Raw genomic sequence first — 144,179 nt, forward strand, 5'->3', positions numbered from 1 at the left:
CCCCTAATTTTACCAATTATTGTGACTTTTTTCGCCACGATTTTGCCAATCTCAATTTTGGTTTATACTGCTATCTAAATTTAAAAATGACTGTTTTTTCCTCTATATGGCAAAACTTTATTAGTCCAAAATTTCATCAAAGGTATGAAGCAGCATGTCATCATAAGTGACCGCTTCTGGATATATACTTTTTAAAATTAAGCAGTGATACCATGTTAAGCTATCATAAATGTTTAGGAAGGCATGATAAAATATGGGGGGTAGTTATATTAGCATATCAGGAACTCTCACAAATTACAGATTTGCAATTATAAATAAGGAAGATATATACAAGTGCATAATTAGAGATGTACCAGTTGAAATCACAAAGAGAACCTATGATATATTTATATTTACGCTCAATATCCATTATTAATTTAGTACAATTGGTAGTTAAAAATAGAAACTCATTTTCTTTAAATATGTAATTCATTATGTTAGTAGGTCATAATATAAATGAAATAAATATTTACAATTTTACAGTATTGTTATTATTTTCTATACATAACCATGAAAACATTATCTCTGAGCCTTGAAATTTATAGCAACTCTATACATTTTAGATGGACTGTAATTTCTATCAAGTTGTACAGTATTTAGGGAAATGAATTAAATCTTTCTTGTTATTTGAATACAATGCAGTGAATTAGTAATACAAGAAAGATTTTGAGTACCTAGAAAATATACTCTTCTTTCAAGTATCAGACTTTCAAGAAACTTTTTCACTGCTCATTTTGAGGAAGTGGCAATTTATCCTGATTGTCATTTTCTATTCATAAAGAGGAAGGCAGTTTGATTAACATGCATATAGCTGAATGGTTAAAAGAACAGATTGAGTCACATTTTCCTTAGACAGTTTTGTAAATTATTTTGTACTATGAGGTCAATAGGACCATAGTTTCTCGGGAATATGATCTTGACAGAATAAAAGCAACTGCTCATTTTCATTAAAAATTCAAGGAACTATGGATATACTTAGAAAATATCATTCAAATGCTCCATTCGCTTCCCTCCAATGTAACTCGGGTGCTCTTCTGCATCTTCTATGACAGCTCGTCTCAAACTTTAATGTGAAAACAAATCACCGGGGTATCTTATTAAAATGCAGATCTGATTCAGTAGTACTGGATTGAAACCCAAGACTGCATTTCCAGCAAATTCTCAGGTAATGCTTATTCTGTTGTATCTTTGAAACACATTTTGGTAGTTTCCAGGTAATGCTGATGCTTCTGGTTTTTAAGTGACACAAAATTGTATGGCATTTAACACCTCTTGTTTTTATACTTGATTATAGGAAGGTGGCTTTAACATTTTAATTTCTATTTTTATAAAGGCTTACAGTTAATATCCTATTTGATTCATTAAAAAAATCTACCAGATTAGATCCTGTTTAAGAGTTCAAATATTTTGGCCATGCTTGCTCTATTACCTGTCTTGATCATTTACTATTGGTTTGACATAAAACGGGTTTTAGTGAAGGATTCATAGCTCACTGACAACAGTAAAACTTAAAAGAAAATTGCTGGAATTTTATGCATGTTAAAAAAAGAAAAAGGGGAGAGAAAGGAAAATAACTAATTTTTTTCTGTGAAATTTTGGAAAACCAGAATATCTGTGCTGTAATCTTACACACAGGATTACTTCCTTAAGTGTCCTTTATCAAACAGATTTCTACAACTTTAACTAGTTTAGCTCTTGATTATATAAAGCGTCTGTATTGGGAATAATGAAAAAGGTGTGCTGAGTGTGTGTGTGTGTGTGTGTGCGCGTGTGTGTGTGTGTGTGTGTCACATGCATGTATGTATAAAGTGTGGGTGAGTTCAAAACAGACAGGCATAAAGAGAAAAAAAAAGAACGAAAAGAAGAAATGATCAGAACAAAATGCAATTCTGAATCCTCCACTTAAGCAACAAATGCCAGGGATTAATACCACAACTCATTGTGCCTCAGCTGCCTGCATTTTCTGGTAGAGAGATCCCCTGATTCTAAATGCCTTCACATTTGCTCTAAATGACATGGATCCTCTATGTAACAGTGAAATTTTATTTCTTCTCTGAAAGTCAAGGAGAGCCAGAGATCCTTGGTGGTGTCCATTGGTTTGTTTGATTCCACCCAAACAAAAATTTTAGAGTCTACCATAGTTGCTTGTGCACACACACACACATATACCTTAAAAAAGATTTCCGTTAGTATTTCTGTTTAGGTACAAGAAAACCTTTTAAAATTATTACATATATTTTTAGTATTAGTCTATCAATTTTTCCATATCAGAACCCGAATATTAATGACACAAAGGAAAGAATACTACTACACATTGATTAGTCCTAAGGATATGTGTATTACTCGATTCATGCCTGGAATTCATTATTTCATTTGCCAAAAAGTCAACAGAAGAGAACAATCCTCTAGACTAGCTTGATTTGAAGTGACATGGGATGATTTGTTGAAAGACATTTGGACTGGTTTCACCTCCAAAATGACCAAACCTGAGGCAGTGTTTTATGGGTTGGTTCCCAGATCATCTCTGTCTGGCAAACAAAATTTTTTCTGGAGTATTTTTAATATATTTTCTACTTTAATACTTTATAGAAAATTCTATTTGTAATATTGAGATTTTCCCCATGAACAATTCATTATATATATGTGTTACTCTAGGAATGAATAATGAGGTCATGTTGTCCTCATAACACCATCCCCTGCTGGCTTTCATGCTGCTCTTAGAAAAGGAGGGATTAATAGCATCGTCCTTACTCCAGGAAATTTTCCTCTTTCATATCGCACACCCTAATCAGTCTCAGCAAAATAATTTCAAGAGACCAGGACTCATCTCACCATGCCTTTTAGCATATTTATATTAATCACTACAAATAAGCCCCAAATTCTCAGGTTTTCTCTCAAGCCTCAGCTCTCATGCCCTCACAGAAGCCGTCTCCAACCACAGTGCTAACACAAACCTTTCCACTAACTTTCTAGAACTCACATCTCATCATAAGTAATTGTTATTATTATTATTTTCTTCTATATTTTTCTTAAACCCCAAAACTGACCTTTCTCTAAGGTTATTTCTGAACCTACAGTTATCTCAAGTTGTGGTAGTTTCCAGTTCTCTGCAAATCACTGTGTTTGGGAATGGATAGGTGTATTCTTTGCTGCTATCACAACTTACACATTTTCTCTCTCTCCCACATAAAATCCTCCAGATTTCAAGCCCATGTCACTAGATGATACTACCCACTTTAACTCTTCAGATTCTGGTGCCGTGTTCTAATGTACCTTGAGTATATTAGCTCTGGGTAATTATCCCTTTCTTTTACATTAGTCCTGTCGAAAGTTCTGGATTTCTGATGGTTAAAAAAATGTCATTACAGAGGGCTGGGGGGACCCTTATTTGTTAAAGATCCCAAACATGACAATTAGGAAAAAAGAATGGAAACAGAAGGAATGTAAATGGTCAAAATATATATATATATAAATTGGATCTCTATTAGTGATCGAGGGAATGCAAATAACCACAAAGACAACATACCTAACAGATGGACAATTTTTTTTTTTTTTTTGGTCAAGAAGATGGACAAACACTAGTGTTTTTGGTAATGCCAAGTTATGGTGATAATATAGGGCAAAGAGAAACTTTAATACCCTGCTGGTGGCACTGTATTTCAAAAGCATTTTTTTTATATATTTCCTAATAAGGTGAACATACATGTAGCCTATGAGTCATAGATTGTTTCTTAGTATTTAACCTGCAGAAATGTGTAACTAACTACATTGTTTATCATTGTGATAACCAAGAAATAAGTAAATGTTCATTAGCATATAATTGTGGCATATTTAGACAGTGGAATCTTATATATCAATTAAATTTCATGGTTTTCTATATGCAAGAATATAAGTATATTTTAAAAATTAAGTGCAGTAAGTCAGACACCAAATCTGTATCCTGATGCCTCCATTTTGTAACTTTCAAACAGAGCGAATGGAACTATATTTTAAAGTATGGACTTATAGATCATAAAACTGTAAAAGAAAATATTGAAGCAATTATTGTAAATGTCAGAGTAATGATTGCCTCTAAGAGAAAGCAATGGCATTTATTGGGAAGGAGCATATGTGGACTTTCACATTACTGGTGATTATCTATATCTTTACAACATGTGGTTTGAAATTACACAGATATCTGCTTTAAAACGTTTTCTATGAAGTGGTATAGGTGTTACTAAATATGTGGTTTATTTCAAATATATAATATTTATCTAATATTTCTTTGAACTATTCATTAGTTTTTCTATTGCAGCAATAACAAATTACAAATTTAGTGGCTGAAAACAATACAAATTTTTCATCTACTCAGTTTATAGTTCCAAACATCAGAAGTCTGAAATCAGTTTCGTTGGCCTAAATTCAAGGTGTTCACAGAGCCGTTCCTTGAGAGGTTCTAGGGGAATCCGTTTTTTTTTGCCTTTTCTACCTTAGAGAGCTTCTTGATTACTTTATCTGATCCTTCTGTATTTCTTTTATAAGGTCCTTGGTGATTTCATTAGGCCCACCTAGATAATCTAGGATAATCTCCCCATCTCAACCTCTTTAATTTAATCACATCTTCAAAGCCCCTTTGCTTTGTAAATTTACATAATCTCATATTCTGGGGAAAAGCATATGCGTATGTTTGAGGAGCTGTTATTCAATCTACAACATCTCAAAATTTTATTTCAGCAACTAATCTCTTTCCATTTTAATGGTATAATAAAGCCTAGCATAAAAGGTTAGGATCAAGATTTCCAAATCTTCTTATATTCCTCTTTCCAATATTCTACACAAACAACCCTTGTTAACCATTTTGATGCCCAAAACCACTACTTAGTTTTCTTCACTGTAATCTTTAGTTGAACATGTTAAACCTTCTCTATTTCTTGGAACACTGTTTTTGTTTGCTTATTTTTAGTCTGGTATATCTTAATCTTCCTATAAATGGATATTTCTTTTCATTCTCCTCCGATGATTCCTCTTCTATATTTTGCAGTGATCTAGAGTCAAATTCTCAGATGACTTCTCTTTTCTATTTACATAAAGTCTCTAGCTGATCTCTTGAGTCTCATTTCTAGGTTGATAATTCCAAAAAATTTACATTCCTCCCAAACTTCTCCTCTAAACCCAGCTGATTCATACTCAGCTACCTACTGGATGTCTTCCTGCAAAAAAAAGAGGTATTTCAAATTTAACATGTCTAAAACTTACCTCTCAATTTTGCCTACCCTTCACAAACTTGTTCTTAGCCACTTCCTAAATGACATCTCTACTCTTCAATATTTTAGGCTACTTTTGCTTATACCTGGCATCTATTTTTTAAGCAAATTTGTCTGCAGTTCCTTTAATATACATCCAGCATCTGATCAATTCTTAACTGATCTCCTAATTCAAATTTCCCGTTTCGAGACTGCTTTTTTCAGGCAAGTGATCTATAGGCTTTTTTGTTGTTTTTGTTTTTTTATTTACCATTCTTTGGCGAATTCTGAACAGAGTAACTGGAATCATCCTTTCAAAAGCGAGAGTAACATACTGTTACTCTTCTCTTTTCCAGCGCCCTCCTACAGAACTTCCAGTCAAAGTCTAACTCTTTACGATAGACATCCAAACCCTGCGTGATGTGCTCCATCTCACTTCTCTAATTTTGTCTCCTTCTACTCTCCCCACCTTCTTTCTTATGTTACTACTCTAACACTGGCTGCCTTTTTGTTAATCACACAGACAAGCATATTCCTAACTCAAGATATTTCCACTTGTATTTTTCTCTATGAGAAAGATAATTTCTCACCACTCCTCAGCTACTTTCTGATTTTTGTCCCGGTGCCACCAAATTGGCAAGGCATTCCCTGAACACCACATAAAATAATAATAATCCTTGTTCAGCTTAGTCTCCATTAATTTTGGATTATTTCTTTTCAGAGCATTTTTATCATCTACAGGAGTCCCCAACCCCCAGGCCACAGACGAGTAGTGTTCCATGGCCTGTTAGGAACCAGGCCACACAGGGCAAGGTAAGCGGCAGGAAAGGAAACTAAGCTTCATCTGTGTTTGCAGTCACTTCCTGACGCTAGCATCACCGCCTCAGCTCCACCACAGATCATCAGGCATTTGATTTTCATAGAAGCACTGGTCCCTGATGCCAAAAGATTGGGGACCACCGATATAATGTGATATTTAATTACTAATTTAAATGTGTTATCTGTTTACAACCTATAATGCTATATTACTGATGAGAGCAGGACCTTTGTTTTATTCACTGTTGTATCTCCAGTGCCTATAGCATAATAGATACTCTGTAACTGTTTGCGGAATGTACAAGTAATTCATTAAATAAATAATAACTCTCTATACTTTATGCCAAATAGATTGATTCCCCAAAATTAACAATGCTAATTTAACAGAAGTATCTGGACTTATCTAAAACTATTTAGTAACCATAGAGGTTTCCTTTGGGTTACAAGAGACCAACAGCTTACTGCAAAATGAGATCTCTGGAAATGGGGATCTTTGAATTGAAATAAATATAATAGTATAAATTGGCCTTTCAACATGGCAGATGTTTTGCTGATGTTTTGGGGATGGGAGATTTTATGGTGGTATTTGCAATATGACATCCTCCTAAAACAGAAACCTGGAAAATATTGCACTTGAAGGTAGGGATTCTATTATTATCCATCATAAAATAATGTGCACCTCAAAGATCCTCTGAGGCTTACGGCCACATTGCTGTTTGAATTTATAAAAAGATTTATATCACTAAAACGTACTACAAGGTTTACTTATCCATATCAATCCTTTTCTCACATCAGTCAAAAAGGCCTTCTGACGTATGTACATGTAAAATGAACCCTACAAACCTGGGTATGATCCACAATAAACAACCTGTTTAGATTTTCACATAAAGAAATTCTCTCCTACAACTTGAAGAAGTCTTTGATAATTTACTGGTTTAATATGTAAAGTTTGGCATCAGCCAGGTCAAAATATATAAAGAAATTAGTCATTTGCCTATTATCTAACTGTACCTCCTTCTTTCTTTCTTGATTTTCCTAAAGCCATCACCTTGCCTGCTTGACAACCAGATTGCTCCTTGTCTTTTGCATACACTGTGCAACACTGTGATTGGGCCGTTCATTATTGACATTTGGTCAGGGCTAACTTAATTGCTATGCTACTAATGCATTTTCACAGTGTCCCATGCTTAGGATTTAATGCTCTGCCATTGATATTTTGAATTTGAATTTGTGCTTTGTAAATGACTTCAGGTGAGAGTCAGATGGAGCAATGGCACATGAACTGGAAATGCGGAGATGGCTGGCATGCAGTCTTTCATTCTGCCATGACTCCAGAATAACTTTTCAGCAGCCCGCCTCCCACTCCCTAGCACCGTAGCCCTGCCAGGCCTTTCCTCTCATTTTCGTACAAAATGATAGCTGATGCTCTCCCATCCCTCACAGAAGCCTGGATGTGAGTATGGGGAGGTCCGGGTTAAACACTTACATTCCACAGCATCTCAGTGGAGAAATAGTGTTCTGTCCACACAGGCTGGAAGCTCCACTTGCATATGGTGAACATCAGTCCAGAGGTAGCATCTTGAATGCCATGAGCCTCTCATCCATCCTCATTCAATAACTAATGTGTCCTAGTACAAAAGTTTAAATCCTTAGGAGCTATCCATCCATCACATTCCTTAGACTCCTTCCATAGCTGGGGTGTGCAACATCAGTTTGGTGGCTGGCGGGAGCAAACACTCCATGTTGCATTTGTGACGGTCTTCACTGGCCTTAAGGTTCTCTTCTTAACCTGGATTGCTCTTTCAGCCAGCTTCTTTCTTGGAGGGATCCTTTCTTCTCCTCTAACATTTTTGATTCTTACCTGATTTTTCTCTTCTGGCCTGCTAGATGCACCCTCCATCAGCCACAAAGTATAAATTGTTTGATTTTGCTAATTCTTCATAAAAGTTAAATGCTCATATTTATATTTAAAATTGGCATGGTTTTAGATTGACAAAGAACAATGAAATTCATACTACTAGTTTAAAATGTTAATTTTTATTTTCTTAGAATGACATTAAATAGGAAACATAAAACACCATAAATCAAGATAGTGAGACCACAGAAGAAAGGAAATGGTTTATGTGTATCTTTTATGACACTGTTTTTTTCTGTTGTTGTTGTTGTTTTTTTTTTTTTTTTTTTTTTTTTTTTTTTTTTTAGACAATAAACTCTATAGTTTCTGTTTGCTCTGGCCCCTGCAAATTATGTAACTGGCCCTTATGGTGTAAGTCCTGAAATTAATGTTTAATATTATATACTGCCTTGATATCTGGTAAAACATAGAAGACCTCAAGTGTTTTAAACACAAATTCCTTTCCCGATTTTGCTGCAGTGGATAAGATCCAAACAACCTCCTCCTGCCCCACTAGCGAGACCAGGCTCTATTCCTATTTGTCCCTGAGTGGGAGGTTAATTTCCCTGCCAGTCTGTGGTATTGTTCAAACAAGCCAATCACATCCTCCTGCCAGAACCAGAGAGCAAAGCCTACCTTCCACAGTCTCTTGTTTATTCTGTTCCCAAGTACATTTCTATGTGACCCAGTGTAGCAAGTGGTATCCTGCTCTTCCAGGCTGTACGTAACTCTTAAAATGTTGTTGATCTCATTTTTCTAGTATCAGTTATCATGTGTTCATTCATGCTTATAACCTTAGGCTAGAAATCACTCTCTCACCAATGGGGTGAGAGATGCCAAATATGACAGCATGCTTTTTGTATATAATAGAAATCATCTTTTGGCTCAGCTTCTAGTCACTGATTGTGTTAGTTATCTGTTGCTGTCTAATAAATATGGCGGTCTTCACACGGTTGTCTTCTCTACGTGTCTCCTTGTCTTCACATGCATTTTCCTCTCAGTGTCTCTTATTGTCTTATATAGACACCAATCACCCTATTCCAGTAGGACTTCATATTAACTAATTAAATTTATAATATTATCTTCTAAATAAAGTCACATTTTGAGGTACTAGGAGTTAGGACTTCAACATATCTCTTTGGGAGATGCATTCAACCCATAAAAGTACCCAAATGTCTCATCACATTATGATTATCTATGATTTATATGCAAATTTTCCCACAATATATCTTTATTGTAGTAGAAATAAATAAATAAATAAATATATCCTTTAACTTTATGAAAAATATAACTTTATTTTTAAGTTTTAAAATTTGTCTTATCTAAATTAACACATTTTACTAAATCAACAGGAGGAAATAAGGAAATATATAATAAATGTATAACTATGAACAAGCTAATAATGCAACTCCAATCAATAACAAAAACATTCTAGAAGAGTTCTTGAAACTTATATGTAGATTCATCTTATTTCAATATCCGACAATCCATAATAGAAAGATGAAATATTGAATATGAACATATTCATAGTTTATTGAAAGAGAGTGAATGTTGATTCTAAAACATAAATTCCTGCTTGACTTTTACATAAAACTTTTAAAAGATATAAATAAACATTTACATATGCAGATTTATTAAGTCAATTTATTTAGGCTTTGGTTCAGCTAAGAATGTATTCTGATGCAAATAACAAAATCTAAATTATAATAGCTTAAAAAAACAAGCATTATTTTTTTCCTCACATAACACAAAATCTAGAAGTAAATGTAGCTTGCATGAATTCAGCTGATTAAAGATGCCAGCCTTGGTCTCTCACTGTATTCTCCCATAAAAAGTATGAGGGCTTTATTCTCTGAGTTTGTTATTTTTTCTTTACAAGACAATTGCTTCTGCTCCAAAAAATACATTAATTTTCAAGACAAAAAGACAGAAGAGGGCAGTATCATCTATGCCTGCCTTGTTTATAACATAGAAAAAAAAATGAAAGAAGGACACACTTTCTAAAAATCTCTCACTAATAAATATGTCTCAGTAACCAGAGAAAGTCACAGGACCACTGGACTCATGAATACTGAAGTGTCATGTGCCACGATCATCAAAATAGAAATCGGTATTCAATGAAAGTTTTGATTTTATAAACTCTTTTCTTCATTATCTCAAGCAAATTTATTTCAATACAAAGGTGAGGTGAAGCATAAAACAAACAAAAACCCTCCAATGCAAAGAAATGACTTTTGACATATTAAGGAATTTGGGCTAATATGCAAATGTCACCAGTGGTTAACCTTGCATGATAGAAAGAAGTTCGACTGATTTCTAGTCTCAATATCTTGTACAACACTTTCCTATAAGGACTATCTAGGTAATAACACATTCTTAGAAAAATGTCAGTCTTGAGGAGAATCTCAATGAAATACAAGAGATGTTCAAATAAAACTCTGAACTCTGGCAAAGGGGAAAAATTGAGAATCTATTTTTGCCATATTATTGGGTCCAGGAAGAAAGTGGTGTCATGAAATAACAAGTCCCCATGAGACAGAGAAGCTATCAGTATTTCAAGTTTAAATATGACTGAAGTTCACCAAGATAGAGTGGCTGAGGAGACTTTAGCTTGTCTTTTTGGAGAGAGATCGAGCATCATTTTTTTGTTTTCAATAGCAAGATTTAAAATATGCAGGATGATACTGTTGCTGTATGTTTTTTTTTTTTAATTTTAGTTACTGAATAGTCTAATTGGCAGTAGTGTATATGATTGATTTATACTCTATCCTTTCCATCTGCTACTAGTAAACTCTCCATCACATAGAAGATGAAAGTCTAAAAACCACATATCTTGGATTCTTTGCAACTAGAGTCCTTAATACAAATTGAGTTTATCACTAAGATGCAGCAACTAAAGTTTGAGAAGACAGAAATGTCACTTTCTTGGGTTTTTTTCCCCCCTATATTTGCTGGCTAGTGGCTAGATTCACTCTTTCATATCCATGCATGTCCAGGGATAATTGCAGTAACAGTGGTGGTGACAGAGTTATACAATGGCTTCCTCATCTTTGGAGAGCAACTATACAATAGCATGACTATTTTTACAAGAGTTTCAGTATTAGCCTTTGGAACATATTCCTCCAGTGCTTTCAATAATTTTATAAGCACTGAATTCTTGCATTAAATGTCTTTCTCTCCTTAATATTTTTTCGATGGTTTTGATTTCAACAATGAAAAGTGACTGATCTGGTTTAAGTATGCATCTTGACATTACAATCCTAACCACTGAAAAATATAAATAGAATTTATATGTTTCAAGGAATTAATGTAAAAAACAAAATGAGAAAAACCACTCAGTGGAAAAGAAAACAAGAGAAAGGAAATACAGGAAACAGTACAAATAAACAGTTCAAAATTTGAGTATACAAAAAATTATAAATACTATACTAGTTAAAATAATGTAAATATATAAAATTCAAAATTTATTAAATTTATTGACCTAATAGATTAAGAGAAACCAAGCTATATGCTGTTTACAAAAAAAATTTAACTAAATATACGTAAAAATGTTGTTGAAAAAATGAACAAAATGTTGCACACCTACCAAATTAAAATGTGTATATCTAGTTCTTTAGGCAGTTAACATATATTTAAGCTATATAAATTAAAAATTGATAGAAATAAATGGAGAAATTAAGAAATACCTAAATATAATGAGAGATTTGAAGATAACTTTCATACCTAATTAACTCCTTGAGCACACATCTTAGCATATGTACAAAAATAGCCACACACCATATAGAATCAAAGAACACAATTGATAAAACAAATTTAATGAAATTTCCACCTCTTCCCCCCAAACAAAACTCCAAACAGGCAGAATGCCATGTAGTTAAGTTAGAGGTCAAGATTTTATTTCATTCTTTTGAAGTTGGGTATCCAGTTGGCAGAGTACTATTTGTTGAAGAGGCTATTCTTACTATTGAATATTCTCGCCACCCTTATCAAATAGTAATTGACAGTAAATTTTTAGGTTTATTTCTGCATAAGCACTGCAATACTATGATAGTTGATTTGATAATCAAAATGACTAAGTGACTAAAGGGTAGATATTGTATATAGTGTGATGCTAGACAAAGGGATAATTTAAGTCCTGGGCAGGATATGTTGGGGTGGGAGAATATAGGATATAATTATGCTACTCAGAATGGCATGCAATTTAAAACTTATGAATTGTTAATATTCATTTGGAAATATTCATTTAATATTTTCTGGCCAGGTTTTACTGCAGGTAACTGAAAATGTGGAAAGAGAAACTGGCTAAGGGGAAGATTACTCTATCATTGTTTTGTAGGAAGTTTTGAAATTAGGAAGTTAGAGTTCTCCAACTTTATTCTTTTTCAGGATTGTTTTGACTATTCTGGGTCCCTCGCAATTCCAAATAAATTTTAAAATTAGCTTGTCAATTTCCATGTCTTTCTAGGATTTGTCAACTTTATCTAAGTTATTTTGTTGGTGTACAGTAATTTATAGTATTCCTAATTACCTTTTATTTCTGTAAGGTCAGTGGTAATGCTCCCTCTTTCATTTTGATTCTAGAATAGTCTGTTATTCTCTTGGTCAATCTAGCTAAATGTTTGTCAATTTTGTTGACATTTTTAAAGAAACAACTTTTTGTGTTATTTATTTTCTCTATTATTTTTCTCTTCTGTTTTCCACTAATCCTTGTTCTAATATTTTCTTCATACTTTAGATAATTTTTTTTCCCCTAGCATTTGAAGTTGAAAGGTTAGATTACTGAATGGAGATATATTTTTTTCTTAATACAGGTATTTTATAGTTATACATTTTCCTGTAAGCACTGTTTTAGTTGCATTCAAAAAGTTTTTATTTATCGTGTCTTTATTTTTATTCATCTCAAAGTATTTTCTGCTTTCCTTTTGAATTCTTTTGACCCATTAGAATTTATTAGTGTGCTGTCCTACCTATGATTCTAATTGTATTCTATATGGTCAGAAAACATTCTTTATTTAATTCCTATTTTTTAAATTTATTGAGGTTTATTTTATTGCTTAGCATATGGTCTATACTAGAGAATGTTCCCTGTGCACCTGAAATAAGTGTCTAACCTGTGACTGATGGATTGATAACTCTATAGATGTCTGTTAGTTCTAGTTGGTTTATAGTGTTGTTTTATGTCTTCAATTTCATTGTTGATCTTTGGTCCCATAATTCTATCCTTTATTGAAAGTTGGGTATCAAAATTTAAATTATTATTATTTAATTGTCTATTTCTCTCTCCTTTTTGCTAGTTATTCCAGCAGGTATTGATGCTTTATTATTAGAGATACATATCATAATCCTTATATATTTCTGATGGGTTGATCGTTTTATTATTATAAAATGTTCATTGTTATTTCTGGTAACATTTTTTGTTTTGTGGTCTATTTTGTCTGATATTAATGTAACCATTTCTGCTTTTTTGTGGCTGCTATTGGCATGATTTATCACTTTCCATCCTTTAATTTTTAATTTATTTGCATCTTTGAACATAAATTGTGTACCCTGTAAAGAGCATATAGTTAAGTTGTGTTTTCTTTTTATCCAGTATCCAATATGACGGTCTCTGCCTTATGACAACAATTGCTTAATCCACTCACATTCAATGTTATCATTGATATAGTTGGCGACATTTTAAATTTTACTTTTGGTTTCTATATGTTTGATGTTTTTCTTATTCTATTCCTCAGTTACAGCTCTTTTTTTTTTTTTGCATTAAGTGAATATTTCTATTGTACTTTGATTTATTTAATGATATTTTATTATACTTTTCTAAGTTAAATTTTTTTCAGTGGTTGCTCTAGGGTTCACCTCATATATCTTCTCAGAATCACCCTCAGATTTAGATAAGCCACCTTCTAGGATATATAGAGACATAATTCTATATAATTTTATTTCCTTTTCTCTTTTTTGTGGTATTGTTTTTATACATATTATACCTATTAATTTTATAATTCTAATAATACATTTTTAGATTTATTACTTTACCATCTGTGTTTTCTTAGCCAATACAGCTTTGCTCCCACCCATGTTTGTGCCATTACTACAAATGTATTACACATGTTATATTTATGTATTTTATGTCCAAACAATACATTATGTACATATTATTTCATGCAATTGCTTTTAAAATCTGTTAGTAGAAGAAAAGATAAAAAATATATACCTTTAAATTATATTACATAATTATATCATTACCTTGACAGGAACTTTTTTTTTCTATGGATTTTAGTTAACATCTAGAGTTACTTGCTTTCAGCCTGAGGAAATTTCTTCAGTATTTCCTGTATGGTAGCTCTACTAGAAAAAATTGTCTCAGTTTTTGTTTATCTTGGAAAGCCTTTATTTTTATTTTGTCTTCATTTTTGGAAAACAGCTTTGCTCAGTTTAGGATTCTTGATTGACAGTGTTTTCTTTGAGCACTTATAATTTGTTTTCTCATTGCTTTCTGGCTGCCAATGTTCATGCTGCGTATTCAGCTATTATTAATCTTACTGGGTTTCCCCTGTAAGTAATGAGTTATTTTTTTCCCACTGCTTTTAATATTTTCTTTGTATTTGTTTTTCAACATTTTTCTATGATGTGCCAGTTTATTAGTGTCTTTGTGTTTATTGTACTTGAAGTTCATTGAGTTTCCTGTATGTGTAATTTATTGTTTATCAAGAAGTTTTCAGACATTATTTTTTTGAATACTTGTTATTTCTCTTCTCTCATTTTGGTGCTCTCATTATGTTTGTGGGCTTAATAGTGTTTTACATTTCTCTGAAGCTCTCTTAATTTTTCTTCATTTTTTATTCTATGCTCCTTGGCTTGCATAATTTCTATTGATCAGCCTCCAGAAATGTAATAACCTTTATTCTGAAAGTTCAGCTCTACTACTGAGATGCTCTAGTGAATCTTTACAATTTCAGTTATTGTACTTTTTAACTCCAAAATTTATATTTTTTATTTTAATGTTTTATAATTTTTATTTCTTTGTTGATATTCTCTATTTGATGCAACTTATCACCATATTTTCCTTTACTTTCTTAATCATGATTTTCTGTAGCTCTGTAAATATATTTATGATGACTATTTTGAAGTATTTTTATGATAAATTTGACATCTGATCATTGTCATGGATAATTTTTGTTGCCTACTTTTTCCCCAGTGTTTGGTTGTACTTTTCTATTTCGTTGTTGGAATTTTTGTTGGAAACTGGAAACTTTGTATATTGTAGCAAGTCTGGGTATGTGTCCCCTCTCCGGGGCTTGTTATTTGCTTGTTTACTTGTTCATTACATGGCCGCATTACTTTCACGAAGCTTATTTTTCTCCCTCATCGTTAAGCCTCTGATGTTGCACCTCAAGAAGGTGCAACTTTGCATGTAACTACAGTCACCATAGGATGACTGGTTTGGGTAGCAATTTCTGATTTGTTTGCTCTTTTTCCATGAACACAATAAGCCATTAAACTTCACTAATTGCCTGCTTATTGCACAATTGTTTTAAACAGTGTCTGGGATCATAAAAACTCTACAACCAATTCAATAAAATTATGACTCTCATGAAATAACAGTTTTTGAGAGCAGTCAGGATTTACTATTTATTCTGATCCCAGTAGGGCTTCTCCCAGCAGCCTTAAATCTTAGTTCTCTTCTGCGAACTAGGCTACCTGCAGTTTAGCCTCTGTATTAACCTCTTTTACCGCAACCTCCACTGTTTCTGAAAGCACCTTTTGGCTTGACTTTATCCAGACTCTATTTCAAATGAAGTCTAGTTTTGAGGAAGAGATTAGGTGATATCTGCTTATTGGCCTACTTCTCTCCCCAGGATAAAAATCTTTGTGTCACTGCTCTGGATCTGTGGTTGAGCATAATAGCACTATTTTCTCTGAATGACAAAATGAAACCCTGCTCTACAAGCTTAACATTCAGTGGAGAGTAGAATAACATCTTGAATACCTCTCAGCTCGCCTCTTGTGGTTTTCAACCACTGCTTTGTGAGCTATGGGGATCAGGGCCCCAGTCTTCTTAGCTCACTGCACCCAAGGGAAAGCCTCTGATCTTTGAGTAGAATTAGTTGGAATAAGGGACTCCACTTGTCGACGACACTTGCCTAAGATTTGCCCTCAGCAACAGAGGTGGGTCAGAATGCCAAAAGCTGATGTTTTGCTCCTTTAAGAAGAAAGTCCTTCAACTGGGAGTTGTGTTGTGAGAAGCCCTGTATTTCTCGAGTGTAGCAGTCTATCTCACCAAGTATGTTTCACCGAGCAGGGAGCATTCTTGGTTCAAACACCATAGGCTCTCAACTTTCTTATCTAATTTATGTATATTTTTTAAAAAATTGTTTAGACATTTATTTACTGTTTTCCCTTAGGACAATTTCTACAGGCTTTAAATGATTGTTCTTTTTTCTCTCTCTGTAGTTTTTCACTATTAATTTCACTCTGGAAAGTCTAGTAGAACTCACACTGTCATGCCAGGAATCAATCTCCCTTTACAGTGTTTCTTGATATACATTAGTAACAGAGATAAAATGGAATTTAACCTAAAACAGTTGTAATTTCCACAGAAATATTAGCAACATAGGAATGCAATTAGAAAAAGATGAACAAGTCATTTGTGAAAACATTATAAAATTGTATTGTACGACATTATAAATACCTAAATAAATAAATATAGTTATAGGAAATGCATGAATTATAACATAGATTCAGGTCTTCCCACATGATCTTTATAGATTTCAGTGCAATTCTGATCTAAATTTTTTTTGACTCTTGAAAATCTGATTCTAAAAATTACATAGAAAAGCAAAGAACCACAATCCAAAGAATAATAAAAAGAAGTTTTAAAGAAGATATGTTACATGATGGTAAGACACATGCACACATGCACACACACACTGCATGAAATGATAAAGTATATCAAAGACAGGGATCCACCAAAAAACTCCCAATAACCAAAACTGGAGTAATTTGAGCAAGATAATAAATATAGTATTAGACTCAACCCACAGCATAAAATAAATATTCATGAGTCCATGCTAATAATATAAGTGAATGAAAAATATATAACTGTGGAAAAATGACAAATTTCTCATGCAGAAACATTGCAAATAATGGATATGAAAAAGGGGGGGGGGAAACTAACGTTACAGGAAAGAAATCTTGTGGTCTTACTCCCAAATACTAATAGCCTTTATATAATCATGTGCCTAATATCACACAAATCTTAGGTGATGTTAATTCTACAAACACCTAACCAGTGCTCCCAAATCTGTGGAGGTCATTAAAAATTAGAAAAGTATGAGGATCTGTCACTGTTAAGAAGAGCTTGAACTATATTATTAAATGTATTACACCCTGAATGGAATCTTGGAATAAAAAAAGAACGTTAAATAAAAATAAAAGAAATCTGAATAAAGCATGGAATATAGTTAATAATAATGCATCGATATCTGTTCATTAACTGTTATATGTGTACCATGATCATGTGTGATATTAATAGAGAAAACTTTTTGTGGGGCATACGAGAACTCCATGTTATCTTCACAACTTGTCTGTAATTCTGAAACTATTCTAAAGTAATGTATATACACTCTCAAAGTAGATAAGTTTTTCTTGAATAAAATTCAAAGGACACTATATAAAAGTGATTAGAATTAAAAATTCAAATGCATCAAAACTAATAGTATCACCTCATAAAATGACAACATAAAGAAGAAAAGGTCATGAGCTGACATAATATTGAGCATATAAATAAATAGCAATTGGTATATCACAAATATAAATTATTTCAAATGTCAGTATATCAATATGAGAAAGATGTCAAACTAATAATATATATGTGATATATATATGTGTGTGTGTGTATATATAGATACATATTCATTTTTTTATTAAATAAGTCATGGCGATATAATGTACAACATAGGGAACAGGGTCAACGACATTGCAATAACTATGTATGGTGACACGTGGTTACCAGAACTATTGTGGTGATCATTATGTTTTATGCCTGAAACTAATAAATATTATACATTAACTATAATTAAAAAATAAATTTAAAAAAAACCAGAATAGTATTTATAAGGAAACGAAATCATAGAACTCCCAATTATATTCTATCTCTCCAACCAACAGTGTTAATTTTTGGCAAGAGGTCTTTCGATCATCAAAAACTTGAAAGAGCAAGAGTTATAGACTCCAGCCAGTGTCAGAGGTAGTAGGGTATTCAACCAGAGAAGATAACTGAAAAAAAAAATTTCTTATCCTATAGTTCCTTGGATCCAAGGGAGAGTGAAGTCTGTGAAGGAGAGCTTAAGCTACAGGGGGACACTAAGAACCATGACTCTACTAGTGAGTAGAGTGCAAAGAGACTGTTTCAATAATGAAGGATGTGGACAGCAGCATCAAACACTGCAGGGAATTCAAATGAGAGAAGGATTGAAGAGTAGTTATTGGATTTGGGTATTAGGAGACAATTAGTGGGTTTTGAGAACAACTTCACTGGAACCTAGATTACAGAGGGCCAAGGAATGAGCATGAAGATATAAATATATGCTGTACCACTTCAGTTTATAAATTATATAAAATTAAATTATAAATTTCTCTCTATTATTAGTGTGTTTCAATGTATCCTTAGTATTACTGCTGTTTTTGTTTAACAAGTATGAAATGATAATGTCGCTTGTTGAGTTGGTACATATTAATGGCTATTTTTGTTTTGAACTTCATGCCTTATATAATGATTCAGCATTATAATGTGTCTTTTCATTTTAAACTGCATGCTTTAACATTATAACACGTCTTTCTTGTTTAATGCTTTTTGTCTTGAATTTAACAAAGTCTGAGATTATGATTATGACCCCTGGTTTTTTTCTTTGCATTTGTATAATATAGCTTTTCTTATTTTTTTTAAAGAGCTTTATTGAGATGTAATTCACATACCATAGACTTTCTCAGGTAAATTAGGTGTACAATTTGATAGCTTTTAAAAAGCTTTTTCTGTTATGATTTTATATGTTTCAGGTATTCAGTGCAATGGTTAGCCATTTATATAATTTATGCAGTGATCCCCCCTGATTACTCTAGTACCATTTGGCACTACACACAACCATCACAATAAACTTCACTATATTCTCTATGCTGTACCCCACATTCCCATAACTGTTTTGTAACTACTAATTTGTACTTCTTCATCCCTTCACCTTTTTTATTTAACACCCCAACACCTCTTCCCCTCTGCTAATCACCAGTTTGTTTTCTGTATCTGTGAGTCTGTTTTCATTTAGTTTCTTTTGTTCCTTGGATTCTGCATAGAAGTGAAATCATATGGTATTTATCTTTCCCTATCTGACTTATTTCACTCAGCATAATACCCTCTAGGGCCATCCATGTTGTTGCAAATGGTAAGATTTCATTTTTTTAATAGCCGAGTGACATTCCATTGTATATATGTAACATAACTTCTTTATCCAATCATCTATGGATGGGGACTTAGGTTGCTTCCATATCTTGGCTATTGCGAATAGCACTGCAGTGAACATAAGAGTACATAGTTCTTAATGAACTTGTGTTCTGTTTTTCTTTGGATAATTACCCAGAAGTGCAATTGCTGGGTCAAAAGGTAGTTCTATTTTTAATTTTTTGAGGAAACTTTAGACTATTTTCCTTAGTGGCTATAGCAACTGGCAAACTCACCAACGCCGTACGAGAGTTCCCTTTACTCCACGTCCTCGCCAACACTTTTTGTTTTTGGATTTATTAATAATAGCCAATTTAACAAGTGTGAGGCAAGAGCTCTTTGTGGTTTTAATTTGCATTTCTCTGATGAATAGTGACTTGAGCATCTTTTCATATACCTATTGGCCATCTTTGGAGAAATACCTATTCAGGTCTTCTGCCCATTTTTTAACTGGATTGTTTGTTTTTTTATCATTGAGTTATATGAGTTCTGTATATATTTTGGTTATTAACCCCTTGTCAGATGTATCAAAGGTATTTTTTTTTCCATTCAGTAGGTTAACTTTTTGTTATGTTCATGGTTTCTTTTGTTGTGCAAAACCTTTTTATTTTATATTTATATTCTTAATAGTCTTAGTATACTAAGATATGTGCTTATATATTTGTACATACTATGCAAAATATGTAGTAAAATAAATTCATACTTGTACATTGTAACATACTGTATGTACTATAGAAAACAAAAAATCTAATAAGTACTATGTATGCATAATATATAGTGACCTATATAGAAACACAATATATAAAAATGCATTTTTATATATTTATAAAGTAAAGTGAAAACACTATGACCAGAAAAATATAACAAGTGCACAGTGTTGTTAATGGTCAAATAAATATAAAACTAAACTATAACAGTATGGAAAAAACAAGTTCTGTTGAAGATACGGAGGCATTATAACTCTTAGTCACTGTTGGTAGAAATGTGGATTGGTACAACCACTTTAGAAAAGAATTTACATTATTTTAAAGGTCCCTATAGTAATAAAATAGAACACAGAATATTTAGTTGTCACCATATATATCCTGGGGAAACTATTGTATGTTTACCTGGGGCCGTTTATAAAACAAGGTGATTGCAGTATTATTCTTTAAAATAAACATATGAAATAAATCAAGTGACCATTAATAGAATAGATTTAAAAAGTCATAGTCACAGTGAAATAAAATATGATAATTAAAATTAATGCCAATTTATAAAAAGCTAGTCTTAGAAAAATGCATTAAGTATGATAACCATAATTATAATATCCTCATACTATAAATTGAATACTATATGTAGGGATAAGAACTATTGGTTATTATATAAAGAAAACAATTATATACTTTAAAAAATCCAAGTAGTATTTATACTTCAGGTGAAAGGAAACAGGAGTATAAAAATTGTGGAATAACACACAGAAAATATCATTTCTGATATCTTTCTTAACTTTATATTTAATAAATAAATAGTTCTCAGATATTCCTAAATCGAATAGGAATCAGGGTTACTTGTCTTAGTATATTTCTTACTTATTTACTTACTCCTAACATATATGTTGCTATTTTGAAAAAATATTTTGTGAACACATAATGCAATACATACATATGTGTATGTATTGTTGAATTGTACCCTTGAAACTTATTGGATTTTGTTAATTAATGTCACCATTATAAAAAAATTATGTGATTAAATTTAAAATTGAATTTGAAACATACTAAATTAAAGATTCTCACTCAAAGATTTTTTTGTTTTAAACATTACAAAAAATGATTTTGGAAAAATTCGATAGCACTTTACCTTTCTCCCAATTAAAGGTTTCCTTCATTTGATAATTAAGGTTTCCCTCATCTGATAATTATTCCCTAAAAATGTGTTTCTATTTTCAAACATTCTTTTTAATTACTCCTGATATAATTCACATTTTAAAATTATTATTTAATAAGTTACTTTTGTGAGAGCCACTTTTAACCACCATAAAGGGGTTGGGAGCTTTTCATAAGAAAAATAGGATATTTTCTGTTTTTTTTTTTTTTTTTTAAAAAGACCATAAGAACATTTAATTACTCATTTTATCATGATAAAGTAGCAACAAATTACTTTCAGAGAAGAAAATGCCTTTTATTGTAACAGTATTATTTGCCCTCTCCTACAAGCAATTAAATAGAAGTTATTAGATTTTGCAAATATTATTTTACTTCATAGTAGATGAAAAGTAGACAATTTAGAAATACCTAATGAGTATGGCTGATCTACAAGTGAATAAATATTTTCATTTAAATTCTTAATTTTTAATTTTAACAGCTATAGTTTGAAATTTTTTTACAACTTATTTTTTGAAATAATCTACTTAAGTTACTAAAAGAAGAAAATATCAAGAATTTAATTGAATTAGATCGAATTTATAAACACTTTGGATAGAAATGTTTTAAATCAGCTAAACTAGGATAGGTTTAACCAAGGAGGTTTATTGTTTTTACATACAATTAATTAAATAAAATTTAATTAAAAATTAAACTTAGTTTATTTCATAATTTTTTTTTTTGCCATTTTTGTTTTTTTCTGCCTTTAGTGTTCCTTTGGACCTGTGGCTATACTTGGTGTTATCACATAGCCAGAATTATTATAAATCAAATTATTTTTTAAAATAGCTTGGAGGAATAATTAATATACAAAATATTGCACAATTAAATGGGCCTGTCTTTATGAGTCTGGATATGTGCATACACATACAGCCACCATACCATCATCACTGCAACCCTGATACTAATACTAAGCATATCCATCACCTACAAACAATTCATTGTGTTCTTTTGTTTTCTTGTTGTTAAATTCTTTCATTTTTAATATTTTACACTATGAATAAAGCCTTCTGTTTCTGCACTTCTAATTCCATTTCTTAATTTCAACCAAACATTAGTCCAATTAACTAAAGCATCCAAACAGTATAAGCAAACCATTTCTGGTATTCATTCCTCTTTTTCTCCTACTCTTTGTTAATTTCATTATTTAATGTGGGCTTCAAGGTTTACCATTGTTATGGCCCTTTAGTCATTTTCCATAACATCTTAAAAGAAATATCTCAATTTTGATAGCAATCTGTTTTCTACTTGCTTTTGTAAAAAAGTGAGTGCAACTGAATATAATTACATAAATATATGGATTGTGCCATATAGATTCTTAAGGTTTTGTTTATTTCTTTGTGTTGTTTTTTTCCACTATGTTAAAAACAATACCTAAGTAGGGAGAATGACTGTCTCGTTTACTACTGAATTTTGAATATTTACCCAAGTAACTAGCATGTAGCCAGATCTTCATAAAGCTTTTCACAAATGGTTTAAATAGAATAAATGTGAAGTTGAATATTTTTATAACTTTTATTTGTTTTTTATTTATTAATTTTTAAGTTGATTTTTCTTTAAGCAATGATATAAGATACAAAAGAGACTTGGCGCTTTGTCATGTGATTTATATATTATGGAGCTTAACATATAAATTATAAAATCATTATTTTCTTATTATTTGATATACAGAAGTTTCTTTAATTTTTGAAATAGCCAAATATATTTATCCTTTTCTTTGTGATTTAATATATCAGGCTATTCAATGGGAAAGTATGCTCCTATTTAGATAGAATATAAATATTTCATATTATTTCTTTAATTACTTACATTTACTCTTTATAAATACAAGTCCAATGGATTTGAACAGTATTTGATGCAAACTGTGAGTTGAAAATATAATTTTTGCCCAAAACAGTACTTTCCAACAATATTTATTGAGAAATATTCCCTTTGGCATCGATCAGTCTACTTTTTATATATTACATTACTTCATAATATTACTTGTTATTCATCACTCAAGATTCCATTTGGGTGTCATTCCCTTCTTACAGTCTTTCTGTACTCTCTCTCTTACCAATTTTGATACATATTTGGCATAGAAACTCTTTTTAAAATATATCTCTATCAGCGCACTTAACCTAACATGTAACATACATTTTTGTTTTAATAAGTCCTTGGTGAATATATGACAATGACAAAACTGTATGTTATTTAATTGATGATCAATTATAATATATTATTTATAACAACTTATTATAATGGAATTCATATTTTACTCAAAGACCTAATTCTTCTCTAAATATTTATTCTAATAAACAATACCACAAATTATTCCATCATTTTCTAAATCTGAAGACTGTGGGCTCATCCTTGTTTCCCCATTTTCCTTTACATTCCACTTCTATTCAGTCTTCACACATTACCTCCCCATCTCTGTTTTTTTTCATTTAATTCACCCTCATTCTCTTTATCTCCAGAATCAATATTTTATTTCAACTATCATCTTTTTTTACTTGGATGACAGCCTCAAACTTTCAAAATATACTTTCTTCCCCTGGTACCACAATTGTTCTGTGCTGACACAGGATTAATTTTCTAATTATCCTGTCATTTCTCTCTCAAGTACTACTATTTACCATGTACATGCCTGCATCTTTATAGTACTTAATATACTGAAAATAAATTAAATATTTAATTTACTATTGCACTTTAAATTGAAACTTACTTGAAACAGAGATAACAAATTATTTATCTTTGTAATTTTTTATTTCTAATTCATTCAACTAACATGTGTTGATCTCCTTTGATATTTGAAGGAGTACATCAAAGGCATAGTGTACAACATAGTTAATGATGCATTCAAGAAGCATGCATCTAGTGGGAGAGACATAGAAAAATTAGGGACATGAAGAGCATTGAGGAGGTCTAACTCATGAAATGTACAGAATGCTAAGAGAATATATAAGTAGCAAACCAAGTTTTGGGGGTCAAACAAGACTTCAGAGAATAAAGGATAATTTCAGATGAGACTTGAAGCATAAATTAAAATTATTCACTGAATGTCCAATGGGGGAAACACAAAGTATGAACAGTCAAAGGAGGATTGCAGAATGTGCCAAGTCTTGGTTTAGAGAATGGAGAAAACTTGCTGTGCTCGAAGAAATGTAGAAATATTAGTATGTTCAGAGAATGGAGTACCATATGGTCAGTATAGGGAGTTAGTTGGAGTTCCTATATTTTAAATTCTTGTAAACCATGTTAAGGAGCGTGGTCTTTACCTATAATATCAATGGAGAGAAACCGAAGGACAGCAATTTAAGTGGATGACTGAATTGTGAGATTTCTTAGATGGTTTCCCCAGAAAATAGGCTCTGACTGGAAATATGTCTTCAGAAAATTGTCCTTAGAGTATGCCAGGGAATGAGGGTTTGGATAGAAGAAATTTTTATACTGTTGGAGATCTAGAGATTGGTTGATATTCAGTATTATCTAAGTCGAGGGATTTGGCCTTTTTATCTCTCCATTAGGGTATGGACTAGTCCCAGAGATGGGGCCTAATCTTTGGTTAGAGGAAAATTTGGGGGAGGGACTTAGCTTTGAGCCATTGGCAAACACCTTCTTGGCAGCTGGGTCTTTGTCTTAAGTAAGGGATGTAGGGAAGGAGATCTGAGTGGTGAACTATGGAATTTCTTACAGTACATCCCTTGTGATGCTCAGATCCACTCAATGTAACACCAAAGACCTCAGTCAGAACCAGGAGGATCTGTAGACCAGGTATGGCCTTCACAGTTGTCTTAAATTGAGGCAAGGGAGTTGGGAGCATGAATACTTGCATCAGTTAGTCAGCTGGATGCAAGTCTCTTACAGTGAGGTTTAACATTGGAAAAAGCAGTACTCTTATCAGAGAGCTACTCTCAGGAAGGCATGCCACTGTGAAGAGTCAGCAGGGTCTCCACACGACAGAGATAATTAGCTCTTTGGTTCTCAGGGAGAGCTGGGCAGAAAGCTTTAGCATCCACTACAGAGTTGATGATTTCATTGGGTCACTTTAAAAATGAGAAAAATAAAAACTAGAGAGTACAGAAATCAAATACAGACAATTTTTAAATGAAATTTTGACATGAAGGAGGATAATTTTTTTTTAGAATAGTAAAAAAAAAAAGTGGATAGAATTAAATGGCCCTTTGAATCCATTTTTAGCTGTAAAAATAGATGCATTAAGATGTGTAGGAACTAGCTGTAAATGGCTCAGAAAAGTAGAAACTATGGGTATTTTTAAAGGAAGTGATGGTAATGATTAGTATAGTCCCTAAGAGTTACTCTTAGAACAAAGAGATGATTCAAGGAATTGATTTGTAATTACCTTTAGATTATAATTGATTTTGAAGAAATGTATACCATGGCATAAAATCTGTGCTACTGTGATTTTCCTTCTCCTTCCACAGCTTTGGGTAATACTGACATAAAAGCATAGAACCAAATGATTGAATTGATTCAGTAAGAAATTTTACAAATTATGTGAGATTGCCCAATAATGAGCTATGCTGATGAGGTATTGGAGAAAATAGTGCTAGATTCTGACTTGAGTAGGAAGAAAAAAAATCATAAAAACACTGATAAATTAAGAAAATATCTAGAGTTCTAAGGAATATGCATTCAATGAGATCAGAGAAAGTCGTGAATGCAATATTTTTATTAATATATTATATCACAAAATGAATATGTTAATTTTCTTATTGATTACTGATGATGATAACTAGGGCAGAACATGTAAAATGTTTCACCAAAACTAATTATAAATAAAATAACCTCCTTGCATATATAGGAAACAATGGCTATGACTTAGTTATACATAATGTTGGTTGAAATAGTGATAAAAGAACAAGAATTCTGAAAGGAAATTTATTACCTATGTGCTAGAATTGCCAAGGCGAGCTAAAAGATAAACAGGACTTGGACACCATAAAGAACTTGACAAGGATTATAACTTTTCTTACCATGTATTCTTCATTTTCATAGCTCAAAGTACAATAACTTGTCTCATAGGAATATCATTTAGGATAATGCTAACCTGAATTACATAGGAAAATGCAAATATAGCTGCAATACCTACTTGATTTCTTTTATGAAAAGATGTTAAGAATAGAAAATTCAGGTTTATAATCTCTGAATAAATTATCATGGAAATAGACTTAGTAGCTGAATTTTGGAAAAAATGAAAAGTATGTTTAATTAATTTTAATGTAAGTCCCTTTGTGGTAGAAATATTTAGTTCATCTACTGGATATTAGTGCTGACTATAGAATAATCCTGTAATATAAACAAGTATCAATGATATTAACGAAATATAATGGAATTTGGCAATGGACAAATGATAAAAATGAACAAAACATGGGAGTTTATGATAATTTTGATTTCTAACAAATGATTTATAATTAAATATCTACAGTTTGCCCACAATGCCAATCAGTTCTATGTTGTGTGATGATGGGAAATAATGACTGTTTTTGAAGAGTTCACACTCACACAGTGTACATATAGCACTTGTCTCATCATTTTGCATTTACTTATAGCTCTTCCAGAATTATTTTAAGCATCTTTTTATAAAGTAGAATCAGTAATAACTGTTATTTGTTTTTCACATACTTCTTTTGGCAATTGCTTCTCTCTAAGAACTAATTGAAATCTTAACATAGGTTCAATTAAAGATCTCTTTCCTCTCTCATTTTGCTAGTTCTGTTTCACTTATTTTCTAATTTTAAAATTATAGGAAGTTTATATTTTCTCCAAATTGACTATAGTCCCTTAAGGTATATCAATATTCCATATACGATAAACCCAGAAATACTCTTGCTTGTGGTGGGGCGAGTTTACAGAATTTCTTGTATTGCTATATATATATATATATATATATATATATACACACACACACACATATATATATGTGTGTGTGTGTGTGTGTGTATATATATATATACACACACACATATATATATAATTCATAAAGCGGAATACTATCATTATCGTATACTAATACTTTATCAAATGTTCCATTAAATCATCTAAGATTTTGCTCCCTTCTTCATGTTGTACTATTCCATTTTATTCATATATTTATCAAACATTATGGAATATCTAAAATGCCTCAGGCACTTTATTAAGCACTTTATAAAAAAGTGGAAAGAGAAGAAAGATGGTGCCTGCCTTATGAAGCTTGTACTCTAGATGAAAATAAACATAAATGGAAATTTCAATGGCAGTAAATGCCATAAATTTGAAATAAATAATGCTATGAGTTGACAATTTATAAATATAAGCAAATCATGGAGATTTGGGGAAGGATTGGGAGAAGGAGGAGCCAACCTCCACCGAAGCACTGTGGTGGAAGTGATATGACTTGTACAGAGTGCAGAAGATGAATTAAAAATAAAACTAGAAAGTGTAGGTAGCATGATGTGAGATAGGAATGAAAAACAGAAAGTACAAATATGTAGTAATAGATGGGGGTGGAGGGAAAGGCATTGCCTTATAGACCTTGATAAGAAATGTAATGACTGTGTTAAGAACAATGGGAAACCTTTAAGTATTTTTTTACATAGAGTGAGAAAAGTAATTTTTCTTTATGGATAAACTGTTGTGACTACATGTGAAGTGCGTGTGTGTGTGTGTGTGTGTGCATGTGTGTGTGTGTGTGTGTGTATCACACTTGGATTAGGTGAGGTGATGAAAATGAAGAAAATATTTTTACAAATATTCAGGAAATACAAAGGACAAAATCGATGATATACTGGAGAAATGGGATGATGCTAATGAGATTTTCAAGGATGACTCCCAGGTTTCTCAGGGTTAGTGGCAAATTCAAAAATAAATAAATAAAAAGGTGTAATCAGTGCGAGAACCACATTTGTGAAAAAAAAACTAATGAGTGTGAATGTGATATGCTCAATTTAAAGTGCCCATGAGATATTTAAGTGAGAGAATAAAATGATTCAAAACAATTTATAAACAAGATACAAATCTAAGGTGATTATGTTATAAAGACATGGAATCATAAAGAACAGAATCAAGATTTAGTGAGCATTCAAATGTAGATCAAACAGTGTGATGACCCATTGTGATGGATGACTGTTCACCATACCAGAGTTGTTTGTTGAAGTGAAGGGAGAGACTGAAGCCCAAACAGAATAGGATATAAGTGTTCGAATATTTTTTTTCCCCACCAACATTAATGTTATGTTACTAATTTGTCTAGTAGAATGTAAGACTAAGTTGGCAGGTTGTAACAAATATTATGAGCATTTTTCATGAAGATATTAGCTATCTTATATTCTGAAATCATAGTCACCTGATGAAGAAAATATATATATTATAACATTCCAGACGAGAAATCTGAAGATCAGAGAAATTAATTAATTTTTTTTTAAATCTTAGGTAATAAATAATAAAGCTAGAATGTAAACAGATCCATCTGATTTTAAATATTTTGCCTTTGATATGTTTTTTGGTCTCTTTGTCAAGTAAACAAAAATCTGAAATATTTCTAAAATAACAGAAGTTGTCATTTTAGCATAAAATAATTGACACATTTTTATTAGTTGTTAGTATCCCTCCATCTCATTTGTGTGTGTGTGTATTTACACATATAAATACATACATATACACATAAATACATAAAAATATATATGTATATATGTGTGTGCATGTATGTGTACATGTTAAGTAGAGTTCGATTTCTAAATCCCCTCCTATGAATTAAAGAACAATGAAGTTTATGTCACCTAGAGTTGGGTGATATACAATAATTCTTGCATTATGTAATAATGTTGTACTAATAATGGACTTTACTAATAAGGATTAAAAAAATAAAAGAAACCCCCTAAGTAGTTATGAGGAAGGATGTTAAAACCAAAGTTTCAAATGATTTAAATTTCACTCATCATAAAGTTCCAGGGCTTGTCTTACTAGTTGGGGACTATGACTTTATCATGAAATTTTTGTCATTAAGTGTTGGAGACGCAATAGAAGCACTAAATCATTTCTGATGACAAGCCTAGAAACATTCATTTCTTAGATTCTTAATCTTTCATATAATCCCATTCAACAGATGCTCCTTAAAGTTAGACATGATCTTTTTACGATGTTTGATTTTTAAAGGATAATGGATTATAGGAATGTAGCAATCTAAAGCTTTCTCTTTGTACTTGTAGAAAAGCAATACGTAAAGGAGAGGAAATGTGTTAAACACACACACACACTTCAGATATAACTTAGACATCTTCAAAAGGAAACATTTTGAAAATATTTAATATAATTTAAATAATGGTTACACAAACATTTTTTAGTAAATTGTACTTAAGAAACAGTTCTATGGGTTAAATTATTTTTTTCTAGTTCTAACCCTGCCAAAACTGCTTACTCACTCTTTATCTGAGTTATTGAATATGATTTGAGAAGGTATTTTAATATAATGTTTAGGCAATCCATTGGTGAAATACTAACAAAAACCTTAACATAGTAGCACACATCTTGGCTCTGATCTTCATTAGGTTTATGAATTGTTGATTTGTTATTAAACAGTCCATTGGAACCCATCTTGGAAATTTCACTGCTTCTTCCCTTTCCTGTTCTCTTCTTAGATACCTACAGAAACTATGATATATTGTACTTTGTGAGATCCTGTCCAATATACATCAACTAATTTTCATTGGTTCACAGTGCATTCTTGATTATAAATAATATATAAGTGAATTAATGAAATATGTTTATTATAACTAAAATGTGCACTTCTGTTTGTAATTTGATTATTAAAAAATTAAGAGTTTTACCAGAATAAACTTTAATAATAAGCCTTTTCCCATTCGAGCTCCAGTGTTATATTTGGTTCTGGAAGATTACAATACTGTTTTGCATTTGACTAGTATTTCAAAGTTTTCATATTACTTATTGATTTGTTTCTTAAACAGTGTGGGGACATGGGAAATAATAATTAAGATCATAAATTAATTTCTTTACAGAAAATGTGCTAGAAGAGGTTCAGAAACTCCAAAATGAAATATTTTGCTCTAATGCATGATTCTTTAAAAATTAAGAGAACAAATGATTAGTTTATGTAGAAATTTAATTTATACCATTGCTTTTTTAGTTTCTTCAAGTTATTGTTGCAAGCTTCTCCCCCTCTGGCCCCCATCATTTCGTGAGTGTGTGTCTGGGCATATAGTTATCTTTTTTAAAATATGGAATTGAATTTAACTGAAACGGTGAAAGATCTGTATTGCAGACTATGAGAGTTTGATGAAATAAATTGAAAACATAAATAAATGGAAAGATATCCTATGACCACGGATAAGAAGAATTAATATTTTTAAAATGTTCATACTACCCAAAGCCATCTATAGAGTCAGTGCAATTCTTATCAAAATTCTAATGGCATTTTTTGTAGAAATAGCGAAAACAATTCTAAAATTTGCATTGAATCACAAAAGACTCTTAATAGCCAAAATATTCCTGAGAAAGAATAACAAAGCTAGGGGCATCACACTTATTGATTTGAAACTATACTATAAAGCTATAGTAATTAAAACAGTATGGTACTGACATAAAACCAGATACATAGACTAATGGAACAGAAGTGAGAGTCTGGAAGTGAACCCTCATATATACAGTCAACTATTATTTGACAAGGAAAGCCGGAATGCTCAATGGGGAAAGGATGGTTTTTTTTTTTCAATAAATGATGTTGGGAAAACTGGATAACCACATGCAGAAAAATAAAATTGGACACCTATCTTACATTACTTACAAAAATTAACCCAAATGACTTAAAGACTTAAATGTAAAACATTAAACCATAAAACTCCTAGAACAAAATCTGAAGAAAAGGGCCTTGACACTGGTCTAGTGAAATTTTGATATGGCACCAAAAGCATAATCAACAAAAGTAAAAGATAATAAATGAGAAAACATCAAACTAAAAGCTTCTGTACAAATAAAGAAACAATAAATGAAACGAAAAGGCTACTTACAGAATGAGAGAAAATATTTGTAAGTCATATATCTGATAACAGGTTAATATTCAAAAACGTATAAATAACTCAGACAACCCTATTACAAGAAAACAAACAAATGAGTTAAAAAATGGGCAGAAGATCTGATAGGCTTTTTTCCAGAAAACACATACAAATGGCTAAAAGATACGTGAAAAGATGCTCAACATCACTCATCATCAGCAAAATGTAAATCCAAACCACAATGAGATATCACCTCACATCTGTTAGAATGGCTATCATAAAGAAAATAAGAGATAAGTGTTGGCAAAGATATGGAGAAAAAGGAACCCTTGGGCACTGTTGGTGGGAATGTAAATTGGTACAGTCACCTTGGAAAACATGGTGGAGGTTCCTCAAACAATAAAAAATAGAACCGCCATGAGGTCTAGCAATCCTATTTCTGGGTATATATACAAAGGGAATGAAAACAGAATATTGAAGAATGATCTGCTCCCCTGTTTCTACTGCAGCATTATTCGTAATAGCCAAGATATGGAAACAATCTAAGTATTCATCATCATTAGATGTGTGGATAAAGGAGACACACACACACACACACACACACACACACACACTATGCAGTATTATTTAGCCATGAGAAAAAGGAAGTCCTGCCATTTGTGACAACATGGATGGACCTCGAAGGCATTATGCTAAGGGAGATAAAGTCAGACAGAGAAAGACAAATGCTGTATGCTATCACTTATATGTAGAATCTAAAAAAGCCAAACTCGTAGAAACAGTAGAAAGGTGGTTCCCCAGGGCCAAGAGGTGGGAGAAATGGGGAGATATGTTTTAGAATGTACAGATGTTTAGTTATAAGATTAATAAGCAAAGTGTACAGTTAACAGTATGGTATTATATACTAGAAAACTGCTATGAGAGTAAATCTTAAATGTTGTCACCACAAAAAAGAAATGGTAATTATGTGAGCTGTTGGAGGTATTAGCTAATGCTACAATGGTAATCATTTCACAATATATAAGCGTATCAAATCAACGCAATGCACCTTAAACTTACATAATATTATATCTCAATTATATATCAATAAAAAGATGGAATTAATATTTGTAGGGCAAGGTTGGACTAGTCTGCTTTTCTAAGAGAAAAAAATGAGCAGAAGATAATAGTTAGTTTTTTTCTTTTAGCATTACTCATTGAAAATAATTTTTCTTACTATTTTTTTTTATGTAATTCTCGTGCCTCACAAAGTGTTAATGTTTTTCTCTAAAGTTTCTATCACCAAATCTGCATGAGAAACTTAGTTCAGAGATCCTGGAAATGGTTCATTTTCCTCTAATACTATCTCATTCACATGGAATTCTAAATACTGAGATTAGCCACTTGCAACTAATCTAATTGAAAGCCAATTCTATGGTTTTCTCATTAGAACTTTGAATCTTCATAAATTGGTTAAGGCTTTAAAGTATAAAATCACACTATATCATAATGTACTGAAAATTTTCCAACTTCCTTATGAAGGTCTTAGATCCAAATATAATTGTAGCACTCTAAAAGAAAGATTGCTTTTTCTTTTTAAAGTTAAAAATGTTGATTCACAGTGCAATATTGACAGAATATTTCATCTTAGGAAGAACTTCAGGAATACTCATTGCATAACTGTAATAATAAAATTATTATATTTTCCTCAAAAACATTAATTTTGCAAACATGCACACATATTTTAACTACTTCAGAAAAATAAAACAGTGTAACTATAGCAAGCTTGTGAAAAAATATTATAAAAAATAGCAGTTTAGCATTGTGCCTTACATACTAATTCAAAGACATCACTATTTTCCATCTACTGATCACATTCACCATCTTAGTTTTGAAAACCAGTGAAGATTACAAAATACAACAATGCTATCAATATTTTAACTATCAATGTTGCATAAGAAACAACACGGAAACATTGGCTATCTGTCTCTGAGTGTGTGAAGTGAAAAATTTTTGCCAGTAAAATAAGATAATGTTATAGCAATATCATTAGTCATCCTACAACCTTATCTACACTAGTTATATATTATTTACAAGACACTAAATCAATGTTCCATGTAGCTAGGAAGTAAGGACAGCATTTTTTGTACTTTAATAACATTGAGAAATAGTACGTATATAGAAGGCAAATGTCATGAAATTGAATAAGATTCTGAAAATACTGGGGAAAAAAGTGTTTCTCCCCCAAATGTCTGATAAGTACAAATTCTGTTGCAAGTATTATTTGAAATATATATTTAATAGCAGTTATTAAAGGAAACATGATAATTCTTGCAAAAATAATGGCCAGAAAAAATTATGATGAACAAATATATTGTTGAATTAATTTTTTTTAATTAATTTTGATACCTGTAAAATTCAGAAAAATTTTGCTATGGTATACTCACCTTCTACTCACCCTAAAAGCAAAAGTAAAAATCTCTGCATTTAGAACAAAATAGGTATTAAGTTTTAAATTTCTATGGTTTTGATTCCTATTTTTAAACAAAATTAGAAGGGTAAAGTTCTCAGTTTTACTAATGTCTTTAGCAAATTTTCATATCAGCCTTAGAGAAACATTTCTCATGAAGTGGAATTTCTCAAGATTTCCTTGATACACCTAATTATGAGTGTGGAGGAACTATTGGTCTCTCCTTACAGTACATGCAGTAAAATACCTAGACCCTTAGAATAAAAGAAAAACAAAGATTTTAGTAAAAGAATGAAACAAGAAATAGATAAAAGAAAATGGCCTCTTCATTTCTAACAAAAGAGAAAAACTATATTTTGCAAAAGAACTGGTGTTAAATCTTGCCTAAAATCTAAGATTGTCCTCCAAGAGAGGTAAGGAGAAAGGAATATTTTTACAGAAGATTGGTAAATAAGCTATATAAAATTGTTTGCCATTTTGAGTATGCATTTTAACGTATGTCATATTTCAAAATTTAATTTAGAAATACCTCAGGAGATGACTCAAGATATATTAAATTATCCTTTCTGAAATAATTTTTCTTTAATTATTACTCCATTTGGAATTATCTGTAGATTAATTTGCATAACATAAACAAATTATGTAAATTTGTGAATCTAACCATAGTGATTATCTCAATTCCTTTACTAATGTTTAATAGCATTTCAAAGTTCTGTATCTTCTGTATTCAATTCCTTTGTCAGACATGATTTGCGAATTCTCAAAATAGGAAGCTTATCTTTTTATATCTTAACAGTGACTTTAAGGGACCAAAAGTTGTTGTTGTTGTTGTTGTTGCTGTAATTGTTTTGATGGAGTCAATTTATCTTGCTCTTAAAAAAATAATCTATTGTGTACTCGCTTCAGCAGTACAATTATGATGATTCCTATAAATACGTAAACATGTAAATATAAATATATGTTTTCTTATGTCAAACATTTGGAAAATATGTATCTTCTTGAAAAACTACAAAGTCCGTGACAAATAATTTCTTCATATTTTGCTGTAACAAATATTTTGGTATCAAGACTTATTTAAGCTCATTATTACTTTTATATATAAAAAAAACATATTGCTGTTTTCTTGAAATTTATCTCTTTAAACTATGTGAGATTAAAAACTGCAGTATTTGCATTTTTGAAAATCTAGTTAGAATCAGCACATTAATTTTGCTAGTTTGCTGGCTGTGCATAATTTTTGCACTACTATTAATTTTTGTAGATGTATGCATTAAATTGTTCTTTTCTTGGTTTTAAAAACTATGTTTATTTGATATATATCTTAAAAAGAGGTGTCATAAGACATGACAAACTGAAACATATATAAATTAAAATAAAAATATTAGGAATTTATGTATGAATATCTTAGCTTAATGTCAAGGTTATTGGTAGTATTATAATGCCAAACAATAAAGATACACACCAAAGAATTAAATATTAAAAATTTCCTAAGAAAATTATAAAGATAGAAAGTCTTATCTTGTTTGCTGCTATCCTCTGTATTGAGAACAAAATCTAGTACATTATAGGTGGTCAATATACATGTGTTTTTTATGAGCATTGTTTATGAAAATATTACATTTCCTAACTATAACAATAAAAATAAGAATGAAAGCTTAAAAGATGTCACCATATTTATTTATATTTATAAAATTATTTACCTGCCTAATCTGTGACTATTACTTAATCACAGAATAGCTAAAAATACTAAAGATTTAGAGTGTAGAAGATCATTTATAATTTAACATAAAGTTATTTTTTTACAATTATAACAGTAATTCATATTTAATTTTTAGAACTTAGTTTTAAAAGTTAAATATAGTAAAATAGAATAAGTAACTACAGATATTAGCCTTCTTTAGGGACAAGTGTGCAGAATAATCAGATTTTTAATGTTCTCAAAGGTACACTGTATTTAGCAGACAAGAGCAGAAAATATAGCATCTTTAAATAGAGACTGGGCTGGCAAGTGAAATGAATTCTCCAGACTATATTGAAATCACTATCTTTAAGAATGTGTTCAGAAGAAAGTACAAAGTATTTTTAAAATGTATGCAATATATACTATTTCTGTACAATCTATGGACATAATTAATGTTAAAAAATAATGATAACTACTGAAGACTCTGAAGAGAATTGACAGAATTGGAACAAGAAAAATAATTAAAACCCAAAAGGTCAAGTGATTGTAGGGAACACATCTATTTCTTAATAGTGTTGAATTTATTGGAAGAGAAAGATGAGAGATTGATTGACAAGAGGGAATCAAAGCCCTATATTAATCCCTAGAATTCATAGAGTGATGGAGAGACATCCATGTTGACTTGTCAAAGTCACCACTGATAAGCCTAACGGTATTTCTTAGATTTTTCTACTATTGTTATTTACAGAAATCACCTAAATGCTGCAAGTTAACAGCACAATGAAAATCTTCCATACTTAGTACATTGTGAACAGGATGGCAAAAACTTCTTAATATATATACCAAAATATCTTACCTGAAAATTACTTTTCTTCTTTCTGTCTTAACACACAGGTGCTTTCTTTCCACCATCCCACACCGCTGAGTCTCACCAGCAGAATTTTCTAATGTCCGTAGTGATTGTTAATTACCTGATGAATTTTTGGAAATAAATTTGGATTGTAAGGTTTAGATGACTTACAGTCATATATAAATATATATCAGGATGATGCAATATCTAAATAAGTAAATATTATTTATATGTGATTATAAATCATATATATATATAAAATCAGTGGTTCAGTGTCAGTACATAGGTAACCCAAAATGAATTCGTTGAATTACTCGATACATTTTAGAGTATAAATTGTAGCAATATTTGAAAGGGTACCTTAGCTAATAGACTATCTTAATTTTCATATTTTACATTTATAGTTTAATGAAATTATGATAATAAAATTTAAAAGTAATTAATCTTTCAATCAACTGCTATGCTCCTTGCAGTGTTCTTTTACAAAATCTAAGAAATTTCTCATCAGCATTTTCACTGTTCATTTTTTTTAGTCTAAACATGATTTTAGGTATCTCACTTCAGATTTTAAAATATCATCATGAATTTATTTCCCTTAATAATAAATCTATCTTATTATCATTTGTGTTTTTTCTCACTATAATATTTCTTATTAATAAATGTGCCGAAACTGCATATTGGTTAATCACTTGCTTTAAATAATAATTCAGTGAATTTCTCAATTTACTAAACTTCATATATCACTCGACTAGAAAATAAATCTAGTTATACTCAATGACTTTGATCATTTCTTCAGTGTCTAGAATTATATATACCTATTTTTTGACATTAGAGTCTAATAGAAGTTCTGTATGGGTGAATAGCTGTTTGCTTATCAGTATTTATACTCAACTAGAAACACCAAAAGTGTATGTCAAATCCTATCAATAGCTTATATATAAAGAATGATAGCAAATTAGTGCTCCTATGCCTTTACTTTTAATTTTGCCCCTGGGGCTCACGCCTAGTCCTAAACCTTTGCACAAAATGGGAAAATCTGTTTCTCATGGCCACATACACAATAGTGTAGGCCACTTATTCCTCACTCAATGTTTAGTTTCATTGCTCAAGGTATTTTATTATCTCTGTTTAAAATTTACTTACTTCAGCTCACTACATAACATCAATTATGAGATTTATCCTTATCAAAACTACATCTTCATATACATGTACCATATTCACTCTTTTAGATTTTCTTTGTATGAGTTATCACTGTTACAATTTGTGATCAGAAAGCATGGTGTAATGGTACCTTAAGGCGTTGGCAAGTTGCATAATCTTTATGAATATCACCTTTTTAGTGTGGTAATACAAAACTCTCTGTATTATTTAAAAATATTCACTGATATGATGAGACTAAATCTTCCAATGTAGCGCACAAGATATAGTAGTTACTCGATAAATATCACTTTTATTCCTTTACTATTCAGTGTAGTTAATAGGCCATCGACCCTTTCTAAATTAAGAGCATCAAATACATTAAAAGATATTAGCTACCAGTGTAATGAAAACATGAACAAAAGTAAAGATTGAGAGTATACAGAAAAAAATAAATGAAAAATATTATATGCATTTAATTTTCTATACACGTTTATTGTGTTTTATTGTAAACAAGTTTTAAATACAGTGATTATAGGCAAAACGGTTAAATTACTAAACACTGTGATAAATCAAATAAGAATTAATTGGAAGATTCTACGTACATGATGCATGGATTACTTATATTCAAAGAATGAGAATTTAATAGCATATAATTAAAATTGTACTGATACATATCATGTTCTTTGAGTAGAGAATTCAGTTGTAATACATTGTTATGATTGGCAGTGCATTAAGTTTGAATTGAAGCTATCAAAATATGGTTTCTATTGCAGAAGCACTGGTAGATGATAATATGTATTTCAGGTTATCAATATTATCAATCAAGGAAAATAAGATCGAAAACTAAAATATATTTTAAATTCTAAAACATTAATCTTTAAATGTAAAATCCATTCATTATTTCAAATTTACATATCTTATTTTTAAAAAACATAATTTTGACCTGATTTCATCTGACAGTGTTATTATACAGAATATTTTTATTGCATATAACTTTAATTATTATATAATGGAGTACATTAAACAGTCAGAAAATGAATATATGCTGGTATAGTACACATTGAGTTGATAATTTATAGAGAGATAATAATTTAATTAAGAGATATGCATTTGTTTTATGACCCTCACTTATAAATAATGTAAGAATGAGAAATACATAATGAAAGAGAAAAAAAATATTCCATTATCTGTTTTCTTTATTCTCTTAAAATGGCACATTGTATGTTTAAATGAAATGAAAATATGATTTTGTAAATATTAAAATATTTTTATAAGTAGTTTTATATTACAGAGTTAAACATAGATCATTTCCTATTTTATAGGAGTTACAAATATTTGTCAATATGCAGTTGTTACTTGAACAGTTGAACTCCACAAACATTTTGCAGCATGAGAATTTTAAATTATAATTTTCTTGGTAAAGTAAAAGCTGAATTCAATAAAGTAAGGTTCTTTTTGAAAATATGTATGAGAACATATGTTTTCTTAAATAATGAATTGGAATATCTTGTTACAGGAGTATTAATGATGATAATGCCATTTAAAGTAAAAATTAAATTCTGTAACAGAACTATAAATCTAGAAGATCATCATGGAGGATATCTGTGTCTTGACAGCTGTGAATTTTAATAACATAAATTTCAAAAAGCAACAAAAAACTGGACAGACTCTTGCCATTCATACACATACACGCATACGCACACACAGCAAGTTGTCTTATGTGAGTCTGTGCAATGGAGATCAACTTGAGAAAAATTAAAAATTCAAATCAACTTTCATCCCCTTTTACTTTACATTTAGATACATTTTTCATAGAAATGCATTCTTTTTACAGAGGACAAATATATCCAGAGTACATCATAACATTTTTCAAGACTTTTGTTATTAAACATGGGAATTTTATTATTTTGGAGACCCAGATTTATTTTTTATATGTATGTGTACATGTGTACTTTTCTGTATATGCATTATACTTTCTCAAAAAGCCTGAAATATAGTTTAAAGTCTGTCATTATTTAGGATTATAAAAGATACATTTGACATTTTTGTATACATTTTTGTAATTTTCTTTATAGAATTGTAACTACCAAGAAAACCAATGTCTCATTTCTTTAATTTGATTCTAACAGTTAATATCATATACTCCTGAAAATGTTACTATCGGCGCTATCTAAAATTCGTCTTTGGCCCAGTAGTACTGAGGGGTCCTTGGTTCTTTTCACTGACTCAATAAAGAATTACAGATCAGCAAGATGTAGAAAAAGTAAGATTTATTAAAGTCCATTTCAAGGAAGAAACAGGCTACACCAGAGAAGACTGCAGCAGGCTGTAAGTGGGGAGATCTATATTATATTAGGGCTGTGATGGGAGGTTATGAGGGTGGTGCTAGATGGTTGGTATGTGAAGTTATTTTGATTCATGTTTGGCTGTTAAATAATTCTGCCTACTGTGCATGTGGTTACAGAAAATTCAATCTGTTATAATTAGATTTATTAACTTCCAGATGTAGGTATGATATTGTAATGATGGAATAATAAGGCTGGATTCTGGGGAGTTTAGTATAGGACTAATCATACACACACACTTGTGGCCAGATTAAACCAGCTGATATTTTATGTCTTCTTACTCCTTTGAAACTCAGGATGTAGGGGTACTTTATAACCATAAAATTGGTGTTCCAGAGGAGTCCTAAGGAAGGTGTTTAAGACAGGCCTTTATTTCCCAGTAGCTCATGTCTACCTAACTACCTAACAAAAATTCCCCAATACTTCTTTTCGATACATTTTTAGATTTAATTTTTTGACTACAGTTCATCAATCTTAGAAAGACTGATTTATCCACCTACAACTTGGCACTCTGCAAATTCTTATAACGACATAGTGATTCCTTATTGCTAAATTAGAATCTGTTTTTTTTTTTAATTGAATTAGTAACAGGCTAGCCCTGTGATTTATAATATAAATAGAATATATTTTTCCATAGTATTTTTTTGTAAAAATGTTTTCTTCTTTCTTCTTGTAGATTGCTAAGCCAGCAGTGAAACACATTTTGTTTTTGACACAGTGCATTAATTTTGATATTAACATAATAAATACTCTTACTTTAAAGTACAAATTCTTAAAATGATTGTATTTTTATATTTAAAATTAAGGTAAATGATCATTTATCATACTGCTTTATTTCCCAAGATATTTAAATGTTTATGAATGTAGTTTTAATAAGTAGAATTGTTAACCTAAAGTAGTTCCATATATATAAATTCAAAATAGAAAGAGATTCAAATTCTCAGGAGTGGAACATAAGATGATTATGTAACTGTACCCGGATTTCGCTTATAGCTTTTTTCTTTGATTCATGCTAGTTTTGCCTAGCTAATGGTATTGTGAATCACTTACTTTTTTCCACTCTTATCTTTTTACCTTTTTTGCCTACTCCTTTAACCATTTTTGCCTTAGGACAGGAGTCCCCAACCCCCGGAGCCGTGGGCCAGTACTGGTCTATGGTCTGGTAGGAACTGGGAAGCACAGCTTCACCTCTAACTCAGATTATCAGGCATTAGATTCCCATAAGAGCACTGGTCCTTGGTATCAAAAAGATTGGAGATCACTGCCTTAGAACATATGTTCCAGCAATTCTCAAATCTTTTAAGAATAAAGCCTCAGTCTATAATCATGAAGACAACGAGTTTCAATTTAACTAAGTATAACATCTTGGCTTTAGGTGGATTTCAGCCCCAGATCTATTGAGGCAAAACAATTCCACCAGCCTGCCTCGGGACCAGACAGGGTGACACCATGGCTGATTCTAAAACCCGACACAATGACAAATTACCTCAGCCCTATTCAATCAGTAACATCTACAACCTCAACTACCTTAGTTTCCATGACTAAGGATTTCTCCTTATATAATCTATCCCCTTGAGACACCCAGGGAGTCAAGATAGCTCACCTGTGTCTCTGGGATTTCCAGCTCTCTAAAGTAAATACTTATTTTCTTTGCTGAAAAATCTATATGTTATCTCTGTCTTTGCTGTACACAGGCAAATGGACCATTTTGCTCTGGTAATAATTACTGTTACTTATTCTTTTCTAATGTGGAAGGTACAATGGAGAATTTAATGAAGATTATTATGACTTAAAAATTTTTATGGAGTCAAATATTTCAGCAATTTCATAGTTACTGTTTTTTTTTTGTTTTGGTTTGTTTTGGTTTGTTTTGTTTTGTTTTTACTGTTCCAAACAATTTACTACTTGGTAAAAATTTTTAGGAATGTTACATCAAATTAAGTCTTGATATAACTCAGAATCATTTTTTACCATAGCTCTTTAATGTTTCATATATTAATTTTAAATTATAATGGCTTTTTTATTTCTCTAAAAACATAAATATCTCTGTTTTTAAATTTAATTCCATTTTTGAAACATTCGTTTTAAAAAATGTATATAACATCTGAAGAAGATTAAGTCAGTATTGTTTACATAGGAGAATAGAAAGAAAATGCATAGATAAATTGGGCCCAATTAATGAAGGGCTGGGAATCTGTTACAATCCTAAATGACATAGGTGCACATATTCATAAAATTTTGTAAAAAATGAAACTAGCTTTTATGTTCACAAACTGGAAAAAGTTCTGGAGCTATAGGGTGATGATACCTGTACAACAATGTGAATATACTTAATACATTGGAACTGTATACTAAAACATGGCTAAAATAGTTATTTTATGTTATGTATCATCAGCACCAAGAGGATCGAGAAGGGAAGGTTTTGGTGGTAAGACAGCACAGTTGGAAGAACGCACAAGGGGCTGACTTGAGAATCAAAAGGCAGACACCAACTTTATTGTGGAGAGTACACTTCTATTGTGAGGAATGTGTTTCTGCACTAGGAGACCACATGGGCTCCGCATATATCAGAGTCCAATAGTGGCATTCTGCCACACATGCATGATACAATAAGGTGAATTATGCTTACATGTGTTAGGCGGAGGTGCCCTACTACACTAATGTAACATTCTGAATCTGGAGTCCTATTCCTTAGCCACAAGCCTGGATCACAGCCAGACCTGGAACCAGCCAGGCCTAGGACCCACATGGACATGTTTCTATAGTTAAAAAATAAAGATTATTATTCGAAAATTAAACTCTTATTCAATAGTGCCATTCACATGACATATCGAAGACGCCTATCTATAATCAATTTACCTTTATCATTTAATATATGTTTTATCACTTTAGTAGATCATCCTAAAAAAAAAGATAAATTAGTTGGTAAAATTATTTCAAATTATAAATAAACTACTTATGAATCTATTTTTAATATTTAAATATGCTTTTATTTGGATCTTCAAATATATCACTTTCATTGTTATCCTTTAGAATTCCAGTTACATCATTTTTTTTCTTCTTTGCTTTTCTTTTTATTCACATCAGGTACTAATTTCTCTGGTTTTTTCTAGTGTCTGTAGTCTTCAAAGGTACGCAAACTCTTTCCTCTGCCCCTAGGCTTTTCTCTTCCTTTCTTTGTCTTCTGGTCAGCCTATTTATCTCCTGGGACACCATTTCCCTTTTGGTCTTTAAACATTTCAACTCTTTAGAGTTTGCATTTTTTGTTGTCCTAGTTTTCTTTAACTCCATTCATCCCATTCCTATTGTAATATAATGCTCCTCTTGGTCATTGTTTTCACTGCTAAAAATGACTCTCGTCTTTGCTAAACTTCCTTTTTTCAGTTGGTATGAATATCACACCAATCCAGAGGATATTTTTGAAGCAGAGAAAAATGACAAGCAGTGTAGTTATTTGAGGGCTTATCTCCCTTCTATGTGATTTTATTGGATCTATTGATTTTATTGTGAGGGCCCACCTTAACTTGCCTATACTAACTTTACCCTTGGAACCACACACTTCCTCTTTTTATTCCTTTGTTTTTAATACTTAATGAAGTTTTATTTATCCCTCTTTACCAAAAAAAAAAAAAATGTGCTAATTAAGATAGGCAGCATGCATATTAATTAAGGAAAGGGATATCAGATTCAAGCATCCTGGGAATCTAATTCTGGTTCAAATGATTCTGATTAAGTGAACTTGAACAAATTAATCTCTCAGTGTCTCAGTTCATTTATACATTAAATATTCATAATGGTAATGTTAATATATTTTGAAGATTATATCAGATGCCCAACTAAAATCCTTAAAATTGACCATTGGTCAGTCTGTTTAGACTTTTATAACAAAATATCATAGAGTAAGTGGCTTTAAACAAGACATAGTTCTCACAGTTCTGGAGGCTGGTAGTCCAAAATCAAGGTACCTGTAGATTTAGTGCCTGGTGAGAGCCCACTTCCGGTTCATAGATGGTCATCTTCTCACAGTGTCTTCACATAGCAGAAGAGGTGAAGGAGATCTCCGGGATCTTATATAGAGGACATATAGAGGAATCTCATTAATGAAGTCTTCACCCTCGTGACCTAATCACCCTCCAAAGGCTCCACTTGTAAATATCATAACATTTGGGATTATATTTCCACATAGGAATTTTGGGAAGATACACATTCTATTTACAGCAGTACTGAAAGGATAAATAATCAATAAATGTTTATCGTTATTAATTTTACTATTGGTTACTCTTATTTTATACTATGGCAGAAAATAAAAGATATCTTAACAATCACAATATAAGTGATCAAGCACTTTAAATGGAATATTTTATGTGTCGCATTTGTTCATTGCATGTAAGACTCCAAGAGGTGTTAAGCAGTTCAAAATTTTAAAAATTACAAGTATTTTAATTACATCCATAATTTTAATAAAAAGTTATATACTTTGGTTATGAAAAACATTTTTAAAGTATCAGAACTAGAAAATACTTCAAAAAATAATTACACCAGTTTTTTGTTTGCTTGTTTTTCATTTTTTTTTTTTTTTTAGTAAAAGCTAAAGCTGCTTGAAAAAAAAGCTTTCGCTTTTTAGGTCAGTGTAAGTGTAAGCGATAGATTATGCAACATTCATAAATATTATATCACTTCAATATTTGAATGGAATTAAGTATAACAAGGATAAAGAAGTTTATGACTAAATAAAAATATATAAAATGTATATCCAAGGGTAAGGAAAAACTCAAAAAGACAGTTTAAAAGTAGTCATTTATAAAAGAGGATTGCTTATAAAGAGAATTTGTGGTGATGTTGTATGTGTGAGCGCCTAGCAGATTGGGAAAGGAAGTTTTAGGTGGTGAGATGCCCAGTTGAAACAACACAGGAGCCAACATGAGAAAGAAACGACAGGCACCAACTTTATTGCGAGGAGCGAGCTTTTGTTGTAGGGAGTGCAGTTCTGTTGTGGGGAGCATGCTTTTGCTTCCCAGGGGACCACATGGGCTTTATATATGTCAGAGAACAATAGTGGCATTATGACACACATGCGTAATATAATAAGCTGAATCATACTTACATAAATTGGATCCAGGTGCCCTGCTACATTAACATAACATTCTGAATCTGGAGTCCTATCTCTAGCTGTGAGCCTGGATCACAGCCAGACCTGGGGGACACACAGTATGTCATTACTTTTCTGGACCCAGTTTCAAGAAACTGGAATGTATGGTAAGTATATTCCATAAGCCCTGAAGGAACAAAAGATGGTCTGAAGAAAGACAAATCTGGGTGCCTCTGGAGGCTAGTTTTTAGAACTAGTAGGAACAAGATTTGGTCTTTAGGGGGCCTGGCTATGATGCTTTTTCTCTAAACTAGTATGTATGCTGCCTCACTAACTTTCTTAACTAGCACAGTTTTTCTGTTAAATCTTCAACACATTGTACTTCTATTTAAATATGTAACCTTGTAAATATTCGTATATACAAATACTCATTGGGATTTCTTGATATCTAAGAACCAATATGGGTAAAATTCTGTCCCATGCAATATTAATTATTTAAATAATGAATATGGTATATCTTTCCATTTATTTGAGTCCTCTTTAATTTTACTCTGTTATTGCTATTATTTTCAGTATAGAAGTTTTGTAGGGGTTTCACTTGACTTATTCTGAGGAGGTAGTGTTTTTGATGTTACTAAATAGAGTAGTTATATTTTTTCTTTAATAACATGGATATTTAGGAATAAAATTAATTTTGGCATATTTACTTTTATATACTAAGTGTGCTAAATTTGTACATAAGTTCTAATAGATTTTCTGTAGATATTGAAAAAATTCGAGTCTGTTTTACATTTAAATTTGATATAAATAATGCCATTCTATTTATTTATTATTTATTTATTGATTTATTTCCTTCTTACATAGTCTGAGGACTTCAATATAGTGTTAAATAGAAAAATAGAGATAACAGTGGACATTAGTGTGTCATGTCTGATCTCAGAAGGAAAGCTTTTAAATTTTCATCATTTAGTCTCATGTTTCCTATAGGATTTTTGGTTGTCTTTTTAATAGAGAAGTTTCTTCTATTGTTAGGTGGATAAGAAATTTTATGAAACGATATGTTGGATTTTATGAAATGAGTTTTTTTCTGCCACTAATAAAAATATAACACATTTTTCAGTGCATTAACTTCTATTTTTCTTGTATTATGTTAATATGGCAAATTACAAATTGATTTGTGATTAATAAATCTATTCTGCATTTCTGGAGTAATCTCAGCTTGATTATGATGTATATATCACCTTACTATTTCTGTCACTGCATTGAGGTTTAATACTAGGTTTCATACTATTATACTGTTGAAGATTTTTTGCATCTCTTCAATTTCAGCCATTTTTTGCATAAATGTATTTATATCATCTTCATATGATCTTTTTGGTGACTCTAAATTTATAGTAATGTCCTCTTTTTATTATTCTTGGTACTGGCAAATTATGCTTCCTGTACTTTTTTCTTTGGAAGAGGGCATGGTGTGTTTCTTTGTTTTTGGTTTTACTGACCTATGCTGTCAGTATTATATGAGTATTTATTAGTTTTTCCAAATAACTAACTTTTGATTTTGTTATAGCTAGTATATATTTTTCCTTTTATTATTTTCCTATTATTTTCTTTAAAATTATCTCAAATTTTAAGTTTGAGCAAAACTGTTGGATCATCGATTTTTCAGCCTTTCTTTTATAATATGTGAATTAAATGTCTATAAATTTTCTTCTACACAAAGCTTAAAGTGAATGTCACACCTTTAGATATCTACACTTTTTATGCTTCAATTTAATACAAATCATAAATTCCACTGTGATTCCTTCTTTGTGATATGTGTTATGTTTAAATGCCTTGCTTATTACCAAACATTTTTGGAATTTTTTTAGTTTTTAGTTTTAGTTTTATACTTAAATTCTGGCTTAAATCTGCAATGTTAAAAGAACATAGTCATTGTGATTTCAATTATTAACATTATTGAAACTTACTTTATGGCCTGCTATACAGCGTAAAAGTTTGCCAAGTATTCCGCACAAACAGGCGAGTGAAGCAGTCATCATGTATACTATTTACATTATTATATTGGTTACATTTATTTGTATCATTCCAATTTTTTACATTTCTACTGATTTTTAATTTCCTTTTCATACTATTTTATCTTAGCTATTTTTAATAAGTTTAGGATTTTATGGATACAATTTGAAGCTAAGTATCAAATTGTTAGATTTCCACAATAGATTGACTTTTATGAAACTTTCTTTAGCTCTAGTCATGCTACATTTTATCTAACTTTAGTACAGTGACACTAATTTCATTCTTATTTTGAAAGCAGTATACAAGTAATTTGTATATGTGTGTCTGTGTGTATGGGAATCATTGCCTTTTTCTTGGAAATTTGGTCTTTTTGTACTTATCATAATTAATGCCACTTTACTCTTAGTTTTCTACTGTTCTCATTTTTCTATGTTACATTTTTTAATTTTCTTGCCTACTTTTGATTAATTTTATCATATTTTTTCAACTATATTAGCTTTATAGACTTATTCTATTCATTTATTATTTGAATAGACATAACATGTATCCTAACTTATTTTAGTTTTATATAAATTAGTACCTTTTACCTTTCTTTCAAGAAAAGAAGATAATCTTAGGACACTTCAATTTTATTACCCTCAGTTTGCCTTATGTTCTTTTGCCACCCTATAATTTAAGTATGTACATATTTATATATTCAGACATGTACATGCACCTCCACAAGATATGTTTTTTGTTGTATATAGTCAATATTTTTTTAGATTTATTGATGTTTATCTTTTACATTAAATTTAATTTTTGTCTTTGATTCGCCATTTTAAATATTTTTCTTCAGCCTGAATGATATATTTTGTATTTTATTATAGTGTGGATCCACAAGATAATTTTCCAAGTCATTGTGTTTCTGAGAATATCTTCAGTTGTCTATAATTTTGAAAGATATTTTCACTGAGTTTGGAACACTGGGTCTTGGTTTTTTGGTTTTTTTCCCAGCAATTTGAAAGTAACACCCAATTATTCTATAGTTTCCATTAGATAGAAAAAACAGTACTGACATCTGAAACTTTTTTTGCACTTAGCTAGACCTCAGTGATGTTGCAAATCAACATTCTCATAGGGGTCATTCAGTTCTCCTATTGGACACAATCTAATAGAACACCAACACCAGAAAGTCACTTTGCAACCACGATGAAGTGAAGCAAAAAAGACCACCTCATAATTTTGTCTGAGTAGAGACAAAATCAAGATCTCTGTGCAATCCACAAAATGCCAATCAAAATTCTCTTCTAGCTAGTAAGTGAGACTGGTTTTTTTTTTTTTTTTTTTTTTTTTTTTTACCAGTTAAACTTTATTCTCACCAAGTTTTACTGTGATAGCCCACCAGAGAATGGTCTCTGCTTCCCAAGAGCACCCAATCCAGAGTGAGTACCTATTTTCTTGGACTGTCTCCAGAATCATTCAACCAAATCCCATAGCTGTAATGAATCCTTTCTAACACTTTGTTACTGAGATGCCAGATGGTTCTCCATGCTGAAAAGTAATAAACTCAACTTGTTCAACTATAGGTGTATTCCTGGTGGTCTTTGCTGAATGGCACTGACACAAGAATTTTCTTGTAAGAAATTCGTAGTCCATTTGATTATAACTCCTTTAATGACAATTAGCCTTTATATCAGGTTGCCTCTAGATGTTTCTCCTTGTATTTATTTTCTGCATTCTTACTACATAGGGCCTAAATATGTATTTCATTCATTTTCTATGCTTGATACTTGTAGAACTTCTTCAACCTGTGAGTTAGTGACTTTAATTTTGGAAAATTCTCAACCATCATCTCTTCAAAATTTGTTTCTACTCTATCTCCACCCCTCTTGAAATTCAATTATATATAAGTGAGCCCTATTCAGTATGTCCACGATGCCTCTTGTAACTTTTCTAAATGTTCTTTCATTTTTTTCTGTGTGCTTCAATTGGTATATGTACTATAGACCCATTTTTCACTTCACTAATCTTATTTTCTTAGTATTAGTATTCTATTAGTTGCATGCATTGATTTTTAAATTTAATCTTTGTATTTTCATCTCCAAAACATTTATTTCATTCATATTTTATATTAGAAAGTTCATAAAAATATTCCAATCTTGTCAATTAAAAAATATTAATCAGTTATTTTAAATCCATTTTAGATAATGCCAACGCATAGATGATCTCTGGATGTGTTTTTCTAATTGTCTATGTTTTGTGAAATTTTATCATTTTGTATACATTAACTTTTATGAATGAGATCTTGTATAAACAATAATAAATATAATTTTTTTTCCAGAGAGAATTTACTTCTCTTGTGGTAGTCTAGATGTCGATCACCCTAATACAATACAAGTAGGACTGCAGTTCTTGTGAGGATTGCTTTATTTCCACTTAATTTTTACTCTTATCATTCCATAGGTCCAAACAAAAGCCTGAAGTGTTTTCCAGGCATATCCTCTCATTGGCAGACTCTAAAATGTAGTTATTTCTCATCAGCAACGTGAGAATATTGAAAACTCTGCTTAGCTTTTCGGCTTCAAAATTGTCTAAACTTTCAGAATTGGGAAGCACTTTGATGGCGGGGGGTGGAAAATAGTCCTTAAATGCCAGGCCTAAATTTCCCTCCTCTTCTGCTTTCAGCCTTAAATCATTTTGAAATGCTGCTAAGTGGGCATTCTTTACATGGTGTTAAATTTAGTATTGTTTGGTGTTATGTTTTTATATTAAAAATGAGGCCAGATGACATACGTCTACTTTTATGTATATTACTTTTAAAAATGTTAAATATTGTTAAATTACTGTTCAACATCTAAGGACATAGTATTTATATTAAAAATAAAAATGCTACATATATAACAAACTGCAATAAATATGAACCATACATGCATTTTAAATAAGCTCTGATTATTGTATGACCCAAATAGAGTTTATTCCAAGAATAAAAATAAATACGAAATTCATATGTATTAGTGTTCTTTGTTATTATTTCAAAACAATTTTAAGCCTATAAAAGTCAGGTTTACTAATAAATATTGTTTTTCCTTATAAAAATGATTTGCAGTGTTTTCATTTTAAATTTTCTAGAATATTTTAAGTTATTGAAATTTATAAGAAATAACTGACACTAGTACTTTTATTTTTGTAAGAATTTTGTTTGTTTTCAAATGGACACTGGCAATTAAAAATTTCACATTAATCTATTTAGATCATCCTTCTGGGGAAAATTCATTATCCTGATTTTCAAATATTTCACAGATTTTTTTTGTCTGCTTATATTTCTTATATTTGTTTTAACTTTCTGATATTGTTCTCTCCAATATATACTATCAGTTTACTGATATTATCATTTTTTCCCAAAAACAAAGCATTTATTTTGCTTTACAGTTTGATATTTTACTGTATTCTTATACATTAAAATATTCTATTATCTTTTCATTTTTATCATAGTTTATTTTTTCTCATGTTTACTTATGCCAGATATTTTATTTTCCTGTTTTGTTGTACAAATGTTTTTAGTCTTATAGGACATATATTTTGTTCTTTTAAGTTTTTATTTGTATACTACTTTAGTTTTATCTCATGTTTGTAAAATGCGTTTTCTTTATTATTATTTTCTTTGTATTTTGAGATTTCTATTTACACTTCCTATTTGACCTAAGTTATGAGATATCCCAAAATGTCCCAAATTTCTCATCTCTAGGAACCAGAGCATACTAGGGCTTCCACTTTTGTCTTAAATGAATAAATTTTTAGATCTCTCACATGTATGATCATATTATTTTTCTTTAGCTTTATATATTTTTACATAGCTTACCATTTTTTACATTAAATATGAAATTCCTTGATAATTAGTATTCTTTAATCATAATAAAACATTAAACTGATTTTTTTTTTTACAGCAAAAAATATTCTTTTTTAATGAATGCATGAGTTTAGTAGGGCTGCCAATATAAAATACCATGGACTTGGGGACTTAAACAATATATATTTATTTCTCAGTTCTGGAGGCTAGAAGCCAAGATCAAAGTGTTAGCAGGTTTCGTTTCTCTGAGGCCTCTCACCTTGGCTGCAGATGGCAACCTTTTCACTGTGTGGTCACACATTCTCTCTGTTTACACATTTCAGTGCTGGTTGTTTTTTGTTTGACTGAATTTCCCCTTTTCTTGTAAGGACACCAGTCACTTTGGATTAGAGCCCATTCTAATGGCCTCTTTTTAACTTAATTGCTTCTTGGAAGACCCTGTCTTCAAATACAGTCACATTTGTAGGTACTAGGAGTTAGGGCATCTACATACGAATTTACAAAGGCATAATTCAGCCCATAAAAACAATGTTTTACATACATTTTCACTTATGCATCGGAGTAATTTTATAAACTATCCAAAAAAAAAAAAAAAAAAGAATACACTAACCTAGAAAATTAGAGGTCATAAATTTCTTTATTGTACTTGTTTTTAATGTTTAGATTTAACATATGAACATTGATTTCAATTTTTTATGTGTGATTTCCAGTAGACTATTTCAATATCTACTGCCTCTTCTTTTTTTAATGGAGGAGAATTCAGAACAGCAATCCTTGTTGAATGTTTTCTATTTCTATTAACAGTTCATTTAATTACAACAATAAGTAGACTTTGTAGTAAGCACCATGAAAGAATACTTTCCTCCATATTCAACAGACTATAGTAAGGTAATTATATTAAAATGTTTTTGAAAATAAACTTAAAGAGTCAAGTAGAAACTTGTAGGCTCTAAGAATGTTTTCATTAATTTTGACTATTTTTTTCTGGAGTGGTAAGTTTAAAAATAAATTTTAGTAATAAATATGAAAAGATTTAAGTTGAGGAATCCCACTCTGCTACGAACTTATAATTCTTCACATTTTGTCTTTAATTTTCATTTAAAATTTTGTCGTTTGTTCAAGTGAATGGAATTCACAGATAAAAATAGAAAAAGAAAAAATATCTAAATCTTGAAAAAAAGGAAAAAAGTTATTTAATTTCAGTAATTTAGAAGAAAGCAATAGAACTATAATAAGGAATAAAGCATTTTTTTCACTAAAATGACAAATTGTTAAATTATTCATATTTAAATTTTCAAAGGAAATATAATAACGTTCCTTAAAATTACACCTTTGAAGAGTTTTTAAACTGGTGTTTGTTTTTGTTTTCCTTTGGGGGATTAATTATTTGTCCCCTTAATTACTACAAATTGAGTTTTCGAAAAGACTTCACAATTATCCCGAGTGGAAAGGAAAGCCTATTTTTTCTTTTTGCTGTTGTTTTTGGTTTTTGCAAAAAGAATTAAGTGGAAATTACTCTTTTAGTTTTTATTATCAGACACAGTTTGCTATTAGAGATTTTGAGATATATAAAACTTATTTGCAGATTGCCCAAACATCCACATTCTTTCAATTTTCTTCCCTTCAGCAATAACTACCCTAACCATTTTCTTCTGAGACACTGTTCCTTACCTATCATTGTGAGAGTTTGCTCTGAGATATTTACATGTTTCACTTTGCAATCCTAAAGTAAACTGTCACTTAAGAGAAATATGTATATAAATGATAATCATTTGCCTTTCTTTATATCTGATGCTTACATTAACTGAAATCAAAACCTTAAGTGGAGGAGTATGAAGAAAGTCTTAATACTTAGATTTTCTGGTATAATCTGCTGTTAGAAAAAAAATTCTTTCACTGAAATTAACTTTCCTTAATACTCCTAATATAACCTTATCCACATAACCAGTCTACTTATTTACACAAATAGAAATCATTTTAGAATATTTATCTGGTCAACCTGATACAGCATGGCCTAAGGCCTCAGAGATACAAAAAGACTCATGACACAAAATATTTCAAATTACCACAGCTCATCTGCCAGTAGCTTTCCAAGTGCAGAGGTTGAGGTTGAGCATTCTTGGGCTGCTGAGTTAACCTCTTCCTGCAGTTACTGCACGGCATATAAATTTGTACCAAATTTCTTTTCTAGAACCTTCATCTTTCACTTCAGCTACTCTAATCTCATATCATCCCATGATCTGATTATATTGACTCTTATTTCCCAAGACACACATGTTATTTAATATTTCCGTATCCTCAACCCTCGATCAGATTAAATATCATGAATCCTTTACAACTCAATTGGTTTAAATGTCTCATTGTTTACTAAACAAACTGTGAGATGACATTTATGAGTGGCTACATGGCCTACAAGGAAACAGCCAAGACTTAAAGCTGGGAGTCATTGATTCAAGTTTAATTTTAGCCATTTAGTAACTGGGTGACTTTAGGTTTGTCAGTAAGTACTTTGAGGTAATGAAGTGATGATTTTAATGACTATCTCATAGAGAAATTATGAGACCAAACTGATTTACTGACACTGAAAAACAAGATTTGAAGGGTGTGTTTGTGTATATTTGCTGACATAGTGACAGCAAACTAAATTTGATAAAGGATTTTAATACATACCTATGTATTAATATCTGTTTTAATATTATACATTATAATAAATACATATTAAAATAATTTATTTAAATCTAATTATCAGTTAATGCAAACTAACAATAGAAAATTTTAATCATTATTTTTAATCGTATATTATGATTAGGAATAATTTGGCTCTGAATATCTTTACAATGCTTTTATGATAAAGCAAAAGGTCACTATGTCTCAATATTGATATATGTGACTCTGAAATGAAGCTAAAATGCAGAACCATATTGTGTCTGTAATAATTTTTCTCTCTTCATCTCTTTAATTGATGTTAAAGCTGAACAAAACCAAAAAAACAAAAATCTTATGCTGCTTTCCCCTGCTAAACAGTCTGGAGGACATATGTTTAATTTGCTCCAGTTTATTTTTCTATCCTTATCTATTGATTTCACAAATGAGAGGAAAAATGACATCAAGAGATGGATGCTATGAAGATCACAAATCCTCTTGGCCATACTCTGCTGAGTTGCTTATGTCACTTAAGAGAGTTACTATAGTTAAGCGTTTCATTGTCCATGCTGTAGCAATAGTTTTCAAAATATGGTTTGGTTTTTAACAGACATTATTTTGCTTGACATAAAATTTATGTTTTATAACTCAAGATAGTTACATATCTATCAAAATAGCAGTAATAATGCAAAGTAAACAGAGTGATAGCAGCCATTAGTTTTCTATGTTTAAAGCTACTGTCAGTAGCTTTTGTCAGAGAAAGTGTCTTCCAAAAAGACCTTGTTATAGATTTGTTCTCTGAATAGCCACTTCTTTATTAAGTTATTGTATATTTATAACCTTGTATAAGTATTTTGGGGCAGAAAAATAAATCAGTTGGTGACAAAGATAGAATGTGAGGTATATTCTCTTGGTCTGTCTTTTACCTGAAGCACATCTTTTATAGAAGGTTTATAAATGTTACTATTGCCATTGTCTCCTTTAATGTTCAAAGTGAGTTTTGTATAAATTTTTCTTCAAGGTTTCTCTTCCATTTGTCACATAGCTGAACAAAGTATTGATGTTTAGTTCTGCAAAAGCTTTTCTGTTTATAGCTTGTCATAAATCTTACATTACATATTTGGCTTTTCACTTAGTGACAAAAACAGTATTCATTGTGACTTGTAACTCCCACTTGTCCCCTCATTACTTCATATTCTCTTTCATATATGAGACATAATGAACTGTGTCCACTGTGCTTTAGGTTTCTTGATAGGTAGATTGTATTTCAGTAAGGTTGAACACTGAAGATGACATTGCTGTATTCTGGTTAATTCAAGCTATATATAACTTTCCTCAGAATATCTCATCTCTCATGTATCAGAGAAATGTTGGTCTAACTCTTGAAAGAGTATACTACTAAATTATTTTTATTTTAAGATAAAATGTTTTATTTTACTATGCTGATTGTTTGAAAAGAAGATAATTCCTCACTCCAAGGAGGCGAGGAATATTTATGATTTAAATATTTTCAGCTCAATTAATGTGAGTGCTCATTTCAGAGAACAATAGGTTCATTAAGGGAAAAGTTCACAGTTTGTTTTAGAAAAAGTACTGTTAAAATATCTACAAAATGATTTTAAAAAGAAGAAGAAGAAACTGTTGTATCCTAAGAGTTTTGGGCCTCCCTGAACGCTGTCATTTTTTCTATTGAAGCAAATAGCATTATATATATTTTTGCCTCATCCTCACATTGTTGTTGCTACTAATTGCCACATTTTTAATGAAGTATTTCATTAACATAATAGAAATACAACCAATAAAATAGTCTGCTTTATTTAAAATAAAAATGTCATTTCCTAAATATGTGTCAAAAGGGGAACAAGAATAAATGGAAATTGTAAGTTGTCAAATGCTAAACTGGTAGACACATTCTGTCATGGGATTTCTGAAGTTCTCAATATTGGACATGTTTGTCCAATAAGCTAAGTTTATTTCATTTCATTGGTTAAACTACTTGAAAAAGGTCAGGTAGTGCAATTATTTAGGCACATGAAAATACCTTGGGAATTAGACCAGTATTTACTAGTAATGCAAGATTTGGAGAATAAAAAAGGAAAGCACAGTTTAAAATATAAAAATGTGCTACATTAGGACTATATATATATACATGCACAATATATCCCATATGTTGGTATATATGTATAAGAAAATAATAAGAAAAAAATATTTCTAATATATAAATATATAATATTTATAATGTCCAAACAAGCTTAAAAATTCTGAATAAGATGCATTTGATATTTAAAAATATATATATATATGTATATCTTGGGAATTTACTCACTTAATTGTTATACATAAGTATATCCATTAATGTTCAAGTGATTAATACAAATTGATTTTAATATTCATAATATCATTTTTGAAATTTCCCTCTGAATATTACAAGTAAACTTTTATACATTGTGTAAGAAATATAATATCAAAATAGTTTTGAAAACAAGATTACAAAAAGGCAAGATAGTCATCTCAAAATTATTAAAGTGCAGATATACATTTCATGAGGAAAAGAATGAACATCCCAATTTCAAATATTTTGATTTTTTAAATTAAAATAAGTAGGTATACATTTCAGAGTTTAAGCATGACTTAGTATTATTAACCCAAAATTCGTTTTAAATAAATTTTCAAAGGAACTCATAAATTTTAATTGTATTACGTGATTTGACAATTTATCAACTGAAGTTTTGTGAACATATTGGCTTTTGGTGAATATGGAGTAATAAGGAAAAAATTTAGTTGCGTAAAACAACCAAAAACTAGAAAAAATATATAAAACAGAGGTGTTTCAAGATTGAGGTCCCATGTTTACTCAATTAAGGCCTTAAGACAGTTTCCAGGTGAGGAAGAATAACCCAGTTGAAGTCCTATGAACTCCTAGGATAGAGCAATTGGAGTTGAGAGTTCAGGGAGATCAGGAAGTCTTGAGACCAACCCTAAGACAGAGCACCGGAGGAGGGAGGACTAGACAGAATGAGAACAACATGAAGGAGGGTCTCCATCAAAAAGTGAGCAGTGTAATGATCAGCATATGCCTATGAAGAAACTTCTCAAAGCAGGGAAAATATTCAAATTGAATTAGAGGTAACTGTGCCTGGTGCAAAGGTGTTTGAGAATAGTTCCCATTTCCCCCAACGAGATGATAGACCTCATGAGGCACAAAGCATTGGCTCAAAAATGGGGAATAATTAGCTCTAGACTAATAGTGTTCTATCAAAACATAACAAATTGTAAAAGTACTCGAGAAAGAATCAAATGGCTTTGAAGTAACTTAAATGAGTACCAAACTACAGACCATTCAAAAACATTTATTGAACTTATTTGTTGAACACAGAACTAGCTAGCACCCAAAAAGATGAAGTGATAAACCTTCTAATTTAATAAAAAAAAAATCAGACCTGGGAAGAAGCAGAAAAATAAGCCCCAAGATGGGGAGAAAATTCAATCAATCACAACAGAGCCAGTACTGAAACGGATGCTATAATTGCAACAAAAGATATTAAAAGTTATTATAATTATATTGCATATGTTCAAATATTGAAACTAAAAAATGAAAACTACATAATATTGAGTGGAGATATGGAAGATATTAAGAAGATCCAATTAAAAATTCTATATATGAAGATTACAAAATATGAGATGAAAAATTCACTGGATACATTTCATTAGACATTGCAAAAGAAAATAGGGAAATTAAAGATACAGTTATAGATATTCAAAAAGGGAAAAAATTCAAGCTAAGAGACAACTTTAAATAAAATTATATATATTCATAGTTCCCAAAGGATGGGAGAGGGGACATAAATAGAAAAGATATATATATTTTTATAGTAAATAATGACCAAAAGTTTCTACTTAAGAAGAAAATGTTCATAGTCATTAATTTTCCATGTTTCTCATTTTATTTTAAGCTTCATATTTTTAAGTTTACTGTGAATTAGCCCTCTCCTTATAATTCCCAGGCTATTTTAGGTCTAACACACCCTCAGCCCTTGTTATCAGATCAAATTAAGCAATTCTGATTGTTACTTAAACCTCATTCTCTAAAGATCAACTAAAATATACCTTCAGATAACATTGAAATTAAAAGGGAATTTATAAGGAACTTACTTTTAAATTATCACAGAATTGATCATTTGAATTTGAACTGAAGTTTACTGTCAAGGCACAAATGTATTTATGTCAATATTTTATTTTAACCAATATCCTTTGAAGAAATAGTATACAAGACATTCAGAGAATTAATTTTCATAATTTTCATAGTTTAAGGAATTTGGGTGGAATCGAGAGGTTGGCTGAAAGTCTCCTTGTTAATATTGTATGAACAATTATATTAGTTGCTGATGTAGTATATGCTTATCATTGACTGTTCATTACCTATGCATCATCTCATTTAATCCTCGTGAGACTTAATTTAGGCCTATATTTTACTGTGAATAATCTTTGAATAATACCTCTATTCTAATTTGCTCTAGTAGATGTATCAATAAAATCTCAGTAGCATTTTGACAGATGACGAGTTTGCTTACCATTGCTGTTAAAACTTTTCTCATTGTCTGTTTCTACTGTACTTCCTTAACCTATGTACTATAAGGAAAATCATTCTAATTTTTATATTATAAATATAAATTTTGAATGCATATTGAATATATATTAATGGTTTCCTTTAATAAGTCTCTGAAAATTTATTTTTCAGGAATATCTCATGCTTATATACTTAATATCTAATTAATGTATTTCCCAATTTCTAATTAATGTATTTCTGATGTCTCCTCAGATCTTTGTGGCATGTACTTTTCTCCCAGAATGTATTCTGATTCTTGCTTTATGCTTCCATATTTGCATATATTTGTCTTTTCATTCCATTAATATAATTAATATAAAGGCTATAAACATGATTTTCCTCCATGCATATATACACCATATGTTTTGAAAATTAAGGATGAAATGTTAAAATGCATTAGACAACCTTCCAATCGAATAATATGGTGTATCATCTTGTAACTTGTTTTTACTGATATCTGCCAGCAGGCAGTAATGTTATGGTATTCAACATATTTTTATTTTCTAAATTATACAAACTCACTTCCTCCACATAAAACAGTATCAGTCTGAGACCTATCATATGTAGAACATATTTTACCATGCTCTTTTTCAGTCTTTTTATGTTATTAGAATTTCTAAATAATTATTAAGTAATATACTTTCTAGTATGTAGGGGAAAGCAATTTTATTTTTCTTTAGTAATTCTAATTAAGATGATAAAATCAACTGTAAAAAAAAAAGGAATAATGATACTTCAATGAAGGAGATGGTGGCTTATATTTAGCTCACTTCTACTGTATAAAATTCATAGAATTTACAAGATGCCTGTCAAGGATATCAGTTCTTAACAGCAGTGATATTTGTTTGTCATTATTAGTGAGCTGACTTTCAAGCAATTTACTTATAAAAAATAGTGCATTTAGTATATTCTCAAGATTATTTAATGCTTATGAATATTACAATATTTTCCATAATGACAGTAAAAAGAATGGAATTAAGATTAATTTAACAAAATATAATTAATGAACTATTTAAATTTGTTGAAGTCAGTAATAACCAAGGTGGTCATCAAAAGTAGCATTAACTACCTTTGTGTTTGTGAGCTATGGCCATTCTCATTTTTTTTGTAACTGACAATAGTGATTATGCATTACTAAAAAAGAAGAAAAGGATAGCTAAAGAAAAAACAGCAAGATAATATACGTAAGGCAAATAAGCAAGATGTGTGGCTTTTTTTTTTTTTTTTAGTAAAACTAAAAAGCTACCATCAAACCAAATGCAAATCATAGTGCAAGTGAAAGTTCCAAACACAGGATTTATGTCAAATTCTGTAAAGCTGTTATGTTAATAATATTTATTTAATATTGGACATTATTCGCCTATATGGTTATTCTTTAATAGTTAACATACTTTATAGGCAACATATATATCACCTTTGGAATAATTCTGAAAAACACACATGGAAATTAGTTTATATTTTTCTTGTAAATTGGAACTTTAGAGATTTAAGGGGATTTACTAAACTTACAATGAAATCTGTATAATGCTCTCCATTTATTAAGGGAATTTGTGATGATTTTAACCTACTTTCCTCACGTGTTTTGCATTGTCTTCGTCAAATGCAGGCATATCTTTGGAAGTGTCTTGTAATTGAGTAGCAGGTAACATGCCACATGGTATTCACAGAATTTTTAACAATTTCTATGGGGGTGATGCATCTTCTAAAGTTAAACACACTTAAGGACTAAACTGAAATTATTTGTTATCTTGTTCATATATATATATATATATGCTTATTAATGCTTGTATGACTTATAATTTCCCCAAGGAACTGCCTCCCTTATCTAGGCTGGTAACAATTTGAGAAGCATTTCTACCTACAGAACCATAGTTCTTAACTCTCATTTTTAAAAATAATGTAGGAATATAATTCAGAAAGGCAATGTCATAGATTTCAAATAGTGTCTTTTCAAGGCTTGCTTCTAAAATAGAGGTTTAGGTAATTTAGTCTATAAGTTTGGCTGCTGTTATATTCAGTATTCTTTGGTTATTCTTTGGGATTTTAGGGTTATTTGCTCTAATTCTATGAAAAATACCAATGATAATTTGATAGAGATTGAATTGAATCTGTGGATTGTTTGAGGTAGTGTGGTTTTTAAATGATATTAGTTCTTCCAATTTATGAGCATGGTCTATCCTCCCATTTCTTTGTGTCTTCTTAATTTCTTTCATCAATGTCTTATGGTTTTAAGAAAAAGGTTTTTTTTTTTTTACCTCCTTGGTTACATTTATTACCAGATATTTTATGCTTTTTGATACCACTGTAAATGAGATTATTTTATTTATCTTTTTGATAGTTCATTATGAGTGGATAGAAATGCAAAAGTTTTCTAAATATTAATTTTTTATCCTGCAACCTTATTGAATTCGTTGATTAGTTCTAATAGTTTTCTAGTGGAATCGTTATGGATTTCTATATGTAATATGTCATTTGAGATACTGAAAGTTTTAATTTTTTCTTTCCAATTTGAATATCTTTGTCTTATTGCTTTCCAATACTATGTTGAATAAGAGTGGTGAAAGTGCAAATCCTCTTCTCTTCTTGTTCTGATATTAGAGAAAAAAAGCTTTCAGATTTTTACCATTGAGTATGATGTTAGCCTTGGTTTTGCCATATACTTACCCACTTTATTGAGAGTTTTTCATAAATGGATATTGAATTTTGTCAAATGTTTTTTCCACATCTATTGAGATGGTCATATGATTTTTATTTATTTCAGTTATGTGATGTATCCCTTTGATTATTTTTGTATATTTGACCATCACTGCATCGCTGAAATAAATCTCACTTTATCATGGTGTATGATCTTTTTAATGTATTGCTAAGTTTGTTTGCTAATATTGTATTGAGTTTTTTAAATCTATGTTTATCAGAAATAATATTCTATAATTATCTTTTATTATAGAGTAGTTGTCTGGTTTTAGTATCATGACGGTGCTGGAATCAGAATGAATTTGGAAGTGTTCCCTCTTCAATGTTTTTTAGAGTAGTTTAAGAAGAGTGTTAATTTTTTAAATGTTTGTAGAACTCACTATGAAGCTGTCTGGTTCTGGGCTTTTCTTTGTTGAAAGTTTTTTTTATTGCTAATTCAGTTTTGTTACTGGTATTTGGACTGTTCACATTTTCTGTTTCTTCATGATTCAGTCTTGGAAGATTGCATGTTTCTAGGAATTTGTCCATTTTCTCTATGCTGTCCAGTTTGGTGGTGTATAATTGTTCATAGTGTTGTCTGATAATTTTTTGTATTTCTGTACTGTTGGTTGTTATCTCCTCTGTTTCATTTATTATTTTATTTATTTGAGCCCTCTCTCTTTTTTCTTCATGAGTCTAGGTGAAGGTTTATCAATTTTGCTTATCTTTTCAAAAACTACCTCTTAGTTTCATTATTTTTTAAGTCTCTATTTTATTTATTTCCATTCTGATCTTTATTATATCCTTCCTTCTACTCACTTTGGTCTTTGGTCTTTTGTTTCTATGTACTTTAAGTGTAACGTTAGACTTTTTGTTTGAGATTTTCTTGTTTCTTGAGGTAGGCCTATAATTGCTATGAATTTCTCTCATAACGTTTACTGTGTCACAGATTTTTAATCATTGTGTTTCCATTTTCATTTATCTCAAAAGATTTTTCAATTTTCTTCCTGATTTCTTCATTAACCCCTTGATTATTAATAGCATATTGCCTAGTCTTCACATTTATATTTCTTTCAGCTTTCTTATAGTCGATCTAGTTTTATACCATTGTGATTAGAGATGATGCTTGATATGATTCTAGTGTTTTAAAATTTTTGAGAAGTGTTTAGCGGCCTAACAAGTATAACCTGCAAAATGTTTTATATGCACTTCAAAAGAATGTGTGTTTGCTGTTTTTTTTGGTGAAATGTTCTTGTAAATATCTATTAAACATTACTTCTACTGTTTCCTTTAAGGCTACAGTTTCCTTTTTGATTTTGTCTGTGTGATTTATCCATTGATGTAAGTGGCATGTTGAAGTCCCCTACTATTATTATATATTATTGATCTCAACATTTATGTCCATTAATATTTGCTTTATGTATTTAGGTGCTTCTATGTTGATTGCATAGATGTTTAAAGTGTTTATTGTCTTGTCAAACTGATCTCTTTATTATTATGTAATGCCCTCCATTTTGTCTTGTTATAGTCTTTGTTTTAAAATCTATTTCGTTTTATATAAATATTGATGTCTCAACTTCCTTTTTGTTTCCTTTGGCAAGAAATGCATTTTATCATTCCTTCACTGTTAGTCTGTGTTTTTAAATCTGAATAAGTTTCTTATATGTAACATATCACAGGTTTTGTTTTTTTAAATCTAATCTGCCGCCATATATTTTTTGTATTGGGGTATTTAATACATCTACATATAAAGTAATTATAGATAGGTTTGTAGTTATTGCCATTTTATTAATTATTTTCTGGTTACTTTTTGTAGTTTTTCTCTGTTCCTTTCTTCTTCCCATGCTTTCATCTCTTACATGGATAACTTTCATTTGTGATATGTTTGAGTTCTTTTCTATCTATCTATCTTCTATCTATCTAACTATCGTAGGTCTTTGGTTCATGATTTCCATGAGATTTATATATATAAAGCTATGTTCATAGCAGTCTATTTTAAGTTTATGGTCCCTTCAAATGATTCCAAAAGCACTACTCATCTCCCCATGTTTATGGTTTCAGCATCGTATTTTACACCTTGTGTGTGTATGTCCCTTAATTTATTATTGTAGATACACATGATTGTAATGCTTTTGTCTTTTAAACTTTGTATTAGTTTATAATTGATTGATCTACTACTTTTCTAAGTGCCTTTATTGGTGAGTTTTTTTCCCCTTTCATATATATACATATGTATATATATTACTTTTAGCCTTTTCTTTTCTGCTTAAAGGATTTCCTTTAACATTTTTTATAATATCAGTTTATTATCGATGAACTCCTTTAATTCTGCTTGCTAGGAAACTTGATATCTTTTTCATTTTTTAATGATAACCTTGCTAGGTAAAGTATTCTCCATTGTAGGTTTTTTCTTTCATCAATTTGAATATCTCTTGCTATTCTCTTCTGATCTATAAGCCTTCTGATGAAAAATCTAATTTGGGTGGTGAACAGACAATGCAATACACCTATGATGCATTATTGTATTGTACACTTGAAGCCTATTTGATTTTATTAACCAATGTCACCCCAGTAGTTTTAATACAAAGAAACTTAAAACTATAAAAAAAGGAAAAATTGGCTGATAGTTTTATGGTAGCTTCCTTGTATGTAACGAGCTGCTTTTCTTTTACTGTTCTTAAGATTCTCTTTTTATCTTTAACTTTTGGTATTTTAATTATGATGTGTCTTGGTATGGGTCTCTTTGGATTCCTGTTATTTGGGACTCTGCTTCCTGGACTTAATGTTTATTTTCTTCACCAAGTTAGACTTGCTTTCATGTAGTTTTTCTTTCCCTTTTCTTTTTTCTCCTTTGTAACTGCTGTGATGTAAATGTTTGTTTGCTTGATGTTGTCTCAGAGATCCATTAAACTCCCCTTTTTTGTTTTACTTTACTTTATTTCATTCCATTTCATTTTATTAATGTTTCATTCTATTCTATTTATTTATTTTTTGCTGTTCTGATTGAGTGCTTTCCACTACCTTGTCTTTCCTGCCATCGATTCATTATTTTGCATCATCTAATCTGATGTTGATTCCCTTTAGTTAATTTTTCATTTCTCTTACTATATTCTTCAGTTCTGATTTGTTTTTACTTATATTTTCTACCTCTCTTTGGAAGTTCTCACTGAGTTCACTTAGTCTTTTCCTGAATTCACTGTGCAAAATTATAACCATCGTTTTTAATTCTTAATTTGGAAGATTGCTTTTCTGTGTTTCATTTAGTTCTTTTTTTTCCATTTTCTTTCTTTTTGTTCTTTCATTAGAAACATATTGCTCTGTCTCCTAACTTTGGCTATGTCTTGTGTTTGGTTCTATAGGTTAGGCAAAAGAGCAAGCACTCTGGGTCTCGAGGGAGTGGCTTTGTGGAGGAGCTTCTGCTTTCTAGACTGTGTGCCAGATGTTTTGAGGCAACTGGCTATAACTGATGCTTCAGCAAGTGTTGGCTATGGGGAATCCCAGGGGTAAGCTGTGATGGGGCCACCTTAGCAAGTGACTGGGGCTTTGACTGTAACCACCTCAGTTGGTGGGGGTTAAGGAGTCCCAAGGGCAAGCTACACTGGGTCTGCCGTGGCAAGCCAGTTGTAACCATAGTGGGCTTGGGCCACAGGAAACCCTGAGGGTATGTTACATCATGGCCACCTTGGCAGGCCAGTTTGTTGGAGCTATACCTGGAGTGTGCTTGGGCTACACCAGGTCCTGCGACAAACTGTGTCAGAGCTACCTTGATGACCTGGCTGGTGCTGTAGTTGGAACAGACTCAGATTGCAGTGAGCTTGGAGCTATAACTAAGCAGGCTTTGGACTTTGGAAGTTCCTAGAGATGAGTCAAATGAGGGTTCATGGAAACTGTAGATGTGGTATGTACAAAGTACAGGAAGTTCCAGGGGCAAGCCGCATGGGGGTTGCTTTGCCAAGCCACTCGAAGCTGTAGTTGGAGCAGCCAGGGGCTGTGGGAGTCTTGAGGGTGAGCTGCAGAACTGGTGTGGACCTGGGATGCACTAGGATGGTCTTAATTGGGCTCTTATCTTTTCAATCAGGTCAGAGAAAGAAATCAACAAAAAGTGCCCTCAGATGCCTCTGACCCCAACAGAATTCCTGCAGTTCCCCTTGCATTTGGCAGATACCCTAGGGATAGTAAATGGATTTTCCGACTGGATAGTTTAGGTGCCCTTTAAACCACCATTTTGTTTTTGTTTTTTCTTTTCTTTTTTTTTTTGTTTATTTGTTTGTTATGCCCCAAGGCAAGTATATCTGAATACAGGCCCCTCAGTTCTCACTCTGGTACATTGGGGGCAAGATTTCAGCAACACCATGTCTTCCTCTCCTACACATTCTGTGTGGTTTCCTATTAGTTGTACAGAAGCTGTTCGGTCAGCCCTCAGTTCTTCTTCAGGGGGGAATTGCTCTGTCTTTTGGTGTAGATTTGATGTGCTTATGGGGGGAAGAGTTCATGGGCTTCATATGCCACCATCTTGAACCCCTTTCTGCCAATAATAAAAATTTCAAAGTAGTTTAGCTTATATTATTTAATACAATACCTTTGACATAAGTGCAGATATTATTATGTCACGTCATAACAAATATGCTAACAATTTTAATGGCTGTAAAAAACATGCTAATTATTGTGGGAGATACTAGAATATCTGTTGGGAGCCGTTTTGAGGCAGGATTAAACTGCCAGCAAAACTGGGAGTTTTGCAGAGTTGGCAAGCTGTGCAGTCTGCTGACTCAGGGGGAAGTGCACCTGGTTTGGGGGAGAGAAACTGAATGTTTTTTGACCATGGGAAAGAGGGTGCTAAGATAGTTACAAAGTTTCAGTGATTGTTTGTTACTTAGAGGTGTTTTGCTTCTTACACACTCTGTAGGGTATAAATATGCTGTGCAAAATAAACTCAGGGCTGCAGTATTCACTGTTAGCTCTCCCGAGTCTATCTCTTGTCTCTTTTTCTTAATCCTCACTCCCCCTCTCAGGTGCTGTTCACCTAGGCTGGCTGGCTCTGGCAAATATCCTAAATAAATCGATAATGAATCTAATCCAGAGTGGAAAGGAATAAAAGGTATATTGGAGATAAAAAAAAAAACAAACAAACAAACAAAAAAAACTCTCATAGGAAGCAGAGAAGAGAGGTATTAATTACTAATTGCATAATTTATTTTTGGAATGGATTCTTAAATTATTATTTCTACTTCTTAAAAGTATCTTGAAAGAATATGATTTTATGATAAGGACCACCACTAGTTCTGCTACAAACCTAAAAATTTGAAGGGATATTTAACCACAAGTATATATTTTATGTCTCTCTCAGCCTAAAAGGTAAACATCCATGACTTTTGCCCCACTAACCAATGTGCTTTTATGTTTTATGATAACTCTAATGGTAGCTTCTCAAAACAAGATTCTGAACCCTGTACCTCACAATTTCTGGCTGTTGAACTCCTTTTTTTTCCTTAGAAAGTGAAATTCTCCATTCGCTAATTACTGTTTTCCTCTGGTCCAAATCTAGAACTTTATCTTATCAAATTAAAAAAAAAAAAAGTTTAACTTTCTTAACTATCTTTCTGAGAGTTTTGAATTGTGCTTTTGATACTAGCAGCACCCTGTTTCCAAAGACCTCAAGCTGAATTCTTCTTGGATCTCAGCGTTTAACTGAAATTGTCTAAAATTACCACTCAGGTAATGTGTGGTTATTTACTCTTCTCTTAGGGACTTGCTTGCATCTGGAATTTTTTTTTTTTAACTTTTTTGACTACTCCTTCTAATAGACTTGTGCCGCTCCATCCCTCCCTCCATTTTTCACTTCAAAAACCAAATAATAGATTATGGTAAATCTCATTTGAAAATCCACATTAATATTGGAAACTTAAAGATAAAAATTGTATTCTCAGTTATATTAGGTGTAAAGTTTGAAGAGGGCAGTTAACTTTGTTAAATGTCATATTTCTTATTTAAAAGATAGATTACTTAAATGATTTATATCATTCTTTTCAGGTCAAAATATAATGACTTTAAATTTCAATTCTTTGAAATAATGTATAGTCTTCTTGCCAAGTACACAAATGTGTTATTATTATATTTGACTGCCATATACTTTTATTGTGATATATAAAACTTCTAAGATGCTGACTTTAGATGCTGCATAGAATACCTTTTGCTTACAGGAGTAAACCAGGATTAAGAGGACAACCAGACAGATATATTTAACTGTTATGCTTTTTGAATTATTATCTCAATTATGGAAATGTTTTATAATTTCTGGTTTGTAAAATGGCAAGTTTACATGGTTCAACCTAATGAAATTTGAATATAAAAATATTTCTTCATGACATATAGAAAACTTTGAATTATAGCAGTCTTCATATAACCCAAGGGGTTACTGTGACTCATCTTCGTATAAATATTGCTAGGTATTCATTTTTTATATTTTTTAAAAATCATGTAAAGTCAAACATTAATTTTTATACAGATTTCACTTTACTGTGATAATTTAGCATATTTTAATTATTCACATTTCTTTATTCTCTAGGAAGATAAGGAACTGTTCATTATTTCCACTATAATATTATAATTATAAATATTTAAATAGTTATTTTAAATTATATTGCTATAGCATATATATTAAATTCATATTTATATAGCAAATAGGTTCTCAAGGAAAATATAAAACACTCATAGAAAATACATAGTATAATATTAATTAAATGACTATTCAATATAATGCAAATGAGGCTGCATTACTTAAAAGTTATTCTTTCATTGGGGTTTTATTAATATTTAAGATAAGTGATGTGAGAATAAGTATATGATTGTAACCAAAAATGATTCACAGAGAGATGCCACTATATATATTTTGTCTAAAGTTTTTTATTTTGAGATTTTAACGTATAGAAGAAGAAGGAAAGCAAAATTTACAACTATTTGGGAAGACATTTTTTTTTTCTAGAAGAGAAATACAATACATAATTCAAAAAGAATTATACATGTACCCGCTCCTACACACACACACACACACACACACACACACAACAAGGGTAATAATTTCTAAGACAGATGTTTCCCCTATATTATGGTGGAAGGAAAATTTACCAGGCTAAGCTTAGTATTTATAACAAGTTTTCACACTGTCGTTTTATTAATCCTCCAATATGAGGATTAATCATGTCTTTCAGTAGCATAATATGTTGCTGTCAAGTTGAATTCTTTACAAAAGAAATTCCAGCCTGAACATTTAAGATAACAAAAATCAACCTAAGTTTGTTAAACTTTCCAATATTCACAAGCAAATAGGTCTTATTGATACATTTTTAAATATAATCCTGATGCAAAGGCTGAATTATCTATAACTCAAAATAGCATGTAGCCAATAATATTAATAACTAACTTTTGTGATTTTGTAATCTATTTGAACCCTTTAAATAAATATATTAACATTATGTGCAACCAGTGCTATAGATTGATATGGTATGTTACTATAAACTACAACATAATTAAATGCACTAGATTGATGATGCATAAAATGTTTTATCTTTCTATAATTTGGTTATGAAATATCCATAATGAAAAATATTCTTTATATCAAAAGTTTTCCCACTCCTGGCAGTGGCAGAAAATATAAATTTATTCCAAGTAGTTGAGGAGAGATTATTAATTCTCTAGTTACATTTCTAACAGTTATAAGTCAAAACAAAATAACTAAATTTTAAACTATTAAAAAGAAAATAATGTGACTTGCACCAAGATGACAAAGGTTGTATTATAATTATGAGCAATGTGCACTGTAGGTCTAATTCTGACTTGACTTTTTTCCATGTAAATTGAAACACATATTGAATACTTCTTATGTGCAGAGCAATAGGCTAAATGCCTAAAAATGAAGGTGGCACTGTATTTTACTGGTATAAGTTAGATTAGTTCAGTTCAACACTTTTGAGCATAAACTGTGTGCTCAACATTCACCGTCTATGGGAGAACAAAATAAACCAGATATGGAGGCATTTCTTGAAAAATTACAACTATGTAAATTCTCAGACTGTCATGATTCATTGGGAAAATCCAATGTAAAATCGGACAATGATAATTTTATAATTATGAGAAAAAATCTAACATTGAGTAAGCATTTGTATATAAATTATTTCTAGACTTAAAATGATTCTCTGTAATTTTACAGATAATATTAATTTTCTCTAGATCAGTAACACAAGAATTTGAAAATAATACGGTTTTCTTTATTTGTGCTTTTTGACAGAAATGTTTATGTACAAGTTCTAAATTGTGTTTAGTCAAGTGTTAATTAATTTGAATAAATTTTTACTTATTAAACAGCTCAAACCTTCCATTTGCTTTGTTATCAGTTGATAATTTTTTGAACCTACATATATTATGTTAAATGAGTTTCATATCAATAATTCTTTCTCTCATAAAACTGATAAGCATTGCCTAACCTGTTGGAGCCCGTAATTGTGTTACAGAGAATAAAGGATTTGTAAACTCAGTTTCTACTCTGGGTCATTGATGTGATCTCTTGGACTACAGGAATTCCAAAATAAAAAGTGAGATAGGTCATTGCTCTTCATTGCACATTCTTATTTATCTATAATGGAGTAATATAAATGGGAAGAAAATGGGAAAAAAAGAAAAATAATTTCTTCTGCTTGTCTTTTCACAAAATTTTTAACAAGATGCTTGGAATCAAAATATGGTCTTGTCTACCAGGTTTTACCCTGGATGTAGTAATTTTAATGCAGTATAACTCAAATTGTATAATTTATTTTTGTCCTTGCTGTGAATATTTTTTGTTTCCATGTTCCTTCTCTATATTCTTTATATTGAAATCTTAGAAGCTATAAACTACATATTCAAAAATTTTAACCTATAACAATGACATATTTAATATAATGATATAATTGCAGAAACTGTGAATAATTATCACACTGTTAACATGTTCATGGAATGACATTCAGAGAAAAACTTAGAAATTTACTGGAACTTCATATTCATTCCACATGCCCCTCTCTATCGGCGTCCCCTTCCAGTGATAAATATATTCTGACTTTGACAATATAGATTAGATTTATCTGTTTTTGTAAATTTATTCAAACAGAATCACAAAGTGTTATAATTACTACTGCTACTTTAATTATTTTTTTATGATTAATATTAAAAAGTTATTTTGAAGTTTGAGAATGTTCTTGTAGTTAAACATAACAATTTTCCATTTATAGCTTTTTTTTCTTCAATTAGAAGAGTTAGGTTACATCCACTAGATCAAAATAATTTTCTTGCATTCTCCATACTTACTTTAGTTCTACCTAATTTGGCATTAGTTGACAAAAGATAGATAAAGATTTCCGTTTTTAATGTGTTACCATTGACCACTTTATCCTTTTCTCTGCTATGCGTGCATTATAAGTTAAAGTCTCTGTTATTTGGTGCATAAATAACCTCCAGATCTAGATGTTTTCTCATATATCTGAACATGCATACAGCACAATATATTTGAGATAGCTATGGAAATATATATAGTAAATACTCTGCCAATATAAAGTGAGCTTTAAATTTCTGTCATAAAAATGTGTTCTTTCTCAAGCCGTTCATAGTTTTGCTTACACGTTTATAAAGCTGCTTAAAATAAATAGACAGAAACACATAAGTGATCTTGGAAGAATCCGAGTATCTGAATAGTTACAAAATTTTTTCAAAGGAATATTTTAAAATATAAGAAAAATATCAAATTTTTATGACACTATTATAAAGCAATTACAAAATTTATTACTGCAAATATTCTCTCCAAAATGCAGTAGATATTATAGAACAAACGTTAGTTGGCATTTGATTAAAAAAAGGTAGGACCATGGTTTTATGGCTTAAGTAAAGTACCATTGCGACTTAAGTAAGTAACTCTAATTTAGTTTTCTATCCTGTAAGATGAGATAAATAATGTTTGACCAAATCCTTATGAATTTCTTAGGGCAATAAAATAAAATAAAGTCTGAAGAAAATTAATTTAAATGATAAAGCACTGCTCAAATATTAGGAGGTATTATATGGGTTTAGTGAAAGAACTCCAATTTAATTCATTTAGTTACTATGGTTTGTATACTTAATCTATATTTTTAAAAAGTATGGTTTCAAAATTGGTGAAAGTATGTTTCTGTTAAAATTGACTATTTTTCTATTCAGTCATATTTCTGGTTGCAGTGTGGGAAATTAGAGGGGAATTATATGAAAATAAGAATTTTATAACTTAAATTTCTAGATTGTACTTTACTTAAATTGAGTTCCTCCTTTATTATATTCATTTAAAACACTATTATTATTATTTAATGTATCAGAATTTCTGTTGGACATTATTTAAATAGTCATGTATTATTTCAAATCATCAATATTTATAATAAATTATATATAATAAAACTCTAGATTAGACAATAACACTTAAATATAGATTTTAAGTGTTAAATATAATATTAAATATATTATTTGTATATGAATATATAGTTTAAGAATACTTATTAATCAAAAAATTAAAAATGCATAACATCAGGACTTTAATAGCTACTTTTTTTTTAGTGGCAACCTTGATCCTAATTCCAAAAGCATTTTTTAGTGCATGTTGATATAAATTAGCTTGACATTTAGATATTTCCCAATAGCCTTAGTAGAATAAGATGAAACTGTTATGTCTGTGTACTGTTGTGGGCAAGGTGGGAATGAATCTTTACTCACTCTTCATGTATATTTTCAGTTGTAATGTCTATTTGCATTTTGGTTTAGTAGTAATCACAGGCTCAGTGCTATAGTTGCAATAGGAAATCTGGAAGAATTTTAATAGATTAGAAAAAACTAGAAAGTACGAAGATTGCTGAGTTTCCCCCTAGCTATTTGTGACATTTACATACTAAAAAGACTGGTTCTTCTATACCGCATGGATAAAATTGTTCTGTTACACACATTAGTCAACTGTTATTTTGTATTCTGGGAAACCAAGATAATGGCTTTTGGGAACTTTACTAGAAAGAAAATTCTCACCATGAGCAAAAGACAACAAACCACACCTTTAACATTTGTTCATCTAAATATGTGTTATAATACATCAAGGTACATTTCTTTTTGTGAGAATAGCTTACTTTCACTTTTCAGTGTGTTTTACGATAGACTGAGGTACATTAATATTTTGAAGAGTGTATTTATGCAAACATTGATTTGAATTAGGCAGCACCAAACCAAAAAATGATTAGGAATGTTTCGCCAGCAGGAGATGTGGAAAGGCTTCCAAAGAGAAGATGTGAAAGCAAATTTGATTTGATTGGCGATAACTTAAACAGTTGTCTTATTTGAGAGAGCCTAATTAAGAGGCTGTTTATGATAAGTTGTTCTTAAGTTTTGTATACTCAGATTTGATTGCATTACTCTGGTTTAGCTTTCAGTTTGCTCATGTAAGTTACCACAACATTATAGCCATCTCAGTCTAATAGCCTCTGTATTTAATTACTTAATTCCTCTCTAAGTCATTGTCTCTTACATAAGAGATTGAACAAAAATTTGGTATCAATGCCACTCTCAGTGACCATCAGGGTTAAATTGTTTTGTCTCGTAGAATTTATTGGTTATGATCTTAGAACTGTGGAAGAATTTTTTTTTTTTTTTTTTGCTGTTCTATCTTATTGTTTATCTTGTTTCTGTTTCTCCAAGCACAGTGAGACCGTCTGATATACAGCTGATAGCTGCAAACATACATTTAAAGTCTTCAAAAGAGCATAGTGCACCATGGAGACATGGTGGTGACTATCAGAATATTATCAGATGACTGAAGTGTGCTCTTTAGCCAAGGTCTCATAAACAAAACCAGTTGGTATCATGTAAAAACATATCTGAAGAGTACCATCACCTAATTTAGCTAATGGCTTGTTAATTTTTTTGAGTTTTTGTCGTACCAGAAGTATTAATCCAGGTACAGCAAGAGGTATTTGTTAGGATACATGCTCCTCTTTGTTCAGCCAACAAGTAATCTAAAGCAATTCTATTATCTAAAACTAGCTAATAGAGGCATACTTTTGGGTGGCATACTCTGTTACCCTTCATTTCCTGCCTTTGAACCTTCTCCAAGAAGTTTTACAGTTTAGATGTTCAGTTGGTAGATTGTTCCATCTTGTTGAACCAGTCTCTCAGTCCTGGGAATGGATCAATTCACTTGAGCAGTAGTCTCACTTTAGGAGACGGTGTTGTATATGAGCTCCCAAGTTAGCCCTATATAGTACAAGCAATCATGTATTTAATAAGTGCCATTTCCATGAAAAAAAAAAAAAAAGAAAAACAAAAGTTAATGGTTGGAGCAGACACAATTAGTTTCTGAGTCCAGTTGAGATTTCTCGATGGAAGGCTCCTAGATGCTTGACTAAAAGCAATATTTGTAGTTTAAATGACTCTGTGGATATTATCGAGTGTTCTGGTGAACTTTTTGAGCAGTCAACACAACAACAGGCACAAAGGTTGTTCATACATGAGATGTCATGGGTATTTATCTGAAATCTATATCAAATCATCCAGCTCCAGTTTGCAGAGCTTCGAGAAAAAGATACCTTTTGTCCTTACTGATTTCAAGTCAGAAGGACGGAAGAACATTGGAAAGCCTAGTTTGGAGATCTGTAGCCAGATATTTGAGGAAACTATAAATATTCAAGAACCAGTCCAAGAACAGTTATATTATGAATATTCTCAAACATGATTTTTCAGATAAAGCTTTGGTGATATCTAAAGGACTTATTTGACTAGTCAACCAAGTAGAATAAAAGTTGTATCTTTGTGTTATAGTTAATATTGATAAATCTGAACAGATGCCAGCTTTAATTAAGTTGACAAACTTAAATTAGCTGTTATTTATCAAGATTATCCAAGGTCATGTGAACTTGAAAAACAATTGGGTTAGTTTGTATATTTCTGAGAGAATAATTTATATAAGTTTATATTATCTGTTACAAAATTTGTTAGTATAAAAATAACATAAAATGATGACTCATTGTTTAATGTGAAATTTTCCTAAGTAATCTATACTTAATAGTTAAGAATGAGTGAATTTAATATTTGCGAGATACAAGTTCATAAACTTTTCGATCATAATTATATTTATGGTATGTCTATTTAAAAATAGTTCCCAAATTCTTTTTGGTAACTTCAAACCTTAAAGTTATAGTAAGTTAAATGATAAATATTCATTAAATATCTATACCATTTAAATAAGGTAATAAAACATTAATTATTAAATGAAGGTTTATTTACTTTTGGTAGAGAACAATGATATTTGAGTCTGTTAATACACGTGTCTTGTGACACATTGAAAAATTTACTATGAGGAAGAGCACATGTCTAGAAATTATGAAATGAACTTATATATTTGTCCATATACAGAATGTGGTGTAACAGTTCACAATTGCTTAGCTCATAGTTTTTATTAAAAGCTGAGGTTTCTAGATATAGTTAGCCAGAGTCCCAGATAGAAGAGTCCCAGATTCTGGATTTAGAGGAACCATTTTCTTTTTTGTTCCCTTAAAAAAAATATTTATCTACTTGAGGCCTCACATTGGATCCCACCCAGTTTATTTCAGACCCAGTCCAGAAAGAGAAATGCTCAAATAAAGTCAGAAAGATCATAATGAGAAAATATGGGTCTAGGATTTGAGAGCGATTCAACCATGATCTTCTCGTACAGAGAGGGCTTAGCATGTCCCTTTGTCCAATTGCTAATTGCTCCTGGAGGTCATTGGTTGGAAATGGAATATCTTGTAGATCCTGCTTCTGAAACCAGAACTTCTAAAAGATAGGTTGAGGTACATTAATACTTGAAGAGTTTATTTGAGCAAACATTGATTACAATCATGCAGCTGCCAAACCAAAATATTTAGGAGCACTTCACTGACAGGAGCCAGAGCTGGGAAAAAGGCTTTTTTAGATAAGAAGGAAAGCAATTAGATTAGATTGGCTATAGTTTAATAGGTTGCCTTATTTGGGAAGGCCTGATTAACTGTTTGTCATTAGTTTTCTTAAGTTTAATTTTCTCAGGTGAGTGCATTGACTCTGACTTAAGTTTCAGTTTACTTACACAGACTGCTAAGGCATAAGAGCCTCCTCAGTCTAATGGCTAATTACTTTAACAAATATATTTTCAAGTAAAGTGATAGTTTTCAAGTCATTAGTCACTCTGAATTATGTTAGATTGAAAGTTATTACTGTATGCAAAAGCAGTTAAGGTAACATACAATGCCGGAAAGTGTTGGAGGGAAATCATGTATATTTTTAACTTATCAAAATAAAGTATAAGTAAAACGTTAACTTTTCATTGAATCCATAGCAACATATTCTAGTTTGTCAATCTGGTAAATTATGGCTATAAATTTGTACAATGTTTATTACTTACAGTTTTTTTTTTAATAGCTCAATATTTCAAAATTAATACATGTGTCTATTACCTCCTGGGCATTTGTTCTTTGATCTTGCCTCCTAATTTAACATTATATAAACTTTTTTTAAAGCAACTGTGAAGTAAAATAGCTTTAGTTTTATCATACTTGACCTCAATGAGCTATTAGAAGAAATAACTTGTAAAAGCATAATTGTAATATAATTTTAGGGCTGTGAAATAAGATGCTCAAATCAATAGGAAAACAGAAAACACACCTTTAAACACAGAGGATGAAGTAGGTTTCCTGAAAGTGATGCATTTTATAGGAGTTAATTAGGTGAAAAACAGAGAAAGGAGGAGAGGAAAGGTTTTAAAAGGTTTAATCATTATAAAGACAGGGGACAGAGCTCGCTAGCTTAAATATGGGCCTCCCATCTGAACTTTTCTCTATGTTCTCCATTAGTCAATGATTGCACCATCAGAAACAGGCGTTAAATTAGCATTACCATTCTGTTGATAAAGGCCATTTATGTCTCTAGACAATTGGCATAATGTATCTAGTTACCATTCTACAACTAGGAGAAATAACTTGTGACTAAATCTTTCCAATATATCCAATGGCAAAACTTACAATTTTGATATTTTCATGACAAAATTCAATAAACAAGCAAAACGTACCAAAATATCTTTATCCCAGGTTTTTTATTAGGAGCTAACAAAAATACTTAATCTTTTTCTACATATCAATTTAAAAAGATTTTACTTTTATATAGTATATACAAACTTCATTTTTATTCTTTTCCTTCTTGAGGTATGTAATCAAATTTCTACATAGAACACAGAAATTATAATAATCACCTTTTCGCCTCTCCTTTTCTATATTTCTCTCCTTTCTACCATCAGATTTTTTATTTGATTAATTCCTACTAAACATTAAGTGTCTTCTTTAGTGCACTGTCTTTGGAAAAGGTATCTAAGAGCCATTACTCTAAGTTGGGCCCCAAGTGTTACATTATCAGTTATCTTCTTTTACTTTCCTCCATAAAACATATGATTATGTTAAATGTTTTTATTTTATATTTACTTAAGATATTTATCCCATTTGACTAGATCATAAGCTCCATGGGGGCAGGGACTTTGCTCCTCATCCATTTCTGTTACTTTGTACCTAACACTTAAAAGAGGCTCAAATCCTATTTGTTGACAGAATAATTAATGGGTACATGGAGAAGAGATCAAACATACCCATATTTTAATAAATTCTTTCAGCGAAGAAGAAATTATTTTGGTGGCCTTATTATTTTATATAGACTTACATAGAACTTGAAGAAAAATTTTAAAAGCTTGTTATTAAGCCCACTGGCTTCATCTCATATATAATGCTATTGATTTTTTTTTTTTTTTTTTTTTTTTACTTTTATCAAACTGTATTCTGGTTTCCATTGAATCTAACCTTAGTAGAATCTAGATTATAGACTAGTTTCAAATTAACCTTCATTTTAATTTTGATTCAGTCTTACTACTCTGTAACTTAGGTCAAGTTACTTAACCTAATTTGCTGGTTTTTCATCTATATATTAGTAATATAAAACCTACCATATTAGTCAGAACCAAATGAATGTGTATATATACAGAAAAAGCTTTATTTTAAGAAACTGGCTTACACAATTTTGGAGGTTGGCAAGTCCAAGATTTGAAGAGTGGGCTACCAGGCTGGAGACCAAGGAAAGACGAGGTTGCAGATGAAGTTTGAAGGCAGTGTTTTGGAGAATTCTCTTTCACTCAGAGGAAGCTGGTATTTTTGTTCTATTCAGGTTCACCTGACTGGATGAGGCCCATCCACATAATGGAAGGCAAATTGCTTTTTTCAGTGTCCACTGATTTAAATGTTAATTTGATCTACAACACTTTCACAGGAATATCCAGAAAAATGTTTGATTATACATCTTGGGCACTCTGTAGTCTAGCTAAGTTAACACCTAATGAACTATTAAACCTACCAAAAAGGGCCTTTGTAGGACTTCAAGAAATCTTGCATAAAATTGTAAACTGTTGGATACATATTAAGATCTTGAAAGATGTTATCATGGTTATTACTGTTCAAAAAAAGTTACTAATGATTATTGGTATCTTTAGCTCTACATTTGCCACAAAAGTATCATGAAAATTAAATGTTTTGTACAATAATATAAATATTATTACTTGTAAAGAGGTATTTCTATTTATACTTCTTTAATATCTATGCCTCTTTAATAGTCATTAACTTTTTTGAAATTTTTATCATTCTGATTCTTTTACCTCCTGAGACTAATGTACAAATTATAAACTCTAGTAATAATGAAACACTTGATGTGTTTCTATATTTTAAGCTTTTACAGTTTTTTACTTAGTGAACTCTTGTTACTCACTCAAAGTCTAGCTCAAATGTTACCTCATTTTTTTAACTTCCATGATATCATTAATGCCCTAGACTGTGCTCTCAAATCAAAATATCATTGCTTCTAATTTTATCATAGTATCTTTATCATCAATCAATTTATTTTCAATATTCATAATTAGATTTTTAAAAGCCCTGATTCTCAACATTTTTTTTGATTCACTGAGAAGTAGAATATTAAGATTATGTACTTCTTAATTCAATTTCTCAATCAAAAAAGGTACTTTCTTGATGTCTCTCAATATTAAGATGACATTTTAGCTACAAAGCTTGGGAGCAATAGAAACTAGTCTTGACATACACACTCTTCAACTCTGAGAAATCTCTGAAGGGAAGAAGTGACTAAAGAAAATAGTGTAATTTTTTATTATGATCTTGGATTTTGTTCATCTTAAAACAGAGATTCACTAGAATGTGGGGATGGAATAAAAAGGCACTTATTTGTCTAGGGTGGAAGTAGTTTAGAAAATAGGACCAAAGCAAGACCTAGTGAGGTTTACTATTCCCCCAAATGTAGGTCCATATCACAGAATTTTCTTTTCAAATTAAAAAAAAAAAAAAGTTTATGTCCATGATAAAATATAAGATGTTTTATTAATGTTAGAAGAATATACTTTTTAAGTTAATAATAATGATTTGATTCCCTAGACTGCCAGTGTTAAGATGCACTAGAGAGATTATGCTCCTTCTGCCCTCCCAGGTTTCTCTTAGATCATGTAACATACAGAAGGATTATAAGTTGCAGAGGGAAAAGTAGACGTATGGTAGTCAGAAAGATGATTTAACTTTAAGGTGTGGACTAGTGGAGAAATATAAAAAGTCATTCAGGGAACAAAATATCAATTTTATTATTGGAAAAGCTAGATTTAGAACTGCTTTGGACCTGAGATCAAAATGAAATTACTCTTTCTCTTCCTGGTCTAGAACTATACAACAGAGAAATTTTACCATACAACTAACTCAGACACTAACCTTGCTGTCAGCTCTGGGATTACACGCTGCCTCAAACCATTGGGATAGACATCTCCAGAAAAAATTCATAATTTCAGGAACACATAACATAAGAATCTTGAGCAACAGAAGACACCAGCATGAAGCATGCCCCTTACTTTTAGTAAAATGTCAATAAAGGATGAAAGTTTATTTTTTATAGTTTGAAGAAAGACATATGAATAGAGACACAGGAAATTTATCCCTTTGTCCTTCTTATAATACCCTGAAGGATAAATCTATATGATGAATATACATAGATAAAAATAGAACAAACATTACGTGATAATTTTTCAATGGATGTATTATTTGTTAAAAAACTAGTTCAAAATTATCCTCAACCAAAATATATTAAACAGAAATGTGTGAGTAAGTGAACATATCAGAACATATTTGGAAGACATTGAACAAGCTTAGATACAAATGATTTACATTATTTTGTCACAAAAATATAATTTAAAATACTTAATAAATATGTATATCTGTTCTGTATTTAGCTAGAGCAGAGTTGACCAGTTATGTTTCCCATCAAACTAAATGTTATCGTTCAAGTCACATTGTATTAAAATATGGTATATTAATCTAACAATTTGGACTCAAGCTTTTTGAAGAATAATTTTCAAGTTGAGGATTCAAATACCCATTTGCATGAAAAGACATTAAATGGATATCTCCTCTCTATAAAGATATTTTTAGCCTTCTTACTCATTTTACTTTTATATTAACTTGGTATACCAAGTTGGAATATAAAATACCTTATTATTACTGATATACCTCAGGAATTATTTCAGTTGACATTATTTAAAAATTGACTAAATTTTGCAAGCCTGTGATTAATGTAAAAGCATCATCCCATTGTTGAGCAAATATGACAATTTCTAGATATTTTTAAAGTCATACAGCCAGCATTCTCTTTGAGTTATCTGCACATAAATAAATATACATTTCTATGTTAGAGCAAAACCACATGTACCTATAATTGAACCTTGGATGAGAAAGGGTCTTTGAGAATACAGGAGGATCCTCTGGTTTCTGGATATCACCAGAACTGACTTCGAACATATGTTATAGATAAAAGGAAACTTCACTAGAAGTCATTATTATCTAGCTAAAGAATCCTTATAAACATCCCTAAAAAGAGACCAATTTTGAATAATATAATTAGCAGCTCAGAAATTATTTTTAAGCATAGGTATAAGGATACTAAATTAAAGGGTAAAACATATTTTGGAATTTCAGAGCTGGATTAAGAAAAATTCAGAGATTAACAAAATTTCCTTTTACAAACAAAAAATGTAAGAACCAAATAAGTGAATTTGCCAAGTTTATGGTCTGGATAATCTCTGAAACTAAATTTAAAGAATTCAAATACACTTTCTATAACAATATTACCTCAGTGTCTGTTCTGATGGTAGGAAAAGGAAAGAACAGTAACAGCAATTTAGTGCAGAGTATACATGAATGAAACTACTAGGAGAGATGCAGAGCACTACCTGCTGGGCCATTCATCATGGCTCCTTTTTCATACATTCTCATTTAGTTATGTAGAAAATGAAATCCTGAGTGGTAAATTAATTTGCTTATGTCAAACCCAAATTTGTATATTTTGTTATTTTTATGATACACTAGGATATTCAGAAGTTGTAAAGAAGCCAAAATAATAAATGCATGATGCAAATTACTGGTTCATTAATATTTATTTACTTACTTATTTTTAATATATATATCAAAGCAATTTGTTTTTGTTTACAGTTCTATGTGTTTTAACAAAGACATAGTTACATACCCACTATAATTGAGACACAGAGCCATTAAAACTCCTTCAAAAATTCCATCTTGTTACACCTTTCCAGTCAACCCAATCCCTTCTTAACCCCTAGCAAATAATAGTTTCCTTCCTATAGTCTTGTTTTTTTCTAAATAGCATAAAATTCAACCATATGTTATAGTCTTTAATAAATTCCTTAGGATTTTTCACATTTATCTTTTATTTATTTATTTTTTAATTTTGCCTAGTTACTCTGGTAAGAACCTTCCACATATTGTTCAGTAGAAATGGTAAGAATGTTTATGTCTTTATCTTCTTTCTGATATTAGAAGAACACTCGGACTTTAATTTTACTATTACATGTAATATGTAATATTAGCTCTGTGTAGACATCCTTTGTCAGGTTGAGAAAGTCTTTTCTAAGTTGTTAGCATTTTTATTATACAACAATTTTGTACTTTTTGAAATGATTTATCTCTAAATGTTGAGATGACAATGTGACTTGCGTATATTGCTTTTTATGTGTAGATTTTAGACCATTAAGCCAACTTAGCATCCCTGAGATAAAACTCACTTCATCAGACCGTATAATCTTTTTGTATGTAGAACGGATTCACTTTGCTATTTGTGTTGCCATTGAAGATATTTTCATCTATATCCATAAGAATTAGTACTGGTCTGTAGTTTTTATTTTCATTTTTGTTGTCCTGTGGTTTTTGGTTTCAGGTAATACTGTAATAACAGCATAAATGGGAAAGCAGTCTTTCATCCTGTGTTTTAGTTATAGTGTAAAAGATTGGCATTTTAAAAATATTAGTTGTCTTCACCAGTTTAAGTTATACAGATTTGAGCTTTTCTTTGTGGCAAATTTTAAAAATACTAATTCGTTCTTTTTCTTGTTAGAGGTCTTACTTATATTTTATATTTCTTCCTGTTTCAGTTTCTGTAGTGTATGTTTTCCTAGGATTTTCCCACTCTTTTCAAGTTATCTCATATGTTGGCATACAATTATTCATAATATTCTTTTTTATATCTTTATTTCTTTCATATTAGTAGTGATAACCCTCTTTCATTGCTAGTTTTAGCATAGTGTGCCTTCTCTCTCTTTTTATTTCTACATCTGTCTAGTTAATGGTTTGTTGGTTTTCTTAATCTTTTCATTTTGTTGAATTTCTCTGTTCTCTACTTCCACTCTAATTTTATTATTTATTTACTTCTGCTATATTTAGGTTTAGTATGCTGTTCTTTTTCTGATTTCTTAAGTGGATTGTTGGGTTTTTGATATGAGGCCTTTCTTCATTTTTAATATAGGTAAAGAGCTATAAATTTCTTTTCGAATATTTCCTTACCTGCCTTCCATATACTTTGATATATTTCTCTGTTTGCAACTCAAGGTATTTTCTACTCTTCCTTGTGATTTCTTCTTTGATTTTTTTTTGGAGGGCATTGTTCAATTTCCATACTTCCACACATTGAATTTTTAAAGAGTGCATTGTTCAATTTCTATATTCCACACATTATTCAAATTTCATTCTCTAATTAACTGTAATTTCATTCTGCTGTAGTTAGAAATATTATTTGTATTATGTAAACTTTATATATTTAATACAATTTGTTTTATAATTTAACATAGTAGAGATCGTTCCATGTGTACTTTAGAAGAATATATATTTCGTAGTGTTTTGTGGAGTGTTCTATAGATACCTGTTATGTCTAATGGGCTTACAGTATAACCAAGTCTTTTATTTACTTGTTTGTGTTCTATCTAGTTTGTCCAATATTGAGTAAGATATTGAAATCTCAAACTTTTGTTTTTTAATTGTCTATTTCTCTCTTTACTTCCTTCAGTTTCTTGTTAGATGTTTATGTTTATACATTTATGTATTGTTGATAGATTGACCATTTATAATTATTAAATTTCCCTTTTTCCAATGACTTTTGTTTTTGCTTTAACATCTACGTTGACAGATATTATATAATTGTTCTTTTTTTCTTTTTCTTGAGGTTTGCATTTATATGTTTTTTTATTCTTTAACTTTCAACGTATTTGTATCTTTGAATCTAAAGTGATAGGAATATGGACACCATATGGTTAGATCATTTTTGTATCCAATTGATACTTTCTGCCTTTTGATTAGATTTTAAATTTCACATTTAATGTAATTATTGATAAGGACGGATTTATACCTGCCATTTTTTTTTTTTAAATATATATCTCATATGCCTTTTGCTTCTCTTGTTTCTTTACTGCCTTCTTTCGATTAAGTAGATATTCTAGTGTGTCATTTTATTTCATTTAGTGATTTTTAATTATATTTTTTAAATATTTTCTTCACAGTTGCTTTAGGAATTGTCATATACATCCTAAATTATCCAAATGTCCTTCATATTTGTAACACCTTATTTCTAGTGAAATATATAAACTTTCTATATTGCTCCATTTCTTTTCTGCATCTTTGGTGATATTATTGTTACACATATTGCATCTGCTTATTTAAACACAACAATGTAATATTAGAAGTATTACTTTATATAATCTTACTCTTTAAACAAAATGAGAAAACAAAGAAGGTAGTTTTAATATGTAAATTTTGTTATATTAACCTTATTTACCATTTCTGGTTTCCTTCCTTCCTTCCTTCCTTTTTTTCTTCTTTCCCTTTTTCTTTCTTTTTTTCTTTCTTTTCTTTTTCCCTTTTCTTTCTTTTTCCTTCCCTTACCTACCTTTTCTTTCCCGCCCTTCCACTCCCCTCCCCTCCCCTCCTCTCCCCTCCCTTTCCCTTCCTTTCCTTTCCTTTTATCCTCCTCTGTTCTTTCCCTCTTTCCTTCCTTTCTTTTTTTGATTCATTTTACCATCCATCTGTTCTCATGTCCTTACTTTACAACCCTGTTCCTACCTATTTCTTTGTGTTGTTAGTATAAAATATAATTCCCGTCCATATGTTTTTAGGCCAGGAATATAATTTTATTCATATTGATTTATAGAATGCTTAACAAATCTGTTAAATGTGAGGAGAAATTTACAATCATACTGTATTTTATATTTACCTACATAATTACATTTACCAATGTTATTTGTTTTTTCATGTGGAGTCCAATTATTCTCTTGTATTTCTTGCCTTTAGCCGAAAGAACTTCCTTTAGCATTTATTGCAAATCAGGTCTGCCAAAAACAAATTCCCTTAGCTTTCATTATCTCTAAATTTTACCTTCATTTTTGAAAAAAAAAAAAAAGAATTATAAAAAATTATAAAAGCTTTGTCGTTGCTTTCTTTTAATTTTAATTTTAATTTTGATTTTTAATTTGAGCACTTTTAAATACTGTCCCATGCAATTTGACTTCTCTTGTTCTAATAAAATGTTATCTGTTGCTTATATTGGAGTTCTCTTATATAGGAATCATTTTTTTTACTTTTAAGATTTTCTCTTTGGCTTTCATCCCTTTTATTATAATAGTTGCAGTTGCAGATTTCTTTATATTTATCCTACTTAGAGTTTGCCATGTTCTTGAATATGTAGGTTACTGTTTTTTGTAAGAGTTCTGAAATTTTAAGAAATTTTTTTTGAATATTAAAATAAATTATATGCAAAATGTTTGTTTGCTATGTTGAAAGAAAAGCCTGGATCTAGCTACATGTTGCATTTACTACAAGCTCTGAGTAGTTTAAATAGAGGAGAAGGCTCAGCACGCTGTCTACCTGGCTGTGTGTCTGCTTGTGGCAAGGAAATGAGAAGACCAGGCTGAGGAGTGGAGCCCAGGAGCCAGCATCTCACCAATCCATGACTACTCTTGCACCCACACATAAACAGATACTATTAGGCACTCATTTTCTTTCCTTCTGTTTTTTTGTTTTTAATCTCTTCTTCTTTCCAGTTCTCTCTCTCTCTCTCCTTCCCTCCCTCACTCCCTCCCTCCCTTTCTCTCTCTCTCTCTCTCTCTCTCTCTCTCTCTCTCTCTCTCTCTCCCCTCCTTCTGTCTTCTTTCATTATTTATCCTCTCAGGCTTTATTTCTCTGAGTCTCTTTCAACTCTAATCTCCCTTTCCCCTTCTCTTTCTTGCTTCCTCCGTCCCTTCACCTGACCTTCACTCTTCCTTCCAGAGCACCCTCCTTCCTTCTCAGTGCATGTGAATGGGTATACACACTTTATTTTTTATACCATATTTTTACTGTACCTTTTCTATGTCTAGATATAGTTAGATGCAAAAATACTTACCATTGTTTTACAATTGACTACAGTGTTCAGTACAGTGACATGCTGTACAGGTTTGTAGCCTAGGAACCATAGGCTGTATCATGTAGACATATGGTCGGCAGTATCATCCAATATTTTTGTAAACGCACTCTATGATGTTTGCACAGTGATGTAATTGCCAAACAGTGCGTTTCTCAGAAAGCATTACTGTTGTTAAGGAGCGCATGACTATACTTATGTGACCTCATCTGTCCTCTTCATATATTTATTTGTGAAAATTAAAGGTATATTCTTTTGTCATTTTCTTTTATTACGAAGAATTTCCTGTAGTGATCGTGCAATATGAAGAGCTCATTCTTTTTTCAGTTTTATTTAGGTATAATTGACACCTAAAACTGCAATATTTAAAGTGTACAAAGTGATGATTTGATGTACATAAAAATTGTGAAAGGATTCTCACAATCACTTAATTAACTCATCTATCACCTCACATATTGCCTTTAAAAAAATTAATTAGTTTCAAGTATACAGTACATTGGTTAGACATTTATATAGTTTATAAAATGATCCCCTTAATTGCTCCTCTGTCCCCTAGTATCCCACCTAGTCAATTTATTAATTACATTCCCTATGCCATGCTCCTCATCCCTCTGACCATCGATCGACTACTAATTTGTTCTTTAACTCTTCAGCCCATTCTCCCATCCCCCAATCCTCCTTCCCCTCTGTCCATCACCAAATTGTCTACTATATATGTGAGTCTGTTTTTGATTAGTTTGTTCTTTTTGTTCCTTAGATTCCACATATAAGTGAAATCATATGGTATTTTTCTTTCTCTGTCTGACTTATTTCACTCAGCATAATAACCTCTAGATCTATCTATGTCATTGCAAATGGTAGGATTTCATTTTTTAATGGTTGAGTAATATTCCATTTAATATATGAAGCGTAACTTCTTTATCCAATTGTCTGTCGATGGGCATTTAGGTTGCTTCCATATCTTGGCTATTGTAAATTGTGCTGCTATGAATATTGGAGAGCATAGATCTTTATGAATTATTGTTTCGGTTTTCTTTGGATAAATACCCAGAAGTGCAATTGCTGGGTCAAAAGGCATATCCATTTTTAATTGTTTGAGAAACCTCCATTTTGTTTTCCATAGCAGCTGTACCAATTTGCAGTCCTACCAACAAAGTATGAGAGGTCTCTTTTCTCCACATTCTCACCAACACTTGCTGTTTTTTGATTTCTTGATGATAGCCATTCTGTCAGATGTGAAGTGATATCTCATTGTGGTTTTAATTTGCATTTCCTAATGATTAGCAATCCTGAGCATCTTTTCATATACCTATTAGCCATCCGTATTTCCTCTTTGGAGAAGTATCTGTTCAGGTCATCTGCCCATTTTTTAATTGGATCATTTGTTTTTTGTTGTTGTTGAGTTATATAAGTTCTACATAAATTTTGGATATTAACCTCTTATTAGATGTATCATTAGCAAATATCTTCTCACAAACAGTCAGTTGTCTTTTTGTTTTGTTGATGGTTTCCTTTACTGTGTAAAAACTTTTAGCTTGATGTAGTCTCATTTGTTTATTTTTTCTTTTGTTTCCAGGTTTTTTACATGTATCTGTGCAATTTCCAAACACTATTTGGGAAGGTTCTGCCCATTTTTTAATTGGATTGTTTTGTTGTTGTTGTTGAGTTGTATGACTTCTTTATATATTTTGGATATTAAACTCTTACCAGGTGTATCATTAGCAAATATTTTCTCCCAATCAGAAGGTTATATTTTTGTTTTGTTGATGGTTTCCTTCACTGTACAAAAACATTTTAGTTTAATGTAGCTCCATTTGTTTATTTTTTTCTTCTGTTTCCCTTGCTTGGGGAGATATATCTAAAAAGAAATTACTGTTAGTAATTTTCAGAGAGTTTACTGCCAATGTTTTCTTCTAGAAGATTTATGGTTTCAGGTCTTATGTTTTAGTCTTTAATCCATTTTTAGTCTATTCTTTATATGGTATAAGAAGGTGATCCAGTTTCTTTCTTTCTTTCTTTCTTTCTTTCTTTCTTTCTTTCTTTCTTTCTTTCTTTCTTTCTTTCTTTCTTTCTTTTTTTTTTTGGCATATATCTATCCAATTTTCCCAACACCATTTATTGAAGAGACTTTCTTTACTCCATTGTAATATATTAAGTGAATGTATAGGTGTGGATTTATTTCTGGGCTCTCTATTCTGTTCCATTGATCAATGTATCTGCTTTTAAGCCAGTGCCATGCTGTTTTAATTACTGTGGACTTGTAGTATAGTTTGATATTAGGTAGTGTGATACTTCCAACTTTGTTCTTTCTCAGGATTGCTGTGGTTATTCAGGGTCTTTTATGGTTCCATATAAATTTTAGGATTATTTGTTCTATCTCTCTGAAAAATGCCATTGGTATTTTGATAGGGATTGCATTGAATCTATAGATTGCTTTGGGTAGTATGGCCATTTTAAGGATGTTGATTCTTCCTACTCATGAGCATGGTATATACTTCTATTTATTTGTATCTTCTTCAATTTCTTTTTTCAATGACTCATATAATTTTCTGAGAACAGGTCTTTTACTTTCTTGTATTGCTGAATTTGGTTTACTAATATTTTGTTGAGGATTTTTGCATCAACATTCGTAAGAGATATCGGCCTATAGTTTCCTTTTTTCATAATGTCTTTGTCTGGTTTTGGAATTAAGGTAATGGTGGCTTAATAAAAGGAGTTAAGGAGACTTCTCTCTTCTAGAAATTTTTGGAATAGTTTGAGAAGAATAGGTGTTCATTCCTCTTTGAATGTTTGGTAAAATTCACCTATGAAGCCATCTGGTCCAGTCCAGGGCTTTGTTTCTTGGGGGAGGTTTTTGAATACCCATTTTATTTCCTTGGTGGTAATTGGTTGGTTCAGATTTTCTGTTTCTTCTTGACTCTGTCTTAGGAAATTTTATGTTTCTAGGAATGTGTCCATTTCTTACAGATTATCTTAATTTGTTGGCATGTAATTGCTCGTAGTATTTCTTATGATCCTTTGTATTTCTATGGAGTCCATTGTTATTTTTCCTTTTTTATTTCTGATTTTATTTATTTGAATCCTCTCTCTTTTTTCCTTGATGAGGCTGGCTAAGGGTCTGTCAATTTTGTTTATCCTTTCAAAGAAGCAACTCTTGGGTTCATTAATCTTTTATATTGTTTTTATATACTCTATTTCATTTATTTCTGCTCTAATCTTTATTATTTCCTTCTTCTATGCATTTTGGGTTTTGTTTGCTGTTCTTTTTCTAGTTCTTTTAAGTATAAGTTTAGACTACTTATTTGAGCTTTTTTTTTTTTTTTTTTCTTGAGGTAGGCCTGTTTTGCTATGAATTTCCCTCTTAGGACTACTTTTGCTGTGTCCGATAGATTTTGAGTCATGTTTTCATTTCCATTTGTCTATAGGTAACTTTTGATTTCTTCCTTGATCTCATTGATAACCCATTCATTGTTTAGTAGCATGTTATTTAGCTTCCATGTATTTGTATATTTTCCAGTTTTTTTTTCTTATAGCTGATTTCTAGTTTTATACCATTGTGATCAGAGAAGATGGTTGACACGATTTTAGTCTTTCTAAATGTATTGAGACTTGCTTTGTGTCCTAACATGTGGTCTATCCTAGAAAGTGTTCCATGTGCACTTGAGAAGGATGTATATTTTGCTGCTTTGGTGTAAAATGCTCTGAAAATATTTATTAAATTAATCTGGTCTAGTGTGTCTTTTAAGCCCATTGTTTCCTTATTGATTCTTTGCCTGGAAGATCTGTCCATTGGATTCAATGGGACGTTAAAGTCTCCTATTATGAGTGTATTGCTATTGATCTCTCCTTTTATGTCAGTCAATAATTGCTTTATGTATGTAGGTGCTCCTATATTGGGTACATATATGTTGTATCCTCTTGATTTATCAATCTCTTTATCATTATGTCATGCCCCTTTATGTCTCTTATTAGAGCCTTTTTTTTAAGTCTATTTTATCTGATATAGGCATCACTACCCAGGTTTTTTTTTTTTTTTTTTTTCCATTTATGTGAAATATCTTTTTCCATCCCTTTACTTTCAGTTTGTGAGTGTCATTTGATCTGAAGTGGGTCACGTAGACAGCACATGCATGGGCCTTGCTTTCTTATCCTTTCAGCTACCCTAGTCTTTTGATTGGAGCCTTTAATCCATTTACTTTTAAAGTGATTACTGATAGGTACGCAGTTACTGCCATTTTATTATTTATATTTGTTATTTCTCTTTTCTTTTTTTACCCCTTCTCTTTTTACAGAAGTCTTTTTAACATTTCTTGTAATACTGGCTTGTTGGAGATGAATTCCTTGAGCTTTTTCCTGTCTGGGAAGCTCTTTATCTCACCTTCCATTATTTGTGGTTGTAGATTCTTGTATTTAATAACTTTGAATATTTCTTGCCAGTCCCTTCTGGCCTGCAAAGTTTCCATTAAAAAATCGGCAGACATTCTTATGAGGGTACCCTTATAAGTAACTAGCCATGTTTCTCTCGTTGCTTTTAAGATTCTCGCTTTGTCTTTGACCTTTGGCATTTTAATTATGAGGTGTCTTGGTGTAGGGTGTTTGAATTTCCCTCCTTAGAACTCTTTGTGCTTCCTGAACTTTATGTCTAATTTGTTTGCCAGATTAAGGAAGTTTTCTGTCATTATTTCTTTAAATAGATTCTCAATCCCTTGCTCTCTCTCTTTGCCTTCAGCATCTCCTATGATCTGTATATTGTTAACACTTCACGTTGTCCCAGAGATCTCTTAAATTATCTTTATTTTTTAAAATTCTTTTTTTGTGTGTGTTTGTTCTCATTAGCTATATTCTGCTACCTTGTATTCCAGTTTGCTGATTTGATCTTCTGCTTCATCCAATCTACTGTTAAATCCTTCTAGTATACTCTTAATTTTTTATTGTATTCTTTATTTCTGTCTGGTTCTTTTTTATGGTTTCTATGTCCTTTTTTATGTTTACTATCTCTCTGTTGATGTTTTCATTGTGCTCATTCATTCTCCTCATAAGTTTGTTGAGCATCCTTGTAACCATTATTTTGAACTCTGTCTCTCGTAGGTTGCTTGCTTCCATTTCACTTATTTCCTGGTGTTTTCTCCTGTTATTTCATTTGTGGCGTGTTTCTTTGTTTCCTCACTTTATTAACCCCTCTGTGTCCCTTTTTATGTGTCAAGATTATTCATTTTGCCTCTCAGCCTTGGCCAGATGGCCTAATGTGGAAGGTGTTATGTATGGCCCAGTGGTTCACTCTCCCTGATCCTCTATGCTTGGGGCTCTGGAAATGATTTTCATGTGTGTTGTGTGTGATCTTCTGTTGTCACAAAGCCTTTTTTGCTGTTAGTAAATCAATGGATGAGATTAACGCTAAGGCTGACTAATTGTGGGAATTGGCTGCACATACAAATTAAGAGTTACTGTGTGTAGGCTGACCCACTTAATGGTATATGCCCTAGCAGGCTCGTGTACTTATTGCAACCACCCTTTGTGTGTACCACTAATGGGACTAGTTGGGAGCTGCTCTGTTGTGATCTGGTGCCAGCCTCCAGATGAGTTGGTTTTGTGGCTCCTTGGGAGGGGCTTCCCCATAGGCCAAGGTCAGTTGTTGCTTTTGATTGCTCAGAGCTATCCTGTGGGAAATACAAAGGGATCTGCAGATGCTTGTTGACTCTGTTGGATCTATAGGTAAACTGAAGAGACAATGTTGTAGGGAGCAGTCGGTTATCCTCATCCCTGACCTAGGACACTTTAGCAGAGGGGCCAGTGCTCCTCCAGGTTTGACACTGCTTGCCAGTTGCACATAAGTCTCTGAAGCTGGAAGAGCCTTTGGGTGATATTTATGTTGGTTGATGCAGGGACCCCAGGAGTCTCATGGGTCTATTAAGTAAATTTCTCCCTGCCACTGCAGTGTCAGTTTACATGCCAGTGATGTCTCTGTAGCTTCCTGTACAAGTTTCCACACATAGCAAGGTCAGCTGCTGCCTACCTTGGGAATGAATGTGCCACCCTGTGGCAGAGGCAGCTTCCTATCAATGTGCTGAAGCACTTTGTTTATTGGATGAGGCAGGAGCTCAGGGAGTCAAGAGCCATCAGGCCAATACAGACCCCTGCAATTTCCTAAAGAGATATTGCAGATTGTACAGGCGGCAGTGGTCTGCCCACAGCTGTTTTCCCCAAAATGCACTCACTGCACTAGCCAAAGTCTGTTGCTTATACAGACTGCACGGCCCCAGAGCCAAGCACAGCATGGGAGGCTGCCTGTCAATGGGCTGCAGTCACTTTGTGGCTTAGGTGAAGTGGGATCTCAGGGAGATAAGGGTTGTAAGACCAATATATTCCCAGTTTTGCTTCAATTTCTGTGCCTGGGCATTCCTGCTGTAGTCACAGATCACCATGACACAAACTGCTGTCTGGGGCCGTCCCACAGACCCTTGTATTCCTCAGATGCAATATTGTACCTCTTGCAGGCAGCAGAGGTCTGCCTGCCACTGATTTCCATGCAGTGCCCACCCTGTGCTAGCCAAAGTTTGTGCCTGTGTGGATTGGGAGACCCAGGGGGAAGGGCAGGGCTGTGGCACTTCAATGGGCAGCCTGGGGCAATTTGTAAGTAAGGTGGGGCAGGGTCTCAAAGACAATGGCAGTCAGATGAATACAGCCTCAGTCTTGCTGCAACTTTGGTAACAGTTCATGTGTTCCCACAGAAGCCCCAGATCATAGCAAGATCAGCTGCTATCTGGGACTGGCCCACAGATCCCCAAGATTCGCCCAAATTAGTGTTGGCAGCAGTGATCTGCCTGACCTTATCTAGGAAATGTGGCTCACAGCACTGGCTGCTATCTGAGAATGTTTAGCCTTAAATAGGTGCAAGGTGTGGCAGCCATTCCACAACAAAAGCCTTAGTGATCTGCAAGTCGGGTGGGGCAGGCTGATCCCCTCTGACCAGTTCTTCTTAAGGGTACTCTGGGAAGGATATGCAGTCAAGCTGGTGTGGTCTGTATATTGCCCGGTAGAGGGGCTGAACTAAGGCACAATGGTGGCTGCCTTTCCAGCCCTGATTCTGGCACCAGGTAATGCAGACTTTCTCGGTATGAATCCTACTGGAGCCTCTGACCCACCTCCGGTGTCCTGGGTAAGTGTCTGCAGGTCAGAAAGCCTGTGCACGGGTCCTTCAAAGGGGTGTCTAGGGTTTCAGTCACCTTCTGTTTCACCAGACGGCCAGAATCCCCCCTGGATTTCATAGTCAGAGTTATTGGAATCTCCTCTTCCCTGGGCTGGAACTCTGGGCTGGGGAGTCCCCAAATGAGACCAGGACCCCCCTCTCCTTAGAGGGCCTCTGCAACCTTGCCCTCCCTCCTGGTGATCCTCTAGGACCCATGGGTGTGGGTCCAGCTGGATTCACAACTTTACCCCTCCTACTGGCTCAATGTGGCTTCTTTATAGAGGTAAGTGCTATGATCAGCTAGACTTCAGGCGATTCTCCACATTGATTATTTTATAATTTGGTTGTTGTAATTTCAATGCGGACCTGGGAGAAGACGAACCCTGTTTTTACCTAGTCTGCCATCTTCCTGCTGTTCTATATATTGCCTTTATTAGTGAAAACATTTAAGTTCTACTCCTGTGCCACATTTCAATTAAACAATAAGTGTTATCAACTATAGTCACTATATTGTATATTAGATCCTCAGATCCTACTCATCTTACGACTGAAAATTTGTACACTTTAACAAACCTCTCCCTATTTTCCCTACCACCCCAGCCTCTGGTAACCCTTTTTCTCATTCTTTTTTTATTTAAATAAAACTTTATGTCACCTTCATTTTTGATAAATAGTTTTGTAGGATATTCACCTTGTTCGACAGCATTTTGTTTTGTTCTGTTTTCAGCATATTGAGTATGTCATCTCATTGCATTTTGGCCTCCTCGTTTCAGATGAGAAGGCAGTTTTGACCTTATTGTGGTTTACTTCTACATAGTTATTCATTTTCCTCTTGCTGCCTTCAAAATTTTCACTTTGTTTTTTTTTTTGTTTTAAACAAGTCTTTCTCTAACTTTTGTTTATCCTATTTGGAATTCATAAAGTTTTTTTCAAAGTGTTAACTATTTTTCTATCGAAGTCTGGAAGTTTTCTCCATTGTCAATTTTTTCTTTCATGTTTTTGTGTTTTCTAGTCTTATAGGATATATATATATATACACACACACACACACATACACACACGCACACATATACACGTGTGTGTGTATATATGTGTGCGTATATGTATATTAGCACGTTTGCACATCCCTTATGTTTTTGGTGCTCTATTAATTTTCTTCTGCTCTTTGTTTTTTGTTATTGAAGAGTAATTTCTATCAATCTATTGTCAAATTCTCTAATTCTTTTTTTTGCCATCTCACATTTTCACTCAAGGCCTTTTAGCAATTTTCTATTGAGTATTGTAATTTTTAAACAGAATTTCAATTTTATTATTTCTTATAATTTCTATCATTCTATATTCGATGTCTTCTCATCCTAATTTTTCTTAAGTTATTTAAAATAATTTCATTTAGCTCTTGTAACAAATTTATGCTAGCTGTTTTGATGTTAGATGATACATTTTAGGAACTTTGTATGCGACTTCCCCCTAATAGGTGGTTGATATAGCTGTTTGTTTTATTGTTTAGATACTTCTCTGCACCAATTCTATATTTTTAATTCCCCTCAAGGTGTTACAAATGATACTTTGTCATGTATAAAGACTTCCAGACCACCAGTGATAAGTAACATCTTTTGAGGCTAAAATTGTTTCATATTTTAGACTACCCTATGATATTTATGGTCTGACTGGTCTTTTAATCACTCCAGCCATACTGAAACCTCAGTCTGGCTTCAATATCAGCCTTCCAAGGTCATTTACTACTAAGATTGCTATTGTTTTTGACAATGTTTTAGGCATGGAATTTTCTACACCCCTATCCAAAAAACCTACTGTGTCATGTCATGGAGTGGGGCGTATGGTGACATCTTACTCTCACTAAAGTCCCACAGATTTCCAATGTTCTTACCAAGGTTCAGAAGATTTTCTTCTGGAGTAAATGCTTCTAAATTTATAATATCATTTTGGCCAAATTCCAGAGTTCTTAAATCACCGTTTTTGACAATTTTATTCATTTTATCACTACATTTTAGTGAGATAATTTACCAAGCTCTTCTCATACAATCCAGAAATCATTCCCCTATCTATACATTTAAAATGTCATACATTTAATAATCACATAAAGAAATCTTAGCCTTAAAAGGCTGTTTTTCCAGATGCGATTAATAAAAATAATATTTTAACTTTCCTGTTTTTTCTTGTTTTTTTGGTCAGACTTTTTAAAGGCAGATAATCATTCTTGATACAACATATTTCTTTGATTCAACAGATATTGATATTATAAGGGTAAAACAATGTATATAAATCAGTCATCATGTGCCTTGCACATGGCCTGGCAAACTCTTGATAATAAAAATAAAAAGTACAAAGATAACTTTTTAAAATTTCTTTGAAGATATCCCTTGGTAATCCTTAACTTTGATCAAATGGTCCTTTGGCCATTTTATTAAAACATCTCTAATTCATATCTATAAATATTGGTATGGGCTAAGGGTACAAAAAACTAAATAAAATGTGTTTCTTGCCTTATATATTGGCTTAATGTTTACTTAGGTAGATGGTTCAGCAATAAGACTGTTGTTTCTCTTGTTATTGAGTTTCTTCTTTTTCTCTCGTATAAAATTGTAGGGCTAAGGAAGCTGAGCTTTGTGTGGGTAGAAATAAAACTATCAGAAAAAGTTTTTTTCTAAGTATTTATAACATTTACTCTCAGAGAAGACCTAAATGATTAATTCATTGATATACTTTATCATACTTTACTTTTAAATTATATTTTAATTTTAGACTAGTTCTTTAGAGAATGAGAGTAATATAGTCCAAGTTTGTGGCTTTTTGGTGAAATGTCTTAGAAATTCTAGGTAAATAAATAATTAGCAATAAACATTCAACTAAATTTTGAGACCTGTTTACACTTTTGCCTTCTAACAATCTAATACCCAAAATACATTTCATCATTTTATTCTGCTACAATATTTCTAAAAGTTAGATATGCCGTACAGACTTAAAGTGAAACCCATGACTATGATGTTCATTCATCTCTCATAGCTCTAGACTTTTATTACCCTTTAACAACTTTTGACCTAGACATTTTTCCTATTTTCTCATCTTTGTTCAATCTTAATTTTCCTTTTAAAATATAGTGTTTAAAATTGTTACTTATCTGTCTATGCCGTGACTTCCGGAATGCATCCTTTCTCAGAAATTCATATATTTTCTATACCTTTCTTCTGCCAGTATTGAAACTCTCCTTTTAGAGTCTTGTATAGTCTTATAATAATATTTATAAGTAGATAGGTAAGTAGATAAATAGGTAGATAGACATTTTAAAATCAAATCAGTGAGTTCTGTGTTTCTTTATTGAGATGGACACCATTTTCTGCAGATAATTGTTTAATTTGATCTTCCACAATGTTATTATATTTATCATCTGAAACAAAAAGGTTCTAATTTATATTTCTTAATTTAAAACATATTAAATGAAAGGGTTGTATATCAGTGTGGCCAATGTCTCATCTTACTGTTACTCTATAAATTCATTTTGAACTTAAAATTTAGGTTGTATTGAATTAAAGGAATTCAAACATAAAGGAAAATTTATTTTATATTACATTTAAACTTATACATTTATATATAATAACTACAAATGATATATTATTGAATTTAGAAATGCCTTTTTCTTTTTTTACTTCCTATTTCTATCTCTTCTTTATTCTCATCATTTTTTGTCTCAGTTCTATTTCACATTTAAATTCATTTATCTATTATTTGCATGCTGGTTTTTATAATATTTGTAGTTAATTTTGAGGAACATAATATTTGCATTGATGTCCTCCAACTATAACATTCTGTGAGATTTTTCCCTTGCTATGGATTAGTATTTATTCCAGGCAGCAATTCAGCCTAAAAAAAAAAACTGGAGATGTAATTAGCTTTAATCAATGGATTTCTTGCCAGGCACATATGCAAAGCTTATTTTACTTCAAGTTCAAATGTTTGTTTTCTTTTACCCATTGCTTGTGCTTTGCTGATATTTATTCAGTGGACTACAGCTTAGTTATATTGTTTATAGTAGGTAACAGAACATTTTCTGTGATTTCAATTTAATTCTGTTTTATTCTCAAGCATTCAGTTATTTTGCCAAATGTGACCACATAAAGTTTCTTATATTACACAATTGCAAAAATATGTATATTTTAAATATAACTTATGAACTATTAGATTTTGTAATTAGTAATGATAACATTTCTAATAGCTAAAATAGACATATTGATGTTCTACTAGTCATTACAAGTATTATACTCCAACTTAATGTTAATAACACTCTTAGTAATTCTCTACTTGTGGAAAATCAAACTGTTAATGCAGTAGAATGGCCTTGGTTAGCCAATACTCTAGGGAAGTGGATAATCACCTTAGATTTGTAGGTTTGTGTGAATCAAAATAGAAGGCAACTTGCAATTTAAATATTTTAAAAGTTGTGTTATTGCTTCTCACAGTACTTAGGGTTATTTCTATAGCTCTTATATCAATAAAAATAAATATTAACATTTTTATAATTAATTAAGCTCATTTTTGAAATAAGGGTCATTGGCGCATTTGCTCTCCAAAAAGAAAATAATAAAAGTGAACCTGATGATCCATCAGTCACACTCCTTAATATTCACCCAAAGAAGCTGAAAACTTATGTCTGTACAAAAACCTGAACATGAATATTTACAACACCTTTATTCATTATTACCAAAACTTGAAAGTAACGAAGATGCCCTTCAGTAGGTGAATGTAGGAATAAACTGGTACATCCAGTCAATACAATATTATTCAGCACTAAAAAGAAATGAGCTAATGAACCATGAAAAGACTATATGATTCCAACTATAAGACACTATGGCAAAGGAAAAACTATGGAGACAGTAAAAGATCATGGGCAGGAGTACAGAATGAGTAGGTACATAAAGCATAGATTTTTTTTTTTTTTAGGGTAGTGAAATTATTCTGCATGATGCTATAAGGATCAATACATGTCATTATACATTTATTAAAATGCATGGAATATACAACACCGAAATGAACCCTAATGTAAGCTTCAGACCTTGGGTGATAAGGATGTGTCATTGCTTTTCATCAGTTACAAAATATGTACCACTCTGTTGCAGAACGTTAGTAGTGGAGGAGGGTATGCATGTTTGGGTGAAAGGAGGAAAGGGAAATCTCTATGTTTTTTTCTCAATGTTGCTATAAACCTAAAAATACACTAAAAAATAAAGGCTATTTTTTTTTTAAATGTAGTACTTGGTGGAAAAATTTAGAAATATATATTCTATCAGAAATTTATCCTTTCTAGAATTTATAATTTATTTCACTTTTATAATTAGACCACAGGATATTCACTCCATTCCTTCATTATTCAGTATTAAAAATATTTATAAGAAAAAAATGTTAGACCTGGAAGATATGATGAATGAGAAGTATTTTCTGACCTTAAAACATCACTATAAATATTGTTTAACAAAATCAAAATATAAATTATTGAAAAATGAAGGAAAATATATGATGTTAAATATACAAAAATGATGAACCAAGAAGTAAAACAACAGTTTCTGTTTTTAAACTTTAGAGAATCCAAACCTATAGGTATTGTAATTGAGTGGAAATAATTGCAGGGCCAAATAATCTCTAATAAGGACTTCATGCATGTCTACTTTCACAGAAGCATCTCTTATGTAGACTAGGATATTAGCAATTGTGAGTGAAACTTTATTATAGACCACAGGGAAGAAAGTCAAAGGATTAGCAATTTCATTATAAATGGGATGGGTTGATAGTACAGAGAAACTGGACATCAAGAAAACAATAACAAATTCTTACTATTCATGTTAAACAATATTCACTATTTTCTTTAGTTTTTTTTTCATTTATAAGCATAGAGTCAATATTTGAAACTTCTAAAAATCATGAGCAAATAAGTAAAAAACCTAATCTTTCTGATTAGTTTATATTTTCAAATTTTTCTGTAGGCATGTATAAAGACCAGTATTAATCTCCAGTAAGAGCTTTTCATGAAAGTTTTTCTTGAGTCTAGAGGTTTTAGAACTAGAAATACATATAATGAATATTTTATATTAAAGTGAAGAGTGTAAAAATGATATATTCTTTAAAATGCAAGCTACTGTAAAGTTTTCAGTTAAAGGATGATTGGTAATAGATTAAGATTAATGATAAAGTGCACTCGGCTATTTTACAGTTTATTAAAGACTTCACATGTGTTTAAATGTATATTGTATACAATGATAAATACTAATGGTAACCACTCACATTACCTTTTTATTAAAGCTATTGGACAAGAATTTTTCTTTAATTAATCATGATACATTCACTAAGATGGTAATTTTCATCTTGCAGAACTGTGACATAATTGCAGAAATTTTATCTAGATAGAGTAGCCGTAGCTTGACATATAGGAAGCATAAAATACATTTAAATTATTTTTATTTTTTAAAGAATATAGTGCATAAAATCATTGCACAAAAATGTACAGTAATTATACAACAGAGTTTAATGAATATTTAAAATTAAACACTACCAACATTTCAGAAGCTCATGCCTACCTGTTTCCAGGCACTACACCCCAAAGAGTGACTACTATCCAGGCTTCTTACAGTGTCAATATTTTTGCTCAATTTTAAACTTTTAATATAAACGAAATCACTTGGTATTTGCTATTTGCCGGGGTTTCCTTTGCTCAACATTATGTTTTGGGGAGTCATTCATATTGCTGCGTGTAATTCTAGTTGTTTATTATCATTGCTACACTGTAAAAAATGTGTGTGACTATGCCACAATTTTTATCCACTGGGCTGAATGTCATTTGTGTATTTTCCAGTTAGGGGCCACAATACATAGCTCTGCTATGAGCACTTTTTTTTCTGGTGTGTGTGTGTGTGTGTGTGTGTGTGTGTGTGTGTGTGTGTGTGTGAAAATACGTACAAATTTCTCTTGAATACATACCTAGGAGAGGGATCTTCGAGTTACATGGCAGACATATTTTACTTATTAGAAACTGCCAAGCTTGTACATGCCCACCAGCAGTGTACAAAAGACCCTCTGCTCCACAATCTTTCTAACACTGGGAATTGTCTGTCATTTTCATACTGGTTTTTATGAAGTTGTATTGCATTGTGGTTTTATTTAATGTTTTCCTGATGGCTAATGAGATTGAGTATCTTTTCTTATGTTTAGTGGACATTTGGGTATCTCCTTATGCTATGTGACGAGTTTGCCTCTTTGACATCATTTTGTATTACTCTTATTATTAAGGATTATTCATAGAAACTCCTATATTGAAAGTAAGCAAGGTCATCAGTTAATATTATAGTAATGATATGCTGATATGCAATGTATATATTCTTGCAAAGTTAAAAAAGAAATATTTATATATCTAACTTCATGCTTGGTTTTTTGAACCATAGCTATATATTTCAATTCTGGATTACCTGAAAATTTATTTTATATGCAAAGAAAATCAATTTTTCCCATCCAATGGGTTCAAATTCCATCTATATACTAAACCGTAATTCTGTTCCTCTAGTTTTGACTTTTCTTCTGAATAGATTTCAATCCCATCTACCTATCTGGTATTTTTAATTAAATGTTTAATCGGCACCTTTAACTTATGGCAAAAACAAAATGAAACAGAATTATTGGTGGTTCCCTCTACACATCTACTATTCCTCTCTAATCTTCCTCATGATTGCAAATGAGGTCTACTATACAAAACCCCAAGTGCCATTCATAATTCTTCTCCATTACCCATTAAAAATCTCTGTCAGCTATCCCTTCAAACTAAATCTGAAATTTTAGATGATGCCTCACTCACTTCACTACGGCAATCCTAGTTCAAATAATCTTCTACCTTTCCTTGACTTCAGAAATAGTTTCTTTGCTATTGTTTCCAATCCCACAATTACACTTCCCACAGTTTGTTCCCACGGAGAAGCCAGAATGCGTAAATTTCTCCCTTTGCAGGGAGAAAAAGTAGGTGAACTAGTAAATAGTAGGAAAGAAGGGCAGGAAAATGAGACTCATTAAAGGTCCTTTAATTTTAGAATAAAATTTGAAATCTATACACTATCCTATTATGCTCTGTATTATGTCACTCTAATTTATCTTCTAGAACTCTAAGTACAAAAAGGAAGAAACCTTTGTCTGTCTCAGTTGTAGCAACGTGAACTGGTACTCTGCGACTGATCATAAATGTTCCTTGGCAGATCCAACTAATGAAAAACTTCTGCAGCCTCATTTATTATTAGGATTTCACTCATTTATTCAGATAACTACTCAATCAATGATTATTTTTTGGTAAAAACTTGTATAAATTTTTTTCACTAGATATAGACTATATAAGTTACTTATTTATAAAAAGTTTTCAATAATCTTCCAAATTGTGTTTAGTAATGTTTAAATGGAATTAGTTTCATATATTTTAATCTATATTTTTGTTTGTAATAAACATTTATGAAAATATATCAAATTCTATGATTTTTATCATAATATTTTATTTATAATGACATGATATATAATATACATATATGCCTATTTGTGTATGTATGTATATGTGTACATATGTATATGTATGTATAATCCTGGTTTAGAGGTAATGTGTAAAATAGTCCATGACTTTTTACCTCTAAGCACTTAAGATAGTATATTTATTTTTTATCATTGTGTTATAAATTCAGTATGCTAAAACAGCGTACATACTAATTCATAGACCTTGGGTGTTAGAAGTCGAGATATGGATTTATCTCTTACCAGGGTCTCACGAACTAAAATCACAGTCTCAACATAGCTATGTTTCTTTCTGGAGCTTGGAATACTCCTTCAGACTCATGTGCCTTTGATAGAATTAAATTTCTTGTGATTATAAGAACTGAGGCGTCTCTTCTCTATTTTCTATTCTCTATGTTGAAGGCTGAAGGATAGAGACCATTTTCTACTCCCAGAGGCCATGTACAGTTTCTTGCCATTGTATCTTCCTCCATAAGTCTCTCACACTTCAGATCACTTTGATTTCAGGAAGGACCACTTCCTTTTTAAGGACTCACCACTTGTTTGATTAACTCAAATCAACTCATTGCAGGAGTGATACCCCATCATATCACAGGTCCTTCCCATACTCAAAGAGAGGGGAATTATATAAGACGTGCACACCAGGAATCAGAATTTGAGGGCCATTTTACAATTCTGCCTACAATTGTGGGCAAGGGATCCTATCTCTGGAAACAGGTGCTTTATGTCTCTGACACACTTGAACAGAAATACCCAAAACAAGAATGGGTTCTGCTTGTTGCCTCTTCTACTTTATCTCCTGTAAAACAAATTCTTCTAAGTACATAGCTAATTAACGCAGACTTGGTCATAAAACCTTAAAGATACAAGGAAAATAGATAAGTTTTTTCAGCTTTCTTATTTAGGTAGATAGAATTCACAATACAGAAATATCCAAACAAGAGAAAGATATTCGAAAGATGCTGGTTGATTACTAATAGCCAAAAGTCCATTATACCTCATAAAGTGCCACTTTTTTTTTTTTTTCGTTTCTGCGATGATTTGGAAAGGCAATCTTCTCAAAGCAACTTTGAGAGAAGATCAGACATGACTGCCTTTTATTTTTTACTGCCGTTCATCTTTTCGATTCAAAAGAAATTTCATCTTCCAAAGGCATTTCTCAGGTTTTTATGGTAGTTCTAGCTACCTAGTTACATTGTCCAAGGTTTGTCCTTCGATAGTTTCTAATGTACCCTGCAATGTAAAGTTGAGACTTGCTTTTTTATTTTTGGCATAAATATGGTCTATATAGGTAAACATTGCACAGCTGGAAAAAAATTCACATTACCTAATTATTAAGTTTAAGTTTCTACATATCTCCTTTAATTTCTCCTATTAATTCTGTTGTTGAGTCTCTATGTTATTTTTTTGATTGACTATTTAGTAGAATTTGTTAAAAAAATCTTTCTCGTATTTATGTATTTGTCAATTTCTACCATACTTCTACAAATTTTGCTTTTATGTATTTTATGATTAGTTTACTTTTTCCATAGAGATTTATAATTGTTACAATTTATTGGACAGTTAAATATCTTTAACTCAAATAAGTCTTAGATATAACTCAGGATAGTAAAATTGATATTAATTTTTGGATATTCCTTAAAGTCTACATGTCAGATAAAAATACATCTATTCTGGATTTATTTTTTATTGACTTTTTCATCTTTCAATTTCAATTTTTTACAAACATGCTTTTGAATACCATATATCAAGATTTTAAAAAATGTGAATGTTCAATCTTGTTTGATGAATTTAGTACAGAAATATTGTTTTGATGATTAATATATTGAAGCCTATTTTACTATCATACCTTGTGGTTTTTATTTTCCATTTTATTTTTAAACTTTTCACTTTTCTTATCTGTTTCTAGGATCAATTTCTGTTTCTTATTCCATTTTCCCCTAAATTAGGGAACTTATATTTCTTCTTTTTATTTAGTTATCCAATTTCTTGAAAATTAACATAATTTATAACATTTTAGGGAAGTCTAATGAGCATCAATATCTTATCAGTTTCTTTGTAAACATTCCCCCTAAATACACATCTTTAGATTTCAATCTCTATCATGTTGCCCAAATTTACATGCATTTGGTGTTGTCAATTTTAGTTCTTTTAAAAGTTGTTCATAAATTAGACATTATAATAGTGACAACAAATATTTATATTAACTTACAGTTTTCCTTATTCCCTTGCTTATCTTTCTTCTCGTGTCATGGGTCTTTCTTTCTGGATCCGTGGTGGTGGTGGTTCTTGTTCTTCTCCCTCTTCTTCCTCCTTCTTCTTTGTAAAGTATATTCTTCACATTTAATGGAAGGTTTGTGATTGGTAAACTCTATTGTACTTTTCTCATCTTGATTCCTTCATTTTCAACAAAGTTTGAGAACACATTTCTTGATTGACAGACATTTTCTTGCAACGTAGGTGTTGAGATTATTGAAAGTAAACATGTGTATTTTTTATCTTTTCCACTGGAGCTTTTAACAAGTTAATAATAATTAACATTCTTATATTGTTAATATCAACACTTTGGTCATTTACATGTTTTTCTCTCAATATTTTCTTCCATGAATCACACCTTTGGTATTATGTCTAAGTAATTTTGCCTAACACAATGTTTCAAATACTTTTCATTTTATTGTAAACGTTTCATACTTTTCAGTTACATATTAAGGTGTTTTGCATATCTCACGCTAAATTTTGCATATGTTGTAAGGTATGTATTAAAAGTCACTTTTTGCTTATGAACATTCAAATTTTCTAGCAGTGTTTTTTGAACTTATTCTTATTTCTCCATTGTGTTAGCATCTTTGTCAGAAATCATTTGACAAAGTTTGTCAATCTGTTTCTGATGTCTAATTTAGTCAGCTAATCTATTTTGCTATCATATGTCAAATACATTTTACATTTGCACTGGCAGTGAATGAGAATTTCTATTCTACATTCTCATCAGTGTTTGATATTTGCCATTTTTGGATTTTAGCCATCCTAATGTGTATGTTGGTTTCACATTGTTTTGGTTTTTAATTCCTCAATAATATAAGATATTGAATATCTTTACATATGTTAATTGGTCATCAGTATATCTTCTTGGTGAGGTATCTGTTTAGAATGTTTACTCATTTTCTAATCAGTTTGCTTATTTTCTTTAATTGAATGTTAAGAGTTCTTTGTATATTTCAGACACACGTCATAAGATATGTCAAACAATATATCACCTTTGTTGAAAATTGGTTGAATATATTTATGAGTATTTCTGGACACTCCATTTTGTTCCATTGTACTTGTTAGTCTATTTCTAGGCTCTCTACTCTATTTCTTTATTCTTCTTTGGGCAGTTGATGTGATGATTATATTAACTGATTTTCAAAAGTTTAACTAGCCTTGCATATCTGGAATAAATTCCACAATTATTTTTAGATGTCATAGGATTTAATTTGCTTGCATTTTGTTGAAGATTTTAGCATTTATGTTCATAGGAGATATCAATCTGTATGCTTTCTATCTTCTAATATATTTATATGGTTTTGGTATTAGGATAATGCTTACCTCATAGTATGAGTTAAGAAGTATTCCCTTTGCTTATATCACCTAGAGGAAATCATAAAAAATTGGTCTCTCTTTTTTTTTTTTTTTAAATTGTTATCTTTACTTCCTTAAATACTTGGTAGAATTTACCAGTGAAGTATTCAAGGTCTGGTGCTTTCTGTGGTGGAAAGTTATGAACTATTGATTAAATTGCTAAAATAGATGTAAATCTATTTAGATTATCTATTTCTGCTTGTGTGAGTTGGATTACTTCTCTCAATGATTTTTTTCATTTCATCAAAATTATCTAATATATGGACATAGAGTTCTTTAAAATATATCTTTATTGTCCATTTAATGTCCCTGAGATTAGTAGTAAAAACACATTTTTAATTTCTTATATTAATAATTTGTGTCTTCTCTACTTTTTCTTAGTTAGCTTGGCTAGGTATTTAGAAAAATTATTCACCTTTTTAAAGAGCCAGCTTTTAATTTAATTGATTTTCTTTATTGATGCCTTATACTCAATTACATTGATGGATTTCTGCTCTATTTTTTATTATTTCTTCTGCTTATTTATATTAATTTTTCTTTTATTATTATAGTTTTCTAAGTTCAAATTTATATCTTTCTTCTTGTCTAATATTGTCATTCAGTGCTATAAATTTCCCTCTAAGCACTGCTCACTGCACTTCACGACTTTGATAAGTTGTAATTCCATTTTTATTTCCTACTGTATTTTTAAATTTTCAGATAGATTGGAAATCAGTCAAGCACTTGATACCATATTAGTTATCTCTTGCTTCATAATAAATCACTTAACACAACAGCTTAAATAATTAACATTAATTTTCATCTAATTTCTCAGGGTCAAGAATCTAGGAGCAGCTTTGCTAAACTATATTGTCTCAAGAGCTCTCAAAATATTTAGGTCTAGCTGTCAGTCTGGGATGCATTTGTCTCAAAGCTCAATTGGAGCTAGTACCAAAGGCTTTTGACAGGCTTTAGTTCCTTAATGGATGCTGGTCTAAGGCTTTCTTAGACCACATAGTTCCTTGCTATATGGAAAACTCCATGAGGATTCTCACAAAAGGACAGATTGAGTTTCTCCTAACAAGTCATTCAACAGAGTTTATGAACTAAAGGAGAGAGGTCCCAAGATGGAAACCTCAGTCCTTTAAAACTAAACCTCAGAAGTGACATGCCATTTCTTGTGCCATATGCTATTTGTCATAGGAACCAATCTGGTATGATGTGGAAGGGTGTGAATACAATGATGTGGAAATTACTGTAGGCCAGCTTGGAGGCTTGATACTTTAAATATCTTGGTTGTTTTTGATCCCTTTGGTGAAAATGAAAATATCTGATAAGGAACTGGAGGCTGCTAGGTCTGTCAAGCTCTGGTTGATGATGTTGTCTATAAAAAGGAGGGATATAATGACAAAAGAAAGTTAAGTGTTTATTTTCTTTGATTGGAAAACAACCCTACCTGATTGATATAACACTAGAGACTATGCAGTTTATAGGGGAAGAAAACCAACAGACAGCCAAAACACAGGGATAATCAGTCAGAGTTGTCATTTTTTGGAATGACATTAATGGCTTCCTAGTAAGCTACTATTGAAATATATTTTATACATTTATGCAAATGTACTTATGCATTATGTTAACCTCCATGTACTGAATTTTTAGTTTCTCCAAATTCGCATGTTCAAATCCTAACTCCCAATGTAATGGCATTTGGAAGAGAGCTCCCAAGACGGAAACCTCAGATTGTGTTTAGTGCCATTTAAATGAGACTCCAGAGAGCCCTTTTACTCTCTTTCACCATGTGAGGATACAATGAGAAGTCAGCTAGCTGCCTGCAACCTGAAAGAAGGCTTTCACCTACCATGCTGGCAATCTGATATCTGACTTTTATTCTTCAGAACTGTGGCAAATAAATTTCTGTAGCTTATAACCCACTCAATTTATGGTATTTTGCAATAGTGGACTCAGCTTAGATAAAAATTAGTACCGAGAAGTGATGCCGCTGTAACAATTACCTAAAAATGTGGAAGCAGTGTTAGAACCAGGTTAATGGGTAGAGACTGGAAGAATTTGAGGTGCATATTATTAAAGCCTAGATTGCTGTGATCAGAATTTTAAAGTAAATTATGTTGATGGATCTGAATGAAAAATGGAGAGACATAGAGAAAGCTTACATCTTAGAAAAGATATAATTTATCATGAACATAGTATTGTCAGAAATATAGACATTGAAGCCCATTTTGAGATCTCAGAAGTAAATGAGGAACATGTTATTGTACAGTGGAGAAAAGATGATCTTTGCAATAAAGGAAAAGAACCTGGTTGAAATGTGCTTATGTTCTAGTGTTTTGTGGTAAGTGTAACTTGCAAGTGATGTAGCTAGATACCTAGCTGTGGAAATTTCTAAGCAAAGTGTTAAAGGAGCAACTTGGTTTCTCCTAACTGCTTATAGTAGAATTTGAGAATAAGGAAATGACTTGAAGACAGAATTATTAAGTAAAAAGAGACTAGAACTTAAATATTTGGAAAATTTCAGCCATCCAATATTGCAAATAAAAATGAGAAAGTATGTTTGGAAGAGAATCGATATGCTCAGTTGACACTTTGATAAAATTAGTGTTGGTATAAACTACAGACTTAAACAGGCATGTCAGTAGACAAGGGAGGAATGGCCATAAGAAGGCAATACAGGAATCATCGGAGCTGCCATGACCATCACAGACCCAGGGTACTTAGAGCCTGAGGATAAAGCAGTTTCAAAAGATAGGGGTATCTCACCAGTTTGGGAAGGCCAGGTTGCTCCTTCACAGTTTTCCAGGGTGAAACTCCCACACAGTGCTGTAGTGTGAACTTTTCTCAGCAAAGTCTTGGGGAGCAAGGTCACCCACAGTGGCAGGGCCTCAGCCTCAAGCTGGGAGAGCCATAGTGGTGGGACTACCCATCCATGTGGGTCTGGAGGATAGTACGTTAAGCCAGAGAGGACCATTCTTAAATCTTAAGAATTAATGTTAGATTTTGGATACACTTAGAACCCATTACCACCTTCTTTTTACCTTTTTTTTTTTTTTTTTTTTACTTTTGAGATGGAAATGCCTATCCTTTGCCTGTCCCACTGCTGTATTTTGGAAGCACAGAATTTTGCCTCAGGATTAATTACGCATGGAGTCTTATCCATATCTGATTTAGATAATGAGATTTTGGACTTTAAACTTTAGAGTTGATACTAGAACAATTTAAGGTTTTTGTGACAGTTGAGATGGAATGAATGTTTTTTGCATGTGAGAAGGCCATGAATTTGTGGGGGCCATGGGAAAAAAGCAATGGACTGAATATTTGTATTCCCCTCACCCCCAAGGTGTGGTATTAAGAGGAGGTACCTTTGGTAGGTAATTAGTCCATGAGGTTGCAGCCTTCATGAATGGGATTGAAGCCCTTATAATAAAGATTTTAGAGAACTTTCTTGCTTTCTTTCTGCCATCTGAGGTTACAATAAATCTGTAGTTAACAACCAGAGAGTCTTCACCAGAACTTGACCATGATAGCATCATGATCTCGGACTTGTAGCTTCCAAAACCAAGATAAATAAATTTCTATTGCCTATGAGCCATCCAGGCTATTTTTTAAAATCTTATGAGAGTGCAAGAGGGGAATCTACAGATCCTCTATAATCAGTGCTCATTAAAACTGGAAAAGTAAAAAGTGAGGTAAAAGGTGATTCTGAGTAAAAGATTGTCCAGCATCTCTTGGCACATCCCTAAGAAGGGCACTTGAGACGATACTATTATGGGTAAAATACCCTTAGTGTGGTATAGGAATTTTATTGGATTACTGGCCACACTGTGTAATACCATACACAAACCTGCTGATTAAAAAGTAAAGACAGTGTAATTTAGTGGGATATACTGATGTAACAAGAAAGCATAAAAGTAAAACTGGCTCAAAATAGAAGTTAATAAATTAAAGTTATAATGGTGTTTACATCACCCATAGACATATTACTAGGATAAATGTGATGTTTCAATGAGATATGATAGGATGGATTTGCATGACAATCTGCTCTTTGTCTTATTTTAATTGGATATTTTGGTGAAACCTTGAGAATTACAGGAAAGCATTATTATGCTTATTTTAAAATAATACAAAATACATAGAGTTCATCAGGAACTTTTGTCTTAAATTTAAACATGTTAAATGCAATTGTATTAGTACTCACAAATGTCTTTTTTAGTAGCCTTTAAGAAAATATGGCCTGTAATAAAAGACCCTGAAGTTTATCTGTAGACTATAGAGGATTGAATACATTTGTACCTCCAAAAGCATTAGCTTTGTTTAATATGGTATTAACAATTCAAGCTGGGCAAGAAGATAAAGGAGATTCTGTGACTGATTGGGCTAACATTTTTCTTTTTAATTCCAATCTTGCAAGGAAATCAAAGCCAGTTTGAATTCATGTGTGATGGACTCCATTACTTATTTACTGTGCTTCCTCAAGGATCTTTAAGTTTTCCTGCTTATTTTCACAACCTGGCGAGATGAGAGTTAGATTTGATTCAATTGAAGAATTGTTATTTGTTATATTTATTATACAATGCTGATATCTCAACCTGGATATTAAGCTAAAACCGAGTTTCAAATAGTAGTTAATCATACAACCACAAGGAAGTGGCTGTTAAGCTAAAGTGCAGATCCCCAAATAAATGTTAAAATTATACGAGTACAAACATAAGCCAGAGCCATTAGAGATATGCCTCAAGCAATCAAAAGCATGTTATTGTCTTGCCTAGCTCTAAAATCAAAAGAGGCATACAATTTGAATGGGTCATTTGATTCATGTGGAGACATCAACCATCACCTCTGGGAATTGTAGGAGCCCCTATTCACAACATTATGAGGAAATATGGTGGATTTCTGTGGTGGTTTGGAGAACTGTAGTCTCTTAGAGCTTCAAATAGCTATCACCCAGTTGATTTGGTGAGGGCAGAGGAGATCACACAAAGTTTGATGTTCGGAACACTATGAAAGTGTCAACAACTCACACATGGACCAAAGCGTTTGTCAAAAGCCCATGAATTGTCCACCAGTAGTGATTGTGAGGATTTTAAGTTAGAAAATTACCTGGCTTTGCCTTCCGGTATATTACTTTTGGGAGTAAATCCTAGCCTGTTGAATATCAGTTGAAATTATTTCTGTTACAGAATTAGCTTTTAATGCTCCAAAGTCTTAACAGTAAATTTAAACATTAGTTCCATAGAAGGGCTTTTCCTTTCCTGGGTACCAGATTAGGTTTCTCTGACACACAATTTAATTTTCTATACCTTCCTTCTTAACACTTGTCAAAATTTATAATACAATATTGTATGATTCTATACATATGTCTGTTTCTCCCTCTAAACTGTAAGCTCAGTTAGGGCAGAAACTTTGAACCTATTCAGGTTTGCTCACCATTACAGCATGAGAGAAGAACTTGGTGCAGAGCAGGAAGCAAGCACTGTAAACATTTGTTGAATAATTAAATCACCCATATTAGAACCCACTCTCTTTGGAACTTGAAAGAGAAATTAGACAGAGCTTTCTCTAGAGACTAGTAGAAGAGAAAACACTTCAAGAGAAAAATACTAGAAAGAATAATAAAGGAATTAGATCATTTGACCTATTTGGTCCTTAGGACGCCATTCTCTTTAATGATACCAGGTTATTACAAATAACACAATATGTTTAGTCACTTCATACAGAAAAATGTTAGGTAGATTCAAGTTTAAACTTGTTACAATGCAACTATAGTATATTTGCTCCTTCCATCTAGATAGCTTTATAAATTTTATAATTGTTGGTGCTATAAAGAATTATAACAGGAAGTTATTAACTACTAAATGGAACTGAATCAAGAAAAATCAATTTGAGGCTCTTTGCCAATACATTTCAGAGAACATAGATTAAGCCTACATTGAATAAAAACAGTATTCAAAAAGCACTGGCTTGTCAAAACCTAAAAATGCATATTTTTTAAAAAACTAAAATGCTCAGGGCATGAAATGTCTTTTATACTTTATTATTTTAACATTGTAGCCAAAATTTACAACAAGCAAAACTAGAAGTTTATGAAATGTGCTTCTAGTTCCACATGAAATATCTAGATTGATTTCAGGAGGGGTAAAAAATATCTCTCCAAATGGAGGGACTCTACACAACCCAGATTCCCCACTCCTATGCCAACATCAACTTTTGCAGCTAGCTTTTGTTTGTTTTACGCATTGGGTTTCTCCAGAAAGTTTCTTTGAAGAAAGAATGTTAAGTTTTTTTTTTTTTTTTAAGTACTTGTAAATAACTGGGCTAAACCAACACACCACATGTTTATATCGCTATATATACTTTGGGGAAGAAAACAGCCATTCTAAGTGCGTAAAGAGAGGTTTTGATCATTAGAACTCAATTCTTTGTCGTTATTTTTAAATAACAGCTCCTATATTGTGCGGCTTTCCTTCAGATAGTCTGCGGAAGGAAGAGTATGGAAAACTCCTTACAAACACAATACCTCTCATCTCTAAATAATTCAATGCCTTCTGCTTTCTCTAAAGTAGGGGTCCCCAAATGCTGGGCTGCAGACTGGTATGAGTCCGTGGTCTGTTAGGAACTGGGCAGCACAGCAGGGGGTGACCAGTGGGCCAGCAAGTGAAGCTTTATCTGTATTTGCAGCTGCTGCCCATCACTAGCATCACCACCTCAGCTCCGCTTCAGATCATCAGGCATTAAATTCTCATAGGAGCACTGATCCCTGGTGCCAGAAAAGTTGGCGACCACTGCTTCAGAGCATTCCCACGGCCTTGTTTTGGCCTAGTAGCATTTCTAACTCTAGTATGTCATGATATTTTTAAACACATTTCAGCTCAAATATTCACTTTAAACTCTGAAACTGTCAGTTTATTTTAATTAAGATATATCTGACATATAACATTATGTTAGTTTCAGATGTACAACATAATGATTTGACAATTGTTTATATTGCAAAATGACCACTAAAATAAGTCTAATTAACATCAGCATTGAAGTGTGTAAACACTTATAAAGAAGATAAAAATACATGTCCCCAGAAGTTCACGTTATAGTAGCTAGAGAAAGTCAAGAACAATAAATATACCATACAATATAACAATAAATACACCATATAAGTATGGTAGGAGGTTATGATTAATATATGAATAAAGAAAAAGCATAGCCAAATAAGAGGTATTTTGAGATATGAAGTGGTTGGTTGCGGTAGGGATGGTGCGATAATAAGTAACTGGCTAAGTCAGGTTGTAAAGATCATAGGGTTATACCAAAAAAGAGAAAGAGATGAGTCAATTGATTAAATGGAGGTATCTGGGAGGGGGACATTACATTCAGAAAAATTAAGTTCAGTAAGTGCTTTAGTGTGGAACTATGCCTAGTGTAGTTAAGCAATAGCAAGGAGGCTCATGTGGCTAGTTCCCAGAGACCAGGTGACAGTGGTAGAAGGTTAGAGATATAAAGGTGAGGAGGTGGCACTGATCACATACAGTGGCGCCATGTATGCTATTGTAAGGCACTTGGTTTTTGCTATGGCTGAAATGAGGACTCATGGGAGGATTTTGATGTGATAAAACTGGTATACTATCTATTTGCTCTATTAAAAATAATTTGGGGTGATATGGTAGATTTAAAATTTAAAGAGATGGCGATGCTCAAACTCGAAGTAGCACAAGTATGATGAGGAGTGTGTGTATTTTTAAGGATAGTTATCATAATTTTCTGATGCGTTCGATATAATGGGAAATGAATGAAATATGAATCTAGTATTTTTGGCCTGAGAAACTAGGAAATAAAATTTATGAAGAGTGTCCAATCACTGGAGAGAGAATTTTGGATGAATGTTCTAATCTCTTGGAAGACTTACAGTGGGAAAGCTTAGATTTTACTCTAAACTATGAGAAATGAAAAGTCTCTGAGCAGGAAACTTAGGCGGGGATCTGATACTGAGACATGAGGTTACGATACACGTTAGCCGGGCAGCACGAGGAAAATGCCTGGTGCCAGTGTCCCATGCGCCAGCACAGCACGCAGAGAGAATGTGGAATCTTGTAGATTTGGAGTTTAATTCTCTTCTTGGGGGAGATTAGTTTCTCAGAGTGTCCCCACAGGGGAGAGAATTCTGAGACGGGGAGCAAGAAACCAGAAAGACATAAGCAGGTTTTGGCACTGGAGGGGGCTGAAATTTTGCCACCTTAAAAATATGCCTTTGGGGATTTTGATTGTAAGCTGGTTATTAAGAAACAAAAGACCCAGAAAGAACCTTTGATTCTGCCCCTTTTCTGCGTAAGAGATTCAGATGGAAAGGCCTGCCATAGAAGAGAAATCTTAATATTTTCATCTTTAGTATGGTAGATAGAAAGACTTCAAGATGCCCTCTCTGCCCATTGTTTCTGGGCTGCCTAGCAGAAACTGGCCAGCTCTGTGTGTTCCACTATTCCTCAGCTAACCTGTAAATTGCCTATTTCCTTTGAAATCTCAGATCTCTGCCTTGCTTTCTTCTTTGTCCATAATGGCATATAAACCTCAAATGCCCAATGTGTTTCAGGTCTCATATCTTAAGACACATAATCATAACAAGTATCATTACATCTGTGATAAACTTGGAACACTTTTTTCTAGTTAATCTGTTGCTAATTTGATTATTAGCCCAGCTAAAAGAACTTACACAGTGAGAGGAAAAGTGTTTTATTTAGGCCCCACAGCACTCTTAGACTTAGAATAAGGTTTGCTAAATTAAGGAAGTCTGCATGCAAAATTCAGCCTTCTTTTTGTGATTGTAATAAAGTTTTATTGTAACACAGTCACACACATTTGTTTACATTTTGTTTGTGGCTGTTTTAGTGGTACAGTGGCACAGTTTCAGTAGCTACAATGGAGACATACAGTATGCAAAACATAAAATATTCACTATTTGACCCTTCACAGGAAAATTTTTGCCAACTACTACCCTTGACTATGTTTTGATAAAAAAATCAATTAAATCCGTTTTTCCTCCCAAATAGATGCTGTAATGAACCTAGAGTAATGCTTATATTTTCATGTTTTTGTCCTTTATTTTTAGACTTTTTGTCTTATAAGCACTTGCCAAACAAATCCAAGATAAAATTACAGTTTATGTCAGAAATCGGTGCCAATAACACTTGTACAAATAGTTGTAACCAAGCTTACAGATTATGAAGCCCCATTAATAACTTGTAATTATTTAGTGAAAGGAATAATCTATGACAATCTATGTCATGTATTTCAAGTTCATGGATTAATTTGATAAAATCCCCAAACAAGATTATTTTGTAATGGAGTTTCGAATGAGTATAAAGTAATAGAGTTTGGTAATTTGTTTCCCTTCTCTTTATTTTCAGATGTGATAAATTTAAATATGAGCATCTACTCATATTATGACTCATGTCTGGTAGCAATGTTTAAACAAACAAGAGGATAATATATTAGAGTCATATACAACAATTCCTTTATTACTCTTAGCTGCTTAGGCAATATCATAAAGAAAAATGTGAGCTTCATAAAAAGTATTTCATAACTCAGAAAAAAGGTAGAAAGTCTTAAAACTATATTAAAGTATCAATTAAATCACAGAAAATGTTAGTCAAAAGCAAAGAAGTGTTTTAATTACTGTATTCTAGAATTTTAGATGTTTTTACACAGAAGATATTGGCCAGCTGTTCTTTATTCCATAGAGAGGCGATCAACAGAAGCTTAACTAGCAGTAATAAAATCAGCTATGAGATGATTCTACTAAAAGCAAGAGTGAAAACATTATGGGGCATATTAAGAAATCTTCTCTGGAGGTCTTTCAGACATAGATGGATTCTCATTTGTCTGGAATGGTAAAAAAGTTAGAGAGAAAGTTCTAGAGGTGATTTTACAATTTACACTATATTTCACAACACTTGCCACATATGGGAGCTAATTCCTGTAAGACATTTTATAAATTACAAGTTTCTGTTTAGGATCAAAAGGTACTTTCTTCTCTTGTGCAGTGACTGGGAAATTGAAATTATTTTAAAGACACAGCAGAAAGCTTCAAAATTAATTTTACATATTTTCTATTAAAGAAAAAAAAGTGGTAAATAGTGGTAAAGCTAGCTTTAATGATCACAACGGTTTGAAAAAATGGATTCAAATGTCTTTAGAACTGATTTTAAATTTTTAAAAATTCTTAGTAAGAAAATTAAATATATAAGTAATTTCCTAAATGTTATATATATGCAGTACATAGTTTGAGGATAATATAAAAGCATTTTACCTGTGGAATAAGATTTTATCTAGGCTGTTCGGGTGAGTTATTAAAAAAGAACCTCAAACGAGAAAAAAATTAATATACTATTAAAATAGAAGTAAAATATCAAAGGAAGTAGTTTCAAAAATAGATGTTCAAATTAATGAGGAGAAAAGTTAAAAAAGCAAAAATAAATATTTATCGAAATTACTAACCTTGTTTTCAAAGCTTGTCTCTCAGGGACAAGCACTTCCAGTAAGTAAATCTGATATGTCCTTGCAGTAGACATATTGGATTTCATGTTTTGGCTCTAAAAGATTTGAGATTAGGGAAAATACATAACTATCCTGAACTTTCAATGTTCTGTTGGTGTTATTATAAAAATTAAAATAGTTAACAAACATAAAGAAAGCACTTAGAATAGTGCTGATTATATGACTATTCAGTACATGTGGGCTATTCAGAGTGTGAGTAAAGGTAGTAGTAATAATAGTCGGCTTGATAGTAGTACCAATCGTAGTTAGTAGTCTACTTTACTTATAATACAATCATATTAATATATGTAGTTTTTTTATCATTGACTATGATTACTAATTTTTAAGCTAAATAAAATAGCACCCCAAACATGAAATAGTATATATATGAGGCAATAAAATGACATTCAATGACGAATAAAAATATGAATCAGGCATGGCTATATTATGGACAATGTTATTAGCAGGACGTTTCAGGATTTGACCAATATCTATTATGACTAATACAATTATTAAGGAATGTCATTTTAATGTTCTTACAATTAACACACAAAAGCTAAGAAAAAATAAACCAAAAGATCACTTAAAGAATTAAAAAAATTAAAAGTGTCCAGAACATAAATTTTTTTTAAAAAAGGCAGAAAATTAAGTAACAACTTCTATGTAACTGGAAGAATCTAGCTAATAATAGCCACCTAGTAAGTGGTAGAGGCAGGATTTGAACTAAGGAGGTATAACTTCAAAATGGATATTATCGATTAACAAAGTACAACGTATAGGCTCCTACCTACAAGTCCAGAGGAGAAGAATTGCATAATTTCTGAAGTGTTTGTTATTCATCCCAGGACAGCAGAACACTATTTACAAAAATGAAAAATTATTCACTTTATATAAATTGTAGTTGACTTGTCATATAAATGCCTTTATTTTAATATTACTTAGATAATTCTATTTTTATAAAGTAAAATGTATTATTCATATATAAAATTTAATTTATTCTTCACAAAAAATTAAACAAAAACAAAACCATATAACTAGATTACTAATCAGAGGAATATGACTTTGGGACATCTGTCACCATGAGAAGGTCATCAGAATTTTCTTTAAAAATAATATGCAAATTTGCCATAGGCACAGCTAAGTTTGAACCAGTGATTCAGAAATTATGGAAGAGAGTCTTTGCGGCCTCCTTTATCAGGTTGCCTATGTCTCATAATTCATTTTTCTCCCTAAGAACTATAAAACCTTCATACCTGCAGCAGCAATTTATTAAGTAGTAGGGAAAATAAGTTCAAGAAATACTGTAACTTGATTTCAGATTTATTTAATCTTTTTCTTTCTTCTCTTTTTCCCAGTGAAGGTATCTTTAAGTTATTGATTTACTCTGTGAATCATTTTGAGTCCAATTTCCAATTATAATTCTAATTTTACTGCAGAAATCTGCACAATATTTTTTCTACTACAGTATGAGATGTCTTGCCCCAGCCCAGATTATTTTAAATCTGCCAAATGTTGAACCATTGGAATTTCTCTAGTATATACTTTCAGATATTCTGCCTTGTGGTTTACTTCTTTTTCTTGTCCTAATCAATTACTCAAATCAATTTTCATTTTAGTCTGATGGTTTTGGTAATAATCATAATTTAGTTGGAAAAAGCATTAAAAACCTATTTTTAATATTTAATTTATTTTTTACCTAAATATTCTGATTAAAAAAAAAAAAAGCAGCAGAAAGACATTACATCCTGTTGACTAACTGCCTGGTTTACTCCTCCAGCCCAGTTTCATCCCACAGTTCTTTTCAAGCTACTGCTGTGACAAGAGTGTTTATTTTAAAAAATAATAATTTGAAACAGCATTCTCATTTGCAGCACGGTATTGAAACAGTTAATTTTCTTTTTGAAAACATTCTGGGATCTAAATATAACTGTCTCTTCCATGCACAGTCTGCATCTTGCCTTTTAGAAATCAAAGGAGGCAGTCTCAATGAAGACTTTGGTCTGAAATAGTGCTTGGCTTTTGTTTAGTTTGAAAGGCACATAGATGTAAGCATTAGTATTTAAGCTATTTATATACTGGGAAAACACTGAGTTCTACAATTGCCATTATACTGGTCTACTCAGGATAAGTTAACAATTGAAGTAAATTTTGTTCCATATGTATTATGGTATATTGTTGAGTTTACAGATATGGGTGAATGGGATTTTGTGATTCTTCAGTGACGTGTGAATATTTGATCATTCCCTGAATTGTTGCCGGGCAGCTCCAGGCAGCCACATTGGGGTAGTGTCACCACACGACACACAATAGTTTATGGAAGTCTCTCAGCCTACAGAGCTATAAAGGCAACATGAGATTGATGGAAACCTCAGCTTGCCCTGCCTGCAGCAATTCCTCTGGCCATTTTAGACCTGGCACTGATGGGTTTCTGAGGGAGCGACATTCATATACCCTTGAGCAAAAACATATCATCCAGTCCGAGAGATGTAAAGGCTGAATGCTTTAAAGGTGAAATCTAAGATCTTTTTTAAAAGTACCAATTTTAAAGTTTTCTTCTTCCCCAAACTATTAATATGAAAATTGAGACAACTTTGCTTTAATCTGTTCTTCATGTATTAACATGAAAGACATTTTTAATCTAGACTTTATTAATTCTCTAGATATAAGCATCTGATGTAAAAATGAATTTTCTAAAGGTTTAAGACAGAATATATTACTCAATACTTCCTTTCCCTAACATGGACTACCATTTTTTAAAAAGTCAATGAAAGTACTATATCCCTTGCTTCTCAAACTTCATATTCATTCCTCAAAGATGCTTTTGGGATCTTGTGATGCAATGTGAATTTATAGGGATTTTTCTTAACCTCCATAACACTTGTAAATATATTAATTCACTTGAAAAAAGGCCTTTTTCTTTCATGAAAGAGGAAATAAAAATGGTTAAATAAAGCTCAACCTCATGATATATACATTGGTAGAATATTTTAAATGAAAGATAAGCAAAAGTAGTTTTTGGTTATTTTCTGTAAGTTTAAAAAAGAATAAAAAGATATATAACATTCAATTCATCAGAACCTTTCTGGAGGTCATTTAGGAATAGCAATCAAAACTACAAACTATATTAAAGTTCAACAATTCTCTACCAGAGAAATAATTGTACTAACTTGTGCATATTATTTATTAAAGCTTTGCTTATAATAATAAAAATAATAAAATAACTAAAATTTTGAAAAACTCAAGTGGTCATGTTTAAGGTAGTGGATGAAGAAATTATACTAGTCACATACAGTAAAGTTCTGAGAATATATTTTAAAAGAAAGGTATGCTGTCTATACACTCTGATTAGAAAAATCAGCAATGAAAATTAGTATCATTGTGTTATAATTATATAATCATATTTTACATACACACTTTTTTGGAAAATTATACCTACAGATGTGTACAGTAAATATATTGAGGTAGGAATAGAAAAATCTCACTTAGTATTTTTTCTATTTTTGTTTTTTTTGAATTTTTAAAAATATATCAGTGTTCTAATTGTAGAAATAAATGTGTATATATAAATTTTAACAAATAAAGTAACAAACATGTGTCAGAAGATAACGTTTTGATATTTTAAAGACTCTGAATCTTGAGTAAGCCATTTTAAAAGAAGTAAATTTCAATTAAACATAAGAGTGTCCACATATTCTCTCAGGTTACGATTTCCTAGTAAAAAGAAACACTGTAAAACAGAGTTCATCCTAGAAGGTTTCTCGTAGTGTCTGTTTCATTCCTTAAAAAAAACTCAGGCTCAAGATCGATTAAAAAACAAACAAACAAACATGATTTGGCTAGATCTGAATCTTGACCTTTTGAACCTGAAGTCAGTTTCTTCTCACCACAACTTAATGTTAGACATGACATATGCCAATAAGAACATGGGGATGTTGTAGCCGCCAGCCCCCGATAAAACACACGGACCACCAGAAATCAGTGAGTTATAGAAAGCACACTCTTTATTCAGCTAGCTGCCAGGGGTATGCAGACCACAAATTAAGCAGCCTCAAAATGTAGAGGAACAGAGTTGTTAAACCCTAAACCGAATTCTTCATTCTGTCTGAACACAAAGGGTTATTTTTCTTCTATTTACTACTTGTTGACCCACAGGTTGGTTGTGCAAGTGGGGGTACAGAAGCAGAAGCCTTATTGTTAGAATGTTATGTTCCCATCGGTGATACCCTATGTTTCCACGGGCGATAGCCAAGGAGTAATTTTCCTTAGCAAAAAATCAAATCCTTGATTATTCATGCAGAATTTTCCCATAGCCTCTGTTTTGTAATACTGACAGTTTAATAGAATTAATTCTCTTCCTTATACATGCAAACAAGAAATTGAGGAAACATGGGCCAAAAGTTAACAAGAGGAGGAGGAGGATTAAAGGTACAGCTACAGCAGATAGAAGAGTTGTTAGCCATGGTGACCAATTGAACATCCTATGAAACCAATTATTTGATTCTAGTCTCTGTTTTTCCCTGGCATCTAAATTTCTCTGTACTAGTAGTAAGCTTTCTCTAATTATTCCAGAGTTATTGACATAGAAGCGACAGGTTTCACCCAGAGCCGTACATAATCTATCTTGTTCTAAGAACAATAAATCTAAATCTCTTCTATTTTTGAGGACTACTTCTGCTAGTGAATCGACTTGAAATTCTAGCCTGCTGAGCTCAGTTAAGTTTAGGGGAGTTCCTATGCTTACATAGTAAGAAGGTTTTGGGTTTAGACACAACCAGCAATCTTGTCCTAAGTCTGGAGTGGTCTTATTTAAGACCTTGTGTATTGTTGTTAGCAAAGTTATTAATGTTCCTTCTGATTCTGATTGTGGCTGGTCTAATGCCCGGGCTAAAGAGGAAAAAAGAAAGAAAGAGAGAGTTAGACTTATGTACACTTGAGTCTTAGTCTTAAGGGCCTGTCTTCCTGAGCTGTCCACTCTCATGCTGCCTTCACGTGCGCGTGATGAATCCATGATGGGATGCTGTCTACTTTAACTGCAGTGGGCGTTGTCAGGTAGACAGTGAAGGGTCCTTTCCATTTGAATTCTGTCTAGTCCCTTGAAAGTGAACTTCAGGATCCACAGAGAGTCCCTAGGCTGAAACTGATAGGGAAGTCCATCCCCCATGGCTGAGTGGGCAGCACAAACCCAGAACTAAATCTCCTTCTGTACACTTTGAAGTGTCTGTAAAAACTTAAGCAAGACAAAGTTATGTAGTTCTGCCTTTTTCTCATCTTCTATTCTAGGTACTAAAGGTGGGGGTTTTCCAAAGAAAATTTCAAATGGGATGAATTCATTAATATACGGAGTACCTCTGGCTCAGAGAAGAACAAAGGGGAGAAGTTTTACCCAGGTCCCACCAGTTCTAATCCTAACTTGACCAATGTCTCTTTTAGGGTCCAATTTATTCACTTTACTTGGCCCAAACTTTGGGACCAATAGGCACAGTGAAGTTTCTGTCGCAAATTTAGGTAGCTAGCCAATTACTGTGATACCTTTGCTACAAAGGCTGACCCTAAAATTCCAGGGAGACCAAATCGAGGGAGAATTTCTTGTAGTAGTTTCTTAGTAACTACTAAGGCAGTCTTTTTCCCAGTGGGGAAGGCTTCTACCAATCCTGAAAAGGTGTCTATAAAAACAAGTAAATATTTGTAGCTCCCCACAGTTCCTCTTTCCCCATGCCTAGGTTCTTCTACCTTCCCTTCTTTGGATTATCTTGGGCACAAGCTGGGCATTGTGAGGCAATCTCCTCTGCGGTTCTTCTCCCTTCTAACAAGTGAAAGTAGGGGTCTAAAGCTTGGAGCATCTTAGTTCACCCTAGGTGTGTAGTCTGGTGTAGTTGTTGGAGGAGAGTCTTTCCAAGGGCCTGTGAGAGCCCAATTTTTCCATCTGGGGCCATTCATCACCCCTGTTGGTTCCTAGTGGCTCCCTTGTATTAAAAATATATGTTCTCTTCTGCCATATAGGTTGGAGATGGAGGCAGTTCTGGGTAAGGGACAATAGTCAGTAGATGTGATGGGGGCCCCATTGGCCTTGTGGCTGCTGTTCTTGTCTCTGCATTGGCTCGTCAGTTTCCCTCAGCCTCGGAACTATTCCCTTTTTGATACCCTTTACAAAGAACAAGACCTTTAGGCATCCATATGGCTTCAAGTAAGGCTAAGATCTCCCCCTTGTTCTTGATGTTCTTTTCAGCTGAAGTCAGAAGCCCTCTTTCCTTGTAGATGGCTCCGTGTACATGTGCAGTAGCAAAGGTGTATCAGCTATCAGTGCATATCGTGACTGCCTTATCTTTTCCCCTTCTTAGTGCCTCAGTGTGGGTGATGAGTTCTGCCTTTTGAGCAGAAGTCCTATGAAAAAGAGCTTGTGACCAGATGGTGCTAGTTAGAGTTATGACCCCTGCCCCAGTATACCTCCTTCCTTCCTGCATGAAGCTGCTCCCGTCCATGAACAGAACTTCGTTGGCCTCAGGCAGAGGGGAGTCTTTGAGGTCTGGCCACGAGGAACACACAGCGTCAGTGAAATCTATGCAGTCATGAACGGGGGTCTCAGGGTCTGGGTCTGGCAAAAGATTGGTTAGGATTTTAGCTATATGTTTGGGGGATTGCTTTGGATTTTAGCCATATGTTTGGGGTCATCTGGTGCCTCCCTGTTGCTGAACACCTTCTGGGCTATCTCAACAAGTTGGGACGGGTTCATCCCTGCAAAACCTTCTAATTTTTGCAATTTACGCCAGATATCAGGGGCTGCCTGAATAGCAAAGGCTATATTAATTGTCTGCTGATTCTCAGAGGCTTCAGGATCAATGGGAATGTATACTCGGTATGCTTCATTCAAGAAATCCTCTAGGGGATTCCTGAGGTCCCTCCCTGTATCACTTCAGTTCACTTAGAAAGGTTAGTTGGCTGATGAGCAGCCATCCTAATTCCCCTAATTAGAATCTGGTGGTACTGAACTAATGCCATTCTCCCTGCCTGAGAATTGTGTCCCCAGTCTGGCCAGGTGGAGGGAAATTCCTCCTCAATCTGTTCCCGTTTCCTCAACTCTTCTTCCTCCCACAGCTATCTTTTGTGTTTCAGTCTGAATGCCTCTGAGTTCTTCTGAGGTCAAGCGGGTAATTAAAAGCTATTGGCAATCATCCCAGGTGGGACAGTGAGTCTGAAAAACACTTTCTAAGAGTCCCATTATTGCCTGGGGTTTCTCAGAGAAAGGTGTATTCTGTGTCTTCCAGTTGTACAGGTCACTAGTCGAGAAAGCCATGTTAACCATAAAGGGCCTGTCTGTGCGATGCCCCTGGGGTGGTGCTTCTTACAAGGGGAAGGATGGCTGGGGTGGTGGTATCAGCTGGTACCCTGCCCGGAGCTAGAGCAGGAGGCCCATAGGGGTTACCTGCTGGCCGTCCAAGGAGGTAAGGCAGTGCTATTGGGCCTCTGTTGTCCTGGATTATAAGGTGGGGGAAGGTCACTGTTCTCCAGTGGATATTGGAGGACTGAGGGACTGGGCCGTCTTGGAGATTCAGTTGCTGCATGTTTCGGGATGCCAACGACTAAGACTCGCATCCCTAGAGAAAGGGCACACTAGTGGAGCCAAGGAGGGAGGTTCTGAACAAGGTTTAACCATTGATCAATGTAGGGAAACTGATCAGGATGTCCCGGGTCTCCCGTGACAATATTCTAAACATTCTTCACTAAACCTCCAGAAGCCAGTTTACATCAAAAGATGGGCACTCAGCTTCACACAATGTCCTTTTGCCTGGAGAAAACTTTATGGCATAGTCAGCTCCCTCTACAAACTCTTCTTCGAAATGTCGCAGGAGACACCTCAAGGATGTCTTCTGTGAACTCGGGCTTCCCCCCATCACTTGCACAGAAAACACAAAACAGACACTCAGAGAAGAACAATTACTGGGGTGTAGGTGGACCCAGAGAAGTCTGCCACCTACACCTTAGAGAAGACCGAAGACAATAGACAGAACTCGATAACAGGGCCCAAGAGGTGGCATCCCATGGCCTGGCCACAGTCCAGGAGATATGACTGCGTCCAGTCTATCCACGGATCCCCAGTGACTGGTCAACAGAAACAGAAAGGTACCTTTTTTATCCAGATGTTGAGGCCTTGGAGATTCCTGTCAGGATCAGGAACAAAGAGTGCATTCTAAAGGTTGAATCCTTGATGATTGCGTTGACCCTGTCACAGCATTCAAGGGTCCTGGAACGTCTCAGGTTGGCTACCCCCTTTGAATCCGTAACAGGGACAGCAACCGCTGTTCGGTCTTAGATCCCAGGGCCACTCCCTGAGATCTCTCTGTAGCCGCCTGCCCCTGATAGACACATGGACCACCAGAAATCAGAGAGTTATAGGAAACACACTTTTTATTCAGCAAGCTGGGTCTGCCAGGGGTACGCAGACCCCAAATTAAGCAGCCCCGAAATGTAAGAGGTACAGGGTTTTTAATCCCTAAACCCCATTCTTCATTCTGTCTGAACACAAAGGTCTATTTTTCTTCTATTTACTACCTGCCAACCCACAAGTCGGTTATGCAAGTGGGGGAAAGAAGCCAAAAGCTTATTGTTAGAATGCTATGTTCCCATGGGTGATAGCCAAGCAGTAATTTTCCAGCCAGCACAGGGAGAAGAAAATTATTTTATATTTTAACCTATGATCTTACAAAAGAGCTAATGGAAATAAAATAGTAGTAGTTTATAGTCCTTTAGAAACATATTCTCATATCGTTATGCTGTCTAAAATGGCCCAGAAAGGTAAAGTTAACTGAGGACCAATATGATGGCCAAAATACAAGTTTGGGAAAGATACTGTATCTGCTGGAGGTTTTCAGTCCCCTCCTTTTTAAAAAAATAATTTTGAGCATCTTTGTTTTATGCAGATACAAACAGCCCATTCGAAAGAGATTTGAGTATACGTTAAACTCAGTCTAAGAAAATTATGTTTTGTCATCCTTAATAATTACTTAAAGGCAATGGATCAGTTTAAGCCACTAACCCGCAAGTCAGAACTGAGAATTAACTATACTAGTTGCTAGTGGTTCCTATTTAAAATCTAATATGATCTATTAAAACACTAATAAAAATTTTAGTTCCTAAAAATTTTGGCAAAATGAAGTACCAATCCAAAACTTAAATTATAATTTTCTGCTTTTGACAATAAAGCTAAGGATTTTATACAAACTATGTTTCTATTCACATAATAGTTTCCTGAAGTTTAAATATATATCCAAACATTTATAAAATCTTTATAACTCATTACATTGTGTTAAAAATGTTCTTTTACTGATATACAATACCATTTTGTAAATATCTCAAACTTTCATACTGTCTATCCAGATTTAAGGGTTTTAAGAATTTTGAGGTAATACTTTCCAAGAATCATGTGGTAGTCCTATTCTTTTTTATGTATATACTTTGTGAATTTAAAGGCTTCTTTTATTCCACAGTAAGCATTTATTTCTAGCTTGAAAAATTCTAGTATTTCCTTTTAAACATCTAGTCTTATAATAAAGTCAATCTTAGAATCTTAATTCACTTTATTTGAAATTATTTTAAGTCTTCTTACTTAAAAATAGTTCTTAAAAATCTTGAATGGATTTTCGGTATGCTTGTTAAGCACAACCTCCCACACTTTTACATAATTGTTCATAACTACCAGCAATATTTTTGATCTTGTAAAGTTATAGTCTAAGTATGCCATATATAAATAAGACTGAGCAGATGGTTTCTTGGAGATGATAACAGATAAAGAGAAAATACCAATAAACCTAAAAAAGTACTTAACATTATACATTGTATGCACTGATGGGAGATGAATCAAGATAATTAGAAAAATAAATAAAAGCATTTTGGAGTCTTTCCTCAAGGGGAAAAAAAAAAAGGCAATCATTTGGATGCCTGCACCGTTTTGTGACCCAAAGAGCTGTATTTTCAGGGAAGCCAAATCAAAATATTGAATGGTAGGGAGGTTTTATTGACAGATTCTATAGTAAGCAGACACTAAAAGATCTATAGAAACATGAGGCTTAAATTATCTAGAATTTTCATTTTCTACTGAGGTAAATCAAAGTAAAATGTGGAAATATTTGTTAAAAATCTTCTTTCTTTTTAAATATGCATTGAATTGATGTCAGGTACGATCTCCTTTGCTTCATTTATTCAACTAAAATCAATCCTACAATTGAATTTCCTATTTAAATTTTTTTTTTTAAAAAAAAGGACTCACAATTATTGAACATTTACATTGTGAATACATTATATTTGGAGCCAAGAGATAACCAAAGTAGTATGACATTTTTTCAGATTTCCAGAAGTTTAAATTCTAGGTGGGAAAGATTGAGAATATTCTCATGGGAAAAACGCAGTTATATATATTCTCTTCCTCAAAGATAAAATTATGGAAAGAAGATACCATGATTTTGGGCAAAATAAAAGGAAAGAAAAAAGCCCAGGAAAGAAAATCTACATCAGAATTTTTTAAAACATTAAAATTCGAGGGGGAAATTATAAAAGTATAAAGACCAACTATATATGAAAATAAGATGAAATATAGTTTAGAAAAAAGAAAATTGCCATAAACATTGAAAATGCAATGACACTTTAAACTGCAGATTAGTGTGGAAAATAAAATGCATACACTAGTAAATAAATCCAAACAAATTATGTATATGGAGTAGTAGTCAGTAAATGCTTTTGTAGAGTCAGATAGTACAAGATTTGTAGGCCAGATGTTTTCTTCTTTTCCTTCCCCTTTTCCCTTTCCTCTTTCCTTTTTTTCTTCTTCCTTCCTTCCTATCCCCTCTCTCTTTCCTTCCTCTCTTCCTCCATTCCTTTCTTCCTTCCTCCTTTTTGAAGACAAAAAATAATGTAGAGAAAATTCCCTATGGCAGTTATGATATTTTATAAATGTGTATTAAGCCTATTTATAAGCAAAGTAGATAGAAAACTTGACTGACTGAATCTTTGGGTCACTTGTATAGGACAGAGTTTGCATTGCATGTGAATGGGGAAAAGATGGACCATTAAAGGGATGTTTCTATAAAAATTTGTCATCTATAAAGAAAGAAAGTGAAAGGGGACCAATCCTCTCCGCATATCATACACACACCAGTAAATGGTGTATTAGACACTTAAATGTAAATATTGAATATTACACCTTTTCAAAGAGCTAATAGGAGATATCAAACAAGGATGTTAAACAAGATGCAAATAAGTGATTGATCAATTTAAAAAATATCACTATATCAAATATTAGCAATACTGTTCAAAAATTCTATAAATTAATTGAAAGTAAAAATGCTAAATAAAAAATGGCACCATAATAATTTTAAAATTATTATGAATTGATATTTATTACATTAAAAACTAAATGTTAATAGCAATTAGAATGAAAGAAAAAGCTAAACCTCATTAATAATCAAATCAAAAATAAAAACTCAGTGGGATACAATTGTATAGCCATTGGGTTCACATAAATTTAACAGTATCAGACACTGGAAAATATGTAAAGAAATGATTATTCTTATCATCTGCTGATTGGATTACAAATTGTCACTTTAGAAAATGATCTGGTATTTCCTGGTGCATTTGGAATTTCTTACTTGTCTTATGTGTTAAGGCCACCCTGAGGACATACACTGAATATATTCCAAATTTTGGATCAGATGTCGAGACTGATGATGTCGTACACACACTGAGATAATAGAAAAAGTCTTGTTACTCATATAATGAGGTATTTTTGGGGAAAGAAGACAAGTTTTTCAAGCTCATTTAAATAGACTGAAGGGAGCAGGATAAGAGATGGACTTTGACTTGGGATTTTGGGGTGAGGGTTTGAAATTCCCATCAGCACTGCAGGAGGAAGTACCTGGATTTTCTTATCATTTGTCTCCCTGTGAAGCAGAAGGGGAAAACAGAGAGTGAGGCTTAAAAGCTGTCAGTAAACATCAAAAATGGAGTCAGGCTATTTATCGCACTGTTCTAGTCATTTCCCAGAAAATGCCCTAGAGAAATTCTTGCCCACACAGTAATAATACTACTACTGGTTTTACACACACACACACACACACACACACACACACACACACACACACACACAACATATATATATGCTGGCAATTTTACGTATATATGTTTTACATATATATAATATATACATTATGTATATATGCTGGCAATTAGAAGATACAATAATAGAATAGATGAATTGCAGTATAAATAGTATTATGGATTAAAGTACAGCAGAGTAATAAATGAACCATCTATAATTGGTCTCCTAAGATGTAATACTGGTCAAAAATGAAACATTCCATTTGTGTAAGTTTAAAAACTGGTAGGTATAAAATAATACATATGCACATACATAGTTTTGGGGGAGACATATAAATGCTAAGATGTAAAAAAAAATGCTAACATGTTTAAAACAAAATTCAGCACTGTGGGTAATTCTAGTGGAGAGAGAAGGTTATAAAATAGAGAAGGTTAAATGGGGTTGTCTAAGAACTTGATATCCAAAGAGTGGTCCTTCTATTAGCATCATCAGCTTCACCTAGGGAATCATGGGGTGTACCTCAGATTCTGCCCTAGACAATTGAATCAGAATCTACATTTTAAATATTTCCCTTTACCCATTAAATTCTGAAAAGCAATAGCCTACAAGACTTTCAGTTATTTTTCTTAAACTGACTGTTACCTGTGTTAGTGCTCGTTTTATAATTATTTTAAACTGTGTGTGCCTTTTTTTTTTTCTCTTGCAAATCACATGCCTGTTAATTCCCAGTTTTCAAGTTTATAAACCGTGGCACTGGACCTAATAATGGCTTCGCAGCTGTTGAGGCGTGTGTGGGAGGGAGTATTTTTACATTATGGAATACTTTCATTGTTTCAGAACTGTTTCAACTTCCAGTAATGAAGTTTTATATAACAAGAAAAGTTTACTGGAATATTTTCTTTTTAGTTCAGGCATTATTGTATGTATTATATTGCAAATAACGAAATTACGTTTAAGCACCTAGTGTTTTCTTATTTGAGCATTTCTAGATTGTTTTATCTTACATTTCTCTCACTTTTCATTAAAATATAATTTGTAGATTAAAATAATTTTAAAATTAGCTAAAGAGTAGAAACTTTAATAAATTATTTAAACATTTTGATATTATTTCTACACTTATATGCCCTTATAGAATTTCATTATTCAAAGTAAATTTCTAAATATAGTGTTCAAGTTCATTAAAATATGACCCAACTTTCATTTTTGTCTTTATCTCCTGAACGTGGGAAAAAAGTGCTCTGAATTTTGACTAAGATATTAAAATCCTTGTAGCTCTCCTAGATTGTTTTTCGCACACTATTCCCTCTTCACGTAATAATCCATTTCCCTGGCTCTATCTTCCATTCTCTGCTTAGGAGTTACCTTTTTGCCCGATGAAGCCTCTCTGTATACTTTCATTCAAAGATAAATCACCTTCTTATATGTTTCTACTAGTAGTATGATTACAACTCTTTTAGCATTTACATTATCTTACATTATTGAATGTATATTATTTTCCCCTCAAAATACTTGAGAAAAGAGACCACATTTTACTTATTTTTATAACCTCATTATACCTATTATGCCTTATGAAGTTTTAATTCATTCCAGCAAATGTTTTACTGATGGAGCACTGCAAATATTTTAATATATAATCATGGGCAATAAGAAATGCATTGTCTTGTTTGGCATAGGATATTTGTTTTCTTGGCCTTCTAATTTTGTATTTTGCATAAAAGACAACAGTCATTACTTGGCTCAGTGTAGCATAGTACTTATAAAGAACAACACTAGTTTGTTTCTGTCCTTGATCCTTGGTGTTTTTTGGTGACTGTATGGCAGTAGATGAAGGTTATAATTAACTAAGGAGAAGAAGACATGGTCTCTAGTCTTAAATTATCTTGTTTATTTTGAACCTAATGACATAAATAGTGTTCAAATTATTTCTATTTACATCATTAAAGGATCAAAATACATAATTTATTCTCATAGTTTCATCACCTCTCTGATCATAAAAAGAGCCATAAATTTTCAAAAAGTTTATTGGCTGGCTTCAGAGCAGGTTCAATTAAAACAGTTCAAAGCAAAGAAATGGAAGACTGGAGCTGGAAAAGTCAGGTCTATCTTTGCTCCCCCTCTTCTTCAGGACCTCGGCTCTGGCAGTAGCATCAAAACAAAGTTAAGGTCCCATAGGGGCCTTTTCTGTGTGCACAAGTCACGTTATTTTATTACCACCTCAGCTCTCGAGGTGGTAACATTTTCCTGCTGTTCTTAGATTCTACATGTCATAACTTCCCTATTCATTTAACCCTGCCCACACCAATGAATTCAAGAGTTTCCATATACAATTTTAAATATGTTTTAGTATTATCATCTATCTTGGATTGCTTGACATGAAGGACCCTATATAATCTGAGGCTCAGCTTATTTCAAATTGTGTGTCTGAAGGCTCAGAGCCACTATTTTCATGGAACCAGAACTGCAAAGTTGTGATATTAATGCTGCTAGGTATTTATTTTTAAACTATGTAAGATTAAAAAAAAAATTAGGGAAACTCTACATCTGGCTGATTATTGTATTGATGGACACAGTTTGAAATTAAGATGTTCCTATTGAAAATCACTCTATTAAAAATGACATTGTGCTTTTCATATTTATTCTACTGTTATTATGATGAAATGGGGGGAAAAGGTATGAACATAGAACTCATTCTTACTGAAAGAATGGAAACCTTCAGGAAAAATATCAGCCTCGATGCTCTCTTACCTGCCAGGGTTATGTTGTTTATTCTTTATGTTAGTCTTTGCAGATCATTTTTATCTTGTTAACATAGTGATGGATTTATAGAGGGGATTTTTTTGGCTGAATTTTATCCATAATTTAATAATTTTGATTGAAAAATTTTTTGAATTATGCTGTCATGATTCTAGAAATAGAAAGTGTGAACATTAGTTTTTTTACCTTTTATTTCGCAGGGAAAGCATATAATAAACAGGTAATACATATGCTATATGAATGTCTATATGGGAACCTGTGTGTGGCTAATCTCATAATCTTTAGTCTTAAATTCCCTTATGAAACTGTACATCTTTGCTTATATATGATACCCAAACACTATAGATAAAATACAACTAAGATTTCTGAACCTTTGTCCATTCTCTTTCATTACTTCTGTAGTCACAGTTGGAACTGAATAACTCAAAGAACTCTAAACAACCCTTACCGCCATCATCTAAAGAGAAGAAAAAGAAAAAGATTTTTATAGGTTTCTTAAACCAGTATTTCTCATTAGGAGCATCCCATTATTCAAGAAAAGAAGAATTTCAAGACTTCACATAGATGCACTTCAAAGAGGAAGGGGTACAGAAAAATTTCCACAACTGCTTACTCCGAAGCATAATTTCTATGCCTGGCTTCTCATTGCAATCACTAAGTTGTGGAGAGAAGTATAAAAAGAGTGAGTTATGTCAAAGGGTGATCTTTCTTTCTCTCACCTTAAGTAAATATGTGTCTGATGAACTTTTTAAGATTTCTAATGCAAATTTACAGCATGCTTTCTCTATTTATTTTGAAATATTGAGATATTTCTAAGTTGATTGTAAACCACATCTGAGGAATGAATATTATGCTTATTATTGTGAAAAACTTATTGTCCATATTGAATATTTTATATTTCAGTTTTCAATTTGGTTAATAAAATATATTTTTTAAGAATATCTGGTAAAGAGAAACAAGTATACCTTTGTCACTCATAATAACTTTTTAAAAAGTTAAATAAAGTAAAGCTTTTGGCCTGAGGCTAAATAATGGCAAATTTCCAAATGAAAAGTGAAATAGTCTTTGTTCTGAGAACATGGAAATAGAGATATAAAAGATCCTTTTGCAGCTGTAACTACACCTGTCACTGCACATGACAGATATAATGAGCATCGTTCCCCCCGGTTTCAAGGAAAATGAAATAGGAACCTCAGGAGATCTTATCATTTACAAGAAGTTTAAAAGGCTGACAGATATTTTTATAGGATGTGTGTAATTTTTGTATTGCTCCACTATTTTTCAATTGGTATTGTTATCATTAATAATGACACTTATTGTAAACAATGCTCCAGAGTAGTGTGTCAATTAGAAATATAATGTGAACTACACAAATGTGCCATACATGTTATTTTAAATTCTCTAATAACTACACTAAAAAAAACCCCAGAACATTAATAAATTAATTTCACTAATATATGTACATATTATGTAATTTACCACACATTAATTATTTGGCTGCTATCCATACAGATATTTTTTTGCCATTTGAGGGGAGGTGAACCTTTAAGAGAATTGAATCCTGATAACTAACAACAGGTGAAGAATGAACCCATTTTTAGTAACTGTGGAAATAGTATGTAAATTAGATAAATAAAAAAGTATACACCTAGAAGAATAAACACTTGTCTTTGTGAAGATGCCTATTTAATTATCTTGAATAATTTGATTATTTCCATAGAAAATGATATAATCTATTCAGATGTTAACTCAATTATATCAGAAAAAGTTTACATGACTCACAAAATTGTCAAGGAACAGGTTGTATTCCAAGTATTTTAGGGGTAAATCATTTTGAGTAAATCCGGAGGTGATAGTAATTCTATTTGTTTTATTTTCCCACTTTACTGGACATCTTTTCTTCACTATAGTTTTAATTTCACTACAATTTAAGGGTTTAATAATTCATGTAATCCTAGCTTGGTTTTATGAGGAATGCAAATTATTGCTCTGTTTAAATATGGGTTTTGGTGCATATAATTGAGAGATTTTCCTAATTTGATGCCCTTAGTCTAAACAACCTAATAAAGGGAATAAACCATATTTTAATGAACACAAGTAAAATTAACCAAAGTTTCATACACACCCAATTTTGTGTCATCTCTTTTACATAATTAGACATGGACAGAGAAGAATTAAAACACATTCTAACCAGACAGATGTGATAGAAACAGGAAACCATTCACAAAAATCCTAGGCGACAAGCAAGAAGAAATCAGTAAACTTTCACTCATAATCTTGACCATTATTGATTATAAACCTGCCTTTAAATTAAGGTATTCAAGACTCTGTGTCAAAACGTATCATTAAAATAGTTAAAAGAAACTTTACTAATTTGAACAAGAAAGTTGTGCAATCATTTATATATCTAAAAGAAAAAAAAAACTAGTGCAAAATTCTAAAGTTTTGATAAGCACAGTGGAAATTGATTATTTTTGCCTTCATTAAAAGTATTCCAAATCAAGAGAAGATGTGCCTTGGGAAACTACTCATTATTAGAGCCTTTATTTATTTTCCCCTTTGGGAAGCTATAGAGTATTCAGTGAAGGATGGAAAGAAAGATGGAAGTTTTCAGGGAGAAGCATAAATGTATGGTTTTGATTTAGCATATAATAAGATACCTAGAAAATATAGTACATTTATAATTTTAGAAGTGTTTTTTAAATTAACATATCTTAATAAAGTCATCTAAGGACAATTAATATAAGAAAAATACTACTTTTAAATGCCTAATAAAATAAAAAAGTTTAAAACTTTGGTATATATTTAAAATACATATATATTCCCAATGAATTTATGTTTTAGGAGTGTTGTTGAAAAACATATTTATGAAACTAGGGAACACATAGTTAGGTAAAATAAACGTAATACTTTTGGGGGCCACAGACAACACGTTCTTGAGTTTTAAATATTGTAAGCTCAATACATTCAACTTTTTTTTAAGGACTTGTAAAGAAATTAGTCTTGAACTTTCTAACAGCATAATTTATATTGGCTGAATAAAATACTATTTGGAAAAACTATCTACCTACATGGCATTTGTCTGTCTGAATTATTTTCAATATAACTGTACTTACCTTTGCCATTCAATTTCTATTGTGAGAATGAAAATATAATATAATATAATATAATATAGTATAATTAATATAATATAATAATACGATATATTATATTATTATAAAAATGTAGTAATATAATAAACTGTTCCTTAAGAATAGTTTGATTTGTTTGGATTTTATGAAGTGCGTTATGCAGTATTAAAGAACATTAAAATGTTTTATCCTTTTATATATTTTGGATATGGCACTATTATTATTTTTAACTGATATATGGAATAGCACATTACAAGGTTTATATCATGTGATTAGATTTGATTAGTTTTATAAATAAGTTTATGTAATAACCATCACTAAATTTGAATCAAATTATGATTGTTTTTGTTTTGCAACAAATTTGGTGCTCCAAATATCTCTGATCATATTCAGGAATGTCCCTATCTTTCTTCTCTTACGTCTGTCTTTATCCTATTTTCACACAGTTTCTACTAACTATTTGAACACTGTTCCTTCACTGGGTTTCCAGCATCCAAATCCTCTTAATTATCCTTGTATTTCACCAGTTGCTGTTTTCCACCTTTTTTTTTTTTTTTTTTTTCCTGGCTTCTCCTTCTATGTCCATGGTTTCTGTTCTCTGCCTACAATGATTCCCTTGGGAGCCTGTTTAAGTTTTATGGGTTTTAATACAATCTACAGTATGACAATTCCCAAATGTATAACTCTAACATCCATTTCTCAAGTTCTAGGCTCATATACCCAGTTGCAGTCTTGACATTTCCACTCGATTGTCTTAAAAGCAAATCAAACAAACAGAAAAATTCCTAACTGAATCCCGTTCTTCTCCACTGACTCCCTTCACAACCTTACTATGTTAATTAATGACAATCCACACCGGTTGTTACAGCCAATGATTTGGCAGAATCCTCGACTGTTCTCACAGCCCATATTCTACCTTCCTTGCCATTCCTTTTGTAATATCTATCACCCAACCACTTCTCACCATCTCCACTGCAATCACCCTGTGAGTTACCATTATCTGTTTTCTCAAATACTATAACAGCCTTTAACTGTGATAACTGCTCTTTCTTCTTCCAGTCTATTCCCAAGACAGCAGCCAGAGTGTTCTTTATAAAACAGCCATCAGATATATCATTTTTGTGCTTTAAACCTTGAAACTAATTTACCATTTCTCTCTGTGCAAAAGCTCATTCTTTACCTTTGGTCAACAGGGCTCTAGAGATCTTGTCACCCCATTACCACTCTTGTCCCATCGTATTTCATTTCCAGCTTAGATCATTTGGCCTCAGCTGCACTGGCCTTCTTGTTCTTTTTCAAATACCTCAGGCATATTTCACCTTAGAACCTCTGAATCAGCTCTTTTATCTACCTCTTATAATTATTCTCCAAGATATTTATGTAACTAACTTCTCCCCAATTCCTTAAAGATTTGATCCAGAGCCACCAAGTGAAGACTATTTTATTCATTGTGAAATTACCGACTACACTTGCCCCAACACTCCAACCTGCCTCAATTTTCCGATAATTTTCTTTTTCTCCATAAGATTTATCCCTTCCAATAAACTAATATTTTACTTATACTTTCTTTTTTACTTATTGTTTAATTTGCAAGCTGCATGAAATAGGAATCTTATGTTTTGTTCTTTACTATATCACCTCATGTTCTTTAGACAGTGACTTGCATATAGTAATGGCTTAATAATTAGTTAATAAATAATAAATCTATGATGAAGAAAGAATTTTAAAAAAATGAATCAAATTTACATTTTTAAAAAATTTTCTTCACTCAGGTGAATTTCGAGCATATTTTATTTGAATCCATTTATATTAGAATATAGAATGTATTAGTGGGGTTCTCTAGAGAAACAGAAACCATAGGATGTATGCACATATATAGAAAGAGATTTAATATAAAGTGTTGGCTCACATGGTTAGGGAGGCTGAGAATCCCAAATTGCTGTCATACCAAGGTAGAGGCTCAGAAGAGCGGAAGATGTAGTTCCTGTCCCAATCTTATGCCCTGAGAACCAGAATTGCAAATGATGTAGTTCCAGCCTGAAAGTCAGTAGGCTTGACATCCAGGAAAAGTGATTATTTCAATTCAAGTCTGAAGGCAGGAGAAAAAAAAAAAAAAAAAATCAGTGTTCCAGTCCAAAGTCAATCAAGCAGAAGAAGTTCTTTCTTATTCAGCTTTTTTGTTCTATGCAGGCCTTCAACTGAATGGATAAGACACACTCACATTAGGAGAAAAAATCTGCTTTACTCTTTCTATTGATTCATATATTTATCTAATTTAGAAATGTTCTCACAGACTCGCTCAGAATAATGTTTGACCAAATGTATGGGTTCCTCATGATTCAGTCAAGTTGATACATATGCTTAACCAGCATGGAGAACTTAAAAAAATAGTCATTGATTCCTCCTTCTACTCTTCTTTAGTAGCTTTACCTCGGAGTGGTTCATACTTGCTCCCTATAAAATATAGGAATAAATGTCATAGAAATATAAATATAAGTTATGGAGTGCTTGAATGATTAACTGAGAATACAGAGATCTATGTGTGGCTTGATTATATTTTCTGTAACCAAAAAAAAAAAAAAAAGTTAGCTGAATTAATCGCTAGTTTTCTTTGATGACTTCTTCTAGTGTCTCAAAAATTCATTAACCCTGGGTTAAGAGCTTTGAGTTAATCCAGTAAAAGCATAAAAATCTAATCAAACTGCTTCATCTCTAACCTAGCAATAGCAACACATAAATAACAAAATATCTAAATATGAATAAATTATCAATAATTGTAGTCTGATTTCTGCTTCTACATGATTACTTGGATTAACCCATCAAGTGATAAATACTAAACAAAAAGTCATTTCCCCAATAATCAGTTGATAAACTAATTGAATCAGCAGATAAAAGAAATGTTTATTTCTTGGCATCTTGTAAACTTGCCCGAGTTTTCCAAAAGGTAACAGTGAATTCTTTCCTCCAAAATATATATTTATTAGATAATGTTGTAAACTTCTAAAATAAATTTTTAAAAAGATATGGTTATCTTTGATACATTAAACACTTGGAAAATGAGGATATAATATTACAATATCTCTAAACATCTCCAGAATTTTTGACTAAAGTTACTCTTACTGCTGCTCTAGTTACATCCGGGCTCTTGATGTCATCATATACATGAAAATAATTCAAGCATGCTAGAAACTTATGCTATTGACAACATAGTATTTTCTGTTTGGTTTTATATAGTTGAATATTTGATTTTGAATGTGTAGTGATCACCAGCAGATGGATATCTTTATAGGGTGGAATATTCGGGTATAAAATTCAAATAAAATAGTATATATAGAGTGGCCTAGATTGTAGCAAAGAAAAGTCATCTATATTGAATGGAAAATCAAGTAAAGCAATATAAGAACACTGATCTATGGTACACACTGGAGGGGAAGACTAGCTTTGATTAAGAAATAACATTTTGGCAGATGAAGGAGTAATTATAAGTGATTTTGGTTACATACACTAACAGCTACTACAGAAGTCCAGACAAGGAAAGATAAGGGCCCTCTTAAAATGCAAACATTGGATTAAGAATGGATAAGTGGGTCATATTAAAGGATCAGGCATAAGCATGATAATATTATATTCTATAATATTATATGAAATGGATACTCTATAGCCAAGTACTTGTTAAACATTCATTGTATTAAGCATGAACAAGAGGTGAATATTGGACTGCTAAAGAACCTGCTATATTGGAACCCTTTTGATAATGAGAGAAACAGCTAAATGTTAACAATGAAACCCACAATTTTTCAGGATAATATTTGGCTTTTTGGATAGTATCTACATTTGGATACTAGAAACTTGGAGCTTGGTAAACTGTCTTTTAATATAACTGAAATAATCTGAGTATTATCTTTAAATTATCGTACTTTTAAAAAATGAAAACTAACGTGGAATTTTATTTTGTTCTTTTTTTTAAACTTTTACATTCTTTTGCAAAAAAAAAAATACTATAAGCATTAAGTACGATAGAGTTAGAGAGCAGTTAGGGAGAATAGTGAGACTACCATTTATTTTTCTGAGATATATTGCTTGGAAATTTGGTAGAATCATGCTTATTTTATTTCTTATTAATTTCTTAAATGTAGTTAAATTGATGTATTTCTCAAAAATTTATCTGTTATGTTTAAAAACTATTTTCTTCTAAGGATTCAGATAAACAGAAACTTAAGGTTATGAAACAGACACCTAGCATCATAAAAGTATATCAAAAATCCATAGACTTATAAGTTATTCTTCTGGGAAACAGCTCAAATTTCTTGGTTAGTATGCACCATACTCTTGTGAAACATATGTGCTTTGACTAAAGTTTATAGAGACAGGCTGTCAATAAACTAATCAATTGCATGTATTGAGTAGTACCACTGCAGACTAGTACTTTAAGTGCTATGAAGACTTACAAATGAAGTTAAAGATTTTTGCCCCTTCTCAAGTAGCTTAAAGATGAACAAGAATGGTAAAACAAATACAATTGAAAGTAGAAAGAACTATAACAAATAGCCAAGTTGTAAGATTATAAGATTTATATATATCTTACTATAGTTCATAGAAATGGTTGTATTTATTTTTAAGATGTAGTATATAATTTTATTCATTAAACATGTATTATTTACTAGCTACAGGTCCTAAACAAAGAGTTGAGGGCACTTAATTAATTCAATGCAATTCTTACCTAAGCTAGTGAAGGAGACAGGCATATAAATGTCTCATTGTAATTCCTTTTCACCATCGGCCATTTTTTTCATCAACCATATGCAGGACACTCTGTTAATATACACTGGGGATTTAAAAATGTATGAGATGGGTTTTTCCCCAATGGATTTGTAATCTAATTATAGAAACAAAACATACACATCCAAATACATGGGAACACACTAAGGAATACATTGATTATATAGGCAGTAAGTATATGTAAGCAATGAAGTCAACATTAAAGCTACGTATTAATGACCTCCTTCTTTCCCAAGCACTTCATGTGGTTTGAGGCCAATGCTAGCTTGACTATAATATGGACCTAGACAGTAGCACTTAATAAATGTAGGGAGCATGACCATCTGCAAGTAAAAACAGCATAATGAGGAATCCAGAACCATGCACAGAATGAATGAGACTTCTGACAAAAAGGATTTGCAGAATTAAGGATGGCGAAAGGTATTGCTTCATCACAATTGCATGGAAATCATTGGGTGCCTTGGAGGTTTTGGCAGGTGACTGCGAAGCTGGGAGGGCCTGATCTAGACATTTGGCTGCCTCCTGAATTATTTCAGGGAAGCTTGGTCAGCCCATGTAGTTTGTCATCCCATGTACATTGTCACTCTAATACTAGCTAGACTATCATGTACCTCCAAATTGATATTCTTTACCTATTTATTGAAGAGAGATCATTTATACCCTATAAGAATGCATATTTGTATTTAAGTAATATTTGTTATCTGCACCTATTATAGTCTATTTTTCAAAGTAGCTTATGAGTATGAGGCATACCAAAAAATCATTTTAAATTTGATTAAACAAATCTCTCATTCCCTCTTTACAGCATTATGTTACACACTATTGTCTTCTGTACTTTAACCAACTCCATACTGATGTATTAGTTGATGGAAGAAGGATTGTTTATCAGCCACTAGCATCTTCTACTTTTAAATCAAGAAAGAAAAAAAATCTCAAGCTATAGGTCTATATTTGGAAGAAGGAATTCTTCTTTATCGTTTTTTATTTTTTTATATTTATTATTATTTTTTTATTTTTCCATTTGAGGGATTTATCTACTTTGATGGAAAGGACCAGTTTATGTTTTGTCATTTAAGATGTTCTTGTGGAAATCTGAATTGACCTGGAGTCACATTTCAGAGTCATTTCACTGGTGTTTGAACAGCCTGTGTACGTTGATGCTCCTGTTAGCTCCCTGACTGTCCCAGGCCTTACTGTGAATCTGAAGTGTGGGACAGTGGAGCAGACTCCTCTGGCAGACTCCTCTGCAGTATTTATAGAACAGGTCTGACGTGAGCTTGCCATTAACTGTTAAGCAGTTAAAGAGAAGAGAAATCTCAAGTTCATTACATGAACAGCCTTCCACAGAGGCCAGAATGTTTATGATAACCCCACAAATTCTGTTTATTTAAGAGAGAAATAATTTAAAGAAGTTATTTAAAATACAGTCCTTCATATGGCTAAAATCAATTAACACTTTTTGGTCCTCAAAATAGTCTAAATTTCATAAAATTATAGTCACCCACATACATACAGGCATATATGCATTCAGAATATCCTGTAGGTCCTAATATCCATTTTCTTTCTCTTCACTGCCTGCATTCTATTCCAAGCTACCACCAGCTCTCACCTCAACTATGCAGGCATCCCATTCTAACTGATATCCCTGCTTTCACATTTGATCCCCAAATAGTTACACATGGTAGCACACTATTCCTTTTATTCAATAACTTTATTGCCTTTTTAATATACTAGAAATAACAGCCAAATTCCCTATCACTGCATTGTCTAACATAAATCAGCCCTCGATAACTCCTTCAATAAATATTTTTTGTTTTGTTTTCCCCTTAATCATTACTTTCCAAGCAAACAAACATTTTAGTCTGTTGAATAACTCAAGCTTTTTAAGGCTCAGGTTATGTCTCCTGCTTGGCACACTCTTCTTGAACTTAATTTGGTGAGCTCATTTTCACCTTTTCGATCTCAGCCTGATTGTTAACTTGTCAGAAAGCCCCATCTAACCACTGTGCTCGAGGTAGTCTCCTGATCACAGTATATTCTCTATGACACCACCCCATTTATTTGTTTGTTTCATGGCATTTACCACCACTTGAAATTACCTCAGTATTCATGTTATCTTTCACCCTGTCCACTAGAATAAAAATTCCATAGCGAAAATGATGTCTAGCCCCAAAGCAAAGGACATTGTAAGCGAAATGTGGTTTATTCTTAAATGCACACTCTACCGATGACAATTTGACCAAGATGTGTAGAATGGTTTGCGAAAACATTTAAGGAATAATAGATTCAAAATCCTTGTCACATGTCACGGGCTAAGTGCTTAGCGTTTAGTTTAGACTAAACTAACTTTATACTGTTATGATGAAAATGATTCTGATCATGAAAAGGAAGGAGGAGGAAAAAGGAGAAGAGAGTGTAGAGATGGAAACCAGTCCATGAGGTGATAAGGCCTCTGTACTAAGCTAACAGCAGAAGTGAAAGGCAACTGAGACACCTACAAAAAGTAGAATGGTATGATGGGATGTGAAAACGTATTAGAACAAAAAAGCTAGGTTTGAATCCCATATTTATCGCTTACTTGTTGTGTGACATTGGGCAAGTTACTTACATTTTCTGAGAGACAACTTCTTAACCTGTGAAAAGGGGGTTTTACTAATTATCTATTGCTATGTAACACTACCCCAAATGTTTAGAGACTTGAAACAATGATTTATTATAATCTTTTACTTGGCACAGCTAGATGGTTTTCTCCTGGGGTTCCCCTAAGGTGGCAGTAAATAATGGGTGGGGCTAGAGTCATCTGAGGCTTTTTTATTCAGCTCTGACATCTGAGCTGGGATTGGACTAATAAACAGCTAATCAGTCGTCTCTCTTTAAACATGATTTTTCTATATGGCTAACTTGGGCTTCTTCACAGAGTGGTAGTCTCAGGGATTTGGACTGCTGTTTTCATGGCAGCTGGCTTCACAGAGAACAGGTTTTCAAGACACCCAGGTGGATTCTGCCTTGGTAGTCTCAGACTGGCAATTTACCAATAATGGGCATTAAAATGTTATTTTAAAAATCAGTTAATTTTAAGAGAACTTTAATGAGATTATTGTCATGAGTGTTATATGTCTCTTTTTGTAAACCAGTAAAGATTCTTATTTTTTAATTTATTATCTCTTATTTCACAAACTATTACACAAACAGAAATATTATAATTTATTCTATTTGTTTTATATAGAACATAATTTGGGGGTTTCTGATTTCTTTTACTTTGATTTATTTAGCCAATAAATAGGTCAAACATTTATTCTAGTCAATTTTCTTTCTATGTTCTCTCTTCAGCCTAAGGTTAATAAAAATGAGTCAGAAATGAAAATCTTTACACAAGTGAGAAATGGAGATGAGACATTTGAGTAAGGTGTGAGTTTAAGGGAAGTCATGAAGAATAATTACTAATATGTGCACACAATTTTAACTATTTTTCAATGAATGGAATAAAAAGTGATATGACATTTTACACTGTATTTGATATAAATAAAATACCCTCACAATTTCCCAAAATACCTTTCTTAATTCTTTAAAATGAACAGAATTTGTCCTCAGTTTAATTTTCTGCATTGTCCAAGGACAGATTTATATTTAGCAACTGCGGTTTATATTTCTTTTGTAAATTTAATTCCTTGAACCAGGATCTTCAAATGAAAAATCTTCAAAATATTTAATGATGAGTTATGTCAAGGCAGAGTGGTAGGCTGAAAAATGGTCACCCAAAAAATCAGGCTGCAAACCCTGGAAACTGTAATATTACCTAAAAAGGAAAAAGGTATTTGCAGTGTAATCAAGTTAAGGATCTTGACATGTGGAGACTATTCTGATGACCCTTAAGTCTAGCACAAGTGTCCTTGTAAGAGGAAAACAGAAGAGCTTTAACACATCAATACACAGAATTGAAGGTTATGTGAAGATGAAAGCAGGTGAAAGTGATGCAGCCACAAGCCAAAGAATGTCAAGGATGTTGGCAGCAACTAGAAGCTTGAGGAGGCTAGAAACAGAGTTACCTTGATTTTGGACTTATACCCTCCAGAACTATGAGCAAATAAATTTCTGTTGTTTTAAGCTATCAAGTTTGTGATAATTTTATACAGCAGCTACAGGAATCTAATATAGGAAGAAAATAAACTAACATGTGGAATAAATTAAAATAGAAAACAGAGGAAACCTTTAAGATGCCTGAATTTGGAAAAAAAATATTGTGCGATGAAACACTTTATTAAACTCTGCTAAAATTCTCAATCATATTTTATTATTTCCTTTTGATTCATCTATCCAGCATGGCAAGATTTGTAGGACATTTAAATGTCTGGCACATAGTAGTTTATTGGAAAAAAAAAACTTTATTTGCATATTTTTCTATCTTGTCTAGACTCTTTTTCTCTAATAAGATAGAGAACAGAGCCGTGAGTTGTAGAATTCTTACTCTCCTCACAAGTATGCTTGTTTTTTGTATCATCCATAATTCATAAATTTAGCATAAGAATGTAATTATAGTTTATAACTTATTTTTATGTATCAAGTACGTTAGTATCTATTCTTCCAGAACCATAAATTGTGTCACAGTACATTGTGGGCTCTCTATAAATAATCAGAAAAAAATTTCTGTATGGTGTAGCTGCTTACCAGATTTCTTTGGTCATGAATAATACCCTGGAAATATAGTATCATTTTTTAACTTTCATATCTATTTAAAGCTTTAGCAAACCTGAAATTCGACTCTAAAGTATACATAGTAAAAATGAATTGAACAACTTCTATGCTACAAAATCCAAGGAAAATACATTTCTTGATCTGGATGTTTACCAATGAGAAAGCATTTTAAAAGTGACTATCTAAGACAAATCAACACTGTAGAGAACAAAGTAATTATTAAAATATTGGTTTTGAATTTAAAATTCAATTTAAACTCTACTTCCACTTAAATCAAACATATAAAGTTAGCATTTTGTCATTGTTTAACATTAATCCATGTGGATCTAAAGTCAATCAAACTGAGTCTAAATCATCAGAAAATCTATCTTTGAAAATAACAGCAAACTTTTGAGTAAGGTGTTCTATTTTAATTGTTTATTTTTCTTATTGGACTATCAGTTTATGTAGATTAAACAGATTTAATATATCCGTAAGTATATTAGAGAATTACTTGCTTTTATATCCAGTACTGTCATATTGTCAGCTCAGAATACTTACAAGCTTCTTCTCCCAGCTAATCTACACTATTTCTAGTGTTGCTCTAAATGCTAAAATTGTCAATTGTGCCACAAATACAAATTTGGTGAATAGAGGATTAGATGACAGCCATTTCTTGGAAGAACTTATATAAATAAAAACTGAATTTTTAAAATTTGAAGGTTAAATAAGAATTACCCTAGATATTTAGCTACATCAATTGAGGAGGAAATGATGGTTATAGTTTGCAATGATCTACATGTGTGAATAGAAATACAGAGTAATATCATAAAATATTTTTTGCTCTTGACTAGAGAATTGAGGAAATGAAAAGTAGAAACATTTCAGATAAAGAGAGAAAAGTCTCAATGTGACTATTATCTAAATAACAGTAGATTGATATAATCTTCCTTACAGTAGAACATAATTATATTACACAATTATAATTAAAAGCATGCTTTTAAAAATGAATAAAAATTAGTTCGGCTTTTCAAAAATATTGTGAAGAATTCTTTTGTTTGCATTATGTACATATACCCTACCTATTAATAGAACATGAAGGAAAAAAAGAGAATCATTTCAATAGTCTATCATCATATAGTAAATAATAGAAGCTATTCACCTTTAAAGGTTAAAAAAAAAAAAAAAGATATTTTGGTCTTCTAGCCAGCTAGAGGGTCAGCAAATTACAGTTCATATGTCTTCTGAATTGAAGTAATGTGCTAATATACTCTTAGGGAGGAAAAAAAATAAACAGGAAACAAATAAGAAATATTCACTTTGGTTATGGCTCTGCAATGTTTTTCTCTCTACAACATATCAATCAGCTTAAGAAAAATAGAGTAGGTGAACTAACCTCTAGAACTCTAATAACATCTGTGATAAATGCTAGTCATCACAAGCAAAAATAAGAACTAAGATCTAGTTATTAAAAAAGGTAAATTATTTTTCAAACTTCTTAGAAAAATAATTTAGAATTTCTAAGATAATCTTTTGACACTTTGTATCTGATTTCTGGTCAGTACAATATGATGTAGACCCTTTTTCCCTGCTCCTTTTTGCTGAGTACAACTATACAGATTAGACGAAAGGCAAAACCCAACCAAAAGAGAGCTCTGAAAATGAGAGAGAGGGAGACAAGCTGGTTAGGGACCCCAGTACCTGGGGAAAAAGAGAGTGACAGGCATCTTAGGACCCCCAACCAACACCAGAAAGCCACCCAGATCCTAAATTTCCCAACACCCAAACTAGTGACAAAAGTCAGCACTGGTTGGTCCATTCCTCTTTACTGAACAACAGCTGGGCACTACCAGCAGGGGGTTCTGTGTGGAACCCTCTAATAATTGTGGCCAGAATGCCAGGTTAGACCTCTTTTCACTTCTGACCTAAGAAGAGCTCCCACCGCTCCCCTAGAGAAACTGGGTGGTCAGGGACATCTGCAAGAGTGGTTCCGCCACAACAAGCACCTGACCTGATGCTTATACCAAACCCCCACTCTGGAGCCTGAGAACTCTTTCTCACTCTAAGAAATACCAAGTGGCTAGTGTGACCATCAAGAGATATCCCACCACAAGCAGCTGCCCACCTGAGCAGCACTCTCCCTCATTCACAGAAAGAGGGTATGCAGCTACAAGACCCTTATTTGTGAAGTGCTCGCCTGTCTTCTTACACTTACTAAAGAGACAGGGCTTGACTTGGCAGCTCAAGCTAGAAGAATCCTGCCCACAAGTGGCCAAATCAGGGAATTTTTGTCTGAGTGCCAGAAACCAGTTTCTCCCACCTAGAGGCACCAGTCCACCAGAATCCCTTTGGACTTCCTCAGACAGTATCAGCAGG

This window comes from Rousettus aegyptiacus, unplaced genomic scaffold, assembly GCF_014176215.1.
Source record: "Rousettus aegyptiacus isolate mRouAeg1 unplaced genomic scaffold, mRouAeg1.p scaffold_m13_p_11, whole genome shotgun sequence".
Classification (NCBI taxonomy): Eukaryota; Metazoa; Chordata; class Mammalia; order Chiroptera; family Pteropodidae; genus Rousettus; species Rousettus aegyptiacus.